General features: G+C 40.1%; 1 protein-coding gene across 3 annotated transcripts; it reads right to left on the bottom strand.

Annotated features, from left to right (window-relative positions):
* Window positions 1-7,571: 7,571 nt before the first annotated feature.
* On the bottom strand, window positions 7,572-106,617 carry LOC140734206 (transcription factor Dp-1-like). Of its 3 annotated transcripts, XM_073057877.1 has the most exons (13): window positions 106,138-106,617; window positions 105,267-105,368; window positions 104,654-104,745; window positions 71,937-72,003; window positions 69,280-69,380; window positions 64,011-64,132; window positions 48,782-48,947; window positions 39,012-39,158; window positions 37,846-37,914; window positions 35,070-35,221; window positions 20,570-20,736; window positions 11,497-11,581; window positions 7,572-10,445 (listed from the first exon to the last, which is right to left on the bottom strand). In XM_073057877.1, the coding sequence occupies exons 3-13, from the start codon at window positions 104,663-104,665 to the stop codon at window positions 10,262-10,264; spliced, it is 1,272 nt and encodes a 423-aa protein (XP_072913978.1). In that variant the 5' UTR covers window positions 104,666-104,745; window positions 105,267-105,368; window positions 106,138-106,617; the 3' UTR covers window positions 7,572-10,261. The 3 variants fall into 3 exon arrangements, with proteins under 3 accessions (XP_072913978.1, XP_072913977.1, XP_072913979.1); XM_073057876.1 differs by lacking the exon at window positions 105,267-105,368; XM_073057878.1 differs by lacking the exon at window positions 71,937-72,003 and having other exon boundaries at window positions 106,138-106,616.
* Between the last annotated feature and the right edge of the window lie 37,562 nt (window positions 106,618-144,179).

The raw sequence follows: 144,179 nt of genomic DNA on the forward strand, positions 1-144,179 counted from the left end.
CATCTCCCCCCCACCCCACCACCCACCCATTTAGAACTTTAATTGCTGTTTAATCCTTACCCCCTTCTTTAAGTGCCTTGCAGCTTTTAGAGTTACGGTTACTGTCACAAGATGACTTCTTACGGACTCTTCGACCACTCGCTCACTATGATTTGAATCAGTAGAGGTATTTACCTACTAGCTCAAAGTCAAAGTAAATTTATCATCAAAATACACTACCTTGAGATTCATTTGCTTGCAGGCATTTACAGGAAAATAAGGAAATACTATAACATCTGAACAAATATACATAAACAAAGACTAACAACTAATGTGCAAAAGAAGGCAAATTGTGCAAATAATACTGAGATCACGAGTTGTAGAGTCCTTGAAAGTGAATCCACAGCTAGTGAATAAGTTCAGTGTTGTAGTGAGTGAAGTTAGCCACACTAGTTCCACAGCCTGATGGTTGAAGGGTAATAAGTGTTCCTGAGCCTGATGGTATTGGACCCAAGGCTCAGGTACATCCTTCTCGATGGCAGTAGCAAGAAGAGTGCTTGGCCTGGATATTGGGGGTCCTTGATGATGGAAGTTACTTTGTTGTAGCAGTACTCAATGGTGGGGAGGGCTTTGCCTATGATCGACGACCGTATCCACCACTTTCTGTAGACTTTGAGGTCTCCCAGCATACTTCAAAATTTCTATCTCCTCTAAGCCTTTCATCCTAAAGGCAAACCCAGCTAATATTGGAGAAGTTGATATTCTCCAACAACTCTTTCATTTCTGCAATTTACATTCCTATTTAATCCTCTCTCCCTTACTGTAAAGTACCCCAAATACATTGATTAGCCCCTTTTTGTCCCTAAACTTTACTGACATTTCTCATTTAAGGAGCTTTCTACCTCTTCATCCTTGTTCTTGTCCACCCTACCTGTCACATCTGGATTGTTTACTCCCATGCAAAAGTCTTCTGAAGGCCGAAAAATTGAAGATTAAACCAAAAGGTTAACTACTGTAAAGCACCATATAACTACAAGTCTTTACTTGTAGTTTACTTTACTTTACTCTGAGTTGTTTCCTGTGGCGGCGCATCCTGTAGTTGGGGACCTGACTGCTTGTGAGAGTTGGGGGGGGGGGTGGGGGGAGTTGTTGTTTTGTTGTTACTGCTGGTGTTGTTTTGTTGAACATTATGATAAATGCTGGCGCTGGAATGTGTAATGACATTTGCGGGCTGACTCCAGCACATCCTTGCGTATGCTGGTTGTTAACACAAACTATGCATTTCACTGTATATTTTAATGTACGCGTGATAAAATACTCCTTAAGTCAGGACCGGGAGAACATGGGAAAATTTCATAGCCTGCCCTCTTGTGGCCTTTTGCAGTATTTCAACTCGTAATGTCCAATTGACTTTAACACTACCAAATAAAGATCTTAATTGTACAATTTAAGAAAAATGTAAATTATCAGTCAATCAGCTATTACTGATTTTGATGAACACTTTAAGAATAGAAAGACTGCCTTTAACAATGGGCTACTAAAAGCAAACATTTGCTACAGTCTTCTCTGGTTTAATTTGCATAGAAATCAATTTTCTAATGCCGTCTTTAACTTTTTTTCATGTTTAGCATTGTAAAAGTCAATTAAAATATTATGAATTGTGGAATGAGGTAATATTTTTAATCATTACTCATTCAAATAATGATTAACACAGTATTTACTCAGATCGATTACATGGAGTTTAATTTTCTCGATTACTTAAATCTATCGTTTTAAAAACATTATTTTTTAAAAGTTTTAACCCCACTGTCTTTATTGCATTCACTGTTTGGAAATCAATATTTTATTTTGACTGTCCTTGTGTCAGGGTACAAATTCTCCACAGAAAGCACAAGCTGAGCTCCCTCAGCATTTTGTGTGCGTTGCTCAGGAAAGCACAAGCTATTAGGAAAGGGGAAATGCATAATTTTTAATCTACCCATACAGCAGGCATAAAAGATTTAATGCCTCAGGAAAAAAAAGATAAAAACCTTAAGAGATTTGCTGGACCAATTGACAATCTGTGCATTAAAATGGGAATGGCATGGAGACTAAAGAGTCAACATTGCTTTCGCTGAAATACACGAAACGGTGATTGCTTACTCCTCTCTGTTGATGCTGCCTGATCTGCTGAATTCCTACAGTGTGCTACTTTGTACGATCTAGATTTTTGACCTTTGGAAGCTGCAATTAACACCAATCATCTCGATGGGCTGAATAACAAGCCAAAAGTAGCTCAGAACTCTTGTGGAAAGTATATTACATTAGCATATCAGCATAGTATATTAATTAAAACTATAGACTAAAGGTAAGATGGACATTATAATCCATCCTATCCTGCTTGTGGTAATTATAAATGTATGTTCCATAGACCAATACTCACACTGCACCCTCACTCTCGCTTTTTATGCGCACAGAAGTATTGGCCACTCAGTCAATCACCTACTCAGTAAGAATCAGATTCTGGTTTAATATATTGGATGGCAGAGGGGAAGAAGCTGTTCCTGAATCGTTGAGTGCGAGATTGTGGCTGAGTGTAAACAATTCCTCATTCCTGTGTACACCCAGATTCCTGACGAGATAATGCAAAGTTTCGATCTACTCTGCCAATGACACTGCTTTCTCCACACATTGAGGAAGTGTTCCAAAGATTCTCATGCCTCAGGAAAAAGAATCGTAATTCATCTCTGTATTGAATGAGGGATCAGAATCACGAGTCAGGTTTAATAGCACTGGTATATGTCATGACTGTGTGTTGTGGCAGCAGTACAGTGAAATATACAAAAACTACGTTATATATATATATTAAATTAAGTAGTGCAAAAAAAGTAAGGTAGTGTTCATGGGTTGTTTCATTGTCCATTCAGAAACCTGGTAATGGAGGGGAAGAAGCTGTTCCTAACACTGAGCGAGTCTCTTCAGGCTCCTATTCTTCCTCCCGGACAGTAGCAATGAGAAGAGGGCATGTCCTGGGTGACGGGGATCCTTAATGATGGATGCCATCTTTTGACTCATTGCCTTTTAAAGATAACTTCAATGCTGGGGAGGATTGTGCCCATGATGGAGCTGGCTGAGGTGGTGATGCTGGGGAGGATTGTGCCCACGATGGAGCTGGCTGGTTTTGCAGCTTTCTGCAGTTTTTTTTCCTGATCCTATGCAGTGGCCTCTCCATATCAGACAATTGCATAACAAGTTAGAATAGTTTCCACACAACTTCTGTAGAAAATCGTTCCTGTCTTTGAGGAGATTGGTATGGTAACAAACTCCTAATGATAGTGATCCTTTGTCTTAGATTCACCCACATATCCTCCATCATCTCCTCAGAACCTTGTACGTTTCAGGCAAGTCCTACATTCCCATCCTAAGATTAAAGTTTCAATTTATCTAATCACATATACATTGGACCATACTGTGAAATGCAAGCTGACACACCCAAGGATGTGCTCAGGGCAGTTCACAGGCATTGCCACAAAATTCTGGTGCCAATACAGCATGCTCACAACGTTGGGCAGAACAACACGAGCAACAAAGCAATAACAGGAACACAAGTTTCGTTCCTCCCTCGCACCCACACATACAAAGTCTTCTAAGACCAGGACAGGTCATTTTCATTCTCCAATGGAATCAGACTTGCGGACATTGGGCCATCAACTTCCCCTGAGGTCTTGCACACTTGCAGCTCTAGCCATTAGGTCACAAATTCATAAGATGACATTGCCCAACTAATTTTCTCCAGACGGGTTGGTGTTCTTACATATTTGCACTGAAAGTTCTGCCATTTAACGAGCAAGGATGATTTGCATTAATTGTGGTTTTCTGGATTCTGAGGTGACTTATAAGGCCACATATGGACCAGAGGGGTGACGGGGTGTGCTCTTTCCACCATTTTATTGGATTTCTGCATACATTCTATGTGTACTCAAGTTTCTCAACACTAAGGATGCAAGGGAAAGGGACAACCCATTTGGTCCTTATAAGTTGCTTCATTAATCAAGATCAAAACATAGTTCCAACATCCAGCTGTACCTCAATGTTCTTTGAACTCCCTTAATAACCAGATATTTATCGATTGCAATGAATGAGCACTTGTAACCATCTGGGGTGGGTGGAGAATTCTACATACTCACATTTGCATGAAGCCATATTTCCTCATCGCAGCTCCTCATTGCCTACCTCTTGTTCAAGACTGATACAAAACTTCTCACCCAGGGCACTTGTTATGGCTGTTGAGCCTTGTAAGAATTTTAAGTTTCAATAAGATCGTTAACTCCTCTAAATGCCTAAGGATACAGCCCTAATCTAGTCAGAATCTCCACATACAAAGTCCAGTGAATCTTCACTATACTACTGCAATGTTAAGAATGTTCACTTAAGAACACACTTTACCAAGTGTGGTCACACAAAGGCCAGAATGATTACTGCTGGACTCAAATCCTTAGATTTTAAAGGCCACCATGCCATTGCCCTGTTACATACCCGTGACAGTGGTACCCTTGTCACGTGACTGGGGTTGAGGTAATGGTGGAGTGACGTCATTTTCCCCACCAGTAGAGATCATGTGACAGGTTTTTTTTTAACAGGGTATAAAAGGAGGTCCCCTCCTTGTGAGGTGGGGCAGTTCGTGGCTGGATTTGCCATGTTGGCTTCGTGCCACTGCGTGATTTAATGTAATGACACAGTTTAGTTGAAAGATGAAGTTTTATCTAATGCCTAAAGTTTAAAAGATCATTGCCAGCAGTTTCTTTACAATACTGCTAGTTGGGAATCAGTGGAGAGTGAAGATCGGAGTTTGGGAGTTAAAGATCGAGGAGAATCGATTTTCGACGGTGAAACAGGTTCAACCTTGTTTGATCCTTATTCGGAAGGATTTCGTTGACTATTCTCGTGTTAATCCCTGGGATGACCAGAAAGGATTTGAGAATGGTGATAAAGGAAAGGTCAGTGCCTTTAAGCCGTTACGTTTCATAAAATTCTTTGTGAGAAGAGTTCGACTTTGGAAACTGAAGAAAGACGACGTGAAAGAGAATTTAAATCCTCTTAAAAAGTCTCTCCTTTTAAATGGACTGAACATTTTGGCAATACCACTTTAAAGAACTGTTTTTTGCAACATCGCTTTAAGAACTGTTCAAGCTGCCGCACAGCAACTGATTTCCGGTTACGTTAGTGTTTGTTTACTTTTGGGGGGTTTGTTTTCAGTGTTTAATAAACGTGTTATTTGTTATAAAAACCCTTGCCTAACTCACATATATTTATTGTTGCCTGAATACGTAACACTTCCTAATCGCTTATTGAACCTCAATGTTGAATCTGTGACTTGAATAAAAGGCAAGAATGCCCCTTTAAACATCAACTCTACCTAATCTCAACATTTCAGAGAATCCATGTTGTTTTTCTACGATACATTGCACCTGCCACGTCCTTGCTCACCACACGGTTGGGCTGCATCTCCTTTAGGCGCTACTCCCCAGTCACTATCCTAAGTCTGACATCGAAAATATGACATTTGGCTGCTTAGCCATGTGAGGAGTTAGCATATTGACCTCTGCATTAATCCTGAAATAACAAAAGCCTGCCAAACTTAATCCTTTCCTGCATTGAGTGATCAAGGGATAGAGATTCCAAAATGTTCATGTGTATGTAACTTTTTGCAATCATTTCTTGTGACATGGCTTGTAGTACTATGCACTGGAATAGTATTCAGTGAGGCATGCCCGTTGACTTGAGTGTAAGTAGGTTTTCAATGTTGACCATTTTCTCAATATTTATTACCTATTTCTTTCTTTGCATTTGCACAACTTGTCTTTTGCACATCGGTTGTTTGCCCATCTTATTTGTGTGCAGATTTTCATTCATTCTATTACTGCCTGCAAGAAAAGTTAAATCTATTTGCACATTAGCTTCTCCTTACATGGCATTTGATCCATTTGCTCAAATAATCATTTCTATCAGCCAACCCAATTCAAGGCTGAATGTTTCTCCAAAATGGGACAAGCAACTAATTTTCTTTTTATGTTATTCCCTTGTCTTTTTTCCACTAGCAAATGCACAATCCCTTACATCTTGCTGCATGGAATTTCATTTGCCACTTTTCTGTGCAACTTGCCAGTTTATGTACATCCATGAAGCCTGGAATAATGCTGGAGTTCTGGCCTTCATGCCCGCATCGTTACATCCTCATTAACATTTTCTGTACTATTACGAATGCAGCCAACACCAATCCTGCACATGATGATCAGTATCATATGTGGTGAAATTTGTTATGTGGCAGCAGTACATTGCATTTCTGATTCAGTACCTCGATAACCTTGGTGCAGATGGCACATTTCCACCTTCAGCATCATGTAGTATTGAAAACAGACTGCAGGTCTACAAAATATTACACACTTAAGTGATCGGCTATTTGGTAAATAACATTAGTAACTCAGTGAAGTCTGTTTTGCTCCATTTTTGTGTACTGATTGCAGCAAATGATTAGGTTCAGTCAAAATAATGCACATTGCTGTTGCTGCTTTCTTGAGCCTGAGGAGTAAAGATTAATTGTTCTGTTACCTGTGTACAATAATGCAAGTTAATTCAGCTCCTAAAAGAACAAAAACAATTTGGCTTGCTGTTGTATCACAAAATTTGCTCAGTTAGCTTTTATGAGATATTTCTGCAGCCCCAGTCTATAATAGGTATGGAAGATATTCATCAACAACCTAAGTCTATCTTCATTTTGGAGCCAATGATCTTCGTGGAGAAAGACTGGGTCAGATCTAACGCTTTTGACACTGTCATCAGTGCCTGGGAACTGAGCAGGATCTGAACAGACATGCAAAACAAAATTATAAGAAACCACACATCAATAAAATGATTCTTTTACTGCAGATACAAATACCTGGACTTGCCTACCTACTGAATGGCGTGTTGACGTGGCAATCAAAAGTAATGAAAATAATGAAAGGTACTGTAAGAAAACTCCTGCGACTTTTGATGTCAAACTATTCTAAAGCACCATCACCGCAAGTACACTGGACTAAATTTAGACATTCAAACTGAAATGAAAACTAATTTCTGTATAGCTTTCAAAAGTTAAAACCTTACTTCTGAGATCTTAAAAACAGGGAAGTTGAAAAACTATCATTGGGAGACTAGAAATAAAACAAAAAGAATGTTGCTCTGGGAAAGGGGTGATTACCAAGTCAGCACGACTGCAAGTGTCAATTTCCATCAGAATTAATTATTTACATTAGATCAAGGAGTAATGAAGAATCCAAAAAAGTATTCAAAACTCCCATCTGAAAATAAATAAAATAATGGGTCTGTAATTTAAATGAGCTTATTTCCAACAGAGCACAAAACTTAATAAAACAAATTAGAAGCCAAAAGGCATAGATGACCAACATGACAGCCATTGAACTCAAGACAACACGTGTATCCTTTCAAAAATTTACAAGTTACTATTTAAAATTAGCTTGGAGGTTGAATCCATGATAAATAAAACCAGAGTAGATAGCAATTTATGCACAACTGTTGAAATCTTTTCTTAAAAGAATTTCATTTCTCAACCAAAGTCAAATATAAGATTATGTTTTTATTTCAAGCTTATAAATTTTAATGATAGTCATGGAACTAAAAACAACATCCTTGTATGTAACAATGCAGACAGAATTATATGTTTGAATTACAGATTATACTGCAGCATTGAGTGATTAGGTTTTTGTCTCAACATTTACAATCTCTTCCCCAACCCTCATTTTGCTACCATAAACAAAAGTCTTTAGGACAGGGAAAAATTACCTGTAACTACATTGTTTGTAATGTAGGAAAAAAAAAAGATGTTGTATCACTGAAGCACATTATTCAAACAAAATATACACCTTCGGGATTTCATAAATTTGTTTTTTTAAATACCGTATTTTTTATATTGCAGATTGCTTTGCTCCAGGTGTGTTTTTTTTTTTTAGAGACTTGTCAGTCTTAAATATTTCCTATTCCAGTTATTGCCTTCTCAATATACTCAAGATGGTCTACAAATAGACCTAGTGTTTATAGAAAATTCTGAGACCAAGTTTCTGTAAACGTACAAAAGTCCAAAAAAGCTGCTTCAGGAAATTCCCTTAAAATCAATTTAAGAATCACAATAAAGACTCAGTTTATTAGGTCTCTATTGGGCCACAGTTTCCATATTTCATTTGATCCAAATGTTCAAGCAAATCTGGGAGGCGCACACATGGGTTCACACACACACAAAGTTCCACTTAGGCCTTGAAATGTCAGCTATCTGATTTTAAATGGTGCTTAAAGGCTGACAAGGTTCAACTTTCATGTATACAATTAAGATAATGCGTGAAGAGTGAAGTGCATTTTGTATTGCTCCTAGTAGTAACAAAACAAACATCTGGAAAAATACATCAACTGAAGGTTATGAAACAAACCTCAATGAATATAGAGATATTATACTCATACCTTTGAGAGAACAAAACTTGACAGGTAAAACAAGTTTTGATAATAAAACTAAATGTGAACATGCTTTTACTCAAAGCAAGTAGGGCAAAAGCAATACCTCTGAGGGATTCTTCAAGACTTGATTCTATTTTCTTTGCTTTCAAAAAAAAAAATAACCAAGAAAATTCAAGCCAGATGCCGGATTTGCATGTCCCTATTTTCTCTTCAAAAAGGCTTCCTAAAACAACTAACTCAGAAATAGAATTGTTCCAAATACTCTCATTTTCAGACTTCTCATTACCAACATTCAACAGGAAGTATGTTTCCACTACGGAGAGGAAATACCAGATTTTCACAATGGAAATCGTAAGGAATTAGGAAGCAATTCAGCAAGCCATTACTTTAATTATAAAAACAGCTCAACTCAATAGCACCAATCAGGTCATTGACTTTACATTAGCCAAAATCAATTCAGAAAGTCAGCCTTCATCTTCAGCCAACCTAAACCAGAACTGCACCCAACTTTTATCCTTTACTGACCATGTTCCACCAGAAAGGAGTTGATTAGAAGAAAAAGTATTCCAATTCAGCTTGTAATTTATAGGAATTAGATTTGAAAAGCATTTCATGTTTTCTCCTTTCCCCCATAGCAACATGCAACACTGGAAAAAGTTACTCAATTGGAGAATCAATTGAGTGCATTGGTACTATAGCTGCTGCTGTGCTAGCAGGTTGCACTGTCAAACAAATTCTACAGCCAGCAAACCAGAAAGAACACAAAGTAAAACATCTAACTTTTATGTCTGCTGCAGAAAACACAACATTTGTATAGCCACTGCACAAAAAGTTTTAAAATCTCACAGGCCATCAGGGAAGCTCTTTCAGTTAAGAATGCATTTAATACAAAAAAAACTGTTGATTCCGCAACAGGCTTTGTTCAGCGTTTATTTGTAGGTGGTTACAAAGATAAGATGGGTAAAAAGATCTGCATCTGTTCAGTGAATACACCACTATACTTACGTCTGAAAGGTGAAGTCAAGCTTTAAAAGTACTTCATACATTACTGCTGCTCCAGGAATATACTAAATAGAACTATATAGTGCACTATTTATTTGACCTAGTACCAGAAATTCTAAAACCAATCACAGGATTGCTTTTTACAAACTTTTCTGGCAGCAGCAAAGAGCCTTTAAAGTACAAGTAACACTTCAATTTCGTCTCAGTACTAACAATTTTTTAACCCTTTCTTATCTGCTCCAAATTTCATTCAACACATCAAACTGAAATGTTGGAACGTATTATTGACCCCATCCGCAACCACTTTCAATGCCATCTAGCGATCTAACAGAGGCAAACTTGTAGGAGGGGAGATAACCATCTCCATTTCTTCCTCCCTGTAATGGGACATAGTTGCTGTAAGGTGCTAAACCAGCAGCTCAGCTGAGAGAGAAAAAAAACATGTAAACATCAGTACTAGGTAGCGCATTTGAAGCCAGAGATGTTACTGAAATATTGCTCCAAAATGTGACTGAACACCTAGTAACTTTTATAGCTGCACTTGGTGCAGTAACAAGTCTCTTTTAGATCAGAGAAGCAAAAACTTTTTTAAAATTTCAACTGTTGTTTTCATTCAGAAAAGTATCTCTACAATTCTGTTTTCAATGTTTCTTATGCTTAAATTAGAAGAGAATAGAATTAAGTTAAAACCCCTTACAAGTCAAAATAACAATTCTTAAGGTCTCTGCCTCAGTGACAGTTCTTTCCAGAGATGCCATTTTAAGCAAAAGATAGGAATGAATGGAGAATGATCATTAGTTCATTCATACTCCTCCTCATCATCATCCTCTTCATCATCATCATCTTCAATATAGGACATAGGAGTCTCCATTCTCAGATCAGAACTGTGTGTACCATTGAAACTTCCTTGTGCTTGACTCGTCACTAAGGCCACTTCGGTATCAGTTGGTAAGGCTACTATTGCATCACTGGCACCAAATGCTCTGAAAGTAAAACAGTTAATGTAAAAATAATCCAAAGCTTTTCAATAGGATTTGATCATTTTGCACACAGATTATAAAATTAAAGTAAGCAAAATTAAACACCAGATACTCGGCAGATGCTGGAAATCCCAAGAAACAAACATTCTTTCTTAAGAAAGAATGTGCTGACATTGGAGAGGGTTCAGAGGAAGTTCACGAAAATGATTCCAGGAACGAAAGGGTTATGATATGAGCAGCAATTGAAGGCTCTGGGCCTGAACTCACTGGAATTTAGAAGAATGAGTTGGGATTTCATTGATACATATCAAATGTTGAAAGACCTAGATAGAGTGGATGTGAAGAGGATGTTTCCTTTGGTGGGGAAGTCTAGGACCAGGTGGCACAGCCTCAATATAGTGGGACATCCGTTTAGAGAAGAGATCAGGAGGAATTTCTTCAGCCAGAGAGAGGCAAATCTGTGGAATTCAGACAGCTGTGGAGCCCCTCTGGGTGGCTTTAAGGCAAAGGTTGATAGGTTCTTGATTAGTCAGGGCATGAAGGCAGGAGAATGGGGTTAAGAGGGAAATGGATCAGCCATGATAAAATGGCAGAGGAGACTTAATGGGCTGATTGGCCTAATTCTCCTATGTCTTTTGGTCTAAAATGCAGTTGGAACTCAGCAAGAAGCATCTATGAAGAGGAATAAACAGTCAACATTTCAGGAATAGATCCTTCATCAGGACTGGAAAGGAGGGGGAAGAAGCCAGAAGAAAATTGTGGAGGGAAAGGGGAAGGAGTACAAGCTAGCAGGTGATATGTGAAACCAGGTGAGTGGTAAGTTAAGTGGGTGGGCAGGCAAAATTTTGGTAGGCTGTGTGGACAGGTGCTTGTACATCTATGCCAGTGAATATGCAAAATGAAGTTAACAGGAACAAACAATTGAAATGCACAAGAAAAAGTCTGTACACAAAGAAAGAATGAAAGGAAAGACAGGTAACAGCTCAGAAGCAAGTAAAGTGAAGACTAAATTGTTAAAGTTTAAATGATAAAAGCAACAGATCAGCAAACTTACCTGCTAGACTGGAAGCTTGACGAAGATGCAGATGCTGTCACTGAACTTGGGCCTGAGTTAACATTTTGCACTCCTTTAGCCATTTCTGCCAATGAAAATCAGGACCGTTAAATTTTTTAAAAAAATTGTAAAGCAGTGCTAGGACACTAACTGCATATGGCAACACAATGTTTTAAAGATTTAGGGGAAAATAAAGACAAAATTCCAATTACATTGGAATAGTTATGTTCTTATACTAAAGTAAATCTCCTAAAAATCTCACTAGGAATATACATTAACCATCTCATACTGGAAAAGCAGAAATTTTCTAAGCAGCAGTAGTGTGTTATGAATTGTTTGGAAGTCTTATTCTAAAGCTATTTATAGCAAATCAAGGTTGTTTTCTTTCTACACTTTAATAAACCATCAACTACAACAACTCAAAATGAGACCAGCTAGAATTTAAATAAATTTAAATGACAAAAGATGTTCACAGCAAAATTATTTCCAGAAAAATATAAACTGGAATTAAAGCTGAAGTACACAGGAGGGATAGGAATATGTGGTTTAAGAGCCTTGGGTAAATCTGAAGAGAAAGGTATCCAATATTGGCATTGTAGATTACATACATTTTTAAATAATTTGATTTCTCCAATTCTCTGATTGTTTCAATTTCCATTTAAATAGAAAACATAGCTCCAATTTTGAGCATGGTATGCCCCTTCTGACAATGTCCTGTAAAAGTTCTCTATCAACAGCATAGCTGCCTGTTGGCATTTCAAACTTGGTTTCTATTTGACCCCTCTTGCTAGGTCCGTAATTAATGCTTTTCATAGTAACCCTGAATGGGTGGACTAGCTCGTACAAGCAACAGAAAATTTGGCCCAGTATCCAGATTCAGCAGGCTACCATTGCTGGTTCCTTCAACTAGTATTCAACTCCTATCACTAATCAATAAAAAATTTAAAAGGGATAGAGAAGATACACTATTAAACAAGGGAAATAATATGCATACAAAATAAAGTGCATTTAATAATGGGACTATTCACGGTCTTTAGTCTAATGTGTAGATACCTTAAAAGGCTTTTCTAATTATAAGGTTACATACACCCTTCCTGGCTGTGCCTTGAGGTTAGAAGGCAGACACCCAGTGAGAAAACTGGACTGGACTGCAGTAAAGGCAGATCTCAAGTTTCATATTTACAAAATTTCTTCCTAATCCATTACTTTAATCATTCATCTTTCCTTTATTCCTCAAGAATTTAAGCGAACAAGCTTGTGTTTGTCATAGTTGAACATACATTAGTTTTTAAACTGCAAAAAACTGAAAGAGAACAGTCCAGTAGAGTACACATTTCCTTCTCTGCAGTTCAGCACCTTACTTGATTCCTTATGGGCTATAACCAGCTACTTCTAGCACTTCCAGGTGTCGCACAATCACACTGGAATGAGGTAAATGCTTTCATTCTTTGGGGGGGGGGGGGGGGAGTGAACACTGACCAGGACAACAGAACTTTTGCTAATTTTTTCCCCTCATGAAGTATCAAAGAATTTCAATGTTGATCTGTTCAGCATCTTACTTGAAAGATATCATGTACCCCCCCCCCCCCTTTCTTCAGTCATTTCTGCATATGATCACCTACAACACTTTTTCCTATTCCAATTCTCACTGTCCAACCATTATGGATGTTTGCTTCAACCATTTCACAGAAATATCCTTCCTTACAGCATAGCCTGTTGAGCTACTTTTTCGTAACTCCATGGTTCAATCCCAACCTCCAGTGCTCTCTGTGTGAGTTTGCACATTCACCCTTCGGTGATCTCAGGTTCAACCAGGTGCTTGGGTTCTCTCCCACATTCCAAAAATGTATACACTGGCAGGTTAATTGACTACTATAAAATGACTCTACTACATAGGTGAGTAGTAAAAATCTAGGGAGAGTTGATTGGGAAAGTGGGGAGAATAAAATGGAGTTAGTGCTCGACCGCCACCACAGACTTGGTAGGTTGAAAGGCAGTTTCCAATCTGTATCCCTATGGCAATCAATGTTGTTTGAAAGTTGGATATGTATTTCAAATCACTGAGTGAAACTTGAACTCTCAGCTTTTGGTTTGAAAGAAAGGGCACCACTGAATTTTAAGTAGTTTGGAGAGCAGATACTTTATGGTAATAGCAGATTTTTATAAACTTACAGAAGTCCAATATGATTGGGTAAGGTTATTAATTATTATATTTGAAAATACTTCAAATATTTCAAAAGGTATGGATAAGCCTGCAGTTAACCTAGAGTACATTAAACTGATGCTATCCTGAATCTCACCAACCATTTTGCCAATTACTCCTCTTGTACATTCATCTTTAAGTGCATTACATAAAAGTAATTAAGTCTGGTTGCTCAAGTTCTGAATGGTAAATCAATGATAACCAGTTATAAAATCAGCTCCATTATGGCCTATAATTAGAATTAGTACTACATTACTAGACAGGAAACAAAATAAACATCATTCTACTTCAGATTAAAAATTAAATTAAAATAAAATTTCATATTTCAATTCACTGTTCTACATTTCAGTCGCTTCCAAGCGCCGCATTCCAACCAGTAACTGTGCTGGCATGCTCTGAAGACTAAACATTGTGATAACTAGCCCTACCTTGATATTCCTCTTCAGCAAATAACATACTGTTTCAATTTATGCTCATGTAATTATAGGATAAGTTAAGGAGTGGTTTATTGTCTCAACAAGGTATTAGATTACGTAATGATTTATAGATCTACACTGCAACAGTAAAATGCAGCAAGAAATAATGTGCAGAGCTGCACCAAGACAATTTGCACAAAGTTTCTGATTTTAGTTATTTGCCAAAGGACACTTCTCTAATTTTTGACCTCTCTCTGGTGAATCTCAAGTTCCATTTACAATTTCTCAGCAAATAGAGTAACATTCCAATGTGCAGCAAATCCTAACATCATTCAGGAATGGGCTGATAAGTGGAAAATAATTTCCTACACTGGATGTTTAATTGTATTATGATCACCTCGACTCCACAGTCAATAAATACCTTGAGGTTTTGAGAGGCAGGAAGTTAATAGAACTTTTTGGAAAAAGCATTTCTTATTGGCCAATTAAGAGGCACATAATAAAAGGAAAGCAGGCTCTAGCAGGGCAGCCACTGAGAGTGGACCAGTATTTAAGTGGTATGTTACGGCATGACTTTGGCAAGCAGAAGTACAGCTAAAGTTCCTTGAACTTCCTTTTCAGTCTTCAAGTTCAGATGGCAGTTAAGACAAAGGTACGCTCCTCCTGCAAAATATGGGAGATTGAGGAGACTTACAGAGTTTTAAGGACTTCACCTAGAGGTGTATCCTGTTACAGCTGACTTACCACATGAAGGAGCTGGACACATTCAGGATAATTGAGGCTGAGGGTTTCACAGATCTGAGTTTTAGCAAAGTAATCACATCTATATCATGCAGAAATTAGTTGGATGACCAGCAGAAAAGAAAAAGAAAAAGAAAAAGCTGGCAGAGCGCCCAAGATACTCTTGTGGCCACTCCTCTTGAAAACATACTGTTGTGGAGGGGATGATCATTCAAGAGAAAGCAGAAAAGACTATAGTGATAGGGGATGAGGCATAAGGCAGACAGGAGACACTGTAGCTGAAAAAGGGACTCTGGAATGATGTGTTGCCTCCCTGTTGCTGGGGCCAAGATATCAAAGATAGACAAGATTATCCTGTGGCCATTCCCAGATGCAAGAGTGTGTCAGAGGCTGGGTAACCTTTAGGAAGTGACATATCTCCACCTTCCCACTCTCTCCTTTCCCCACCAAACCCCAAAAGATTTCCCACAATCTGCTAGCCTCAACCCTCAATTTCCCTGGATAAATGCAGCTTCAATAACTATTTAGCTCAACATTATCCAGGGTAAAGCAGCCATCTTAGGATTCTCTTACAGAATCAGCAATCTTTAGGACAAGGACAATGGCAATAAGTACATGGGAACATTACCTGCAAGTTTCTCTCAAAATTACATTCTGTAAAACCGTGTGGAAATATTTTGTATAGCCTCTTGTCACTGAAAATTCTTAACAGCACTGACATTCACGAGCAGCACTGTACCAACTGAAGGTAGGTAGGTCACAACTAGTTTCTCAATGGCAATGAGGAATGGAAAAATGCTAGCCAGATTTCAGATCCCAAATAATTCCTAGATTCCTCAAATCAAGTAAAACCAATTAAAAAAATCATGGATTCTTCCTTCCATCAATTAGAGGCAAGTGTAAGTCATTTTAAAAATCTGCAATCAAATTTGGGCGTGGCATTTTCCTCTATTCCTCTATTCCCACATATATGCAGGAGTTGCAAACACTTCCTCCAATCTCTCAACTAGCATTTGACTGGGATGTGACATTTTGTTCAGCTAAATGTCAGCAGAGACATTATCTTTAGCTCTCTCGCACCATTCAGTACAGATAGTAACAATTTTCTTGGTTAACTCCTCATTACACCTACAAGTCATCCAAAAGGGAAAAAAAATTACAGGTATGTTTCCTCCACTTCAGGACTTGAGTTGATAAGACTGCTTACCCTGGAGCAAAGGAGGCAAGGGGTGACTTTATCTAAGTTTTATAAAACTGAAGAGCAAAGATAGGGTAGATTGTCACAGTTTTTTACCTCTGGGTACAGGAGGGCATAGATTTGAGGTGAAAAGGGCAAGATTTAAAAGGGATTAGAGGTACGTGACTTTCAGTGGGTGATGGCATATGGAATGAGCTGCTGGATTAGTGGTAGAGACGAGTTCAGTTACAATATTTAAAAGACATTTCAACAGGAAAACAGGTAGGAAAGGTTTAGAGGGATATGTGCCAAATGCCCACAAAGGGGATGGCATGGACAAATTAGGCTGAAGCACCCACTTCTGAACTTCATAAATTTATACCCAACTCTATATCCAATTTAAACAAAAGTTTTCCATCTTAATCAACAACCCACAATCTAGATCAACGGTTTTCAACCTGGGATCCACCAACCCCCTTGCTTAATGGTATTGACCCATGGTCTAGGTGAAGAGTCTTGAGCCAGAATGTAAACCACCTATTTCAATCGACAGATGCTGTCTCTTCTGCTGAATTCCCCAGCATCTTGTTTTTTTTTTGTTACTCAAGTTTCCAGCACCTGTAGTCTCTTTAGTCTCCTTATACTCCATCTTATTTCATGCTTTCATTGTTTCAATTCTCCTGATCGGTCGCTAGTTTTCTACCCTCCACCAACCATGGAAAATATTTGTAGAGCACTACTCATTAAATCTTATCAACATCTATTGATTTGTCTGAAAATTTAAGCTTTTTGTCCCCTTCAAATCCTTCCTACGTGTAATCTCCCTTATTCCTTCATCCTTTTCCTGTCCTTATTCAACCATTAATGATTGCTTTGACCACACAATCACCATGCTGAAATGTTTTTCCTCACCTTAACTTCAATTCTTTGCTACTGCTCACTAACTTCTTCCATTTGTCCTCCTTCTCTAGCATGTCATCCCAGTTCACTTACTGTACCTAATCAACAGAATTTGTAGAGTGGGGTTGTTCAGTACAATATCTAATCAACATAAACTATAAACATCGTTGCATGTTTAACTTTCTACCAAACAGCACCCAACCTCAAACTTTCAGCTTGGTATAACAATTGCTCTGCCTATGACCATAAGAAAACACAGAGGTGTAGATATAGCTCAGTCCATCACAAAAGTCAGCCTCCATTCCATGGACTGTCTATAGCTCCTGCTGCCTGTGGAGAACTGCTAGCAATTGGTGCTGAGTCACAATTGTGGCTATGGGGTTAATGTTAGCTTCCTCTAGAATACTGTAATGAGGCTTCCAGCTAACTCTCAGAATCTTTCGAAGGCATCTTTGATGGTAAGTTTCTAGGGATTTTGTGTGCCTGCTGTATGTTGTCGATGATGTCGTTCCATATAGCAAGGGGAGGACTACAGCTTTATAGACCAGAAGCTTAGTGTTGGTCTTGAAATCCTGATCTTCAAAAACCCTTTTCCTTGGCCTGGCAAAAGCTCCAGTTGTACAACCTATTCCGCGATTTATTTCAAGGTCAATGTTGGCTCTTGAAGAAAGAAGGCCGCCAAGATATAAGAAATGATCAGTGTTCTTCAGAGGGATGTTGTCAACTTCAACGGTTGAAGGTTTAGGAGCTTGATCTGGAGCAAGATGGTGCAGGGCTTGTGTTTTATTGATGGTTATATCTAGTTCCAGGAGCTTGTATGCTCTGGCCAAGACATTATGCACTGCAGATCCTTCTCAGAGTGAGCTACAATGACATCAGTGTCATTGATGGAAGTAGTTGACACCTTGCTCTTTGCCTTGAACATGCTAAGGCAAAAGAACTCGCCATCTGTGGTACAGCAAATCTGGACTCCTTGTGGGAGGTCTTGGCCTGTGAGATCAAGAATGGTTGTAATGAAAACAGCAAATAGAGTTGGGGCAATGAAGCACCCTTGTTTGACCCGTCTCAACCTTAAAGGTGCTGTTTCAGAGCTGCTATTGCTGATGACTGCTGCACTCATCATTGTGTAAGAGCTGCATGATCTTGAGGTGTTTCTCCATGCACCCGATTTTGGGCATTACCTGTAGAACGGCAGGACGATTTACAGAATCAATGCTTTTGTAAGGTCTATGAAGGCCACACAAAGTGGGAGATTTTGTTCCAGGGCTTTCTCCTGCAATTGACGTACTGTAAAAATCATGTCAGATGTTCCTCTGGCTGGACAGAAGCCACAATCTCAGTTAAGAGATCTTCTGCCAGAGATAAAAGCCGGTCACATAAAATGCGGGTGAGTACCTTTCTTGTTGTAGAAAGGAGGGAGATGCCTCTATAATTACTAATTATGTGACTCTAATATAGATAAAAGGAAGGAGACCATTTGGACTATCATGAACGTGCTGTCTTCCAATAGCGTGATCTGTTACACCCTCAGTCCCATTCTCCCTTTTTTCCTTGTCCCCCTGCAATTTATTCTCTTTATATGCCCATGAAATCTGATTCTTTCTTGTCGATTAGTAACATTAATGGGTATTTACAGTAGGCAATTAACTTCAAGACACTTGTGGACATGGGGAAAATCAAAACACCCAAAAAAAATTCCATCCAGTTGCAGAGAAAACATGTAAGTTCTACGGGCACAGTAGCCATGACAGAGTCTGATCACTGAGCCACTGAGCTGAGGAAGTAGCACCATCCATTCTGCCTTAAAAAGTTCAAATTAAGTTTCTTTTCCCAAATATTGGCAGTAACATTGCACCTCTTGCATAAATCGTACAAGATAGCAGAGCAACAGACAATAAAATAAATCCTCTATTGAGCTAAAAAATGAGAAAAATCTGCAGATGCTGGAAATCTAAGCAACACACACACAAAATGCTGGAGGAACTCAGCAAGCATTGAGGAAAAGAGTAGTCGTTGTTTTGGGCTGAAACCCTTCAGCAGGCCTGGAGAAAAAGGCTGAGGAATAGATTTAAAATGTGGGGGGAAGGGGTGAAAGAAACACAAGGTGATAGGTGAAACTTGGAGGGGGAAGGATGAAGTAAAGAGCTGGAAAGTTGGTTGGTGAAAGAGACAGAAAGCCATGGAAGAAAGAAGAGGGGAGGAGCACCAGTGGGAGGTGATGGCCAGGCAAGGAGATAAGGTGAAAGAGGAAAAAGGGGATGGGAAATGGTGAAGGGGGGGGGGGGGGGGGGAGACATTACTGGAAGAAATCGATGTTCATGCCTTCATGTTGGAGGCTACCCAAACAGGATATAAGGCGTTGTTTCTCCAACCTAAGTGTGGCCTCATCATGACAGAGCAGGAGGCCAAGGATGGATATATTGGAATTGGAATTGGAATTGGATTGAACTGGATCCTACCACCAAACACATCCACCCCCCCCCCCCCCCCCACTGATCTCCCTCCTGGCACTTATCCTTGCAAGCGGAACAAGTGCTACATCTGCCCCTACAACTCCTCCCTCACTACCACTCAGGGTCCTAAACAGCCTTTCCAGGTGAGGCAACACTTCACCTGAGTGCCTGTGGGGTGATATACCGTGTTCAGCGCTCCTGGTATGGCCTCCTGTACATCAGTGAGATCTGACGTAGATTGGGAGACCACATTGCTGAACACCTACACTCCATCATACCAGAAAAGGCTGGATCTCCCAGTGGCCACCCATTTTAATTCCACTACCCATTCCCATATATCCCATCCATGGCCTTCTCCACCGTCGTGATGAGGCCACACCTAGGTTGGAACAACAACATCTTATATTCTGTATGGGTAGCCTCCAACCTGATGGAATAAACATCAATTTCTCAAACTTTCAGTGATGCCCCCAACCTCCCTCCTTCACCTTTTCCCTATCTCACCTTCTCATTGCCCACCCACTGCCTCCCTCTAGTGCTCTTCCCCGCCCTCTTCTCTCTTCCATAGCCTTCTGTCTCTTTCACCAATCAACTTCTCAGCTCTTTACTTCATCCTCCCCCTACAGGTTTCACCTATCACCTTATGTTTGCTTCCCCCCACATTTTAAATCTACTCCTTAGTTTTTTTTCCCTCCAGTCCTGCTGAAGAGTTTTGGCCTGAAACATCAACTGTACTCTTTTCCTAGATGCTGCCTGGCCTACTGAATTTCCCCAGCATTTTGTGTGTGTTGCCTCTGTTGAGCTACATGCTGTGTCCGTATGTACAAAATGACCACACTTTACAAAATTATCCACATCTATTGCCTATTACATATAGTTCTAAGACTTGGGGTACAAGGCCCTTATGCAACATTATTAAAGTTTTAACTCTTCCACTTCTTCTGGAGAAATGGTTGTGTATTTACCTACAAAAGTCACCACACTTCAAAGCAATTTATAGTGATTATCCTGAGATTAAAAGGCAATTTAACAAATACTAAATTAAACATATTAAAAATATCTTGTACATGGTTGCCAGCTGTAAATGGATAAAATATATTACTGTAACTATTTGCCAACTTGGTACTCAATCAATATGAATGACATGTACAAATCTCTACACTTCCCTCTCACTATATTTTACCTATTACATATGGTTCCAGGACTTGGGGTACTAAGCTCTTAGCCATCTTCAGTTCATCAGCAGAACAGCCACCAGACTCCAATCCAAAAGCCATTCGCATTCTTTTAAGAATTTCAATGTCGTCATGGATTTCAAATGTATTATCAAAGTTAAAAAAATATTCAAACCTGTGAAACAAAGATAGACATTCTAAATTAATCTCTTTTTTTTTAATCTGAAGTATTTCAAGACAGGATACATCCAGATCAGCTTTTCAAATATTCCCAGGAGAACACCCCACTCCCAAAAACCTCTGAAACCAAACAAGTAGTAGCTGGTCTACAAATCAGGAGCATCACATTGAAATTCTTAGGTCAAATGTTAAAATAATTTCTCCCCCTCGCCCCAATTACTACATTGTGACAACAGAATATCAAGTAACCTTCATAAAATTTATTGCAGTGCCTAGCAACAAATCTATTGATACATCCTATCCTCGTTATATGCGTCTTCAGACAATGTGGATTCACAGTTATGCGAGGAGCACTGCTTTCCCATCAATACAAGTCATGTGCACACGTCTCACAGTCTCAATCCCTCCCCCCCAGTCCCACATTGGTTTTGGCAAGGTGTGGATGTGCGATCTTGCGCTCTTAAACTTTTGGTGGTTTTACCTACAGTGCAGTGATTTTGAGCTTGAAATATTTAACTATGCCTCCTAAGCGTCCGATGTCATGTCCTAGGCCATCAGCCGAGCGGCAGAGAACCGCTTTAACACTTGAAAAAAAGTTGGAAATTATAAACAGCATGGCATCAGGTGAAGGTAACACAGCTCTGGGATGCTACTGCCAGGAACAGAATCTTGCCTTTAAAGTTCTTTTGTTGCTTGACAATCCGCCAGCCCATCCTAAACATTTGGACAGCAGTCATCCTAACATAACAGTGCGTTTCCTGCAGCCTAACACAACATCACTGATTCAACTACATTCAAGGCGTATTCTTTTTAAAAAGCGAACTATCTCTCAGATGCTGCAAGAAACAAACGATTTTGAAAATCCTGGGAGTTTACCAATGGTGAGGGAATGGTGGAAGTCAAAACACTTGGCACAAATGGCAATGGACATGAACCCAAGTTTAGAATAGAGTCAGCATTTCAGTTGTTCCCTGCTGTCAAGCCTTCTTCCCTACAAGCGAATTTATGCTGAAAAACAAAATGCTGCCAAGCAAACAACCCTCACCACTTTCTTCAAACCGGTGTTGTCATCTGCTGCCGGCAGTTCTAAGAGTTCTTTGCTGTGCTTGATATGATCCTGACGACCACAACCATCCATCTTATTCATGTAAAGCCTCTCGACACCACAACATCCACTCATCTCCCGGAGCGAACACACCTGCCACTGTTGGTGAGTACTGTACACCCTAGTATGTTAACTTTCTATGATTTATTACATTGAATATTACCTTAAATTGATGAAATATAATACAAATGTTGCCTTGTGGTACTGCTTTTGTATGGCATTGGTATGAAAATGTGAATAAATTAGAGATAAAACATATTTAGGAAGCCCTCCGGAACACATCCCTATTTTCTCCATTTAAATAATTATTCACATTATGCGCAGACTATGAGGAACGTATCCCCCACATATAATGAGGATAGGGTGTACTATTTTAATATGTTTATCTCAATTTTAACTTTGTAAAGGTTTCACCTGCTCTTCATAACTTAGCAGGAAGTATGTTTATGTGGACAAAAATAAAGTACCGTAGATTCCGGATTTTAAGCCGCTACTTTTTCCCCACATTTTGAACAGCTTTGAACACTGCGGCCTTTACTACGGTGCGGCTAATGCATGATTTTTTTTTCATGCCGCCAAAAACATTTTGCCTCGTAACAGTAGACCAATAAAATTGATGAGTAGTTCACAGAGGTCCAATGAAATTGTACGATAAATCAAGCGCACTTTCACAATTAAATTATTGTAAATCAGTCATTTGTACTCACCCTCATCAACATGGAAAACACTCGAAGAAAAGCATTGTGCTGCCTTTATGGCAGTTATTTAGTTTATAATATTTTCGCTTAGTAATTCATTTGTTAGTATGTTTTCTGTACTACAGCCCGGAATGCTAGACGTCACATCCGGTTTCGCCGCGTCTTGTGGGAAATACCGGTTTGCGATAAACGGGAAGGTGGGGGGGAGCGCATTACGCGAGCGAAAACGCTGCTTTTAAGTTAAAGGCGATCAATAACTTTTCCTGGTAGGCTGCAGTATATATATTTTTACCAGTCGCTAGGAGATATTGGAATGTTGTTCGTGCACTGTTCAGTAAAAAAGTATACGCAACGTAATTTGTGTGTTACCGATACGTATGTATATTTAAAAGTAGCCGTATTACAGGCACGGTTCAAAAAAAAGCATTTGCAATATGTATTTGTTTGTTACCATATGGATTTAATTAAAAGTTAAAAAATCCTCACGTGTAATATCTTTCTGTGTAAATATCTCATATTACAACGTGGGACACCTGCGGCCTAAAATCCGGTGCGGCTTGTACAAGTACAAAATTGATTTACTTTCTAAAATTAGAGCCTGTGGCTTTTAATCAGGTGCGCTCTGTAGTGCGAAATCTACGGTACCCAGTCAATAATGTTGCCCAAGCTCAGCACAAGAAAAGCGACTGTGTTATCTCACCATATACTCTAATATGCTGTGAATGAATGGTCAGAATCCAAACAGGTTCTGTACCCTCACCAGCAAATTTCTGGATAGCTAACAGATACTTTGCAAAATTCTGCAAAACTGTTCACTCCCAATGTGATTCTCCAGTGAAGATTCAACAAGAGCTTTGACCAGCAGCCAATCCAGATACTGGAGGTTTTGATAGGAGGGGACTTCAATCAGGTCTACAGTCAGAGGATAAAAGGCAGAAGTGTCAGTACATTGAAAAAGAGCTTTTTGGCGTGTTACTTTGACCAGCAGCCAACCGGGGTTTTGGATTGGTTAGCAAGAGCAAGTTAAATGAAAGGAGGGGCAAGCACAGCAGCCATTGTCTGAGTGCACGTAGAGTGGTCATCTTGAGACTTTAGCTCTTCAAGGCTTCCGCGAAGAGAGGCTTCAGTCAGAGAAAGCAAAGGAAAGTTCAAACACGAGGAAACCTGCAGATGGTGGAAATTCAAGCAACACACACAAAATGCTGGTGGAACACAGCAGGCCAGGCAGCATCTATAGGAAGAAGTACAGTCGATGTTTTGGGCTGAGACCCTTCATCAGGACTCACGAAGGTCTCAGCCCAAAACATCGACTGTACTTCTTTCTATAGATGCTGCCTGGCCTACTGTGTTCCACCAACATTTTGTATGTGTTGCTGGAAAGAAAAGCTGAAGGTTTTTTGTTCTCTTCTTTATATCCGCTCAGCTAGGACGGTAGAAATGACAGGCAGGATAGTGGCATGCCTCTCTTGTAGGATGTGGGAAGGCAGGAAGACTTCCAGTGCCTCCAGTGATAACTGCAAGAAGTGCATCCACTTGCAGCTTCTAACAAATCACGTTAAGGAGTTGGAGCTGGAACTGGATGAACTCCGGATCATTTGGGAGGCTGAGGGGGTGATAGATCAGACATATAGAGGAGTTACACCCAAAATGCAGGACACAGGAAACTGGGTGACAGTCTGGAAGGGGAAAGCGGTTAAGGAGCCGTGTCAGAGTACCCCTGTGGCCAGTCCCTCAAAAACAGGTATATCACTTTGGATACTGTCGGAGAGATGACCTATCAGAGGAAAGCTACAGTGGTCGAGTCTCTGGCACTGACTTTGCCTCTGTGATGCAGAAGGGAAAGTGGGGGAGGAGAAAAGGCATGCTGTGGTGATCGGGGAATGGACAGGAGTTTCTGTGGGCAAGAACAAGGTTCCCGACTGGTATGTTTCCGCCTGGGCATCAAGGTCCAGGATGTCTCATATCAAGACCTGAACATTCTTACGTGGGAGGATGAACAGCCAGAAGTCGTAGTCCAGGTAGGTACCAATTACATGGATAGGACGAGTGATGAGGAGTAAGAGAGTTCATTTAAAGGGCATGACCTCCAGAGTTGTGATTTCAGGAGTGCTTCCCATGCCACATGCTAGTGAGGTTAGAACTAGGAAGATTATAGAGTTTAATATGCGGCTAAAGAGTTGGTGTAGGAGGAAGGGCATAAGAATTTCGGATCATTGGGCTTTCTTCCAGCGAAGCTGAGACCCATACAGAGAATGTGTTAAGGTTTGTTAATGCTGCACAGTGGGGTTTAAACTAGAGTTCAGCGGGATGGAAACCAGAGTGCCAGAAAAGTTAATAGAACATGTCCAACATGCTGGAGGAACTCAGCAGACTGGGCAGCATCTGTGGAAACGAGCAGTCAACGTTTTGGGCAGAGACCCTTCATCAGGACTCAAGTTAATGGAGATGTTGGTAAGACTTCAGACAAAGTTAGGAATCAAAAGGTTGACCACAGTGTAACAAGTGGTCTGAGCTGCATTCAATATATTCAATGCAAGAAGTTTTGCAGGAAAGGCAAATAATAGTGCTGAAGATGAGGTAGATGCTTTACAGAGGCAATATGTAGTGAGGAGAGGCTACTAATAGGGCAAAATTGCAGTTAACAGAATAAGATGCAACGTAAAAGGTGGACATAATCGAAAAGGGTGAATACAGGACTGAAGGTGTAGTAACTGAATGTGTGCAGTATATGGAATAAGGTGGATGAACTTGCAGCACAGACTGGCAGGTATGATATTGTGGACATTACAATCAAGGCTGAGAGAAGATTATAGCTGGGAGCTTAGCGTCCAAGGAAGTATCAAAAGGACAGGCAGGAGGCAGAGGAGGCTGCATTGCTTTGCGGGTAAAATATCAAATCATTAGGGAGAGGTGACATGGGTGGGAAGATGTTGAAACATTGTGGATAGAGCTATAAGGAACTGCAAGGGTAAAAAGATGTGAGTTGTATACAGACCCCCAAACAGTAGTAAGGATGCAGCCTACAAGTTACAATGAGATAGAAAATGCATGGCAAAAGGGCAATGTTACAATAGTCAAGGGGACTTCAATATGCGGGTGACTGAGAAAATCAAGTTGGTGCTGGATTCCGGGAGGGCGAATTTCTAGAGAGCCATGGACTTTTAGAGCAGCTCATGGTTAAGCCCAATAGAGGATCAGCTATTCTGGATTGGGTGTTGTACAATGAAATAGAATTGATTAGGGAACTTAAGACAAAAGAATCCTTAGGAGCAAGTGATCTTAATATGATCGAATTCGCCCTGAAGTTTGAGAAGGAGAAGCTAAAGTCAGATGTATCAGTATTACAGTAGAGTAAAGGGAATTAGAGGCGTGAAAGAGGAAGAGGAAGAGGAAGAAGTATTCTCAAGGAAAGATGACACAACTGTGGCTAACAAGTTAAAGCCAACATAAAAGTCAAAAAGAGAGGACATATAATGGAGCAAAAATTAGAGGATTGAGAATCTTTTAAAAACCAACAGAAGGCAACAAAAAGTCGTTAAGGTAAAGATGGAATATGAAAGTAAGAACATCAGAACATAAGAAATAGGAGCAGGAGTAGGCCATCTGGCCCGTTGAGCCTGCTCCACCATTCAATAGGATCATGGCTGATCTGGCCATGGTCTCACCTCCGCTAACCTGCCTTTTCCCCATAACCCTTAATTCTTCTGCTATGCAAAAATCTATCCAATTTCGTCTTAAATATATTTACTGAGGTAGCCACTGCTTCATTGGGCAGAGAATTCCACAGATTCACCACTCTCTGGGAAAAGCAGTTCCTCCTCATCTCCATCCTAAATTTACTCCCCTGAATCTTGAGGCTACGTCTCCTAGTTCTAATCTCACCTACAAGGAAACAACTTTCCTGCCTCTATCTTATCTATCCCTTTCATAATTTTATATGTCTCTATAAGATCTCCTCTCATCCTTCTGAATTCCAGCGACTACAGCCCCAGGCGACTCAATCTCTTCTCATAGTCTAACCCCCTCAACTCTGGAATCAATCTGATGAACCTTTTCTGCACTGACTCCAAAACCAGTATAATCCTTCCTCAAGTAAGGAGACTAGAACTGTACACAGTTCTCCAGATGCAGCCTCATCTATACAGTTGCAGCATAACCTCCCTGCTCTTAAATTCAGTTCCTCTAGCAATGAAGGCTAACATTCCATTTGCCTTCTTTGATAGCTTGCTGCACCTGCAAACCAACCTTTTGCAATTCATGCACAAGCACTCCCAAGTCCTTCTGCACAGTGGCATGCTACAATCTTTTACTATTTAAATAATGCGATCTTCCATTTTTCCTTCCAAAGTGTATGACCTTGCATTTACCAACATTGTATTCCATCTGCCAAACCCTTGCCCACTCACTTAACCTATCTACACCTCTCTCAGACTCTCCATATCTCCTACACAATTTGCTCTTCCACTCTATTTAGTGTCATCAGAAACTAATAAACACTACACTCGGTCTCCTTCTCCAGATCGTTAATGTATATCGTGAACAGTTGCAGGCCCAGCACCGACCCTTACGGCACACTGCTCACCTCTAATTGCCAACCAGAGTAACGCCCATGTATCCCAACTCTCTGGTTTCTATAAGTTAACCAATCCTCTATCCATGCTAATACATCACTCCCAGTTCTATGCATCCTTATCTTATGGATAAGTCTTTAGTGTGGTACCTTATCAAAAGCCTTCAGGAAATGCAGGTAAATAACGTCTATCTGTTCCCGTATCCACTGTGCTTGTTATAGCCTCAAAGAACTTCAGTAAGTTTGTCAAATAGGACCTGCCTTTGCTGAATCCACAATGTGTCTGCCTGATTGATCCATTCCTTTCCAGATGCCTCGCTATTTCTTCTTTAATGATAGCTTCACGCATTTTCCCACTACAGATGTTAAACTAACTGACCTATAGTTACCTGCCTTTTGCCTACATCCTTCTTTTGAACAGTGGCATGATATTCCCATTCTTCCAATCCTCCAATCCTCCGGAACCTGCACTGAGTCCAGAGGATTACAGTATTGGCTATAAGCTAGCCAATAATATTGAGGATACCAAAAATTTCTTCAAATACATAAACTGTAAAAGAGAGGCCACAGTAGATATTAGACCACTGGAAAACAATGTTGGAGAGGTAGTAATGGGGGAAAATGAATCAGTGGACAAACAGAATAAGTATTTTTGCATCAATCTTCACTGTGGAAGACAGTAGCAGCATGGTGGAAGTTCCAGGTGTCATGGGTCATGAAGTTACCATAATTATAGAGAAGGTTCTTGGGAAACTGAAAGGTCTGAAGGTAGTTAAGTCAGCTGGACCTGATGGTGTACACCCCAGAGTTCTGAAACAGGTGGCTGAAGAGATCACGGAAGCATTAGTAATGATCTTTCAAGAATCACTGGATTCTGGAATGGTTCCAGAAGATTGGAAAATTGAAACTGTCACTCCACTCTTCAAGAGGGGATCTATAGGCCAGTTAGGTTGACTTCAGTGGATGGGAAGGTCTTGGAGTTGATTATTAAGGATGAGGTCCTCAGGGTATTTGGAGGCACATGATAAAATATGCTATAGTCAGCATGGCTTTTTCAAGGGAAAATCCTGCCTGACAAATCTGTTGGAACTCTTTGAAGAAATAATGAGCTGAATAGACAAAGGAGAATCAGTTGATGTGTACTTGGATTTTCAGAAGGCCCATGACAAGGCACCACACATGAAGCTGGTTAACAAGCTACGAGAATGGGCAAACAAATGACAGATAGTAGTGGTGTTCCTCAGGGGTCAGTACTGGAGCTGCTACTTTTCTCATTGTTTGTCAATGATTTAGATAATGGAATTGATAGCTTTGTAACAAACTTTGCGGATGATATGAAGATAAGTGGATAAGGCTGAGAAAGAAATGCGACAGCAGCAGGAATACAGTATTGGGAAATGTATGATAATGTGTTTTGGTAAAAGGAACAATAGTGCGGAGTATTATCTAAATGAGGTGAAGGTTCAAACATCAGAGGTGCAGAATGACTTAAAAGTCCTTGTGCAAGATTCCCAAAAGGTTAATTCACAGGTTGAGTCTGTGGTAAGGCGGCAAATGCAATGTTGACATTTAATTCAAGGGGAATAGAATATAAAAGCAAGGCAATAATCCTGAGCCTTTATAAGACACTAGCCTGGCCGCATTTGGAATATAGTCAACAGTTTTGGGCCTCATACCACAGAAAGGATGCGCAAGATTGGATTGGAGTGTCCAGAGGAGGTTTGCGAGGATAATTCCAGGAAGGAAGTGGTTAAGATATGAGGAGCATTTGAGCTGGTACTCACTGGAATTTAGAAGAATGCGAGGGGATCTCAATGAAACCTACCAAATGTTGAAAGGACTAGATAGGGTGAATGTGGAAAGGACGTTTCCTATGGTGGGGGGTATCCAGAACTAGAGAGCACAACCTCAAAATTGAAGGGTGACCTTTTAGAACAGAGGTAAGGAAGAATTTTTTAAAGCCAGAAAGTAGTGAATCTGTGGAATACTCTGCCAGAGACTGCAGTGGAGACCAAGTCTGTGGGTATACTTAAGGCGAAAGTAGATAGTTTCCTGATCGGTCAGGGCATCAAAGGATATGGCGGAGCAGACTCGATGGGCTGAAAGGCCTAATTCTGCTTCTACGTTGTAAAGCAGGGGTGTCAAACTCATTTTAGGTCACGGGCCGGATTGAGCAAAATGCAGCTTCATGCGGGCCGGATCAGTCGGACACGTGCGAACGCAGCTTTCGTTGCCTCCGTTTTTTCAGCCTGCTCTCATGTGTCTCAGTCTCTGCTATAACTACAAAGTGTTTCACTTTACAAATTCCGTTTCTTATGAAGAAGACTGCCGAGCAAGACTGCCGAATAAACACTAAAAACCCTGAAAACCTGGTACCTGAATAAACTCAGCATTAGCCATATCATACGCCATAGGCGCTTCGATTACTGGGGCCAGCTTTAATAGTAATTAGATATTATCTCGCGGGCCAAAGATAATTCCATCGCGGGCCGGATTTGGCCCGCGGGCCTTGAGTTTGACATATATGTCGTAAAGTCTTGTATTACAAGTGGAGAGAAAATACAAAAATATGAGGTGAAAAAGGACTTGGGAGTGCTTGTGCAGGATTCCCTAAAGGGTAATTTGTAGGCCAAGTCTATGATGGGGAAGGCAAATGCAATTTAGCAATCATTTCAAGAGGACTAGAATATAAAAGCAAGGATGTAATGTTGAGACTTTATAAAGCACTGGTGAGGCCTCACAGAGTATTGTGAGCAGTTTTGGGATATGCTGAAACTGGAGAGGGTTCAAAGGAGGTTCATGAAAATGTTTGCAGGACTGTATGGCTGTTTCCTGTGATGGGAGAATCTAAGACCAGAGGACACTGCCTCAGAATAGAAGGGTATCCTTTTAGAACAGCGATGAGGAGTTATTTCTTTAGCTAGAGAGTGGCGAGTCTATGGAATTCTTTGCCACAGGCCTCTTTGGAGGCCAAATCTTTAAGTATACTTAAGGCTATTCTTGATTGGTCAGGGCATAAAGAGTTACGGGGAGAAGGTAGGAGATTGGGGTTGAGAGGAAAACTGGATTAGCCATGATGAAATGGCGGAGAAGACTCGATGGACCAAATGGCCTAATTGTGCTTCCATACCTTATGGCAACAGGAGGAATATAACATATCCTGAAAGTGAGATATTAAAGTTGGTCCTTTCACATGCATAGACTCAGTGAACACAGAACTCTACAGCACAATACAGGCCCATCGACTGACAATGTTGTGCTGATCTTTTAAACTACTCCATGCTCAATCTAATCCTTCCTCACTGCACAGCCTTCCACTTTTCTTTCATCCATGTGCCTATCCTAGTGTCTTAAATGTCCCTAATGTATTTGCCTCTATCATCACCAGTGTATTCCAGGCACCTACCAATCTTTTTAAAAAAACCTTATGCTTGACACCCCCCCCCCCCCCCCATACTTTCCTCCAGTCACCTTAAAAGTATGGCCTCTTGTATTAGCCACTGCCACACTGGGGAATAAAAGGTGCTGGCTATTCATGCTACCCATGTCTCTTATCGTCTGGTGCACCTCTCATCCAATGTTCTGTCTAATTTGTAATGACCAATGTGCACAAACATCTTGCGCTGTGCATTTTTTTGCCCAGTGACAACAGCACTTGCACACTGAATTTTATTTATACATATATACACACACACGCGTATTCATTCTAATAGCTAGCAAAACACTGTCGATAAAATCCTTGATCTCCTCTGGGTTTGACTGTTTTCGCTCTTGTTCATCTGCACTCTCACAAATCATACACAGCAGGCCTGCTGTGGGTAATGAAGGATTTCTGATGGTGCTTAATGGGGACTCCCTCGAGTTCATATGTGTAAAGTTTAATTACTACCTTTGATGTCTCTCTTTTCTCTTTTCAAGGTGGATGGGGTTCAGTTGAAGACCCTGACGTGGAGTTATACTACTACTTCAGTTCTTTGCAGTGGTGGGACTTGCTCTCAGAGGCTCACAATCGGCTGCTTTTTGAAATCCCCAGGATGCGGTCCAGAAGACGAGAATGCCTTCAGGATTCTGAGGCTTTATGGCCCAGTGGACGGGTTGATTCTATGCTGGTGCCACCAACTGAAGTGTCACGGGAGAAAAACTGAACATCGGGAGGAACAGATCAGCTGTCTGAGGCTCTGTACTCAGCAAGTTGTGCTCTCTCAGTGGTGGAAGGAGTTTGCTGCTGATTCTCGAGTCGAGAGACTCATAGGGAAAACAGTGATGTGACAGACTTCTAACACTGTAAATCTGTGAGTTGTTTTGTTATGTCTCCCCTCCCGCTGTGAAAGGGGACACCTGTGTTTGTGAAGAACATGGATTTCAGGATGTGTATTGTATACATTCCTGATATTAAATATAACAATTACAGCACGGAAACAGGCCATCTCGGCCCATCTAGTCTGTGCTGAACGCTTACTCTCACCTACTCCCACTGACCTGCACTCAGTCCATAACCCTCCATTCCTTTCCTGTCCATATACCTATCCAATTTTTTAAAATGACAATATCGAACCTGCCTCTACCACTTCTACTGGAAGCTTGTTCCACACAGCTACCACTCTCTGAGTAAAGAAGTTCCCCCTCATGTTAACCCTAAACTTTTGCCCCTTAACTCTCAACTCATGTCCTCTTGTTTATATCTCCCCTACTCTCAATGGAAAAAGCCTATCCACGTCAACTCTATCTACCCCCCACATAATTTTAAATACCTCTATCAAGTCCCCCCCTCAACCTTCTACGCTCCAAATAAAGACCTAACTTGTTCAACCTTTCTCTGTAACTTAGGTGCTGAAACCCAGGTAACAGTCCAGTAAATCTCCTCTGCACTCTCTCTATTATGTTGACATCTTTCCTATAATTTGGTGACCAGAACTGTACACAATACTCCAAATTTGGCCTCACCAATGCCTTTACAATTTTAACATTACATCCCAACTCCTATACTCAATGCTCTGATTTATAAAGGCCAGCATACCAAAAGCTTTCTTCACCACCCTATCCACATGAGATTCCACCTTCAGGGAACTATGCACCATTATTCCAAGATCACTCTGTTCTACTGCATTCCTCAATACCCTACCATGTATGTCCTATTTTGATTAGTCCTACCAAAATGTAGCACCTCACACTTATCAGCATTAAACTCCATCTGCCATCTTTCAGTCCACTCTTCTAACTGGCCTAAATCTCTGCAAGCTTTGAAAACCTACTTCATTATCCAGAATCCCAACTATCTATCATCTGCATACTTACTGATCCAATTTACCACCCCATCATCCAGATCATTAATGTATATGGCAAACAACATTGGACCCAGTACAGATCTGTGAGGCACACCAATAGTCATCGGCTTCCAACCTGACAAACAGTTATCCACCACTACACTCTGGCATCTCCCATCCAGCCACTGTTGAATCCATTTTACTACTTCAATATTAATACCTAACGATTGAACCTTCCTAACTAACCTTCCATGCGGAACCTTGTCAAAGGCCTTACTGAAGTCCATATAGACAACATCCACTGCTTTACCCTCATCAACTTTCCTAGTAACCTCTTCAAAAAATTCAATTAAGATTTGTCAAACATGACCTTCCACACACAAATCCATGTTGACTGTTCCTAATCAGACCCTGTCTATCCAGATAATTATAGATACCATCTCTAAGAATACTTTCCATTAATTTACCCACCACTGACATCAAACTTACAGGCTGTTAATTGCTAGGTTTACTCTTAGAACCCTTTTAAAACAATGGAACCACATGAGCAATATGCCAACCCTCCGGCACCATCCCCATTTCCAATGACATTTGAAATATTTCTGTCAGAGCCCCTGCTATTTCTACACTAACTTCCCTCAAGGTCCTAGGGAATATCCTGTCAGGACCCGGAGAATTATCCACTTTTATATTCTTTAAAAGTGCCAGTACTTCCTCTTCTTTAATCATCATTGTTTCCATAACTACCCTACTTGTTTCCCTTACCTTACACAATTCAATATCCTTCTCCTTAGTGAATACCGAAGAAATTGTTCAAAATCTCTCCCATCTCTTTTGGCTCCGCACTTTCTGATTCCACTTTGATTCTCTTTTATCCCTCACTATCCTTTTGCTATTAATATAACTGTAGAAACCCTTTGGATTTATTTTCACTTTACTTGCCAAAGCAACCTCATATCTTCTTTTAGCTTTTCTAATTTCTTTCTTAAGATTCTTTTTACATTCTTTATATTCCTTGAGCACCTCATTTACTCCATGCTGCCTACATTTAAATGAAACTATTTTCTCGCCGGAGCTTTTGCACACCACCCATACGCAATTTACTTGCTAACTGACGCTTTAAAAAGTCAAGTTTCCAGATATCACTCCACTTCTTCCCACTTGCAAATTCTCTAGCAACTTTTGCACCATGACAATATACGCAGGTAACACCAGTTCATAAAGGTAATACGCAGTTTCTGATCTGCACATAAATGTCTTGTAGCTGTACACTGCTGACCTCAAGAGCTTTTGATGTAGCAGTTTCTATAGCTTCATTAAGCCACTCTGCTTAAAAAAACAGTATCTGTAAGCCAGATCTAAAATCTGCAAATACTCAAAAACTCCATGTGGTCAACACTATCCACAATAGAAAATGGAAAAGGAAATGTGACTACGTGTACGTTTGTGAAATATACTAAACATGATAGAAGGTGACAACCTTTTGTGCACTTTAAATTTCTTTGTGCGCTAGAAGCAAAAAATGTATGCACATCCACACCCTAGAGGGAACATTGCTCTCATCTTTCTTTGGTCCAAAGAAAAAGCTCAAGCTTACTCTGCCTTTCATCATAAGACATACTCTAATCCAGGCAGCATCATGGCACCCTTCCTATAATGAGGAAACCAATACTGAGCACCATACTCCAAAGTATGGTCTAACCAGTTTTAGAGCTGTAACATTACCTTATGGCTTTTGAACTCAATCCCTTGACTAATGAAGGTCAACAAGCCTTCTCAACCACCTTATCAACTTATGCTGCAACTCTGAGGGATCTACAGACATAAGCCCCAAGATGCATGTTTGTCTACAATGCTAAGAATCCTGCTATTAACTTTGTAATGTGCCATCAAGTTTAATCTTCCAAGGTGTATTAATTCACACTTTTCTGGATTGAACTCCATGTCACTTCTCAGCACAGCATCCTGTCAATGCATGACAACCGTCACTATCCACAAAGCTACCAACCTTCCATCATATACGTTACCTTGCCACATACCAGTCCAGACCTGGATCATAACTAGGATTTTCCACACAGTCATAGACTGCTTTATTGCCTAAGTTTTTAAACTCAGCATCTAGCATCCTACCTTTAACTATAAAGTGAAAGTCAGTAAATGAACACTATTGTTTGAAGGAATTCCTATAACAAAGCCATGGGCATAGGGTAGTGGACCTTCCAATGAGCCTTCCTTTAATACAAGTTATAACTTCAACTAGCACATTTTTTTCCCAGGTGATTCTAATTGATTTCAATTTTGCTGGATCCCCCTGAAATTTCACACTGTGAAATATTTCTTTGAATATAAAAGAATTTAGTCTCATCTTCAAGACTATTTAATTAGAGATAAAAGAAGCATGCATTTTACTTCAAGCAATTTGCCCACAACTTGATTTGCAAAATGAAAAGTTTCAGAGTTAGGGGGAGAAAAACAGTAAAATACTAATTTTTAAAAAAGTTTACCAAGACTATAGGTTGATGTCTTTAAAAAAATCTATACCAAATGTAACTATTTGCACAACTAATCTCAATGATCATATCACAATGAACAGTGGATTTAAATTTGAGGAATTTACATTTCTGAAAGGCATCCATCTCAAGGTACTTGATCAATGAACCAGCTAAGTCACACAGATTTTACTGTACTTACTTATCAGGAGAGATACTGCAGTCTATGATTGTTTTTTTGCTGGTGTTGACCAATATGAAGGGCAGTTGAATGGCAGTATTGGGAGGAGGAACCCTGCCAGATTGTTGCTCTACAAGGCGATTTCGTTGAACCAGGTTCTTAAAGGCAATTTGCTGCAAAAGAGAAATTACTCCAATATACATTTCGCATTTTGTACTTGGTAATGCCCATTAATAGAGTCATAGTTTTGATTTCTATTTTTTCAGATTCTTCATTGTTAATCTCAAATGTATCCTACTACTCAGCCTTAGGCAAAGGATACTAGGATACTCTCTTCAGAACATAAGATATAGGAGCAGAATTAGGCCACTTGGCCCATCGTTTCTGCTCTGCCATTGATTTATTATCCCTTTCAATCCCATTCTCCTGCCTTCTCCCCATAACTTTTAATGCCCTGACTAATCAAGAACCCATCAATCTCTGCATTAAATATACTCAATGACCTGGCCTCCTCAGCAATTAGTTCCACAGGCTCACCATCCTCAGGCTAAAGAAATTCCTCCTCCTCTGTTCTAAATAAATGTTGCTCCATTGTGAGGTTGTGCTCCCTGGTCCTAGACAAACCCACTATAAGAAACACCCTCTCCACATCCAATCTACCCAGGCCTTTCATTTGATAAGTTTCAATGAGATCTCCCCTCATTCTTCTGAACTCCAGCAAGTACAGGCCCAGAGTCATTAAATGCCCCTCATACATTAACCCTTTCATCCTTGGAATCATTCTTCTGAAGTTTTCTGGACTCTCCCCAGTGCACCACATTTTTCTTTGATAATGGGCCCCAGACTGCTCACAATATTACAAGTGCAATCTGACCAGTGCCTTATAAAGTCTCAACTCCCTTGCCCTTGTATTCTAGTCCCCACAAAATGAATACTAACATTGCATTTATCTTTCTTACTGCTGACTATTTTACTCTCTATATATCTTTTTAAAACTTCTGGTATCCTCTTTTCTATTATTGGCTAGCTTACCTTCATATTCATCTTTTCTCTACTTATGGTTTTCTAGTTGTTTTGTTGGTTTTTAAATAGCTTCCCAATCAGAGGATTCCACTAATTTTTGATTTCTTATATGCCCTTTTTTATGCTGACTGACTTCCCTTGTCAGCCAGTGCCTCACCCTCCCTTTATAATACTTCTTCATCTTTAGGATGCATCTATCCTGCACCTTCTGAACTGCCCCCAAAAAATACAGCAATCATCCCCACTAGAGTTCTCTTCCAATCAACTTTGGCCAGCTCCTCTCTTATGCCTCCAATTCCCTTTACTCCATTGTAATACTGATACATCTGACTTTATCTTCTTCACAAACTGCAGGGTGAATTGTATCAAATTGTGATCACTGCCTCCTAAGGGTTCCTTTATCTTAAGATCCCTAATCAAACCTGGTTCATGGCAACACCCAATCCATAAAACATAGGAGCAGAAGTAGGTCATTTGGCCCATCAAGTCTGCTCCACCATTCAATTATGGGCTGGTCCAATTCTTCCAGTCATTCCCACTCCCCTGCCTTCTCCCCATACCCTTTGATGCCCTGGCTAATCAAGAACCTATCCATTTCTGCTTAAATGCACCCAATGACTTGGCTTCCACAGCTGCTCATGACAACAAATTCCACAGATTTACCACTCTCTAACTAAAGTAATTTAACCATATAATTTCTCTGCATCTCTGTTCTAAATGGATGTCCTTCAATCCTGAAGCTGTGCCCTCTTGTCCTGGACTCCCTTACCATGAAAAAAAACTGTTCAGGCCTTTTAACATTTGAAACATTTCAATGAGAACCCCCCCCCCCCCCCACCCCCACCTCATTCTCCTGAATGCCAGGGAATACAGCCCAAGAGCTGCCAGATATTGCCTTCCCCCAGTGGGCTCAACCACAGGCTACTCTGAAAAGCAATCTTGCAGGCTTACTACAAATTCACTCTCTTGGGACCCAGCACAAACCTGATTTTCCCAATCTACTTGCATATTGAAATGTTCCATGACTATCATAAATTGCTCTTATTACATGCTTTTTCTATCTCTCATTGTAATTTATATTCCACATCCTGCCTGCTGGTTGGAGGGCTTTAAATAACTTCCATCATTGTCTTTACCATCTCACAAGAATGCTATACCTTCGAACCCTATGCTATCTCTTAAGGATTTGATTTCATTTTACCAACAGAATCACCCCACTCCCTCTGCTTACCTGCCTGTGCAGTCAATACAAAGCATGTAATAAGACCAATATTATGATAGTCATGGAGCATTTGGATATTAAGCTCCCAAGTATGATCTTCAGCCATGACTCAGTGATCTCTTCAGACAGCACCCAGCAGTTTAAAAAAAAATGTAACTACGTAATTAAGGTGAAAGGGTAATTTCAAAGGAGGTGTGAGGAGCAAGTTTTCTTGTTAATATGCAGAGAGTAGTGGATGCCTGGAAGGTGTTCTCTGCGGTGATGATAGAGGCAGATTAGGGACTTTTAAGAGATGTTTAGATAGGCACACAAATGTGAGGAAAATAGAAGGATGTGGTCACTGTATAGGTAGAGGAGATTAGTTTAGATGGCTATATGGTTACTAACTTAATTGGTATGGCTCAACATTGTGGGCAGAAGGGCCTGTTCCTATGCTGTTGCATGTTCTATTATTTTGTTCAGCCTATACTAGTAAACTATTGGTAATAAATTTTAACTATTAACATGCTACTAAATAAATCTTCATAATGTTGAAAATCTTTGAAATAGTACCTGCAGAAGCAACTCCTTAAGTTGTAACTGCTTCTGTTTAATCATCTCCAGTTTCCTCCGCTTCTCCATCTAGTCACATAAAAACAAAAACGCCAACACTTGCTGAAAGCTGCAAACTAGTCTGCTACTGTGGTATAATTATTGTAAAATTTCAGATTTAAGAAGCATTTTCAAGCAAAATTTAACCACAATGCCACACAAGGAGATATCCCTCTTGTTTGTAGAGGGATATTTAAAAAAAATTAAGGGGCTTATGGAAGGGACTTATAGTGCCCAAAACCAAGACAGATGAAAACAAGATTATCAATTATACTGCAATTAGAATCAGACATGTCAATAGGCTCAAATGAAAGCCTGAATAGTTCTCAAAAGACTGAAGACAATTCGAAGCTAAATTTAACCCTTCCATAAGTTAAATAAGGATAGTTAAGTAAATTAACTCAATTGTAAGAATATGTTCAGAGACAAATCAAAGAATTTTCTTTCATTAACAAGAACTATATTCTGCAAAATGAAGAACAAAGCATTACAGAGACATACAAAGTGTATAAAATACAAGCAGTGAGGTTGAGCTAATAAATTTTTCACTCATGCTAAATGGGGTGCTAACTGGGTGCCAATATATAAAAAACTTAACAGCTCAACCTCAGTCAAAATGTTCAACAACAGCACTGGTAGGTGGAAATCAACCACAGCAAAACAGAAAAGGAAATTTGGAAGCAGAGTGTCAAAAGAAAAGCAACAGAAGACAAAAAAAAAGTAACTGAACAATGAAGAGAAACTATTGAAGCTAACAGAAACTGTCAAGGGTGGTGGTCAAGGCAGAAACATTATAGACTTGAGACATTTATGTACGCTCATGAATGTGAAGTAAAGGAAGCCAATGACGGCAGAAGACCCTTCATGAGAATATTAAATTTGGTTTCTCACTTTTCTAGTTTAGGGAATGAACATGCTGCTTTGCATGCTGAGCATTTCCAGTATTTTCTGCTTTTATTTCAGATTTCCAGCATCTGCTGTCTTTTGCTTTTCAAATCACTGATATGTGTGCATACTAAACCAGAATTAAAGAAATTTTCTGTCAGAATGTGCTGAAATATCTTGGTATGCAGATGGTAGACATATAGTTTGTTTAAAAGAGTCACACACAGACATTCTTATCTTACCTCCAGATTCTGACACTCTTGAGCTGAATTTGTGGGGAGTCCTATCCACTTGATTTCTTTCTTCTCTTTGGAGATTATGTTCATTGCCATGAGCACATTCAATGCATCATATACACGACGTCTTATATTTTTTTGATCATACCCCTGCTGTGAATTAGAATACAAAAATATTTTCTCATTAAAAAAATGTGGAATGAACGTGTTTCAAAAGAAAATCACATCACATGTTAGATGCAAATGTACCACTCTACTATGGATCCATTTCTGTTTTCTTTTAACAATAAAGTTGGAATAGAACTGCAGTTATTCTCTTTAGAGCATGGTTGGCCCAGGCAGGGTAAAGAGAATAAAAATGTTCTGACTAGCATATTGTGCAAAGAGTTGAGAAAACTTTTATATACTTGCAAAGTTTATCAAAACAAGTATCACCTTCACGACTGAATTAAAGAGGCACTCAATAGAAACATTTTAAATGGTTATGGGGAATCAGTTGTCACATGAGACACTCTAGGAGCCAGCATAGACTCAACAGACCAGTTACTGTATTCTGTGCCATAAGTACTCTATAATTCCAACCTTTGAGAAGTCCAGCAAGCCATCCCCAAATGGGAGAGGAACAATTAAATCACAGCTGATTAGCTTGCTTAAACTATATGAACAAGGTTATCTTCCAATTCTTACCTGTGAATAGGGATAAACAAAGACTGCAACTGGTAAGGCAAATAAAGGAATAATGCTGTTTTAAGCTGTAGAAAACTCAGGTGTTTTAAAACCAATACCCATTTTTTCCTTTAAGTAGCTAGTTGTCTTAGTGCAACAAAACCAGACAAAAACATTTAAAAGCATTCAATTTTCGAAGACCCCCAAGTTAGAAATTCTTGCTAATACAGGATAAAAAATTTTTGAGCACTAACATGACGTGACAGATAGAAAATTCTATAAGGCGTTGGGAAGTTTCTCATGCAATGCACCACATACAGTTCTAAAAAGTGACCTCACACATGTAATGTACATAAATTAATGAAAAATAGAGAAACACTGCAGAAAGCGAAAAATTAAGATCTTGTATTGAAAGAGTGGATTCCTCGGAGTGAAAATCTGGCTGACCATGAGAGATCTATCCCAATGAACTGAAAATTGAAGGTAATTATGAATATTCCTCAGGATGATTGCAGAAATTTAAGAAAAGGCATGGCATTAAATTTTTAAAGACTTGTGGTGAAAAAACGTTTGCTGATCACAAAGCAGCAGAGAAATTCAATGATGCGTTTGCCAAGATTACTTTTGATGAAAAGCTAACATGCTGAATGGCTGCATCATACATACAGTGACGAAGTAGTGTAAGTCAAAGACTGGTGAGCATATGAATTCAGAGTTGGGAATGACAGCGATCCCAAACAGTCACTGGCTGTTCACCTGGGCAGTTGAGGTAGTGATAGCTTACCTTTTTGATGGTTCAATGTACACATTGTTTCATACACAAAATTATTAAAAATATTATATAAAATGACATTCAGGATATACGTATGTTATAGATGTAATGTAAATGGATTTTCTGTTTAAGCCTGGGTCCTGTCCCGAAGGTATCTCATTGTACTGATGCAAATATCCGAAAAAGAACAAAAATTAGAAACACTTTCAGCCCTAAGCATTTCTGATAAGGGGTGCTCAACCTGTAATTTTGTTACAGCAATGTCACTTTTCTCTTAAAGTAGGCTGAAAACAGCTAAATAAAAATCAAAAATTGTCAATGAATAAAACAGGACTACTGAAATGATAATGCAACCATAACTGAACATGTGTGGTTGACATTAACAGACCACATACCTAAAACTTTACAACCACTGAAAACCAAGCAACTTGGCTGGAATTTTAGCCCCTCCTGTCTAGGAACATTGAAGCCAATTGTGACAATAACATCACAAATGCAGATTCAAGGGTGATAATATGCTGGCTTATTTATTAATATAATGTGTCATGCTAAATTAACAGTTATTCGATTTTCCCAATTCCATCAATCGCAACATCTAATTGAGAAATACAGTCGGCCCTGCTTTTTCGCGGGGGATTGGTTCTGAGACCCCCCACAGATACCAAAAAACGCAGATGCTCAAGTCCCTTATTTAACCTGTCTCAGTGCAGTGGTCTTAGGACCACTGTCAGGACGAAGGATCTCGGCCCGAAACATCGACAGTGCTTCTCTTTATAGATGCTGCCTGGCCTGCTGTGTTCCACCAGCATTTTGTGTGTGTTGCAGATAATTCATACTTATTTTCCGTGTTAATGACACACACAGCAGTCTTTGAAAAATTTTCATTAAACAAGTTTAAATTAAATAAAATTTAAAAGTAGCAAGAATCTTTTCACCCAAGGAAATATTTGCTTCACATCCTGGTTGATAAGCAGCATACAAAGTTGTACACACTTTGTACAAACTCAAAGTGTCCTACAAGGACCTGCCTAACTATTGTGGTGAACTACATATACCTGTCTGGACTGCTCCTGTGGCTCCTCCCACAGACCCCTGCTGACTGCTCCTGTGGCTCCTCCCACAGACCCCTGCTGATTGCTCCTGTGGCTCCTCCCACAGACCCCTGCTGACTGCTCCAGTGGCTCCTCCCACTGACCCCGCTGACTGCTCCTGTGGCTCCTCCCACAGACCCCTGCTGACTGCTCCTGTGACTCCTCCCACAGACTCCCTGCTGACTGCTCCTGTGGCTCCTCCCACAGACCCCTGCTGACTGCTCCTGTGGCTCCTCCCACAGACCCCCTGCTGACTGCTCCTGTGGCTCCTCCCACTGACCCCGCTGACTGCTCCTGTGGCTCCTCCCACAGACCCCTGCTGACTGCTCCTGTGGCTCCTCCCACAGACCCCCTGCTGACTGCTCCTGTGGCTCCTCCCACTGACCCCTGATGACTGCTTCTGTGGCTCCTCCCACAGACCCCTGTATAAAGGCGATTGAGGCCTGATGCCCGGCCTCATTCTCCAGGATGTAGTGTTGTTCATTCTTCCAGTCAATAAAAGCCGATATCTCGCTTCTTACGTCTCAGAGTGAGTTATTGATGGTGCATCAACTATTCATTTAACGAATCAAATGACAAATAAAGAACAGCCGATGTTTACCAGAAAACAGACTGATGGCACAAGTTATGAAATGGCCAACAGCATAAAATTACAAAAAAAACTGATAGTTAATTGAATTACATAAACCAGCCTTTCTCAAATCTTTTTGCCCTGTAGGAACCCTTGAAATAATTTTCAGGTTTCAGGGAACCGCTGCATAAAAATTATTATACCTAGAGCTCATGGTACGTTAGCATGATCAGTAACTTGTAGATATAATGATCCAAAAATAATTTTCAATGCTTCTTTGAGTAGAGAATGAATTTTTAGCCAACCTTTCCTGAAAAGAGATATATAAGCTTGGCTTACTTTTCTTGAATTTACTCTTTCTTTCTCTTCCATAAATTAAAAAAATACACAAGGCAAGCATAATAAATTTCTGAATTCTTGGCCAAACTTTAGATAAGCTCACACTGAATTCACCTTCAACTGAAATGAGATGCATTTCTATCCTTGCTCTTGATGCTCGTTAAACAAGAAAAAGCTTGCTCCCACGTAAGAAGTTGAAAATTGCAGCAAGATGTTCATTGCTTTCGTGTGAATGGCAGGATACTCTTCTTTTATAGCAATCTCGAACTTGTTCAGGGACAGATCAGTAAATCTCATCTTGAGTGCATGATCAGAGTGCAGCTCAAAGTTGTTCCTCTTCTTTCAAAGTCAAGTTCTCAGGCTGAGCAGAAGATTTAGAGAAAGGGTCCCTCACCCAGTAATACACTTTTGTTGAAAGGAAGGAAAATACTGTTCTATTTTGTTCTGCAGTTCTTCCTGGTGGTTTTCAGTAACACTAGAGATTTTCTGATAATTCTTCCTCACTCTCAAGCCCAAACAGCAGTGGAAACATTTCAGGATTTCCTTTTGCAGCGCGATTTTTCCAAAGATTTAGATTCCTTTTAAATACAATAATCTTGTCACTTGAAATTAAAACATTTTCTCCAGGGCCTTGCAAAGACTTGTTCAACTGGTTTATATGATGGGAAACACCTGTTAAGTAGGCTAGTTTCTGCAGCCATTCTTCAACTTCAAAGCACTTAGCAAAATCTGGCCTACCATTTTTTTGAAAGTCCTCCCAGGCTTCGGGATACCACATGGGAGAGGTAGGAGACAACTTGAGCCATCTTGCGGAGATGCCCACCATGCCCTTCCGTGACGCCCCAAAGCATTTCTTGTACAGGCTGCTCTTATACACCTTTCACTTCCTGGCCTTCGTCTTGCCGACCAGACTCGCCTTAGCGATCTGTTTTACCATCTGGCAGTGGAGGTCGTCCCCAGTGGAAATCTCTTTCTGCAAGGGCCCTTCCCATGTACATTGGGCAGTACCGTGCAATAGGTTCACCGACACCCCAACCTCCTGTCCATACTGTGGCCTGGAGGAGTTACATGCTTATCTGGAGTGAGAGGTGTACAGAAGGGGCAGGTCTCAAGGAGGATCTACAGGTGGGCTTGCTCCTGGGCCTACCCCTCTTCCGAGGATACACTCGTGCTCGGCTGTCCATGGAAAGGGAGCATCCGGTCACAATGGGTATAGTGGAAGATCTCTGGGAGCAGTGGGCCACCCAGGGAATTGACGGTTTTATAGACAGTAGTAAACATATTTTAATTTGAATTTATTCACTGTCTTGTAAGTACTTAATGTTTGTACTTTGTGTATTTGTTGTGCAAATAAACTTTTATAGTTTTGTACAAACTATTATAGTTTTTTGTTCTAAAAACTTTTATAGTTTTTTGTGTCTGTTGTTGTACCAGTGTAGTGAAATGACTCAGATTGTAATTTCTTCATCATTAACTTTATCAGAACTGTCTGTACACCTAGAATCCTCTTCAAAAATCACCACATGATATTGTGTCTTCAGAATGAAAATTTTTCTCCAATTTTCTCCGCATCAATAGTTTGCTCACTCCCATAAGTCAGTTAGCGCCACAGAAGGGGAAGTTGGGGGAGGTAACTCGGGAGAGAGAGGGTGATGTCACAACTTAAGTTGGGCAAGTCCATTCAATGCCTGGAAAACACACTTCATGCTCATCAGCTTACTGTCCTCCCCTCCGTGCAACACAACACTCACCAATTCTCAATTTACCATCCTTCCCTCTGCGCAAAACAGTGCTCACCAATTATCAATGCTCTCTCCCCATCTCACGTTAAAAACTGAGAATGGACTCAAGCAAATAAATACAGTCCACTGCACACTGGGCTAAGAGACCTCTAATGTGATTGCTAAAGGGGCTGCTCGATCACTACCCATCACTGCCAGCACTAGCATCGCTCATTGCCTGAAGTTCAAATAACGCTGTTTATTTTTTTAAAAATCACAATCTCTTGCAGAACCCTCAGGAACCTCTCCCTGAACCCTAGGATCCCATGGAACCCCAGATGAGAAACCCTGATCTAAACTATACTATATGGATTTCAACATGAATGTGTGGGATAACATGGCTTGGACAGAAAAAGGTTGATCTATTTGTATTTTTTTTAATGCTGGAAGTAAAGAACAATGACTGTCTAGAAAGATAGAGATTTGTATATACTAATTACCAAAATGTACCAGTTGGGTAGAAAATATAATTAAAAGGGTAAAAAAGGGCTAACCTTAATACTTAGAGAGCGTTTTGCTGCTCTGCTACATTTTAGAGATTAAACAATATCTATAATACATCACATAGCTCTAGCCATTACAAAGATGTTCATAATATGTTAAATGGAATGCAGTGTAAATTCCAAATTCTACTTGGATTAGAAAAACTTTTTAGTTTTCAAGGTCTGGACATCACTAACACGGCCAATATTTATGACCCCTGAGAAGGTGGTTTATAAATGTTGGCCTTGTGTGAGTCAGTTTCTACCTCTCGCTCACCCCACCACAGTAATTTTGTCAAGCATTCTTATGTTACAAGAACATGCATGAAGATGCAATTTGAGCACTTTCTTTTAGGACCTTGAATAGACAAGAAAGTCTATAACAAAGACAACTTTAATCTAAGGCAGACAAGTTTATGCAAGCTCTTCACAGATAAGCAGAAGTCTCCCTACAATGTAGCAGATAGTGACCAGATTTAAATTTTACATCAGTGATCTATGGAAGCTTTCTTGTAAAGGCCATTAAGGCAGGTGGATACAGGTAGTTCAGAGATCTGAAGAGAACTGGGTTCAAGGATTTGAATAACTTATTTCTCCTATTCTTATACGCAAGTAGATTAATGTTATATACACAAAATTACTTCTACTCCATTGGTTATCAAATAAGACCTCCCACCACCCTCCCAATAAACTGCTAAGTAACTTATTATTAAATGGAAAACATGGTACAGAGATTACATATGAAATACAAAACTACATCTGGTAGGTATATTTGGCAGAATTCTTTTCAATACTGAAAAACATTCGGGCTTCATTTGATTTACAGTACCCATATCCTTTATGCAACCCAAGTAAACAAAATTTAAGATAAAAACATGTGTCATGTGTTGATCTGAAGTATAGAGATGAAATCTCAATACAACGCACACAAAATGACGGAGGAACTCAACAGGTCAGGCAGCATCTATGGAAATGAATAAACAGTCGACATTTCAGGCCAAGACACCCTTTAAAGACCGAGAAACAGGGGGCAAGATGCCAGAATAAAAAGGTGGGGGGAAGGAGAACTAGCTATTCGGTGATAGGAGATAGAAGAGATAGAGTCCAGAGTGGGGAATAGAAGAGGGAGAGGAGAGGGAAAAAATTATCAGGTCTCCTTCCTCCTTCTATCTCCTAATACTTTTTTTTGAAAGTCTGATTCTTAACTGGGATATCAAAATAGAATTGAAAATCTTATTTCCTTTATTAATTAACTCAAGAGATTCTGCAGATGCTGAAATCCAGAGTAACACACACAAAATACTGCAGCAACTGACGGTGACTCTCAGCCAGAAATGTCGACTGTTTTTTTTCCATTTTCATAGATGTCACCAGACCTGCCAAGTTCCTTCAGTATTTTGTGTGTTGCTCTGGATTTCCAGCATCCAGTCTTGTGTTTATGAAAACTCAATAGGTTAAGTGGCACTGAGTAGGGAATTTTATTAAATAGTTCAGGCAACTCTTCTAGTAGAGGGAATTAATGCAGTAAAACTAAATAAAAACTAAAACCCCCAATATTCTGGGCCAGTGTGCCCACCAAGAAGAGAAAGATTCCACCATGCAATATACCTTTGTAATTCATTCTCAATTGCACACAATTAATTTGTGTTCCCTTGTAGAGGGCTCTCTTCCAGCCACGACATTGTGGACTGCAAATTCCTGCCAACAATCTCACCCTGTTCAGTAGGAAGAAAAATTAAGAGTGGGTTGAGAAGGAACAAGACAGTTCGCTCATTTTTTCCCCATTCCCAATCCACAGGAGAAGCACCTTGCTTCCCAGTTATTTAACAATCAGTAAAGACTGATAAACCACATCCAGCTGAGAGAATTCAAGATGGAAAGTTTTTAATTTAAAGCTGTCATCTATCGGGTAGTGGTGTGCTTGTCCCTTAGAAGACACTACCACGAGTTTCACATGCAGACAAAATTTCTATAATGGTTGAAGCATTCTAGTAATAAAAGGTAAACTGCATGCACAAACAACAATTCAGATGTCAGGAAATATCAACACAACCCAACTGCAATCTAGACACCAGCTTCCACTTACTCATCTCTATTGTCAAAATGCCTTTATTACCATTACAACTAAAACCATACCCAAACTTGCCAATGTCACCAATCAAAATATAGAATGCCTTTGTTACAATACTCTCCACAATCACACTTCAGCATTTCAGTCTAAATATTTACAAAGATGTCGATTTTCCACACCTGTCCACAGTGTAGTCAATAATATAGGAGCAGAGTTCAACCATTCAGCCCAGAGTTTACTCTGCCATTCTATCATGGCTGATTTATTATCCTTCTCAACCCTATTCTCCTGCCTTCTCCCCATAACCTTTGACACTATTAATCAAGAACCAATCAACCTGGTTTAAATATACCCAATGACTTGGCCTCCACAGCCGCCTGTGGCAATGAATTCCACAGATTCACCACCTCCGACTAAAGAAATTTTTCCTCATCTCTGTTCTGGTCCTGGATTCTGCCACACAGGAAATATCCTTCCCACATCCATTCTATTTAGGCCTTTCAATATTCAACAGGTTTCAATGACGTCCCTATTCATTCTTTTCAAGTCCAATGAATATGGGCCCAGTGCCATCAAATGCTTTATTTTCACAAATATTCAGTCCATACTTTGAAAGTAGTAGGCTCACTTGCCTAGGTTTCTAAGTGGATAATGGACACTTATCTTGTACACCTTTTTGAATCAGGTATGTAACTGGATTTGAAAGAATGGACTTAATGTTTTTGTAAGTTTGCTGTTTGATGCACTTAATAAACACCTTTGCACAATAGTTCTAAGTGACACCAGCCATTCTTTTCTTCGGTCATAACCCACATATCTAACACCATACATGTCAAAGGGTAGTTGTAGATGGAGTGTAATCTGCTGGAGGTCAGTTACCTGTGATATTCCATGGGGATCCGCTCTTTCTGATCTTTATAAATGACTTGGGTGAGGAAGTGGAAGCATGGGTTAGTAAGTTTGCAGATGCCAAGAGGTACAATGGGACATTGACAGGATGCAGAGATGGGCTGAGAAGTGGAAGATGGAGTTCAACCCAAAAAAGTGCGAAGAGATTCACTTTGGAAAGTCAAATTTGAAGGCAGAATACTGGGGAGAATAGCAGGATTCTTAGCAGTGTCTAGGAACAAAGAGGTCCATGTTCATAGATCCCTCAAAGATTCTGCACATGTTTTTAGGGTTGTTAAGGCATATAGTGTGTTGGCCTTCACTAATCAGGAGACTGAGTTCAAGAGTCATGAGGCAATGTTGCAGCTCTATAAAACCCTGGCTAGACTACATTTGGAATAATGTGTTAACTTGGTCATCTCATTACAGGATGTGGAAGCTTTAGAGGGCACAGAGGAGATATAACAGGATGCTGCGTGGATTGAACAGAATGTTTTAGGAGGACATAGGTTGAGCAAGCTAGGGATTTGTTCTCTGGAGCAAAGAAGGAAGAGAGGTGACTTGATAGAGGTGTACAAGATAAGAGGCATTGACTGAGTAGCCAGCCAGACTTTTTCCCCAGGGTGGAAGTAGCTAATACAAGGGGGCATAATTTTAAGGTGATTGGAGGAAAGTACAGGGGGGAGGCAAGTGGTTTTACATAGAGAATGGTGGGTGCGTGGAGTGTGTTGCCAGGGGTCTCTAAAAAATCAGATACATTAGGCAGATTTTAAGAGATTTTTGGTTGATAAATGAAGGGTTATGTGAGATGGAAGATCTTAAGAGTAGTTTATAAGATCAGCACAACATCCTGGGTCAAAGTTCCTGTACTGTGCTGAGATGTCCCATTTGTTTAGGAAGAACTTTCAGATTTGCTTCATTTGCAGTTAAAATAAAGGTTTGATTAGGTTAAGCATTTTTATTAACTGCCCTGGTCACTGTAGGGATGTCAGTGGCATACAAAACATATAAAATTGATTAAAATCAATTTCCTCCATCTCGATGTGAGAGGTTCTGCATGATTTATGCCAAAAAAGCAAACAATTTTAATGTGCTAAAATTTAATTATGCCTTACTTCATCAGAGCCAGATTCCTGGTTGTTGGTATTACTGAATTCTGCCACCAGCTCATCTGCCACTTCATTGTAGGTAGTTGTTCCTTTCTGCTGCACTTTTTCGCAAACCTTCATTGAGAAGTGCCGCAATCCTTTGCCATTCTTTTCACCCTTTTTGTTCCTTTTACTGAAAAGTAAACAATTAAAATTTCAAAACGTTTTGTCCTTTGATCATGAATTAGGTGTGCTAATTTTTTTAAGTAATGAAAATACAGTCAGTGGCCACAGTGCATTTCTGTATGCTCATGGTCTTCTACTGCTGTGGCCTATCCACTTATCACTGCATTGTGCACTCAGATGCTCTTCTACACACCACTGTTGTAATGTATGGTTATTTAAGTTACTATCATCTTCCTGTCAGCTTGAAAGTCTGGCCATTCTCCTCTGACCTTTCATTAATAAGGCATTTCCACTCAGAACTGCCACTCCCTAGATGTTTTTTTGTTTTACGCACCATTAGAGACTTGTGTATTAAAATCTCAGGAGATCAGCAGTTTCTGACATACTCAAACAACCCTGCCTGACACCAACAATCATTCCAAGTCACTTAGATCACAGTTCTTCTCTATTGATGCTTGGTCTGATCAACAATGGAACCTCTTGACCAGGCCTGCATGCTTTTATATAGAGTTGCTGTCAAATTATTGGCTGATTAGACATTTGCATTAACAAAGTGCACCTAGTAAAGCTGCAACTGATTGTATTTAATGAAAATTTGCATGACTTAACTTTATAGCTGAGTTTACAAAAGGACCAATGATGTTGCTCGTACCAATATTTAGGTCCTGATGAGCCAGGATATTGGACCAACAGTGCACAAATCAGATTACAGATAGATCAAGGTGTTGTCAGTCTCTAACACAGCCTTTCTCAACCTTTTTGCCTGGAGGAACCCTTGAAATAATTTTCAGTTTTCAGGGAACCCCTGTGTAAAAATTACATCTACAGCTCATGGTATGTTGGCGTGATCAGTAAGTTGTAGATACAATAATTCAAAAATAATTGTCAATGCTCTTTTGCATAGAGACTGAATTTTTAGCCAAACCTTTCTTGAAATTAATCTTTCTCTTTCATAAATTTTTAAAACTCGTAAGACAAACATAATAAATTTCTGATAAATAACTGGCTTAAGCCAAATAGTATTTAATTTTTCTAAAGGTAGGCTTGACAGATATAATTTAAATAAAGGTTGTAAATTGATTTTAATTAGTTCTATTTACAACATAAAAATTTATTAACAATGTTGAATTATAAAGTTACTAAAAGTCATAAGCTAAAGCAACACAGTTCCTCCAATTGCAACTTTTGACCTTTTGCTTCCAGATATGATGACAAAACATTAAATATATCTTGGCCTTTGCTTGTTTTGGGCAGCTTTATGCAACAGAAGTTTTCTTGAATTTCACCATCATTTACAAATCTTTCAAATGTTACATCACATTTATTGATGAAATCTATTTACTCATCAACCTGGATCAGATACACCTCTATCAAGACACCTCTCATTCTTCTTTGCTCCAAAGAACAAAGCCCTAGCTTGCTTAACCAATGACTCAGAAGACTGTACCATCAGATATGTCTGTAACATACAGGGGTTAATACAATATAAAAAAGAACAGTATAATAAATAACAAAATCAGAAAATTGCAAAAAATTCAAAAACTCCACAATGCAATTCACTTCTAACCTACACAATCCACCTTCCGCAACATTTACAGCATGATCCTACTGTGTAAAAATGTATTTAGAATAAAAATTGCCCTCCAATATTCTATTACTCCTGTAGAATTTGTTCACTCCTAGAAGTCAGTTGGCGGTGCGCAAGGGGAAGTTGGGGGAGGCAATTTGGGATGCCACAGACTAAGTTGGGAGAGTTTGTGTCAAAAACTGAGAATGGTCTCAACCAAATAAACATGGTCCTACTGTGCACTGCTATACTGGGCTTAGAGACCTCTAACGAGATCGCTAACGGGATTGCCCAGTCACTGCCCACCACTCTGAGTGCTAGCATCGCATGTCACATTAAGCTCAAAAATGTATTTTTTTTTTAAATTCATGATCTCTTACAAAACCCCAAGTGACCTCTCACGGAACCCTTGGGTTCTGCAGAACCCCCTGTTGAGAAATCCTGTTCTAACCTGATAAAATTTAAAAAAAAGAAAATCCTTCAAGTACTCAGGTCAGGTTGCATCAGATGTTCAGTTTGAAACATTAGCTGTTTCTCTTTGCAGAGATGCAGCCTGACCTGGTGCATTTTGCTTTTACAGTCAGCCCTCCTTATCCGCAGGGGATTGGTTCTGAAACCTCCTGCGGATACCAAAAAACGCAGATGCTCAAGTCCCTTATTTAACCTGTCTCAGTGCAGTGGTCTTTAGGACCCAGCGGAACACGGTACTTTATTTAACATGTCTCAGTGCGATGGACATTAGGACCCAGTGCAGCTCTGAATCCGCAATGTTTCTGTTCACGAAAATAATCACCATCACGATTGAAAATAAGGTGGAAAGGAAGCAATAATCTCAGCTATACCGAAAGAAGGATAAAATGGAATGTGGGTCATTTAGACCAATATCCTTTCTTAATGTAGATTATAGGTTATTTACCTCCATCGTGGCCAAACGATTAGAGGAGTTTCTACCCATACAGATACGTAATGATCAGACAGGTTTTATACAATGCCAGACTCAGGACAATATACGAAGGACACTTCACATTATGGATCATATACAAAAAAATCAAATCCAAGCAATAGTGATAAGCGTAGACTCTGAAAAAAGTACTTGATTCGGTTAATTGGAATTTTCTTTACAGAGTTTTACATAGATTTGGTTTCCAAGACACAATTATTAAAACTATACAGACACTATATGACAATCCTACTGCTAAGATTAAAATCAATGGATATTTATCAAATAGTCTTACCCTAGAAAGGGGCACGAGACAGGGTTGTACATGGTCACCATTACTCTTCGCGTTATATCTGGAACCATTAGCTCAATACATCAGACAAAATGAAGATATCAGGGGAATTACTATTAAAGGGACAGAGCATAAATTGGCTTGTTATGCGGATGACATTTTGATCTATCTAGGGCAACCAACATGCTCTTTACCTAAACTGATGCAATCCTTTGAACAATATGGTCAATTATCAGGATACAAGATTAACATATATAAAACCCAATTACTTTCATATTACTATAGCCCAGCAAGAGAAATTGAAAGTCGATACCTCTGGGCATAGCACATAGAGTCTTTCAAATATTTGGGCAGCATTATGCCAAAAGATTTGGCAAAATTATCAGAATGTAATTATCAGCCTCTATATAAAAAGATTAAGGAAGATGTGGCAAGATGGAGCCTGATTCCTTTTTTCAGTCTCAGTTCAAGGATCGAGTCTATTAAAATGAATATACTGCCCAGACTGTTATATCTCTTTCAGACCCTACCAATAGAGATTACGGTAATCAAAATCAATTCAATGAATGGAACAAGATGCTATCAAGGTATATTTGGCAGGGTAAAAGGCCTAGGGTTCGCCTCAAAGCTTTGCAATTAGCAAAGGAAAAGGGGGGAATGGGGCCTACCTTCTCTTAGAGATTATTATTTTGCAGCACAGTTGAGAGCTGTGATATGTTGGTGCAACCCATCATATGACGCTCAATGGAAAAACATTGAGGAGCGGGTACTTCTCATCCCCATACAAGCAATTTTGGCTGATAACAACTTGCAAAGGTACATAAATACTATTGATAACCCATGGGTGAAATTGACTCTTAAAATATGGAAAACTACTATAAAAGAATATAATCTAGAGGGAGATATTGCAATTCTTAAATGGTGTGCATATGACTCTGATTTTACACCAAATAAATTGGATGCTAGATTTAAGGACTGGACAGCTAATGTTCTTTGCAACATAATGAAAGAAGGAACACTGTTCAGTTTTGAAATGCGTAAAGAGAAACACTTATTAGAAAAACAAGATTTTTAAATCGGTATTTACAGATGCGACAATATGTTAATAAGATGCTTAAAAATGTAACCAAGGCAAATACATGCTTGATAGAGTTCTTTAGAAAAGCATATCATTCAGATAATGGTAGTAGAATCATTTCAAGCATGTATAAGGGGTTGTCAAATCTTAAAACACATTCGACTTCATACATTAAAACAAAATGGGAGAAGGAAGGAGGGATAATTATATCTGAGGAAGAATGGACAACAATATGGAGATATCAATGGAAGTGTACCGATTCACAGAAATGGAGGGAGTTTGGATGGAAAAACTTGATAAGATATTTTATTACACCCTCTCAGAAATCCCATTATGATAGTAACCTCCCTGTTTACTGGAGAAATTGTGGAAATCAAAATGCAAATCATTATCATATTTTTTGGGACTGCCCTGTTATCAAAAACTATTGGAGGGGAATACACATTGCCCTACCAGACATCTTTAAATGTGAAATACCCTTGGAGAGTAAGACCATATATTTTGGATAAATACCTCAAGAATGGTTGAAAAGAGATAAATATTTAATGAATATACTGTTGGTGGCTGGTAAAAAGACTCTTACTAGGAAATGGTTATCACAGGAGAGCCCAACTTTAAATACATGGATGGAAATTACAATGGACATTTATAAAATGGAGAAGATAACAGCATCTGTTAATCATAAGCTGGAACAATTTGATTCATACTGGGAAAAATGGTTTAACTACATAATGCCTCATAGGCCTGATTTTATTCTTACAAATCAATGAATCTGTTGTAAAAAAAATCACTCCCTACTTGTACATAGTTCTTTCCTTTTGCTTGTTTTTTCTTTCCACTCTTTTCTACAAGTGTATACCCCAGATAAATACTTTGTGGAGATTTTGTGATATATATGATTATATGATATATATGTACAATGTCTGAAATACATCTTATGGAAATGTTTGTTTGATGAACTTCAATTAAAAAAAAACAAATTACAAAAAAAGAAAATAAGATGGAAGTAATAAAGCGATCGGAATAAGGTGAAATGCCATCAGTCACTGGAAAAGCGTTAGGCTACAGTCGGTCAACGATTGGAACAATTTTAATGGAGCATGTGAAATCAGTTATTACTAAGCAACGCAGTGGTTTAATTATTGAAATACGTATGTTTCTTAAGTGTTTTATATGCATAGAAAGGTAAAATATGTATTATATACTAAGAAAAACGTTTGACTAACTGACACTAAATAATACTGAATGTACCTGTTCCGACTTCAAATCCGACTTAAAGACAGACTCAGGAACGGAACTCATTCATAACCCTGGGAGTGCCTGTACTTTCAAGTCATTTCTAGATTACTTATAATAACTAATACAATGTAAGTGCTACATAAATAGTTGTTATACTGTATTGTTTAGGGAATAATGACAAGAAAAAATAGTCTGCACATGCTCAAACAACGAGTGCTGGAAGAGCACCTCTGGGTTTTCCCGATCCGCAGTTGGTTGAATTCGCACATGCGGAATCCGCGGATAAGGAGGGCCGACTGTATTTTAGATTTCCAGTAATTGTAGTTCACGTAAGATTTTAATCTCAAACCTGACATTTCCAGATAATGTTGCTGAGCCAAGGCATGTAGATGCAGCTGAGAAGCAAAAACTGAGGGCAGATAATATGAGACAATTGAGCTAATCATAAAGGAATAGATAGAGAATTCTTAACAGATGGGGGGATGTCACATGATGATGTAGGATCAAGACGTGGAAATCCAGCTCTCCCATAAAAAACCAGTAAAATAATGTTTAACTGAAGAAAAGTTAGTAAATACTTTTAAAAAATAACTTATAAACTACTCAGGATTGTCTTAAGATATGTCTCCTAAACAGAAGCAGAAGAAAACTACTACTTTGAAGACAACACAAGTTGGAAAAGAATCAAGGCCGGCCACCATGAAAGAGCCTCGGGCTCAAGTGCAATTTACCTCCAGCGATACAGAACAGGAAACTGCGGCAACATCAACCTTTTCCCCAAAAAAAGAGCAACAGGAATTGCGCATGAGTGAAGGAAGGGGCATGTGCAAACACGAGCAACCCAAACTACAAATCCCAGCTATGATCGGAACTGAAAGTGAAAGTGAATATGAGGTGGAATCAGATTCTCTGGATAAATCAGACGAAGATGAAGAGACAAACAAAGAAGAGCAACAGGAAGAGGTTGGAGGTGATGTTGGAGACAAAAAAAAAACTTTGGTGCAAATAATGCATGAATTAAAAGCATTAAAAGCAATTAAAAAAGATATTAAAAATATGAAGATTATGTTTGATAAAATGATGAAAAGACAGGACAAAATGGACAAGAAAATTAAAAACTTGGAAGAAATAACGGGAGACACCATTGATAGAGTGAATAAAATGGAAGATAATATTTCTGCCTGGACATCAGAAAGAAAACGGTTGTTGGAAAAAGTGGATGTACTTGAAAATTTTAGCAGACGAAATAATATTAAGATTGTTGGACTTAAAGAAGGTATAGAGGGAGAGGATCCAATAAATTTTTTTCAAAAATGGATTCCGGAAATTTTGGAAATGGAAGAAGGAACCCAGTTAATTGAAATTGAAAGGGCTCACAGAGCCTTAAGATCAAGTCCTCAAGTTGATCAAAACCCACGATCAATCTTGATAAAATGCTTAAGATATCAAGATAAAGAAAAGATCCTGAAGGCGGCTGCTCAACGTGCCAGAAAAAGAAATGGGCCATTGATGATAGAAGGAAAAACAGTTCTTTTCTATTCTGATGTAAGTTATGACCTTTTGAAGAGAAAGAAGGAATTTAACCCAGCGAAAAAAGTTTGGGAAAAGGGTTATAAATTCATATTGCGCTACCAGGCAACCCTGATAATTTTTTTGGATGACAGAAAAAGAAGATTTTTTTTACTGATTATTGGGATGCGGAAGAATTTGCAAAAGAACTCCCAAATATTCGCTAACAACAGCCAAAGATTTAAAAGTGAAACGGATTAAAGATGAAGACAGGGACAGTGAATGGAGTTGATGGATCTTTAAGGACAGAAGAATATTTAAATGTATTCTTAATTATATGATACATGGGGAGAAAGGTAAAAATTTGAGAAATATTAATCGAGAGTAGTGATATTATTTTTTCTTCGCTTATATATACTTATTTATGTTACGGGGGAGCTGGGGGAACTTCGGATCGATTGCTACGGGAATCACGTGTGTAATCATGGTGATTGCCATGACCCGTACAACGGAGGGGGGTAATGTTGTGCTTTTTTTAATTCACAACATTAGTAGGGGGTATTTTGTTATTTTTTTCTTTATAATCTATTTTTCTTTTATCTTTCTTTCTTTGCCTGGACAATCGGGGAAGGGGGAGACAATCGGGGGTGAGAAACATAGCAACATGGAGAATTTTAAAAAGATTCCCCGAGGTACTACAAAAATTGAAAGGTTAGGTATTACTATAGACTGGAGTAACCCTGTTAAAAATAATGACTAATTGACTGAATTTTTTAAGTTTTAATGTTAATGGGCTTAATGGACCAGTGAAAGAAAAAGAATTTTAGCATACATTAAGAAAATGAAAATAGATATAGCTTTTTTTTTTACAAGAAACACACTTAACAGAGATAGAACATCAGAAATTAAAGACAGATTGGGTCGGAAATGTTATTGCAGCTTCATTTAATTCAAAGGCGAGGGGAGTTGCAATTTTGGTTAATAAAACTTTACCAATTAAAATACAAAATGTATTAATTGATTCTGCAGGGAGATATGTAATTATACATTGTCAAATTTTTTCAGAACTATGGACTCTTATGAATATTTATGCACCAAATGAAAATGATGTAAAAGTTATACAAGAGGCCTTTTTGAATCTGGCTGACGCACATGACAAAATATTAATAGGTGGAGATTTTAATTTTTGTCTAGACCCAGTTTTAGATAGATTAACAAAGGTCATTACAAAATCAAAAGTAGCAAAATTAACTTTATCATTGATGAAAGATTTAAATTTGATTGATATATGGAGAAGAATTAATCCAAAAGAAAGATTACTTATTTTATTCAAATAGACATAAAACTTATTCAAGGATAGATTTTTTCCTATTATCAACGAATATTCAAGACAGAGTGAAAAATAAGGAATATAAAGCAAGAATATTGTCAGATCATTCCCCCTTGACAATGACAATGATAATGATGGATAAAGAGGAATCGATTTACAGATGGAGATTTAATTCAATGTTATTAAAATGTCAAGATTTTTGTGATTTCATGAAAAAGCAGATTCAGTTTTTTTTAGATACAAATTTACATTCAGTTGATGATAAATTTATAGTATGGGAAGCAATGGCATATTTGAGAGGCCAGATAATAAGTTATACTTCTAAAATTAAGAAGGAATATATGGTAGAAATAGATCAATTGGAAAAAGAGATTACAAAATTAGAAAAAGAATCTCAAAGATATATGACAGAAGAAAAACGAAGACAACTTATTAACAGGAAGTTACAATATAATACACTTCAGACATACCGAACAGAAAAAGCAATTATGAGAACTAAACAGAGATATTACGAACTAGGTGAAAGATCACACAAGATTCTTGCTTGGCAGTTAAAAACAGACCAGATTTCCAAAACGATAAATGCAATTAGGACAAGTGTAAATAAAATTACTTATAAACCTTTAGAAATTAATGAAACTTTTAAGAATTTTTATCCTGAACTGTATCAATCAGAATCACAAAATGATAATGTCGAGATAGAAAGGTTTTTATCACAAATAACTCTTCCAAAATTGAATATGGAAGAACAGAAGGGATTAGATATGCCTTTTACATTAAAAGAGGTCGAAGCAGCTCTAGGATAATTTCAGAGTAATAAATCCCCAGGAGAAGATGGTTTTCCACCCGAATTTTATAAAAAGTTTAAAGATTTACTAATTCCTCCTTTTATGGAGTTAATATACCAAGCAGAAAGAACGCATAAACTTCCAGAATCTTTTTCGACAGCTATTTTAATAGTATTGTCAAAAAAAGATAGAGATCTTTTAAAGCCAACATCATATAGACCTATTTCTTTGTTGAATACCGACTATAAAATAGCAAAAATTTTATCTAATAGATTATCTAAATACTTACCAAAATTAATACATATGGATCAAACAGGATTTATCAAAAATAGACAATCGGCAGATAATGTAACTCAGTTACTTAGCATAATTCATTTGGCACAAAATAGAGGGAGGAAATGAGTGTGGCAGTTGCTTTAGATGCAGAAAAAGCATTTGATAGATTGGAATGGGATTTTTTTTATTTAAGGTATTGGAAAAATATGGGTTAGGAGTATCTTTTATAAAATGGATTTAAACCTTAAATACTAATCCAAAGCTAAAGTAGTGACAAATGGTCAAATTTCAACATCATTTCAGTTAACAAAGTCAACTAGACAAGGTTGTCCATTATCACCTGCTTTATTTGTGTTGGCGATAGAACCATTAGCTGAATTAATTAGAACGGACCCAGATATTATGGGTTTCAGAATTAACCAGGAGGAATATAAGATTAATTTATTTGCTGACGATGTTTTGTTTTATTTAACAAACCCATTGTATTCGCTGCGTAAATTATCTTCTAGATTGGAAGAATATGGGAAAATATCAGGCAACAAAATAAATTGGGATAAAAGTGAAATTCTACCCCTTACTAAAGGAGATTATAGTCAATGTCGACTAATAACTCAATTTAAATGGCCGATAAATGGTATAAAATATTTGGGTATAAGAGTTGATAATGATATAAAGAATTTATATAAATTAAATTATTGACCATTATTGAAAAAAATTCAAGAAGATCTTGATAAATGGATGACGTTACCAATAACATTAGTAGGCAGAGTAAATGCTATAAAAATGAATATATTCCCTAGATTACAATATTTATTCCAAACACTACCAATACAATTACCGCAGAAGTTTTTTCAAGAGTTAAATAAATGTATGAGGAAGTTCCTTTGGAAAGGTAAGATGTCAAGAATATCATTGGAAAAATTGACATGGAAATTTGACCTAGGAGGGTTACAACTTCCAAACTTTAAGAATTATTATAAAGCAAATCAACTTAGATTTATTGCATCTTTTTTTGATGAAGATAAACTGGCATGGATTAGAATAGAATTAGATAAAATAGGAGAAAATATACCAGAAGATTTTATATACAAGTGGGAATCTAAATGGATACGGGAAAAGAAAGAATCTCCTATATTAAAACATTTGATTGATTTATGGGATAAGATAGATGTTGATGATGAGATAAAGAAATCTTTATTACCAAAGAGACCTTTAATTCAAGATAAACTTATTCCATTTACAATGGATAACCAACTTTTATACAATTGGTTTCAAAAAGGGATTAGATATATAGGAGATTGTTTTGAAGGAGGTATATTAATGTCATTTGATCAATTAAAGAATAAATACAAAATATCAAACACTCTTTTTTGTTATTTCCAACTAGAGGCTTATTTAAGAGATAAATTGGGTCTTCTGATCCATCTATAAGATCACAGGGACAGCCATATGCTTGAAAATTAGCTAAAGAATATAAACGAATGTCCAACCTTTTCTGCTAGCTCCTATTTTCAAAGTACCATTGACCTCCAGTGAAACTGACTGAAACCAATAGAACGTTGTCACAAAATTATTTACCTGCTCAATACTCTTAACAATTCTTAGAAATGAAATAAAAAGACAGTTATTAGGAATGGCTAATGATGACCTATGAGTCTTTTGAAACAAAATTTCTAGATCTAACCAACGGAACGTCCAACTTGAAAGGCTATTTTGTAATTAGCTAGCAGATGGGCAAAGCTGAATAACAGAGCCAGCAAGAAATTTTTTCATTCATTTTTCTAAAAAAAGACCCCAAATACAGTGGATTCCAGTTAATTTGGACACACCAGAACCAGTACATTGTGATCCAATTAAGCAGCTGCTACAATTAGCCAAAGTTTCATGGAAATAGTTGTAAAGATATAAAAACAAACTACACACAAAAATGCTGGAGGAACTCAGCAGGCCAGGCAGCATCTGTGGAAAAGAGTAACCAACCAACATTTCAGGCTGAGACCCTTCATCAGGACTAACTACTGTTTAACTGAGAAACAAATTATGTATTTAAATGAAATATTCAACAAATTAGAACGTTATCAATACTACTACTGTAAAATTATCAGTTCCTAATCGTTATCAATGGAGGAATTGATCTAGTGTTGTTTTGAATGACTGTAAATGAGCAAAATCAGCAGACACCTAGTGTAGATAATGAACTGCCTTCATAAAATTTTTGACAATTGCACCCTCCAATTCTTCATTTTCATTGTAACATTCAAGATGAATGTCAATACCTTTGAATTCTTCATAGTTCTTAACTTGTCAATGTAATGAAATCATTTCATTTTCACTTCTAGCCATTTCTGATATCTCTAAGGATGAATGCTTGAAACTGTATTGAGCAAAATGGTTTAAAAATCATCTCACTGGTTGTATCTCAGCCATTTGCCATTGTGAAAATATTGCATTTCTAAGTCAGAATCATGTGCAATATCAATCTGAGGTATAAAACGCGATTTTATGTGGTTGTAAAAACTGCAGGTTTGGGAGGTATTGTTGGGGAAGTTTCCGTAATGGTATACAACCATGGCACACTGCTGTAGGAGGAAATAACAGACAGTAGAGAAAGTAGAGTCAGTGAATGTTGTTTACTTGGATTTTCAGGAGGCCTTTGACCAGGTGCCACATACAGGCTGCTAAACAAGAGCCCATGGTATTACAAGAAAGATACTAGCAAGAATAGCAGATTGGCTGACAGGCAGGAACACAAGAGATACTGCAGTTGCTGAAAACACACACAAAATGTTGGAGGAACTCAGCAGGTCAGGAGCATCTATGGAAAGGTATAACCAGTCAATGCTTCCAGCCTAGACCCTTCACCAGGACTGAAGAAACCAGAAGGTGATGGAAAGAGGGGAAGGAGAGGGGTAGGTGAAGCCAGGTGAGGTGAATGTAGGTGGGTGGGGGTGTGGTGAATCAAGTGAGAAGCTGGGAGGTGATTTGTGGAAAAGATAAAGGGCTGTAAAGGAAGGAGAGGAAAGTGGGCCAGGGGAGAAAGGGAAGGCGGATGAGCACCAGAGGGAGGCAATAAGACAGGTGAGAAGGGGACACCGCCTCTTTCACTTCAAATGATTGAAGAAATTTGGTATGGACCTCCAAATCCTAAGAACTTTCTACAGGAGCACAACAGAGAGCATCCTGACTGGCTGCATCACTGCCTGGTATGGGAACTGTACTTCCCTCAATCACAGGACTCTGCAGAGAGTGGTGTGGACAGCCCAGCATATCTGTAGATGTGAACTTCCCACTATTCAGGATATTTACAAAGACAGGTGTGTAAAAAGGGCCCAAAGGATCACTGGGGACCCATGTCATCCCAACCACAATTTTTTTAAGCTGCTATCATCTGGGAAATGGTACTGCATCATAAAAGCTAGGACCAACAGGCTCCGGGACAGCTTCTTCCACCAGGCCATCAGACTGGTTAATTCATGCTGACACAACTGTACTCCTATGTTACACTGACTGTCCTGTTGTACATACTATTTATTATAAATTACTATAAATTGCATGTTGCACATTTAGACAAGAGATTTTTAGTAAAAGATCTTTAGTAAAGATTTTTTACTATTTATGTGAGTAATAAAGTCAATTTCAATTCAAATTACCAAAGTTAGAGAAATCGATTTTCAGGTTGGAGGACATTCAGGAAGAATTAGGTGTTGCTTCTCCAACCTGAGAGTGGCCTCATTGTGGTAGTAGCATAGGCCATGGATGGACATGTCAGAATTTGAAAGGGGTTTGGAATTAAAATGGTTGGACACCAACAAGAGGGTGAGTGGTACTTGCTAGAGTTCAGAATGAAGGGATGATCTCATTGATATCTACCAAATATTGAAAGGGCTAAACAGAATGGACGTGGAGAGGATGATTCCAATTGTGGAGTCTAGGACTAGAGGGCACAGCTTCAAAATAGAAGGACATTCCTTTAGAACATAGATGAACAAGAATTTCTTTAGCCAGAGAGTGGTGAATCTGGAATTCATTGCCAGAGAAGGCTGAGGGAGCCAAAACATTGGGTATATTTAAAACAGACATTGATATGGTTAGACATGGTTAGAAGACAAAGGTTATGGTGAGAAGGCAGGAGAATTGGGCTGAGGGGGATAATAAATGGACACCGTGGCAAGGTAGTGGTTAGTGCAATACTGTCACAGTTCCCAGAGAATTTCAGAGTTTAATTCCAACATCATCTGTAAGGAGTCTGTACATCCTCCCCATGGAATGCGTGGGTTTTCTCTGGGTGCTCGTTTCCTTCCACAGTCTTAAGACGTACTGGTTAGTAGGTTAATCGGTCATTGTAAAGCGTCCCATGATTAGGCTAATCGGGGGGAGCTGGGTGGCACAGTTTGAAGGCCCCATTTCAGAATCAGAATGATTATCACCGGCATATGTCGTGAAATTTGTTAACTTAGCAGCAGCAGTTCAATACAATACATAATATAGAAGAGGAATAATAATAAATCAATTACAGTAATCTTATGTTGAATAAATTTAAAATTGTGCAAAAACAGAAATAATATATTAACAAAGTGAGGTAGTGTTCAAGGGTAGTGTCCATTTAGCAATCGGATGGCAGAGGGGAATGCGACTTCTGTGCCTCCTACCTGATGATAAGAGTGAGAAAAGGCTATGCCCTGGGTGCTGGGAGTCTTTAATGATGGACGCTGTCTTTCTGAGACACAGCTCCTTGAAGATGTCCTGGGTACTTTGTAGGTTAGCACCCAAGAAAGAGCTGATTAAATTCATGACCCTCTGCAGCTTCTTTAGGTCCTGTGCAGTAGCCCCCCCCCTCATACCAGACAGTGATGCAGCCTGTCACAATGCCCTTCATGGTACATTTATATAAGTTTTTGATGACATACCAAATCTCTTCAAACTCCTAATGAAGTATTGTGCATGCTGTACGTCAATAAGCAAATCAGCCATGATAAAATGGTAGAGCAGATTCAATGAGATGAATGGCCTAATTCTGCTCCTATATCTTATGGCAAGGGTGTCAAACTCATTTTAGGTCACGGGCCGGATTGAGCAAAATGCAGCTTCATGCGGGCCGGATCAGTCGGACGCGTGCGAACGCAGCTTTTGTTGCCTCTGTTTTTTCAACCTGCTCTCATGTGTCTCAGTCTCTGCTATAACTACAAAGTGTTTCACTTTACAAATTCCGTTTCTTATGAAGAAGACTGCCGAGCAAGACTGCCGAATAAACACTAAAAACCCTGAAAACCTGGTACCTGAATAAACTCAGCATTAGCCATATCATACGCCATAGGCGCTTCGATTACTGGGGCCAGCTTTAATAGTAATTAGATATTATCTAGCGGGCCAAAGATAATTCCACCGCGGGCCGGATTTGGCTCGCGGGCCTTGAGTTTGACATATATGTCTTATGGTGTTATGGTCCTGTGTGCCAAATTACTCTTCGGACATACAGCTTAGAATCCAGAACTCTGAAAGGCTCATAATGTCACCCAGGGTCATGCTACATTATGATGTGACCAAATAAGGATTTTGGTTATGCATAGACAAAATAAGAAAATGTTGTGCAGTTTGAAAGATAGTTCTGATAAAACAATTAGAATGCTGGAAGGAATTATACTGTTTGGCTCAGCTTTATCAATATGCACAACTTTCCTGAACGCCGCATTTTTGGATCCAAGTTGCTCACCATGAGGTCCGTGTTATTTGCCTCAGCCAAAAATTAAGATGTGCAACTTGAACCATGGAATATGTCAATAAATGCACCTGAGGCAAATGTGAATAAGCAAATTTGAGACAAGAATAACTGTTTTAAAAATCTTAAAGCAACTTGCTCCTTAGCCTTTTAAATCTTGATAAATTTCAAGAGGGCATCTTGACCCACACAATTTCATAAATATTTCAACCCAGAAGTGAACTTCAAACGCATGCAAAATACATTTTTATACATATAGTTTAATTTACCTATGGTCTGAAATATACTTGTACACTTTCCTTAAAATAAAATCTGAATAATATTATTTTCATTACCCTGTACTCCACGGAGAAGTGTCTGATGTCTCAACCTGAGTTAACATGTGTAGACTAGGACCATGGGGGCTTTCCACTAATAGAGTAGCTGTCGTTGGTGGACGTTGAGGTGTGCTAATTATCTAAATAGGAAAAGAAAAAGAATTAAGAATCACAGAAAAATAAACCTTTTCAAAGAATTCTATCAACTCAAAATATAAATCTATCAATCTGTTATACTAAAGGCTAAAGTTGTAGTAAATTGTATTTTCTTCATTGAATTAAACATAATATACTTAAATTACCTTCTTAGAACTATATGTCAGCCAGGATTTTATGGTCATAAGTTAAATGCATTATTAAGGGTGCATGCCGTAACTTTTCATCATCATAGTTTCAATATTGCATTATGGTCTTCTAGCTGATTACTATTAACCAGGTATTCATCACTACAAATGGCACAGCACACTGATAATAAGACATGCTGTGTCACAGAGGCAGATTTAGGTTTATGCCCAGTTTTCTCATGTGTTACAGCAGAGCACAGAGCAAAGAGTATTTGAAAATTACAACTCAAGAAAAGTAGGATAAATATTTGGTACTGCAAAGATAAATGGCCATACAAAGAAGGTAAGAAAATATGACAGTAGGATTAACTGCTACTGCTCAAAGTAGATGGAAAAGACAGAACTACACAGTCCCCTTTATTGTAAAATGCTGCACTATTAAAGGATGCAAAATCCCTTTTACACTCATCTGATAATTGAGTGGACAAGTATCAAAAATTTGTATACATTAATCTTCTCATTAAGGTTCGCCCATGCCAGCCTATTTATGTGGTAAATCCTATAATTTCATTACTAATTTGGTTTACTTGCACTCTCTCAATTTCCTTCAAGGTCCTTGCTAATTCTGATCTGAAGCTGGTCACCAGGAGCCCATATGATTGCAATTCATGTAACTCTCAGGAAGAAGCCAGCTGGCAATTTTTATTTAGAAATAAATGTTAATGCTTTATCTTGGATCAAATTAAAAGTATTAAACAAATCAATATTATAGTCAAATGCATACCATCCCATTCCTGCCTGACTTAACACTGCAGCTTTGCCCGCAGGTTCAGATAGCCTGCGTATGGTAACTCTCGGCAGGAATACTGTAATTATAACAAACTATCAATGGATGTAAATGAAGGCAGTGAGTGCCAGTATCTTGTATGGAGCAATGTGGAAAGTAAAGAGAAGAGGATAGTGGGAGAAGCTGACACTCATGCTAAATGGAAACATACAAAATTATGGAACAAACCAATGATTTCTATTGTCTCATATCAAACACAGAAAACCAATGGCACAATACAGGCCCTCTGGCCCACAAAGTAGTGCCGAGCATGTCCCTACCTTAGGAATTACTGGGCTTACCCATAGCCCTCTATTTTCCTAAGTTCCATGTACCTATCCAAAAGTCTCTTAAAAGACCCTATCGCATCCGCCTCCACCACCGTTGCTGGCAGTCCATTCCATGCACTCATCACTCCCTGCATAAAAAACTTACCCCTGATATCACCTCTGTACCTACCCCCCAGCACCTTAAACCTGTGTCCTCTTGTGGCAACCATTTCAGCCCTGGGGAAAAAGCCTCTAACTATCCACACGATCAATGCCTCTCATCATCTTATACACTTCTACCAGGTCACCTCTCATCCTCCGTTGCTCCAAGGAGAAAAGGCTGAGTTCGCTCAAACTATTCTCATAAGGCATGCTCCCCAATCCAGGCAACATCCTTGTAAATCTCCTCTGCATCCTTTCAATGGCTTCCGCATCCTTCCTGTAGTGAGGAGTTCAGAACTGAGCACAGTACTCCAAGTGGGGTCTGACCAGGGTCCTATATAGCTGCAACATTACCTCTCGGCTCCCAAATTCCACGATTGAAGGCCAATACACCATACACCTTCTTAACCAGAGTCAACCCGTGCATCTGCTTTGAGCGTCCTATGGACTCAGACCCCAAGATCCCTCTGATTCTCCACACTGCCAAGAGTCTTACCATTAATACTATATTCTGCCATCATATTTGACCTAACAGAATGAAACACTTCACACTTATCTGGGTTGTACTCCATCTGCCACTTCTCAGCCCAGTTTTGCATCCTATCAATGTCCCGTTGTAGCCTCTGACAGCCCTCCACACTATCCATAACACCTCCAACCTTTGTGTCATCAACAAATTTACTAACCCATCCCTCCACTTCCTCATCCAGGTCATTTATAAAAATCACGAAGAGTAAGGGTCCCAGAACAGATCCCTGAGGCACTCCACTGGTGACCGACCATCATGCAGAATATGACCCTTCTACAACCACTCTGCCTTCTGTGTGCAAGCCAGTTCTGGATCCACAAAGCAATGTCCCCTTGGATCCCATGCCTCCTTACTTTCTCAATAAGCCTTGCATGGGGTACTTTATCAAATGCCTTGCTGAAAACCATATACACTACATCTAATGCTCTACCTTCATCAATGTATTTAGTCACATCCTCAAAACATTCAATCAGGCTTGTAAGGCACAGCCTGCCTTTGACAAAGCCATGCTGACTATTCCTAATCATATTATACCTCTCCAAATGTTCATAAAACCTGCTTCTCAGGATCTTCTCCATCAACTTAACAACCACTGAGGTGAGAGTCACTGGTCTATAATTTCCTAGGCTATCTCTACTCCCTTTCTGGAATAAAGGAACAACCACTGCAACCTTCCAATCCTCCGGAACCTCTCCTGTCCCCACTGATGATGCAAAGATCACCAGAGGCTCAGCAATCTCCACCCTCGCCTCCCACAGTAGCCTGGGGTAAATCTCATCTGGTCTCGACAACTTATCCAACTTGATGCTTTTCAAAAGCTCCAGCACATCTTCTTTCTTAATATCTACATGCTCAAGCTTTTCAGTCTGCTGCAAGTCATCACTACTATCACCAAGATCCTTTTCCATAGTGAATACTGAAGCAAAGTATTCATTAAGTACCTCTGCTATTTCCTCTGGCTCCATACACACTTTCCTATTGTCACACTTGACAGGTCCTATTCTGAACCTTTTGTAAGTTTTTCTTTTCTCCTTGACTAGATTTATTACAGCCTTTGTACACCAGGGTTCCTATACCCTACCATAACTTCCCTGTCTCAATGGAACATACCTATGCAGAACTCCACACAAATATCCCCCGAACATTTGCCACATTTCTTCCGTACTTCCCGAAAACATCTGTTTCCAATTCAAGCTTCCAATTTCTTGCCTGATAGCCTCATAATTACCCTTACTCCAATTAAATGCTTTTCTAACTTATCTGTTCCTAGCTCTCTTCAATGCTATTGTAAAGGAGATAGAATTATGATCACTATCTCCAAAATGCTCTCCCACTGAGAGATCTGACACATGACCAGGTTCATTTCCCAATACCAAATCAAGTATAGTCTCTCCTCTTGTAGGCTTATCGACATATTGTGTCAAGAAACCTCCTGAACACACCTAACAAACTCTACTCCATCTAAACCCCTTGCTCTAGGGAGATGCCAATCGATATTTGGGAAATTAAAATCTCCCATCATGACAACTCTGTTATTATTACACCTTTCCAGGATCTGTTTCCCTATCTGCTCCTCGATATCCCTGTTACTATTGGTCTTACATTCCCATTCAATAATGCTGAAAAGAAAATATTACAGAAGTGATTAGGTAGCTGTTTTTTGGTTGATCCAGGAATAGTCTTAAACTTAATGCTTTGTACCCAGCCAAGTCCTGGTATTAACACTGGTGAACACAATGTCTTCATAACGAGGGAAGACAGGACAGATAGGACATACAAACTCAGTGCTCTGCTTTATGGAGCACTTTAGCAGTGGAATAATGGGAATGTTCAGCCTCTAAAAGCCAATTTTGGTGTGTTATGAAAAGTGATGAAACATCAAAAATTGTAAAAGATTCCAAACACTGAAAAATAAAAACATGCAATTATTTACGACAGTTAGATGCAGTTAGGCCATAAGGCAGTTGTCAAAATGGATTGAATGCCCCCCCCACCGTTTCTAATAATTACGCAAGATTATTCTCATTAATAATTATACTCATTAATAATATTAATAATAAAAATAAGGAATCAGGCTCAGCAGCAACATCAGACTAATCAATGCTAATCATGACTCATGAACATAAACTAATGTTCTTTGTGGTGGCGTGTTGGGGAGGAAGCATTAAGAAGAGGGACGCCTCTCGTCTTAATAAGCTGGTAAGGAAGGCGGGCTCTGTCGTGGGCAAAGTACTGGAGAGTTTAACATCGGTAGCTGAGCGAAGGGCACTGAGTAGGCTACGGTCAATTATGGATAACTCTGAACATCCTCTACATAGCACCATCCAGAGACAGAGAAGCAGTTTCAGCGACAGGTTACTATCGATGCAATGCTCCTCAGACAGGATGAAGAGGTCAATACTCCCCAATGCCATTAGGCTTTACAATTCTACCGCCAGGACTTAAGAACTTTTTAAAAGCTATTATTAATGCTTTTTGAGATAGTGATTTAGATATTTTTTACTGAGTTAAGTATTGTATGTAATTAGTTTTGCTACAACAAGTGTATGGGACATTGGAAAAAAAGTTGAATTTCCCCATGGGGATGAATAAAGTATCTATCTACCTATCTAATACCACCAAAGACTAACAAATTTCTCCAGATATACGATGGGGAGTATTCTGATTACATAACTGTCTGGTATGGAGGGGTCACTGTACAGGATCCAAAAAAGTTGCAGAGCAGGGGTTCTCTACTTTTTACACGATAGAGCCTTACCATTAACTGAGGTCCATGGACTTCAGGTTGGGAATCCCTGCTGCAGAGGATTGGAAACTCAGCCAACTCCATCATGAACACTAGCCTCCCCAGTATCAAGGATATCTTCAAAAGGTGAAGGCCTCAAAAGTCAATATCCACCATTAAGGATCTCCCACCGCCCAGGACATGCCCTCTTCTCATTGCTACCATCAGAGAAGGTACAAAGGCTGAAGACACACCCTCAATGTTTTAGGAATAGCTTCTTCCTCTCTGCCATCAGATCTCTGAATGGATAATGAACAAACCCATGAAAACAAATTTCACAAAATGTATCAGTGATATTAAACCTGATTCTGATTAAATTTGCCTTCTTGACGGCATCAGAGCAGCCAAGACTCAACCTTCAAAAGTGTGGAAAATAAGAAATATTATCAGCCTGCAATAATCAACATTGGTGTATAAAAGCAGCATCCTTACCATCTGAGGAGCGTTACTAACATTTGATAGCCCCAATGTTTTTGGCAAAATTTGTTTCCCTGGGGTGGTGAGATGCGTAGATGCTATTGTCACTAATGCAACTGTAAAGAAAGAGGTTGCAAGCATCAGTACCATCTTCTGTTATTCATATTATCAATTAAAACATTTGATAAAACAAGTTGAGCATTGGTATACTTGGCAATTATAATAAAAGGAATAACTAGTTCCACAAGATGCAAACAATGGGTGCCACAGTAACATAGCTGTTTGTGCAATGCTATTACAGAATGGAATGGAGTTTGGAGTTTAATTCCAACGCTATCTGTAAAGAGTTTGTACATTCTCCCCATGAACTCATAGGTTTCCTTCAAGTGCTCTGGTTTCCTCCCACATTCCAAAGACGTACTGGTTAGGAGATTAATTGGCCATTGTAAATTATCGTGATGAAGCTAGGGTTGCGTGTGTGTGTGGGGTCTGCTGGGTGGTGCAGCATATTGGGCCGGAAGGACCTATTTCACACTGCATCAGTAAATAAACAATTTTAGCAATCCATTACAACCAAAAAGCTATTTAAACTTCTTTGTGCAGATGTTTCAAATAAATGAAACCCTGACTTTCCAAAACCACTTCAAATAAAAGTTTGAAAATTCAATATATATTTTGGAGAAGACAAGCTAATAGCCTTAGCAACCTTAACATAATACTTGTTAAAAGCAGAATTACCTTGATTTTGATCTTAATGCTCATTCCTATATTTCTGACCCAAAAAGAATGTTTTATTTGTTGAGCAACTTCTATTCTCAAACAGTATTAGGCATTTAGAACCAACCTCAGTAAACTTTTCATAATATCTATGTACAACCGGACTCAATCTCAGTGCACAAGCAATGAAGATGAAACACTGATTCTCCTTATATGTTACCAGAAAATGTAATCAAGGGCATTTCATCTCACACTTGTAAAATTAAGCTGGTGGGTAAAAAAGTTCTTGCACCATAGTTGAAAATTCCTTTTGGAAAGTAGACAAATTTACAACTCGGGAGAACAAAACAGGGCTCATTAGTAATGTCCTTCTAATCCAACAAGTATGCCAAAACTGAATGTGTAGGGCCACTTCAAAACTTGTCACATATGCAAGGCCTGCTGATATCTATGAAATCTATTATGGATTGGAAGAAAAATGAGTCAGAGTTCCTTTTGTAAGCAAAGGAGAAATTGCTTAGTGAAACCTTCCAAATGTGAAATACTGCTAACATGCAAATTGTAAATGTAGCTTTACAAAAGGAATAGCTCCTCATTTCATTTTGTTTGTGCTTACTTATACAAATGAAAGTTCTGTACATGGTTGAATATTTTATTTTGATGATAGTTTAAAAAACTCAGCAATGAACAAAGATGCCTACTTTTTATTTTAATAAAAAGAATTTTAATAAAATGCCTATTAAAATTCAAATGGCTAATTTTCAACTTGGAATACATTTGGAGATGGATGAAATGCACCATGTAGATTGGTTATATTCACATAAACAGTATACTTCCTTCTTCATGCGGCAAACAAGATGAAGTATGTATATCTCAGTGTGGTATGGCAATTGTCCCGTATCAGACCGCAAAGCACTCCAGCGTGTGGTGAAAACTACCCAGCGGGTTATCGGCCACCATTGAGAACGTCTACCATAAATGCTGCCTGGGCAGGGCAAAAAGCATTATCAAGGATGCATCTCACCCTAACCACGGACTTTTTACTCTCCTCCCATCCGGTAGGCGCTACAGGAGCCTCCGCTCCCGCACCAGCAGGCACAGGAAGAGCTTCTTCCCTGAGGCTGTGACCCTGCTGAACCTCACATCACAGCGCTAAGCAGTATTGCACCCATATTGTACTGTCTCAGTACTTTTATATTTGTGTGCTGTAGCACTTACTTTTTATTGGCAGTTATTTTGTAACTAAAACTATTCTTTGCATTTCTGGTTAGATGCTAACTGCATTTCATTTGGCTTTGTATCTGTACTCGGCACAATGACAATAAAGTTGAATCTAATCTAATAAATGTAATGGAATTGCACATCCATCCAGAACCATCCTATAGTCAAAGCTGTACTGAATCAGCCTATAATGTCAGAGGTAGGATTTCTCACACTGAATGATCATGCATTCAGGTATGGATTAGAGAACTCAGAGCTCCAATTCTCAGTCACGCTATTGCATGAACACCAATCAGCAGACAGGATTGGAAGGGAACATCATGTCAGGTCAATCTTGCACATTTCCTAATTAATAGTTTTAGAGCACAATTGGTAGTCATACAGCAGGTTACTGAAGGAAACTGAGAAAATTCATATTTTCCATTAAAACTGTTAATTTATGATTTAGCATCCCAGCATTTTATCCAATTAACTTGCTCTGAAAGAAGTCCTCTATACATTCATTCTACCTTTATCAATAGATAGTAACGATGCCACCACTCAAGTTCAAAACTGAACAAGTTTTCCTGAATCAACTGCAAACAGAAGCACATGTAATCCTACAATCCTACCAGCCCATCAAAGTTGAACTTTGAAGAGAATTGTGAGTCACCACTTTCCCAGTCATATTTACCATATTAAAAAGAGAAAACTGTATTAAAGTATCAAAAACTGAAACACACAATGATACTTACTTTTTGCTGGGCTAACATTCTGATCTGTAAAAACTTTGATCTCGCCATTAGTTTCTCTTACCCCAATCTATGAAAAAGAAAACATGTACTATAAATACTAATTTAACTTGTCTTCTAACAAATAAATGCACTTTTGCAATTAATTTTGGCACAATTTTATTATTCTACCCTTTCTAAGAAATGAACCATTTATATTTTTCTACAAAAACAGCTTCATAAATAGCCAAAAGGAATCAAAATTACTCTCCCAATTCATTCTTTTAACCCTGAATTGAGCAATATAGCCATTATTTTTCCTAGCAACAGGTCATACCACAAAATTAAACCACTACCATTGCACTCTGCAACTGTGTGCACATATACTCAGTGGCCACTTTGGTCATGCTACTTTTTAAGCTCATTCGTGCAATATCTAATCAGTCAATCATGTGGCAGCAACTGAATGCATAAAAGTACGCAGACGTGGTCCAGAGGTTCAGCTGTTCAGACCAAACACCAGAACAGGGAAGAAATGTGATCCAAGTGACCTTGTTGAATGATTCTAGGTGCCAGATGGTATGGCTTGAGTACCTCAGAAACTGCCGACTCCTGGGATTTTCACACACAACAGTATCTAAAGTTTACAGAGAATGGTACAAAAACATCCAGTGAGCGGCAGTTTTTTTGGGGGGGAGGAGGGGGGGGGATGCCTTGTTAATGACAGAGATCAGAGGAGAATGGCCAGACTGGTTCAAGCAGACATAAAGGCGACAGTAACTCAAATAACACAGCAGTGGTATACAGAAGAGTGTCTCTGAATGCACATATTGAGCCTTGAAAGTGGATGGGCTACTGCAGAAGACCACAAATATACACTCAGTGGCCACTTTATAAGATGCAGGAAGTACCTAATAAAATGGCCACTGAGTGTTTGTATTGGTTCATGTGAAAAGATGCAAACATTTTTACGGTTACATGTTCCTGAAAAGAATTCAATGAAAACCAAGCTATCAGTTTGGCACAGATGGGACAGCTTTGCAATACTTGTTATGAGGAAATTCAGATAAGGGATCTTCCTCATTGATATTGAAATCCTCCAAAGTTAATTTAATTTTCAAAGCAAAGGTTTTGGATCAATAATTTTCATTTGTTTAGCGCCCTTAAAAAACCAAGGTATTTGACAGAATCTATGCAGTAAGTAAACAAAAGCTTGGTTAAAGAAAAATAATTTAAAAAATAATGCTCAGGAAGAGAACCATTAGAGTTTGGAGCATAAGCAGCTGAAAGCACAGCTACTAATGGTGTAGGCTAGTGCTTGCCAACCCGTCAATCGCAGTAGATCCCGAATTTTTTTTTAAAAAAAATACACAAATACTGTTCAGAGATTGTTTCTGGGTTGCGGGGTTTTAATTCCATTCTTTCTGCCCAGTGCGCATGCGTGTAGCTCTCCCGCACTACACAGTGTAATTCAGTGGTCTCCAACCACCGGGCCATGAGGAAACAATGAGTCAGCTGCACCTTTCCTCATTCCCTGTCACACCCACTGTTGAACTTGAAACCACGTGAGGTCATCAGTCACCTAAACGCAGTGATACCCTCACTGGTTGGCCTCGGGCGGCCGGCAAGAAGTGGCGTTGCTACTGGCCTGGAGTGCAGACAGATGGGCGCCACCTCTGAACCTGTTTAGCACATCAAATGTTCGTGGGGAACCCGGTGCTAAAATATTCGCAGACTATCTAATTCGGGCTCAGGGTTTCATAAGTAGCAGAGCAGCTACCTCGCTGCGATCTACTAAAACAAACTTTTGTTGGCCGATAGATCCTACAAGGGGGGTGGGCGCAGGCCCTGTCGCACTCCTCGCTCAGTCGGTCGCTCTCTCCGGACTGTGACCGCCGCGGCCCCGGTACGGGGGCCTCCAGCCCTTACCTTGTCCTCTCAGCCCCCATGACCAGCTGCACCTGGCCAAAGCTTCTGGCAGCGGGGGAGTGGGAAGCTGCAGTTCAGGCCGGGAGGCTGTCTAATGAGGCAATGAAGCACTCAAAACTGCTTCGGTACCCTGAGTGCAAGCACCTTGCACTTAAAGACAAATGCGTTGAGTTTTTTGAGCGGAAAAAAACGTGAGCAAGAGGGACAGAAGCTAAGCGCTGAGAGCCGCGAAAACAAATTTGCGGAATAGACCGGACATAAGGAGCCTGCTTCAAGTATCGCTGTATTCCAGTCGTGTTTAACACCCCCACCCCCTGTCAGCCGGCCCGCAAGAATATTGTGAATATTAAACTGGTCCGCGGTGCAAAAAATGGTGGGTACCCCTAGTGTTTATACATTATTTCTACTGCCGGGTTACGGGATTTTACTTCCGGTCTTTACTGCCCCATGCGCATGCATGTAACTAATTGATCTGGGGTCGATCTCGTCTTTCAGTAAGGCCAAGGTAGGGGATCTTGGGCTTAAAAAGGTTGGTGACCACTTATGTAGGCAATACCAAACCAAGGGCCTAGTAGGCAGAGGGGTGAATTGGACTATGGAACTTGGGACTTGCATGGCAGAACTTTGGATAGTTTAAAATTTAAGAACAACAGGGGTTCCCAACCTTTTTTATGCCATGGATTCCTACCATTAACCAAGAGGTCCACGGACTCCAGGTTAGAAACTCCGAATTGCTGGTCAAGAAAGCATTGTAACCGTTGATCAAAATCTAATAAATGCAGAGAGAATAGTTTTTGCTGCAGATGATGAAATGTAGGCTTGTAACTAAATGGTACAGAATGCCCTTGAATGAAAAAGACTACAAAAACTAGTGGATACAGCCCAGTCCATCATGGGTAAAGCTCTCCCCACAACAAGTACATCTACACAGAACACCATTGCTAGAGAGCAGCAGCCATCATCAAGAATATCAACCATCCTGGCCATGCTCCCTTCTCGCTGCTGCCATCAGGAAGGTACAGGAGCCTCAGAACCCACACCACCAGGTTCAGAAACAATTATTGCCCCACAACCATCAGGCTTTTGAACCGGGGGATAACTTCACTTGCCCCATCACTGAACTGTTCCCCACAACCTTTCAGATTCCAACTCATTTTCTCAATATTTATTGCTTATGTTTATTTTTCATTTTCTTGATTTGTCGTCTTTAGCACATCCCACAGGGGCAGTCTTTCATTGATTCAACTGTATTTCTTATATTTACTGTGAATGCCCAAAAGAAAATGAATCTCAGGGTTGTACATGGTGACATACATATGTACTTTGATGCCAAATTTACTATCAACTTTGAAAGAAATAGGCAGTATTACTGATTGTGAAGATGTGGCAGGAAGCTTATCTGACTGCAGAGATGTTTGGTTCAAACCTACCGGTAGTTGCTTGCCAGGGTCAGAGAAGAATTAATGTAAAGGAAACTGTGGCTGGGTAAGAAGAAAATTAGTTTGTTATCTTGATATAAAGATGGAGAAAATATCTGATCATCTGCTATAGATGTCGGACAAACAATCTAATAATTTAGAGACAGCGCTGGGAGTGAGAAGCAAGGTAAAATTTGAGCTACAGCTGCTTTGCAGTTACTCAATAACTTTCTTTACTCTGATGAAATAAAATTTAACATTAGTGTTTCTAGTAAAGAAGTTTATCCTGAAAGGGCAGATGCCTAAACTTTTAGATTTGAACATGCTCTGTATATACTTAGGCTGAAGTTGCAAACAACTGATATTCTAATTTAACCATTAATAAGGCAATGCAAAACATCTTTGAAAATCTGGTTTAGTTTTAGCCACTAAAAATACTTATAACAAGAGAAAAAAAGTTTATAGAAATACAAAGTCATGCTTAATTACAGAACTTAAAGCATCAGGCAGTATCTATAGAAAAAGAAACAGTTTTGGGACCTCTCATCAAAATTCAACATGTCAGATGTTGTCCAAACAACTTGCTTCCAGATTTCCAGCATTTGCATCTTCTTAAAATACTTTGATCATGTATAACTAAAATGACAGATCTATGACGAAAGGGACAATAAAGGGGTGACAGACTTTCAAAAGGCTCTATGCAAAAAATGCTATAAAAGTTAAGCACAGCAGAAAAGGTGGAGTGAAACGGAGAGGGAAAATTAGATTATAATCGATGCCATGTTAACATATGAGAACTAGGCAGATTGCAGAAAGGTAAAAGTAGAAATAAAAATTTAAGTAGCCAGGAGAGGACACAAGAAACTTAAATAGTGAATTTCAGTTAATTGGGACACACTGGGACCAGTATATTTGGCCCAATTAGCCCCAGTTTCATGGAAATAATTAAAAAAGTATAAAAAGACAAACAACCATTTAACTGACTTATGGATTTAAATGAAATACAGAACAAATTAGAACACTACCAATACTACTACAGTACTATAAACTATTATTTCCCAATATTTATTGATCAGTGTTCTTTTGATTGTCTATAAATAAATAAAATCAGTGCTGACACCAAATGTAGATAACGGACTGCATTCATACAATCTTCAACGATTGCATCCTCCAAAGTTTCATTTTCTTCGTAACATTCAAGATGATTGTTGATACCTTAAAATTCTTCATAATTTCTAACTGGAAGTAGTGACATCGTTTCATTTTTCACTCCCGGCCATTTCTGGCATCTCCAAGACTGAATGCTTAAAACCGCAGTGAGCATAACAGTTCTGAATTGCCTTGCTGCTCATTTCTTGCCAACTATCAGTGACAAAGTTCACTGCTTTTTGAGCATAGCACACAAATAACACTACTTAAAAACTGATCATGCTAAGCACATCTAAGTACATACGACTGATGATATTAAGAAACTGTTCAGCGTATATCCTGCTCCAATTAATCAGCATAGTGTCCCAAATAAGCAAGGGGAATCCCAACTATTTTCTCAAATTAGCTTTTGCTCTTTAAGAGTTGTCCCAAATAAACCGCTGCCCCAATTAACTGGAATTCACTGTATATAAAAGGAAACCAAAAATAACTTGCAGGATTGTGAGCAGGTAAAGGACTGCAAGAGGTTGGACCAATCAAAAACAAAACAAAGTATACACATGGAGCCAAAGGCATAGCTGAGATACTCAAAGAGAAAATCTGCAGATGCTGGAAATCCAAACAACACACAAAATGCTGGAGGAACTCAACAGTCTAGGAAGCATCTATGGAAAAAAGTGCAGTCAATGTTTCAGGCCAAGGCCCTTCGGCAGGACTGGAGAGAAAAAGCTGGACTAGATTTGAAAGTGGGGGAGGGGAGAGAGAAACGCCAGGTGATAGGTAAAACTTGGAGGGAAAGGGATAAAGCAAAGAGCTAGGAGGTTGGTGAAAGAGACAGAAGGCCATGGAAGAAGGGTGCGGGGGGGGGGGGGGGAGAAGAGCACCAGAGGGAGGCGATGGGCTGGCAAGGAGATAATATGAGAGAGGGACAAGGGGATGGGAAAGGGTGAAGGGGGGGTGGGTGGTGGAGACATTACCGGAAGTCTGAGAAATCAATGTTCGTGCCATCTCCGGTGACCCGATGTTTATTATAAACAACGGACTCTCACAGCTACCTGGCTATAACTGGCGCACTAATCATGAGTTGGAGAGCGACAAAAGAGGAGGTGGCGCACAGGTCTGGAAGCGAAGCTTAAAAGGGGAAAGCTTCACGGGAACTCGTCTATAACTGGAGCACCAATCGCGTGTTGGACAGCATGGGAGGTTCAGGCATAAAAGGAAGACACTGCCTAGAGAAACGGTCATCAACGAGTGATCTGAGTCAGAGTGGTAGGGCTTTGGTGAGGTAACAGGGTAAGTGGACTTTGCTTTTCGTTGCATTTTTTTGAGGAATAGACAGCATGGCTGCAGGGTTAGTACTTTGCTCTGGGTGTCAGATGTGGGAATCCAGGGCATCTTCCAGTCTCCCAGATGGCCACATCTGCGCCAGGAGCACCAAGATGCAGCTCCTGAGGGACCGTGTTAGGGATTTGGAGCTGTGGCTCGTTGACCTACAGCTTATTAGGGAAAGTGAGCAGGAGATAGATAGGAGCTACAGGGAGTTAGTCACCCCAAGGCAGAAGTTGGACAAGTGGGTGACTGTCAGGGAAGGGAATGGAAGAGCTCAGATAGTAGAGAGCACTCCTGTGGCCATCCCTCTCAGTAATTGTTATCTCATTTTGGATGCTGTTGAGGGGGTAACCTGACAGAGGACAACCACGGCAATCCGGTCTCTGGCATCGAGCCTGGTTCCCTGGTGTAGAAGGGAGAGATGAGGAATGCGGTAGTCATAGGGAATTCCATCATGAGGGGAACAGATAGAAGGTTCTGTCAGCCTGATAGAGATACCCGCACGGTGTGTTGCCTCCCAGGTGCCAGGGTAGGGGATGTCTCAAATCAGGTGCAAAGTATTCTGAAGGGAGAGGGTGAACAGTCAGAAGTCTTGGTACACATTGGTACCAATGACATAGGTAGAAAAAGGGAGAGGTCCTGAAGAGTGAATTCAGGAGGTGGGTAGGAAGCTGAAAAGCAGGACCTTCAGGGTAGTAATCTCAGGATTGCTGCCTGTGCCACGTGCTAACAAGCGCAAGAATAGCTTGATCAGGCATATTACAGTAATACGTGGCTGAGAGACTGGTGTAGAGGGCAGGGTTTCAGGTTCCTGGATCATTGGGGCCTCTTCTGGGGGAGGTATGACCTGTACAAAAAGAACGGTTTACACTTGAACCCAAAAGGGTCCAATATTCTAGCATGCAGGTTTAATAGAGCTGTTAGGGAGGGTTTAAACTAATTCGGCAGGGGATGGGAACCAGAGTGATAGAGCTGAGGAAGGGGAAAACAGAAATAAATCAAAGATAGCTAGCAAAAGAGATGATAGGAAGGACAAGCAGGAGATGAGGTATAACCACAGCCAGTGGGATGATTTACAAAAGAAAGCAACAAATACTGGACTGAAAGTGTTATATTTGAATGCATGCAAATAAAATGGATGATCTTGAAATTCAGCTACAGATTGGCAAATAGGACATTGTGGCCATCGCTGAAACTTGGCTAAAGGATGGCTGCCACTGGGAGCTGAACGTCTAAGGAGGTACAGTATATCAGAAAGATAGCTTAGTAGGCAGAGGGGTTGGTTACTATTTTTAAGAAATAATATTAAATCATGAGGAAGAGATGACATAGTATTGGAAGGTGTAGAGTCTCTATGGGTTGAGTGGTTGAGTTAAGAAATGACAAGGGTAAAAGGACCCCAACGGCAGTTGTATACAGGCCTCCAAACAGCAGCCGGGATGTGGATTACAAATTAAAGCAGGAGACAGAAAAGGCTTGTCAGAAGGGCAATATCCTGATAATCACTAGTGACTTTAACATGAAAGTGGACTGGAAAGACCAGGCCAAGAGTCAGGAGACTATTTGTAGAATGTCTAAAGGATGGCTTTTTAGAACAGCTTGTTGTTGAGCCCATTAGGGGATCGGCTGTGCTGGATTGGGTGTTGTGCAATGATCCAGAGATGATAAGGGAGCTTAAGGTTAAAGAACCCTTAGGGAACAGTGATAACAATATGATTGAGTTCACTTTGAAATTTGAGAAAGAAAAACTAAATTCCAATGTGTCCGTATTTCAGTGGAATAAAGGAAATTACAATGGCATGAGAGGGGAATTGGTCAAAGTTAACTGGAAAGGGACTCTAGCAGGAAGGACAGCAGAGCAGCAATGGCTGGAGTTTCTGCAAAAACTGAGGGAAGTGCAAGACATATATATTCCAAATAAGAAGAAATTTTCAAATGGAAGGACACTACTGTGGCTGACAAGTGAAGTCAGAGCCAAAGTAAAAGCAAAAGAGGGGGCATACAAGGAAGCCAAAGCTAGGGGGAAGATAGAGGATTAGGAAGCTTTTAAAAACTTGAAGGAAACTAAGGTGGTCATTAGGAAGGAAAAGATGAATTATGAAAGGAAGCCAGAGACTAATATCAAAGAAGATACTAAAAGCTTTTTCAAGTATATAAAGGGTAAAAGAGAATTGAGGGTAAATATAGGACCAATAGAAAATGACACTGAAGATATTATGAGTGACACAGAGATGGCAGAGGAACTGAATGCGTATTTTGCATCAGTCTTCATAGTGGAAGACATCTGCAGTATACCGGACATTCAAGAATGTCAGGGAAGTGAAGTAGTTGGCAGTGAAAATTATGACTGAGAAGGTGCTCAGGAAGCTTAATGGTCTGAGGGTGGATAAATCTCCTGGACCTGATAGAATGCTCCCTCAGTTTCTGAAGGAAGTAGCCAGAGAGATTGCAGAGGCATTGACAATGATCTTTCAAGAATAGATATATTCTGGCATTGTACCGAATGACTGGAAAATTGCAAATGTTACTCCACTATTTAAGAAGGGTGGGAGGCAGCAGAAAGTAAACTATAGACCTGTTAGCCTGACATCAGTGGTTGGGAAGTGGTTGGAATCGATTGTTAGGAATGAGATTATGGAGTACCTGGAGGCACATGACAGGATAGGCCAAAGCCAGCAAGGTTTCCTGAAAGGAAAATCCTGCCTATCCTACTGCAATTTTTTGAGGAGATTATAAGCAGAGTAGACAAAAGTGATGCAGTAAATGTGGTGTACTTGGATTTTCAGAATGCCTTTGACAAAGGTGCCGCACATGAGGCTGCTTAGCAAGATAAGAGCCCATGGAATTACAAGGAAGTTACTAGAATGGTTGAAGCATTGGCTGATTGGCAGAAAACAGAGTGGGAATTTCTAATCTGGCTGGCTGCTGGTTACCGGTTACCAGTGGAATTCCACAAAGGTCGGTGTTGGGACCACTGCTTTCTTTACAATGTATGTCAATGATTTGGACTATAGTACTAATGGATTTGTGGCTAAATCTGTCGATAATACAAAGATAGGTAGAGGAGCGGGTAGTGTTGAGGAAACAAGAGAGCCTGCAGATAGTTTAGGGGAATGGGCAAAGTGGCAAATGAAATACAATGTTGGAAAGTGTCTAGTCATGCACTTTGGTGGAAGAAATAAATGGGTAGACTATTATTTAGATGGGGAGAGAATTCAAAATGTAGAGATGCAAAGGGACTTGATAGTTTGTATGCAGGGTATCCTAAAGGTTAACCTTCGGGCTGAGTCAGTGGTGAAGAAGGCGAATGCAATGTTGGCATTCATTTCTAGAGGTATAGAATATCAGAGCAGGATGCAATGTTGAGACTCCTTAAGGCACTCGTGAGACCACACTTGGCATATTGTGTGCAGTTTTGGGCTCCTTATTTTAGAAAGGATATACTGACATTGGAGAGGGTTCAGAGAAGATGCACAAGAATGATTTCAGGAATGAAAGGGTTACTGTATGAAGAATGTCTGGCAACTCTTGGGCTATATTCCCTGGAGTTCAGGAGAATGAGGGGCGATCTCATAGAAACATTCTGAATGTTAAAAGGACTGAACAGATTAGCTATGGCAAAATTATTTCCCACTGTAGGGGAGTCCAGGACAAGAGGGCACGACTTCAGGATTGAAGGACATCCTTTTAGAACAGAGATGTGGAGAAATTACTTTAGTCAGATGGTGGTAAATCTGTGGAATTTGTTGCTATGTGTGGCTGTGGAGGCCATGTCATTAGGTGCATTTAAGGCAGCGATAGATAGGTTTTTGACTAGCCAGGTCATCAAAGGGTATGGGAGATGACTGGAAGAATTGGATCAGCCTATGATTGAACGGTAGAGCAGACTTGATAGGCCAAATGGCCTACTTCTGCTCCTATATCCTATGGTCTTATGGACTACACCTCATCCCACTCTTCTACATGTAAAAACGCCATCCCCTTCTCTCAATTCTTCAGTCTTCACCGCACCTGCTTTCAAGATGAGGCTTTTTTATTCTAGAACAAAGGAGATGCCCTCCTTTTTCAAAGAAAGTAGCTTCCCTTCCTCCACCAACACTGCCCTCAACTACACCTCTTCTATTTCACGCATGTCTGCTCTTACCTCTATCCTCCTGTCACGCTACCAGGGATAGGGTCCCTCGTGTCCTCACCTACTACGGCACCAGCCTCCATGTCTAGCACATAATTCTCCGAAACTTCCACCACCTCCAACTGGATCCCACCAAACACATCTTTCCTTTGCATGTTGCAGAGGCAACATTTCACCTGAGTCTATTGGGGTCATGTACTGTGTTCGGCGCTCCCCGAGTGGCCTCTTGTATATCGTGAGAACTGATGAAGATTGGGAGACCGCTTTGCCAAGCATTTATGCTCCGTCTGCCAGAACAAGCAGGATCTCTCAGTGGCCACCCATTTTAATTCCACTTCCCATTCCCATACGTCCATCCATGGCCTCCTCCACTAAGGCCACAATTAGGCTGGAGGACCAACAGCTTATATTCCGTTTGGGTAGGATCCAACCAGATGGCACAAACCTCAATTTCTCAAACTTCCAGTAATGCCTCCACCAACCCTCTGACCTTCACCATTTCCCACTCCTTTGTCCCTATCTCATGTTATCTCCTTGCCTCCCTCTAGTGCTTCCCCCCAACTTTCTTCTTTCTGCCATGGTCTTCTGTCTCTTTCACCAATCAACTTCCTAGCTCTTTGCTTCATCCCTCCCCCTCCAAGCTTCACCTTTTGCTTGGCGTTTCTCTCTCCCTTCACCCCACCTTTCAAATGAACTCCTCAGCATTTTTTTCTCCAGATCTGCTGAAGGGTTTCTGCCCAAAACATCAACTGTACTTTCTTTTCATTGATGCTGCCTAGCCTGCTGACTTCCTCCAGCATTTTATGTGTTTTATGGATAGTTTACATCAGTTTTTAATCAAAGAAGAGGGTGTTGCTGCAATCTCAAAGGCCTACATAGCTGGGATTCTGGATAGGCAAAAATATTAATTACTAGAAAGTCTATCTACATTTAAAATAGATGAGTCAATTTAGTTCAAACTGGAATGCAATCTAGTGAAATCAGTGGGGGACATAATAATATGCTTGGCACTGAGATCGAGATTAAAGTGGTGTTGGGTCTCCTGGACCATAGATAACAGAGTAGAATTAGGTCACTTGGCCCACTGAGTCTGCTCCACAATTTAAACATGGCCAATTCACTTTCCCTCTCAGCCCCAATCTCCTGCCTTTACCACATATCCCTTCACACCTTGACTAATCAAGAATCTATCAATCTCTGCCTTAAATATACCCAATGATTTGGCCTCCACAGGTGCCTGTGGCAAATAATTCCACAGATTCCCCACTCTCTGGCTAAAGAAATTCCTCATCTCCATTCTGAGAGTGTGTCCTCTGGTCCTAGACAACCCCACTATAGGAAACATCCTCTCTATCGAGATCCTTCACCATTCAATAGGTTTCAATGAAGTAACCTCTCATTTTTCTGAATTCTAGTGAGTTCAAGCCCAGTGCCATCACACTCTTCATATGACAAGCCTTTCAATCCTGGAATCATTTTCATGACCCTCCTTTGAACGTTCACCAATGTCAGCACATCCTTTTTTAAGATAACAGGCCCAAAACTGCTCACAATACTTTGAATGAGGCCTCGCTAGTGCTTTATAAGGCCATAACATCACATCCTTGCTTTTATATTCAAGTCCTCTTGATTTAATGCTAACATCGCATTTGCATTCCTCTCCAGACTCAACCTGCAAACTAAGCTTTAAGAAATCTCGTACAAGTCTCTTTGCACCTCAGATTTGTGAATTTTCTCTCCATTTAGAAAATAATCTATGCTTTTATTTCTTCCACCGAAGTGCATGATCATACACTTCCCAACACTGTATTCCACTTGCCACTTCTTTGCCCATTGTCTTAAACTGCCTTAAGTCCTTCCTCAAAACTTCCTGCCCCTCCAACTATCTTTGTATCATCCACAAACTTTGCCACAAAGCCATCAATTCTGTCATCCAAGTCAGTGACATATAACATATAAAGAAATGGTTGCAACACAGAATCCTGCGGAACACCAGAAGTCATGGGCAGCCAACCAGAAAAGGCTCCCTTTATTCCCACTACCAATCAGCCAATGCTTTATCCATGCTAGTATCTTTCCTGTAATACCACATGCTCTGAATTTAAGCAGCCTCATGTGTGGCACCTAGTCTAAGGGCTTTTGAAAATCCAAGTACACAACATCAACCGATTCTCCATTGTTGATACTGCTTGCTATTTCTTCAAAGAATTCCAGCAGGTTTGTCAGGCAAGATTTTCCCTCGAGGAAATAAACCATGCAGACTATGGCCTATTTTATCATGTGCCCCCAAGTACCCCGAAACCCCATCCTCAAATGACCCCAACATCTTCCCAACCGCTAAGGTCAGACTATCTGGCATATAATTTCCTTTCTTCCTTATTGAAGAGTGGAGTGACATTTGCAATTTTCCAGTCCTCCAGAACCACGCCAGATTCTACTGCTTCCTGAAAGATCATTACTAATACCTCCATGATCTCTTCATCCACCTTTTCCAGAACCCTGAGATGTACACCATCTGGTCCAGGTGACTTATCTACCTTCAGACCTTTCAGTTTCCCAAGAACCTTCACCCCATTAATGGTAACTTCACACACTATCAAACATACAGTATACTGCTATTGTCTTCCACAGAGAAGACTGATGCAAAATACTTATTCAGTTCGTCCGCAGTGTCCTTGTCCCCCATTACTACCTCTCCAGGATTAGTTTCCAGTGGTCCAATATCCACTCTCACCTCTTTTACACTTTATGTATCTGAAGAAACTTTTGCTATTCTCTTTAATGCTATTGGCTGGCTAACCTTCATATTCTATCTTTTCCTTCTTAATAACTTTTTTAATTGCCTTCTGTTGGTTTTTAAATGCTTCCCAATGCTCGAACTGACCACTATTTTTTCTCTATTATATGCCCCCCTTTGGCTTTTATGTTGGCTTTGACTTCTTTTGTTAACCACAGTTGTGTCATCTTCCTCTTCGTGATGTATATATCCTACACCTTCTGAATTGCTTCCAGAAGTTCCAGCCATTGCTGCTCTGCTGTCATCCCTGCTAGTGTTTTTTTTCCTATCAATTCTGGGCAGCTCCTCTCTCATGCCTCTGTAATTCCCTTTACCCCACTGTAATACTGATACATCTGACATTAGCTTCTCCTCAAATTGCAGGGTAAATTCAATCATATTAGGATCACTTTCCCTAAGGGCTCTTTTACTTTAAGTTCTCTAATCAATTTTGGTTCATTGCACAACATCCAATCCAGAATAGCTGATCCCCTAGTGGGCTTAACCACAAGCTGCTCTAAAAAGCCATCTTGTAGGCATTCTGGAAATACCCCTGCTTGAGAATTCCCCCACCAGTACCAACCTGATTTTTCCAATCTACCTACATATTGCAGTCCTCTGTGACGATTGTAACATTGCGCTTTTGGGATGTATTTTCTACCTCTCATTGTAATTTGTAGACTACATCTTTTGCACTGTTTGGGGGTCTGTATGTAACTCCCATCGGGGTCTTTTTATTCTTGCAGTTTTCTAGCTCTACCCACAATGATCCGACACCTTCCAACCCTATGTCACCCATTTCTAATGATTTTATTTCAATTTTTGCCAATAGAGCCACCCCCTCTGCCTACAATCTTTTCAATACAATGTGTCTCCTTGGACATCAAGCTCCCAGCTATAATCTTCAAGTCATGATTCAGTGATGCCCACAACATCATACGTGCCAATCTGTAACTGTGGTACAAGTTCATCTACTTTATTCCATACATTGCATGCATTCAAATGCAACAGTTCCAGTCCTGCATTCATCCTTTTTGATTTTGTCCGCCTTTTACAACTCATCTTGTTGACTGCAATTTTGCCCAAGCATCAGCCTCTCCTTGCAAGTAGTCTTGCTACACATTGCCTGTTTGTAAACCAACTATCTCATCCTCAGCACAAAACTCCACAATCTTTGATTCTCCCACACCCCCCCCCCCCCCGCCAAATTAGTTTGAACCCTCCCAAGCAACTGTAGCCAACCTGCCCGCAAGGATATTGGTCCTGCTTGGGTTCAGGTGCAATCCAACTCCTTTGTACAAGTTGTACCTTCCCAATGAACCGTAAATCTGAACCCCTGCCCCCTGCATCACTTCCTCAGCTATGCATTCACCTGCCAAGGTGAATACATGGTCGAGGAACTGGTGCAGGGGGCAGAAGTAATACTCTTGAAGAGTGTTATAGGGGTAAGTCCCAAGAAGCATCAAAGGAGATTGCTGGGGCCTTGACAAAGAATTGGAGCTCATCTGAGAGGAGACAAAAATTCTTTGTCAAGGCCCCAGCAATCCATGGAATTACAGGATGGTAAATCTCATCAGTGGTAGGGAAGCTACTGGAAATTATACTGAGGGAGAGGGTTTATGCACATTTTGAAAAGCATAGGCTAATTTGGGACAGTCTGCATGGCTTTTTCCAAAGCAAATCATGTCTTACAATCTTGATCAGGGCTTTTTTGGGGTTGTCACGAAGGTGACTGATAGTGACTGATAGCAGGACAGTGGATATAGTCTATGTGGACTTTGACAAGTTCTCTCCTGAAAGGCTGATCCAGATGATCTAGTGACCTGGTAGCTTCAATTCAGAATTACCTTGCCATGGAAAACAGAACGTACTGGTGGAAGTGTGTTATTCTGGCTGGAGGTTTGTGACCAGTGGTGTTCTGCAGCAATCAGTGATGAGACCTCTTGCTTGTGATATATAACTTTGAAAGTGTAGATGGGTAGGTTGGTATGTAAAAAGGTGACAAAAAAAGTTAACATGTAGACAGTAAAAATCAAAATATACAACAGAATATACATCAACTATAGACATGGCTGCAGAAATGGCAGATATAGAATTTAATCTGAGCAAATGTGAGGTGCTTCACTTTGGTAAGTCCATAGGCATAGAAGCAGAATTAGGCCATTCAGTTAATCGTGTCTGCTCCCACCATTTAATCAATACTAATATATCATTTCCTCTCAGCCGTATTCTCTTGCCTTCTACTCACAATCTTTGATGCATTTATGAATCAATAACCTATTAACCGCTTCTTTAAATTCGGAACAGAGATGCGAAAAATTTTTTTTAGCCAGAGGGTGGTGAATCTATGGAATTTGTTGCCACGGGCAGCAGTGGAGGCCAAGTCATTGGGTGTATTTAAGGCAAAGATTGATAGGTATCTGAGTAGTCAGGGCATCAAAGGTTATGGTGAGAAGGTGGGGGAATGGGACTAAAGGGGAGATTGGATCAGCTCATGATGAAATGGCGGAGCAGACTCGATGGGCCGAATGGCTGACTTCTGCTCCTTTGTCTTATGGTCTATGGTCTTAAATATACCCAATATCCTGGCATAACACAATATGCGGCAATGCATTCCACAGATTCACCAGCTTCTGACTAAAGAAATGCTTCCTCATCACCCTTCTAAAATGATGTCCTTTTATTCTGAAGTGGCTCCTTCTGGTTCCAGACTCTCGCACTATTGGAAACCTCCCCTCCACATCCATTATCTAGGCCTTTCAATATTCATTAGGTGTCGATAAGAATTCCCCCATCATCCTTCTAAACTCCAGCGAGTACAGATCCAGAGCCTTCACTCTTCACGCAGTAACCCTTTCATCCCCTAGATCATTCTTGTAAACCTCATCTGGACACTTTTCAACACCAACATATCCTTCCTCAGATATGTAGCCCAAAACAATTCACAATGCTCCAAATGTTGTATGATCTACCTCTAATAAAGCTACAGCATTACAGCCTTGCTTTTATATTCTAAACCTCTTGAAATAAATACTACCATTGCATTAGCTTTCCTTACTACCAGTTGAAATTGCAAGTTAACCTTTAGGAAATTGCGAACTAGGGCCTCCCATGTCCCTTTACACCTCTGATCTTTGAGCTCTTTCCCCATTTAGAAAATGGTCAATGCTTTCTTTCTTTCTAGGCAAGCTAATGACCACACACTAGCTAAAGCTGTATTCCATCTGCACCCAACCAGAAAAAGCCACCTTTATTCCCATTGGTTACCTTCTGCCAGCAAGTTAATCTCTCCATGTTAGTACTATTCTGATATGTCATGGGGTCTTGTTTAACAGCATCATGTGCAGCAACTTGTCTAAGACCTTCCAAAAATCTAAGTAAACAAGGTTGAAGCTGAGAGGGAGAAAGTTAAAGATGATGTGCGTAGCATGTTTTCTTCTTTACATACAGAATGACAGGGCCTGCAAATACACTGACAGAGTGGTAGTGAGAGTCAAGTTTAAGAGACTTTTAGATCAGCTCAAATGGTTCTGTTTATTGCCAGAGAATGTATAGAGTATACAACCTGAAATACTTGTTTTCACACATGAATATGCAGCAGGGAACAGGGGAATCTGGATCATGTGCAGGCAGAGCGTATTAGATTAATTTGGTATCATGTTTGGCACAGGCATCATGGGCCAAAGAGCTTGTTCCTGACCCACACTGTTCTATGTTATTGATGGAATGGAGCAAAATGAAGGAACTACTTTCCTACGTTCAGAGGTTGTGTCAAGGTAATCCCTGATTTTTCTTACTCGAGACTGTGAAGACCGACACAAAATAGTTGTTAAATGCCTCACCATTTCCTTATCACCCAATATCAATTTCTTCTTCTCGTCTTCCAAGGGACCTACGTTGACTTTAGCCACCATCTTCTGCTTTATATACTTATAAAAACTTTTGCTATCTATTTTTATGCTTTGCGCTAACTTACTTTCATACACTATCTTCCCTTATTTCTTGTTTAGGTGTTTTCTGTTGCTTTTTAAAGCTTCCCCAATCCTCCAGTCTTCCACTACTCTTTGCGACTTTATACATGAGCTTTTAATTTGATACTATCTTTTATTTCCTTAGTTATCCAAGGCTGGCTCTCCCCACACTTACTAATCTTACTTTTGACTGGAATATACTTCTGTTGAGCACTGTGAAAAATCTCTTTGAAATATTCCACTGTTCCTCAACTGTCCTACCAAATAGCCTGTGCTCCCAGTCCACATTAGTCAATTCCTCCCTTATTCAAGCATAATACACTAGTTTTAGATGTAACTATTTCATCCTCCATCTGAATGCGAAATTCAATCATATTATGAACAAGAGGATCCCTGACTATAAGATTGTTAATCTTACCTGTCTCATTGCACAGGACTAGATCTAAGATAGTATTTTCCCTTGTAGGTTCACTACAAGGAGGTGAGTATTAACTTCAAACTTTCTGCATAATCACTCAAAGAGTTGAACTGCACGTGCATGTAACAAGAGCTGTATAACTCGTCTCCTTCTACGTTAGGCCACAAACTTATGCTGAGGACCACTTCTGGAGGTCCAAAGCACCGACTTCTACAAAGAAGGGATCTGTATGCTCCACGACTGCTGGACTAAGTACAAACCCCATTCCCAGAAAAGTTGGGATATTTTCCAAAATGCAATAAAAACAAAAATCTGTGATATGTTAATTCGCCTGAACCCTTATTTAACTGACAAAAGTACAAAGAAAAGATTTTCAATAGTTTTACTGATCAACTTAATTGTATTTTGAAAATATACACAAATTTAGAATTTGATGGCTGCAACACACTCAACAAAAGTTGAGAGAGAGTTAAAATAAGATTGAAAAGTGCACAGAATATTCAAGTAACACCGGTTTGGAAGACTCCACATTAAGCAGGCTAATTAAGTAGCAGGTGAGGTATCATGACTGGGTATAAAAGTAGCGTCCATCAAAGGCTCAGTCTTTGCAAGCAAGGATGGGTCGTGGCTCACCCTTTTGTGCCAAAATTCATGACAGAATTGTTATTCAGTTCAAAAGGAACATTTCCCAACGCAAGATTGCAGAGAATTTAGGTCTTTCAACATCTAAGGTACATAATATTGTGAAAAGATTCAGAGAATTCAGAGACATCTCAGTGCGTAAAGGGCAAGGTCGGAAACCACTGTTGAATGCGCGTGATCTTTGAGCCCTCAGGTGGCACTGCCTAAGAAACCGTCATGCTACTGTGACAATTATAGCCACCTGGGCTCGGGAGTACTTCGGAAAACCATTGTCACTTAACACAGTCCATCGCTGCATCCAGAAACGCAACCTGAAACTGTGTTACGCAACGAGGAAGCCATACATCAACTCCATGCAGAAACGCCGGCGAGTTCTCTGGGCCCGAGCTCATCTCAGATGGACTGAAAGACTGTGGAACCGTGCGCTGTGGTCAGATGAGTCCACATTTCAGCTAGTTTTCGGAAAAAACGGGTGTCGAGTTCTCCGTGCCAAAGATGAAAACAACCATACTGATTGTTATCAGCGAAAGGTGCAAAAGCCAGCATCTGTGATGGTATAGGGGTGCATCAGTACCCACGGCATGGGTGAGTTGCATGTATGTGAAGGTACCATTGACTCTGAGGCATATATTAGGATTTTAGAGAGGCATATGTTGCCATCAAGGCAATGTCTCCTCCCAGGACGTCCATGCTTATTTCAGCAGGATAATGCCAGACCACATTCTGCATGGGCTACCACAGTGTGGCTTTGTAGACACAGAGTGCATGTGCTTGACTGGCCTGCTGCCAGTCCAGATCTATCTCCTATTGAAAATGTATGGCGCATCATGAAGAGGAGAATCAGACAATGGAGACCACGGACTGTGGAGCAGCTAAGTCTTATATCAAGCAAAAATGGACAAAATTTCCAATTGCAAACCTACTACAATTAGTATCCTCAGTTCCAAAATGATTAACAAGTGTTATTAAAAGGAAAGGTGATGTAACACAATGGTAAACATGCCTCTGTCCCAACTTTTGTTGAGTGTGTTGCAGCTATCAAATTCTAAATTTGTGTATATTTACAAAATACAATTAAGTTGGTCAGTAAAACTATTGAAAATCTTTTCTTTGTACTTTTGTCAGTTAAATAAAGATTCACGTGAATTAACATATCACAGATTTTTATTTTTATTGCATTTTGGAAAATATCCCAACTTTTCTGGAAATGGGGTTTGTATATAAATGTAGAAGGGGACTATGTTGAAAAATAAATGTGCTAGGTTTTCTAAAAGTGACTCCTTCTACCTAGGCCACAAACTTATCAATCATAGACTCTTTCTATGGCAGAGACCAAAAGTAAATACCATATTTTAAATACAGCCTAATTTTCCCCATGCTTTTGTTTGCATCCCTGCTTAAATAAAGACATGACATTAGCCACTCTCCAGTCTTCCAGCACTCCATCCATCACTAATGACAATCCATATATCCAAATGCTGCCATAATTTCTTCTAACTTCCCACAACATTCTTGGTATTATTTGATCAGGCCCTACACATTTATCTACTTTCATACACTATGATATCCAGTACCACTTCTGCTGCGATGTGGACAATCCCCAAGATGTTCCCCTTAACTATCTCAAGTTCTGAAGTCTTCATGTGGTCATCCATGGTCAAAGACAAGAGGAGAAATACTCATCGAGTACCTCACCCACCTCATGGGCTCCACACAAAGATGGCCACTTTGGCCCTATCTTTTCTCTAGTTATTCTTTTTCCCTTAATATACTTAGAAAATGTATTTGGAATCTCCTTTATGCCCCTTTTTGCCCTTCTGATTTCCTTTTTGAGTATATTCTGGCATTCTCTATACCCCTCCCAGAATTCACCTGTACCTGACTCATGCCTTTGTTTTTCTGACCAGAATCTCAATACCCGTTACCATCTTGGGCTCCTTACTCCTACCAGCTTTGCCCCTCACTTTAACAGGAACACTCAGATCTTAAATTCTTGATATCTCACTGTGACAGGGAGCAGTTGGTAAATGCACACATGTGCATTCACACACAAACACTGCCTTGTCATTCTGCTGCTGTTGCATTTCAATGACTTCCTTGGTATATTCTCATTATGGGTTTTAAACCAAGCTGATACGATTGCGTTGACTTTATGGAACCTTTCCTACCATACACAGTGGAATATTGCATTTCTTTAGCAATGGAGATATGTAAATATGTATATGTTGTTTACATACCGCATTTAACGCAGATATTTCTGTTTATTTAGCAATATAATTGTAACTACATTGAAAGGTGCATCATATTTTGTTGGTAATTAAAGATGATATGTCGTAGTACCTAAACTAAAAGGAGCTCTTCACCCTCAGTAGGGGAGAGGGATGGGGGTTGCCAGGGGCTTACACTGGACAAGAATATTACAGAGCTATTATTGTTTTCTGGTAGTTACCTTTTTGTAAATATTAGCAGTTTACTTTTCACTATTTTCACTGATTTTGACGCACCGAATAAACACCCTTGTACTAAAGTTCTTAGCGACTCCAGCCATTCTTCCTTTGGTCATAAACCACGTATCTAACACCCACTTTGCCTGCAAACTACTGCTCTAATCAACTGCCAGTTCCTGTCTAATAACATCAAAAATTGCTTTGCCCCAATTACAAAAAGTATAACACTGACCAGGTCTGTTCCTTTCCATAAGTAATTTAAAACTAAGAGAACTCTGGTCATTAGCCTCAAAGTACACCCCCACTGATATCTGTCATCATCCTGCCCTGTTACCCAAGAGCAGACTGAGCTTCCCCTTTCAAATTGGGTCCTCCATGTATTGTCCAAGGAAACTTGCCTGAAAATACAAATTCTACCCCACCTAAGCTCCTAGCACTATGGCAGGCCAGTTTATATTAGGAAGGTTAAAATTACATGGAATATAGAATAATATAGCACATGAACAGGCCCTTTGGTGCAGTCACCTACTGTGACAAGCCTATTCACCTTGCAATTTTCTACAATTTCCCTGCATATTTGCATCTTTAATTCTCATTGACTACAAGGTGTAATCTCAGCAAGGTGTCACCTCTTATTTCTCAGCTCCACCCATAAATGCTTACAGGAAATCCTTCAGTAATTTTATCTAAGACTACTGCTATGAGATCCTCCTCAATCAGAAATGCAATTCACTCTCCTCTTTCCTCTACCTCTATGCTGCTATAGCACCTATACCCTGAAACACTTAGGAGCCAGTCCTGACCATTCCTTAATTGAATTGAATCAACTTCATTATTTATATCCTTCAAATACATGAGTAAAGATCTTTATGCTACGTCTCTGTTCAAATGTGCAATAACAGTAATTTATAATAAATATTATGTACAACAGGATAGCCAATATAACATAAAAATACAGTTGCATCAGCATGAATTAAGCAGTCTGATGGCCTGGTGGAAGAAGCTGTCCTGGAGCCCATTCCTCTCCTATCCTACCCTACCCCCACCAATGACCCCTTCTCCTGTCGTCAACCCTCCTCTTCATGGACACCCCGCTCTGGTCTTCTGCCTGCTCTGGATCTCTTTATTGCTAATTGCCAACGGGACATCAACCGTCTCAACTTCACCACACCCTGTTCCAATTCCAACCTAACTCCTTCCGAACGCTCTGCTCTCCGCTCCCTCCGCACCAATCCCAACCTCACTATAAAACCTGCTGATAAGGGGGGAGCTGTTGATGTCTGGCGTACTTACCGCTACCTGGCCGAGGCACAGCGACAACTCTCTGATACCTCCTCTTATTTACCCCTTGATCATGACCCCACTAAGGAGCACCAGGCCATTGTCTCCTATACCATCACCAACCTTATCAGCTCTGGGGATCTCCCATCCACTGCCACCAACCTCATAGTTCCCACACCCCGCACTTCCCGTTTCTACCTCCTACCCAAGATCCACAAACCTGCCTGTCCAGCTAGACCCAATGTCTCAGCTTGCTCCTGCCCCACCAAACTCATTTCTGCATACCTTGACACTGTCTTATCCCCCCTTGTTCAATCTCTTCCCACCTATGTTCGTGACACTTCTCACGCTTTGAATTTTTTCAATGATTTTAAGTTCCCTGGCCCCCACTGCCTTATTTTCACCATGGACGTCCAGTCCCTATATACCTCCGTCCCCCACCCAGACGGTCTCGAAGCTCTTCGCTTCTTTTTGGATTCCAGACCTAAACAATCCCCCTCTACCACCACTCTTCTCCATCTAGCGGAATTAGTTCTTACTCTCAATATTTCTCCTTTGGCTCCTCCCACTTCCTCCAAAACAAGGGTGTAGCCATCGGCACCTGTATGGGTCCCAGTTATGACTGCCTTTTTGTTGGCTTTGTGGAACAGTCCATGTTCCAAGTCTATACGGGTATCCGTCCCCCTCTTTTCCTTCGCTACATCGACGACTGCATTGGTGCTGCCTCCTGCACGCAAGCTGAGCTCGTTGACTTCATTAACTTTGCTTCCAACTTTCACCCTGCCCTCAAATTTACCTGGTCCATTTCTGACACCTCCCTCCCCTTTCTTGATCTTTCTGTCTCCATCTCTGGAGACGGTTTATCTACTGATATCTACTATAAGCCTACAGACTCTCACAGGTACCTGGACTATTCCTCTTCCCACCCTGTCTCTTGCAAAAATGCTATCCCCTTCTCACAATTCCTCTGTCTCCACCACATCTGCTCTCAGGATGAGGCTTTTCATTCCAGGATGAAGGAGATGTCTTCCTTTTTTAGATAGATAGATAGATAGATAGATAGATACTTTATTCATCCCCATGGGGAAATTCAACTTTTTTTCCAATGTCCCATACACTTGTTGTAGCAAAACTAATTACGGTACATACAATACTTAACTCAGTAAAAAATATGATATGCATCTAAATCACTATCTCAAAAAGCATTAATAATAGCTTTTAAAAAGTTCTTAAGTCCTGGCGGTAGAATTGTAAAGCCTAATGGCATTGGGGAGTATTGACCCCTTCATCCTGTCTGAGGAGCATTGCATCGATAGTAACCTGTCGCTGAAACTGCTTCTCTGTCTCTGGATGGTGCTATGTAGAGGATGTTCAGAGTTATCCATAATTGACCGTAGCCTACTCAGCGCCCTTCGCTCAGCTACCGATGTTAAACTCTCCAGTACTTTGCCCACGACAGAGCCCGCCTTCCTTACCAGCTTATTAAGACGTGAGGCGTCCCTCTTCTTAATGTTTCCTCCCCAACACGCCACCACAAAGAAGAGGGCGCTCTCCACAACTGACCTATAGAACATCTTCAGCATCTCACTACAGACATTGAATGACGCCAACCTTCTTAGGAAAAGGGGCTTCCCTTCCTCCACCATCAACTCTGCTCTCAAACGCATCTCTCCCATTTCCTGCACATCTGCCCTCACCCTATCTGCCCACCACCCCACTCGGGATAGGGTTCCCCTTGTCCTCACCTACCACCCCACCAGCCTCCAGGTCCAACGTATAATTCTCCATAACTTCCGCCACCTCCAACGGGATCCCACCACCAAGCACACCTTCCCCCCCACCATTCTGCTTTCCGCAGGGATCGCTCCCTATGCGACTCCCTTGTCCACTCGTTTCCCCCCCCCCCCCCCCATCCCTTCCCACTGATCTTCCTCCTGGCACTTATCCTTGTAAGCCGAACAAGTGCTACACCTGCCCTTACACTTCTTCCCTCACCACCATTCAGGGCCCCCAGACAGTCCTTCAAGGTGAGGCGACACTTCACCTGTGAGTCGGCTGGTGTGGTATACTGCATCCGGTGCTCCCGGTGAGGCCTTTTATATATTGGTAAGACCCAACACAGACTGGGAGACCATTTTGCTGAACACCTACGCTCGGTCCACCAGAGAAAGCAGGATCTCCCAGTGGCCACACATTTTAATTCCACATCCCATTCCCATTCTGATATGTCTATCCATGGCCTCCTCTACAGTCAAAATGAATCCACATTCAGGTTGGAGGAACACCACCTTATATACCGGCTGGGTAGCCTTCAACCTGATGGCATGAACATTGACTTCTCTAACTTCCGTTAATGCCCCTCCTCCCCTTCTTACCCCATCCCTGACATATTTAGTTGTCTGCCTGTTCTCCATCTCCCTCTGGTGTTTCAGAAAATCCAATGTTCATGCACTGTCAGGAACTAGGAAGAATTATATTCTATTGTACCATTTAAAAGGGAAATCGAGAAGTTTTTAAAAGTAAAGAATGGTCATGTCCAAGGCAGACTGATTACCCCTATATGGCTGAATTTCTCCTGCATGGTAACAATTACTTGACTTGAAAATATATTGCCATCCCTTCATCATCATCATCACGGGATATAATTTGTGGAATTTCTCACCGAAATGTATTATGGGAAGGCATTAAAACTTAGCCTTGCCAACAATGCTCATATCATATCATGGAAAGAGAACAATTAAAAAAAAATGTCAATTACCTATCATTTAATTTCTTAGAAGTTTGAAAACTGATCAGCCTATAACCACCTCAATTCAATTAAATAAATCCTGATCTGTGTAATCCGTGCATAAAAATCTCAAGATCTTTCTGTACTTTCACTATATAGGTTTTCAACTGTTTCCAAATTCTAAATGGATACCTTTGTTCTCATTAAAGTCCAAATGCCACAATTTCTCCTGTTTGAAATTCAATAACACTTCTGTAATTTAGTAATTCATCCACACTGTTCTACAAATCTGCTTTAAAATCCATTTACTGTTTTAGAATTCACATTTTCTTTTCAATTAGTTATAAATTTTGTGGTATGTAGAAACTTAGAATATTGACTGATTCAACACTGATCTACTGAAAATAAAGAGCACAAGACCTGCGCCTTGAAGACTACCCCAACATTCAATATGATCACAACTGATCTGCCTCAGACCCCAGTCTCCTTCAGTGACATTTCCTGTGGCCTTCATTTCAACATATCTACTTTAAAAACCCGAGCGATCTAGCCCCTGCAACCTCCCCCACCAAAGATTAACTGGCAGAAGAAATTCCGACACATCTGAATTTTAACTTCTATGTCTCTTCATTTAAGACGTTCCCATTAGTGAAAACATCTGAATATCTACCCTGCCATGATCCTTATAATCCCATGTTTCAATACCATCATTCCCTCATTTCTCTAAACTCCGAAGAACACACCAAAATTCTTTAGTCAGTTGAGGCTGAACAATCCTCGCACCCCTGGAATTAGCAGAGTGAACTTCTTCTATTCTGTCTCCAATGCTAGAATATCATTTCTTAAACAAGGGGATCAAAGCTATACACGGTATTCTAGGTGCAGCCTCACTAACACACTGTGCAATTGTATTACCTTTGTTATCTCTAAACTCCAACGCCCTTGTAATCTAGGCCCACATACCATAGTTTTACTAAAATAATTTATTGTTTTACAAACAAGACTACCAGCCTCTGCACCCAGAACATAATTCTCCATAACTTCCGCCAACTCCAACAGGATCCCACCACCAAGAACATCTCCGTGCCCCCTCAACTTTCCGATTTCTGCAGGAATCCCTCCCTATTCGACTCTCTTGCCCATGCCTCCCTCCCGGTACTTATCCTTGCAAACAGAACAAGTGCCACACATGCCCCTCCATCTCCTTCCTCATGACCATTCAGGGCCCCAAGCAGTCCTTCCAGGTGAGGCAACACTTCACCTGCGAGCCTGTTGAGGTCATCTACTGTACTAGGGCAAAGACTATGGCGAGAAGTCAGGTGTGTGAGGTTGAGTGGGATCCGGGATCAGCCATGATGGAATGGCGGAGGAGATTCGATGGGCTGAATGGCCTAATTCTGCTCCTAGGTCTTATGGTCAATCTGGTGCTCCCGGTGTGGCCTCTTGTATATTGGTGAGACCTGACATAGATCAGGAGATTGCTTCGCCAAGCACCTTTGCTCTGCCCACCACAAAAAGCAGGACCTCTCAGTGGCCACCCATTTCAATTCTAATTCCCATTCCCACATATCAGTCCACGGCTTCTACTGTCACTCAAGCTGGAAGAGCAATACCTTGTATTCCGTATGGGTAACCTCCAACCTGATGGCATGAACATTGATTTCTCAAACTTCTGGTAATTGCAATCCCACCTCCCCTTCACCATATCTCCTTAACTGCCCATCACCTCCTTCTGGTGCTCCTCCCCCGCTTTCTTTACTTCCATGGGTTTCTGTTGTCTCTTATCAGATTTCCCCCTTCTCCAACCCTTTATCTTTTTCACTGATCGACTTCTGAGCTCTTTAGTCACCCCTTCCCCTCTCCTTGTTTCACCTATCACCTACTACCTTGTACATCCCCCCCCCCCATCTCAATCTGACTTCTCACCTCTTTTTTCAGTCCTGAAGAAGGGTTTTGTCCTGAAATATTGACTGTTTACTCTGTTCCAATGATCAGTGCAATACACACAAAATGGTGAAGGAACTCAGCAGGCCAGATGAGCTCCTCCAGCATTGTGTGCATTACACTGATCACTGATTTCCCAGTGTACAGTTGCAAGTAAACAATTGTGAACCTTTGCAGTTGCCTGGATTTCTGCATTAATTACTCAAAATGAGTTCTGATCATCCATTAATAGACAAATACAATCTATCTAAACTAATAACACACAAACAATTGTACTTCTCGTAAGTACTCTGTACACTATTCAAACAATCACAGTCTAAGTTCTAAAAAGTATGTGAACCTCTGGGGTAATGCCTTCTACTAAAGCTATTTGGAGTCAGGTGCTCTAATCTGTGAGATAAGATTGGAGGTATGGGTTGTAGAGGTGGCCTGCTCTATTAAAAAAAAAGACACATGGTCAGGTTACTGACAGAGCCTGCCCTTCAAGAAAGATCTGTGTATATGCACCATGCCTCAATCAAAAAAACTTTCAGAAAACATTAGAAGAACTGTGGATATGCATGAAACTGGAAAAGGCTATAAAAGTATTTCTAAAGACCTGAGTGTTCATCAGTCCACAGTTAATAGAAATTGTCTACAAAAGGAGGAAGTTTAGCACTGTTGCTACTCTCTCCAGGAGTGGGCATCTGGCAAAAAACACACAAGAGCACAACGTGCAGTGCTGAAGTAGGTGAAAAAGACCCCAAGGGTAACAGCAAAAGACCTGGCAAAAATCTCTGCTCATGTGTCCATTATAAGAAAAGCACTGAACAAGAATGGTGTTCATGGAAGGCCACTATGTAGGTAACCACTGCTCTCCAAAAATCACACATTGCTGCACAGCTCAGATTTGCAAAAGACCACCTGGGTGTTCCACAACACTTCTGGGACAATGTTCTGTGGACAGATGAAACAAAAGTTGAAACTTTCTGGCAGAAATGCACACCGCTATGTCTGGTGGAAAAAGGGCACTGCACACCAATATCAAAACCTTATTCCAACTGTATAGCATGGTGGAAGGAGCATCGTGGTTTGGGTCTGCTTTGCGGCCTCAGGGCCTGGATAGCTTGAAATTGTTGAGTGAACAATGAATTCAAAATTGTATCAAGACATTTTACAGGAGAATGTCAGGGTAGTGGTCCATCACCTTAAGTTTACTAGAAGCTGAATGATGCAACAAGACAAGGATCTGAAACAGAAGAGTAAATCAATAACAGAATGGTTTAAAAAGAAAATCTGTGCTTTGGATAGCCAAGTCAGAGTCCAGACCTTAACCCAATTGAGATGCTATGGCATGACCTGGAGAGGGCTGTTCATGCAAGGTATACCAGAAATATCGATGAACTGTAACAGCTTTATATGGAGTAATGGTCTAAAATTCCTCCTCACTGTTGAGCAAGCCCGATCAGCAGCTACAAGAAACATTTTTTGGGAGGTCATTGCTGCTAAAGGAGGTTTTACCCATTATTAAATACAAGGGTACACATTTTCCAGCCGGGACTGTGAATGATTAAACAATGTGTTCAATCATACGGAATTTAGTCTAACGCAAATTTATAATCACTGTTTTGTATCTCACCTTAAGATCACTAAATTGAATTAATGATGCTATAAAACTTTTAAAAACACTTTTTGCTGTTAACCAAATTTGGATCTTTACTAAACCTAGGATATAAATTGCATAAAACCATGTTGTATATACAACAATAATTCAACATATTTCAGGCAGACATTAGTGCTCTTATCCCAATCTTTCAAAAATATCAAAAGCCCCCAATATAGCAACCCCATATTCATCCACCATTTTACAACCACTACCAGAACCAAGCAAGTACCTGCTAAAGTCTGAAATATTCTGCATTACTTGCTCATGTTTTGTTGCATCACGGAAGAGATATTATCCTTAATCTCTGATAATTACAAAGTTATTCCCTTCCCCTGTACCATGTCCATCTTTCCTTTAGAGTTCATAACAAGAAATATTGATAAACTTGCAAATACCTCAGTAATAACTAGGCCATCTTTGAAATTTTCAGAGATGAACAATTATCTCCAGTCTAATCTGTCCTGTGCAAATTTACTCTTGGTTTAATTACTGTATATCTTTTATTTTCCCTTTACTTGTGGCATGTAAAACTATGACCTATTCACATTTCATTTCCTTTAAAATTATTAATACTATTTTTTACTTTCAACATGGTAGGTCATGTGTAACCAATCTTAAGAGTTTTTCAAGGAAGTTACCTGGAAAGTTGAAAGAAAGGCAGTGAACACTGTCTACATGGACTTTAGTAAGGCATTTGACAAGGTCTGGCATGGCAGGTTGGGTCAAGAATATTCAGTTACGCGGCATTCAGGATGAGGTAGTAAATTGGATTAGACATTGGCTTTGTGGGAGAAGCCAGAGGGTAGCTACCTTTTTGGCTGGAGGCCTGTGACTACTGAAGTGCCATAGGGTTCAGTGCTGGGCCCGTTGTTTGTCATCTACAGCAATGATCTGTATGATAGTGTGGTTTACTGGATCAGCATACTTGCAGATGACACCAAGATTGTGGTGCAGTAGACAGTGAGGAAGACCATCAGAACTTGCAGCAGGATCTGAACCAGCTGGAAAAATGGCAGATGGAATTTCGTGTTGCACTTCTGTAGGACCAAGCAGGATAGGTCTTACACAGTGAACAGTAGGGTACTGAGGAGTGCTGTAGAGCAAAGGTATCTGGGAATACAGATCCATAATTAATTGTAAGTGGCATCACAGGTAGATAGGCTCTTAAAACTTTTGGCACATTGACCTTCATAAATCAAAGTATTCAGTACAGGAGTCTGAATGTTATGCTGAAGTTGTACAAAACATTGGTGAGGCCTAATTTGGAGTGCAGTTTTGGTCACCTGCCTAAGGGAAAGATGTAAATACGGTTGAAAGAGTTTAGAGAAAATTTACAAGGACGTAGCCAGGACTGAAGGACCTGAGTTTTAAAGGAAGATGGACTAGGTTCGGAATTTCTTCCTTAGAATGTAGAAGGTTTGATACAGGTATTCAAAATTACGAAGGGTATTGATAGGGTAAATTGATAGGGTTTTCTACAGAGGTTGGGTGGGACTACACCTAGAGGTCATGGGTTAAAAGTTTAGGCGAACTTGGAAGGAAACTCCTTCACTCAGAGTCGCAAGAGTGTGTAATGGGCTGCCAGCACATATGATGCACGAGATCAATTTCAATGCTTAAGAGAATAGGTACGTGGATAGTAGAGATACAGAGAGTTATGGTCCCAGTATAGATTAATTGTAGTAACAGCTAAATGGTACGGCATAGACTAGATAGGTCAAAGTTCTTGCTTATGTGCTGTACTTTTCTATGACTATTTCTCCTTAGAATTTACTGCTTTAAAGACCTGGTGACTATCTGATTTTATCTTTTAACCAAGACCCTGGTTCTAGCCCAAATGAGACAAAAGGCTGATGAATCCCCTGGACTACACAGCCACACCTTTTAAAAGGCAAGGGCTCAGATCAAGATATAATTCATGTTTGGGTTATAGTATTTCAAAGTTCCCTAGGTTCTAGGCAAGTCAAAAAAACAGAAAGCCTGGAAATTCTATATACAGATGCTTAAAAAGCTTTTTCCAAAATAATACATTAAAGTAGTACCAACATAGTTACATGGAGTGAAGAAGAGCTAAGAGTTATGAGCCAAACAAAGGCAACAGGGACTAGCAGGGAGGATGCTATGGTCAGCAGGGATGAGTTCGGAGTGAACTGCCTGCTTCCTATCTTGTATTACTGTTGACCCAAAGGTTGCTGTGCAAGATAGTTCATGCTGGGGGGGGGGGTGGGGGGGGTGGGTAAGTATGAATCCATTTTTAAGCATGAATAATAAGGTTAAGCATGACAAATAAGGTTATGTCAAGCAAGTTATTGTAGGCTTACAAACAGTAACTTCAGAGATCAGCGTTGGGTATCAAGAGGACCAAATGTTTTACATCTAAGCTTGTACATGGAAAACAGATATATAGAAAGCTGTGAGAAGGATGGAATCCAAAAATAGAGACAGCTTGAAAATTAAAATGTTTACAATCATTATTTTATAGGAGGTGAAATTTGCTGTTTTGTAGCATAAAATCCACCCCCTCCCCCCCATTATATGGGTGAAAAGACAGCAGTGGAGTTGTACAGCAAGGAAACATGAGAAAATGTGCAGTTGCCCATTATGTTGGGAAAAAAATTAAAGAAGAATGGTCTTGGCCAAGCCAGCATGCAGGTAACAGCAAGTACCGGTAATCAAAAAAGCAAATTCTTCGTAGACATTGGTTGCAAGATGGAATGCAAAAGCAGGGAAGTCTTGTCAAGACCTCAGAGGTCTCTAGTAAGATGACATCTGGAATGCTACATAACATTTTAGTCTCCCTATTTTCAGATGTGTACACTTCCTTAAAAGTCCCACTACTGATATGCTTCACTCATTTGATTTCTTGGATAGAAGAATCAAGTTTTATGAAAATGACAAAAAAAGGGAGCTGAGGCTATTATTCAGATCAGCCATCATCCTATTGAATAGCAAAGGAGTCAACAGGCTCCTGTTCCATTTACGGCCTATCTCAATAGTACTGCTCTCTTCTGACCCAGTGCTGATGACAATGCACTCTTCTCAAACCACCCCTTCAGACACATGCATCCTTTCTTAATTTGGTGTCAATACCAATTTGCTTGTTCCAAGGAGCAGTTCTTGCCTTTTCTTCCTATGTTGCAGATCACACAGAATTGATGCTCTCCATCTTTGAGCCATTTGAAACCTTCCCTCACCTTGGCATCAGGTTGCAAAAAGACCACAGATCCTTCAAACCTATTTACAAAGGATGCTGCTTGCTCCCTTAGTAACAGAATAACACAAGTTACAAACTCCCTCTTCTCAACACTCTTACAGTCATTTACCAGTTTTATCCACAACAAGCCAATTCTGAAGCTGCATTGCCCTGAGATGTGAACCAAAAGATCTAGGTATGGAGAATATCACACAGCTTTGCTACACAGAATGGAAATAAATTAAAGCATTTCCCTTTAAAATTCTGTACACCAAACTATTTAACTGTAAAAAAAAATTAAAAATTATAAACGCAAAGTTTACTATGCAACAACATAGAGCTCAGTCTTCAGTATGCTTTCTAAAATGGTGGGGCAATGTTTAGATTACTAAGCTGGCAACCCAGAGGCCAGAGTTCAAATTGTGACATGGAGCTTATGGAATATAATTGGTACTGATAACCACAAAAACAATTTTGTCTAAAACTCATCTGGTTCACAGGTCCTTTGGGAATTAACTAGGCTGTCTTACCCAATCTGAACTCCAGCAAGGACAGGGTCAAGCCTGGCTGTGAAAGGAGGTGGGGTTGGGCATGGGCTAGCAACCCCATCCCACAAAACCCAGAGCTACAGAACCACCAACAGAAGGAACGAAGACCTCATCTCTGGGGGAGGAAGAACACACCAAGAAGATGAGCTATACCTGGTTCCTTAAACTTGAAGGAACTTCAGCAAAATATTGTCGCTGGCCTATGCTCCTGAAGGCTTGTAAGTATCTCCAGATGTACCAATGTGACAGACTTTTGAATGGCCAGGTAAGAAACTTAATTCAGCAGCTATCATGAACAGGCCATGGTGCCCAAAAACAAGCATTAAGGTGAAATACCATGAAGTACACATAGAAATCCTCCAGCACAATACAGGCCCTTCAGCCCACAATGCTGTGCCGAACATGTACTTACTTTAGAAATTACCTAGGGTTACCCATAGCCCTCTATTTTTCTGAGTTCCATGTACCTATCCAGGAGTCTCTTAAAAGACCCTATCATATTTGCCTCCACCACCATTGCCGGCAGCTCATTCCACACACTCACCACTCTCTGCATAAAAATCTCACTCCTGACATCTCCTCTGTACCTACTTCACTGTGTCCTCTCGTGTTAGCCATTTCAGCCCTGGGAAAAAGCCTCTGACTATCCACACGACCAATATCTCTGATTATTTTATACACTTCCATCGGGTCACCTCTCATCCTATGTCACTCCAAGGAGAAAAGGCCTTATAAGAGCAGAAAGTACCGATTCATCCACACAACCTGGAATTTTAATAGCTTGGGAACACATCAAGGAATAAAGAGAAATAAATTTTAATAGAATAGCACACGAGCCCAAATTAGATTATTAAGGATGTGGCAGTATCACTGTGACTGCACACTGACATCCAAGTATCCTCAGCAATTTTTGATATTTTAATGTCAAGATTTTAGTATTTTTCAATTATTAACTGCTGGCTCATTTACTCTCAACTGAGCTATTCCTGCACCTTTGGCATCAAATTTGCTATACTTCAAAAGTACTGAACATAAAGTCTTCGAACTTGTACCACAGTAGCATTACAAACAAATCCAGTTTGACTGGATGTATAAATAAGGCTAAAGATATCTTTAGACTAAAATCAAAGTATTTGCTGGTTTTTAAAAGTCTATATATTAAACTACATACACATCAGAATATGTACTTACATCTTTGGCCATGTTGATGATGGTTTTATTGCTGAATTTTGGATACTTGTGTTGCCAAAGCTATAACAAGCAAGATTCCACCTAAACAGCACCTAAAAATATTGAGAATTAAATAAATTTTAAGGTAAAGTTCTTGTACATATAAATTCTATAATGGATCAGAAAAGCAGTTAAGCATATTCTCATTTATTACAACATTTCAAAGATTAAACTTGCTGATTTGATTTGTCATGTATAAAGTTGAAGTGCACCCCTAAAGACTGTATTTTTCTCACTCGCAGATTGCTAATGTTTAGGCAACATTATCAAACACTAATACCAGTCATTGAAAAACAAACGTGACACTTCATACTAACAAAAACTTATCTTGGAATTTACTGCAAAAGATTACTGGGGCCTAGTACTCCAGAAGCAACTGGGTGAACTGCACAACGTAATCAACTGAAGCTCCCATCAGTTATATACTGCACTTAAATCTTCCGGTTGTGAAAGAAACAACATTAATCAAAATAAATACTAATAAAAACAAATGAGAATACATGAAGCCAAAATATTAAAAACTGGCTTTCATCAGACCACTCAGCAAAAAGGCCTGCCAGGCCTCATGGCCTACCTGCCCATGAATATGAAATGCAAATACTGTCACATTTAATAAACGTACGATTCCTTCCTGCTAAAGGTGAGTAAATTTCCACACATTATATCCATCGAGTTCCTACCGAGTAAAGAATAAGAAGCTTTAAATAGTATACTTTTTACTTTGCAGGCATGCTTGAGGGAAATCCCAACCTCCTACGAGAGCTTCTATCTTCAATATACTTATTGCACAAGGAGTTATTTAAATTAAAAAACTGCACGTTTCCAACAAAGTTCGAACGATTTTTAAAAAAGTTTTAGAAAAAAAATAACCTGCAATTTCTCCCCTTTCTTTTCCCTCACTAGCACCCCCCCGCCCGCAGATGCTGTTCATACCTACTGTAGCATTGCATTTGAAGGCATTTCAAAGTTTAAAAGCAGGTCTGAATTCGAGCATTCAAATAATTGTTTGTATTCACACAAGCACCCCCACACCTCCGCCCGCGCCCCCTCCCCCCAGTCACCGGGGAAAATTCCTCTGGCCATGCATTGGACCTCCCAACCAAGTCTCAAATCTGCAGCCTAGGCCTGAAGCCAGGGGTTCTCCTACTGTAAACAACCTAGATCAACTGTGCAGATCAGCAGTGGGATCCAACACCGACACTGAATGCTTGTGAACTGCAAACGGCCAGGAGCTTCCTCAGATGAGACAATTCTAGACCCTGACAACACCCCCCCCCCCCCCCCATATTTCATGATTGAAAGGAAATACAACAAACAAAAAGACTTCGGTCATTGTCACTCCTCTTTTGCAGGGATCCTGAAGGTAAAACTAGATCGGAAACTTAGAAGCGGTTAGTCCAAACCTAGATTAAGCCGATCGCAATTGCTTTAACTGCGAGGTATACCTTCTCATACATAAAATCTGTCGGCTCCACCAGCGGCGTATAAGTCAATGTTTTTTTTTCCGGGGGTGACGATGGGTGGGGATTAAAAATAAGAAATAAATTAAAAGAAATAAATATAAGAGCAATTAACAAGTAGAGTGAGTCGGCAGGGAAGGGGGTGAGGGGAATGAAGTTAACCGCCGTGGCTCCACACACACATCAGGGGGATGAATTTAAAAACAACTCGGCCCGATTACACTGTCATTGTGGTGGGGCGGGGGCTGTCTTTTTGTCAGTTTTCGGCGGTGTTGGTACAGGGAAGGAGCTGGGGGGTGTCCGGATCTCCGTGTTCCTGTGTTTCTGGCGGCTGGCTGGCTGACTGGCCTGCCTTTCCCCCCGCCCCACCTCCTGTTCCCGCTCGGCTCTGGGCCGCAGCGCCGCGCCAGTCAAAATGAAGCCGCTCACAGGGACTCGCGACTGTTTTCATCCTCAACCGATCTTGGCGGTGTCCGACTCCCGCCTCGCTCCCATTGGCTCCCCCCGTGGCACCGCCCCCGCCGCTTCCCCATTGGCTCTTCGCGGGCAGCCGCTTTCTCTCCATTCGCCCCCATCAAATCCTCGTAATCCCCTTTCCACCAATCCAAATCCAGATCATAAAACCCGTCGGCCAGGGACAGGGATGGATGTATCCATTGGCTAACTTTTGCAGAATGCGTTGTTTCCATTGGCTGTCAAACTGGCGAAGGGGAAGATGGTTGGACATTTTCCATTGGTGGACAGTGGATCAACCGCCTCCTATTTGAATGTAGTACAGACGTCACAAGTGTGCGCTGCTCAGCGTCCTCTGTGAGAAAGCCTGAATCCGCATAAAGTTATCGTGAAGTGATAAAGAAGCAATCAAATTCCAATACTTAATTATTTTCAGGTACATTCATGTGGGGCCATTAGTTTATGCGAAACATGCCAGCAGTTCCTTGTAGTGGGCAGGCCTGGGTCGTGTGTCGAAGCTGTGCTGGAAGAGGTGAAGGCCAGGAGAAAGATAAGGCCTGCACGGTCATCCGTGCATCGTAAATATCCAGGGATTGATATACCATTTTTCAGTACACATCGGAATGCTTTCTAGTTAACTCTCTAGTGTTGTAATGCAGCAAGGCAAACTTCCCCAAGCAAAATTACATTGACTTGATTATTTATTTAGTTTTGTTTTGAAGATACAAGCTAGGATAGCCTAATCTTGTGCACAACCTTGAGAGCGGTGATTAGTATAATGTCTTATCCTAGATGTACTGATTTAGAAAAATGCTTCCCCCTCCCCTCAATCTGAAGGGAAAGGGCCAAGAGAAATTGAGGGTGGGAAATAGTTGATGGGAACAAGGAACTGGAGGATTATGGGGCGCTCCTGAATGTACCGGCAGACTGGGAAACTCGGGTTCACAGCATAAAAGAGAGGAAAGGTCTGAATAGAGTGGGCATGGAGAGAATGTTTTCAGGAGTGGGAGAGTCTAGAACCTGCGAGCACAGCCTCAGAATAACAGATGAGGAATTTCTTTAGCCAGAAGTTGATCAATTTGTGGAAGTAGGGCTGTAGTGACCAAATCATTGGATATATTTAAAGCTGAGGTTGATAGGTTCTTGATTAGTAAAGGTATCAAACGTTACATGGAGAAGACAGGAGAATGGGGATGACAGGAAATAATTAATCAGCAAAGATCACGTGTCAGAGAAGGCTCTGGGTCAAATGGCCTAATTCTGCTACTATGTCTTATGCTCTTAAATGACTAGAGGATTGATTAACTGATACTTAACATTAGGTGTTAAGGTAGCAGGTACAACACTCATCCCATTGAAGTTCCCTGGGCTACATAACACTCAAAATGTGCTTTGCTGTATGTTTAATAAAAAATTGCAAACTTTGTTGGATTTTGCTGTATTCCATCTGCCACTTTTTTGCCCGCTCGGCTGTAGACAGGAACTAATGTTATATTTGTATTTTCAGAAGGTACTTGACATGGTCATTCACAGAATATTATGTCACACGTTAAGAACAAGTATTGGAGGTAACAATTTAACATTGTTTTGATTAACAAGTAGGAAACAGTGAACAGAGATAAGTGGGTCATTTTCAGATTGGCATCTTGTGACCACAGTGTTCAGTCTGTGTTCTCAACTGTTTACAACTTGGGGAAAGTGAGCAAATGTAGCCAAATTTATGAACACAGAAGTAGGTGGGTGGCAGGTAACAAAAAGGGATGCAGTTTATGGAGAGGTGAGTGGTCAAAAAGTTGGCAAATAAGCTATAATGTGGGGAACATGAAGTTGTTTAAGTTGAAGAAGAGGAATGATATTTACATAGAGATCACAGCACAATTTGGGGTGCTTTGTGCATGAAACAGAGAAATGTAGCACAAAGTGCAGCAGATTATTTAAAGATCAGCATGGAACAGACTAGCCGCACTTCCCAGTAACCCATCTATTTTAACATTAACTGAATCTCAGGACAATTTACAATTAACCTACCAACCAGTATGTCTTTCGACCCTGGGAGGAAGCCCATGTGGTCACAGGGAGAATGTACAAACTGTTCAAAAGGTGGCACCGCTATTGACCTCTGAACTCCAACATCCCAAACTGTAACAGTGGTACGTTAACTGCTATGCTACCACGGCGCCCTAATGTGGAATAATAATAAGAAAGGCTTGTGGAATACTGGCTGTTATTGCAATGGGTTGTATAAAAGTAATGAAGTCTTCCTGCAACTATACAAAGTACTACTGTATTGAGACTGCATTTAGGGGTCTGTGAACAGTTTAGCACCCCTCTTTCCACCCTGTTTTACAGAAAATATAATTTCATAAGAGGCAGTTCACAGAAGGTGCACTGGTATGATCCTCATAAAGAAAGGATTGTCCTGAGAGGAAAGGTTAAACAGGTTGGACCCTACTATTAGGAGTTTAAAAGAATGAGAGATGAAAGTGAAATATTTAAAGGGAACTTGAGGGTGCTGCAAATGTGGAATGAGTTGCCAGCATAAGTGTTGGATGCAGGTTTGATTGCAACATTTAAGGGAAGATTTGATAAGTTCAAGAATTGAGGACTATGATCCAGGTGTGTGTCAATGGGGCAAAAATAAGTTCATCACAGACTAGATGGGGCAAAAGGCCTTTTCCTGTGATGTAGGACTCTGACTCACTTATTGAAGGATCTAAAATTCAAAAAGATGAAAAGTACTGCTGAGGATATTTCCTCCCCTGGAAGAATCCAGGGCCAGATGGCCTGATCTCAGAAGTTTTTGGATTGTGCTGGATGTGGGGAGATGGTGCCTGCATTTAAGACTGATGAGAAAGAAGTTATTCTGAAGGTAATGAGGCTCTATAACTATTTGTCACAGAAAGGTGTGGGTGGAGTCCTTGTTTATTTCGCAAGGATGATATAAGGATATCTGAAGTCTGTAAGGTAATGAGGGAAAATGGGGAAAAGGCAGGAGAATGGATTTGAGGAATGCCTGATCAGGCCGGATCCTTCTGAATAGCAGAGCAGGCTCAAGAGTCTGAGTAGCTTAATCCTGTCCCTGCTGATTGTTTCCTATGCTAAAATTGCTTTCCTAGTTTGTTTTATAAATGCAACACACAATATCTTTCTGAGCCATTCCAGTTAGGGAGGATTCTAGTTTATTGGCTAGTTTAACTTAAATTTGTGATACTATCAGGACCCAAGCAGAGTGTCTTTATAATTGGCCTTCACCTCAACCAAGAAAAAAATCATGTCACTCATAGGATTGTTTAGATGCATTACTGCCAAGGCAAACAGGAAAAAAGCCAACTCATTTATGTCAAAAGTGATTACCAGATCCATTGCATTTTGAGTGTTAGTTTAACCATGATATGTCTACTGCTTTTCATTCTGACTTCTGCATTTTTAAACTGATTAAAAGTTCTAAGTTTGAGGTACAAGTAAAAATTACTACCGGAACACTTCAATTTTGACCTGCCACACCCGTCCCCTTTAAAATTACTGAATACGTACACAATGCTGGAAGAATTCGCTGTACGTATTCTTTGATCCACAGCATCTGCAGTTGTATTTTTGTGTTAAAATTACTGAAGCCTTCTGTCCTGCTTTTGTAGCTATGTCATATTTCTCCACCTCTGATTCCTCATAATACTTTTAATATTATGCAATAAAATAATGATTTTGCAAAAAAAGTAAAATATTGCAACTCAAAATGGCAGAAAAGTGAAAATTGAGACATAGAAAGAAATAGAAAAGATTATGGGAATATAAAGAAAAGCAGAACAGGGTATTCAAGAGAATACAAACAATGAAAGTCAAAAGAGATACAATCTAAAGCAAAACCAGAAAATGCTAGAAATTCTCAGCAGGTCAGGCTGCATCTATGTGGTGAGTCTCTGACCTGCTGAGTACCTCAGGCATTTTTACTGGTTTTGTTGTAGGAATACAAAGTTTATGTAAGTGTTCCTCATAGTTTAACCCTTTAGCCCCAATACTCTTTCCAGTGAACCTGCAGTGTGCTTAAACTATCAGATGAGAGGTTTGATATACTAGACTAAGAAAAGGAACTATCTTCTTTTCCACCTATCCTCAGTAGATAATAGTCTAGCTCCACTGGAAGCTGTTAAAAGATCCTTTTTTTTTCTCTGAAGCTGTTTCACGCCCACCAGATTGCGTTACTTATGTGCTACATTAAATTAAAGAATTTTAAATTTTACTCTGCTGCTGTTTATTCAAATTAGAAACACTTTTCCAAGATTACTTATGTAGACCTCCATTCAATCTCTCCATAGTCTTGTCTTTGGAACATAAATTTAGGACATTCAACTCGTTCATGTTTAGCTTTTTAGTCACATGTACATCAAAGCACAGTGAAATGCATTGTTGGTGTCAAATCACACAAGCAGATTTTGCCGGGGGAATCCCATGAGTGTTGCCGTGCTTCTGGGGCCAACATAGTATGTCCACAACTTACTAGCCCTAACCTGTACATTTTGGAACAAGTGGGGGTAACTGGAGCAACTATGCAGCCATGGGCAGAATGTACAAACTCCTCACAGACAGTGGTGGGAATTGAACAGACAAATTAGCAAAATTCCAAAGTGAGGATTACAGTATTTGACCTTAAAGTCAAATTATCCTGAAGCCTTGGTACACAATGAATGATTGTTCCTGACTCAGAACATTTCCCATTCCTACACTGCACATTCCAAAAGTTTGAAGGAATATCCTTCACTTGCCTGGATGTGTGCAGCTCCAATAATTCTTAAGAGAGGGAAAAAGAACCAGCCACACTTGAATGACGTTCAGTCTTCCATCTTCTCCCTCAAGCAATAAGGCATTGTTGGTGTAATGCACGAAAAACACTATAACAAGTTAGTTAGGCTTCTTCGATGATATGTCCTAAACCTATTATTGGATCAGAAGAAAGCAATTACAAAATGCAAACATTCAAAAGCAACATGCAAATAGCAAATTGCACATTACCGTGATTTGGAAGCACAGGAACAGATCAGGCAGTATCGGGGGGGAAAGAAGGCTTAACCCTTCAAAATGATTACCTTTTTTGAATACTGGGAAAAGTTTTTAAAAAAACAGCTTTATACTGGAGAAGAAAAGGGGATAGAATTAAATGTGATAGACATCAGGGAAATTATCTGTAATTACCAGAAGTGAGGGAGAAAAAAACTGATGGTCATTAGAAACAGAGAAAAAATATTGAAATTGGAGGGTTGTATAATGTGCCTGATCAAAGGATTAGATGCTTTCCCTTGAGCTAGAACAAGCTTCATTCACACATCACTTGTGTTATTCTCCTTCTCCATCCTGACACAGGCCCTGCTTTTTATTCTTTCTGCTACTCACCATTTGCAATTCAAAATTTGTTTCATTTCTAACCTTTACTAGTTTTGATAGAAGGTCATTGGTCTGAGACATATATGTCAAACTCAAGGCCTGCGAGCCAAATCCGGCCCGCGGTGGAATTATCTTTGGCCCGCGAGATAATATCTAATTACTATTAAAGCTGGCCCCAGTAATCGAAGCGCCTATGGCGTATGATATGGCTAATGCTGAGTTTATTCAGGTACCAGGTTTTCAGGGTTTTTAGTGTTTATTCGGCAGTCTTGCTCGGCAGTCTTCTTCATAAGAAACGGAATTTGTAAAGTGAAACACTTTGTAGTTATAGCAGAGACTGAAGCACATGAGAGCAGGCTGAAAAAACGGAGGCAACGAAAGCTGCGTTCGCACGCATCCGACTGATCTGGCCCGCATGAAGCTGCATTTTGCTCAATCCGGCCCATGACCTAAAATGAGTTTGACACCCCTGGTCTGAGAGATCAACTTTCTTCCATCTGTACCCTCAGATGGTGTTTGACCTTTCATCATATCTCTACTTTTTTCTGTTTCTTATACAATACAGGATTTCTAGGATCTGCACATTTTAAAATGTAACAGTGTTTCTTTAAATACTCAAGGCTATTTGCCAACGTGGACTTTACAAGACTGACTGCTGCAATTCAAGATGGCTCACTGCAACATTCTCAAAGGCAATTTGCATTGAGCAAAAGTGTAGACTTTGCGACGCCAACAGCTATTAAATAATTTTTTCAAATGTTCTTTCTTTTGCTTGCTTTTTATAATCCATAATTTTAATTGTTTCATCATTGACAGTTTTATATTTAGCTACATAGGCCCTAAAGTCTGGAACCCGTACTAAAACTATCCATCTGTTCTTTCTGTCTGTCAATCTCCATAGCCTCCCTCAAGATTTGTATGTCCCAGAACAAGCTTTTGGCCATCTGTCATTGTGTCATTGAAATGAAACACCATTGGTTAACCCCCTTTAAATAGTCCCTTTTATTAATATAAACTATCAATAATTGATTTTACAAATTTCAGTGTTATAATTTACCAACAATGCTTCAGTGAGTCACCTTTGGATAAAAGAGGATGATGTAACTCCACAGTTTGGATTATCAAACGTTATAATTTTGCTTTACACTCTCCCCGAATCCTGTGATCATCTCTTTAATGGCTGCAGTTGAAAGTGTCTGATTAGTTGAGACATTGCATTATCCTTTTGGTCCAATATAAATTAATACTACATCATTATGGATTTCTTTCTTTCAGTACTTTAGCATGGAGTAGAGAAATACGTCCAATCTTATGGCCAAGCACTACTTTGCTAAATAGGGACTTAATTTAAATATATTTATTGTTGCTTCTTCTACTCTCTATATCAATAATTAAAATTCAGATATCTAAGCCTTTCTAAGTTACCAGTCCAAAAATCATAAATAATAAATCTTTCTATTCACTACCTGCACACACAATATTTTCTCCTATTGATTTAATACTGGAGATCATGCTCTGCTTTGTTTGCAGATAACTGTGAACAGAAAATGTCAATGTGGAACATCACTCATTGCATTCTGTTGCCATCTTCCTATTCAAAAAGCATTTCCTGTTTATTTGCCTCCTGTTTTAGTTGTTGAATTGATCCTTTACTTAGGCACATAATTTCTGATTTATTGACTATAAATTTCTTGTAAAGTTTTACTGGATGAATTTTGTCTTCGAAAAAAGCTACAAGTTTAGAAATTCTTTAGCATCATGAAATACATACATTCAATGGCCATTTTATTAGGTACCTCTGATGCCTTCCTGTCAACTTGAACCAGTTCACCCATTCTCCTGACCTCTCTCAACAATAAGGCATTTTTCCCGAAGAACTGGATTCTTTTTATTTTTTTGCACCTTCTGTGTAAATTCTAAAGACTATTGTGCATGAAAATCCCAGGAAATCAGTGGTTTCTGAGTTATTCAAACCTCCCCAACTGGCATCAAAAATCATTCCACAATCAAAGACACTTAGATCACATTTCTTACCCATTATCATGCTTGGTCTGAACAGTAACTGAACCTGTCCACATGTTTCTATACCTTGAGCTGCTGCCACATGATTGACTGATTAAATATTTGCACTAATGAGCAGGTGTACCCAATAAGGTGGCCACTGAGTGTATGTGCTAAACTGCTGTGTATATTTTGTGTGTAAATGCTCTTGTAGCAACAGTTAGCAGAATGCTTTTACAGTACTAGCTGTAAGAACAGGGATCCAATTCCCACTGCTGTCTGTAAGGAGTTTGTACATTCTCCCTGTGACTGTGTGGGTTTCCTCTGGGTGCTCTGATTTCCTCCCACATTCAAAGGTGTACGGTTATGGTTAGTGAATTATGGCGTGTTATGTCGCCGCCGGAAGCATGGCGACATTTGCCCAGTGTAATCTTCGCTGATTTGATTTGATGCAAACGATGCATTTTATTGTATATCTTAATGTACATGTGACAAATATATTTAATCTTAAAGAAGATCTTTAATCTTTATGCATATGACTCAAGGAATCGCACACGTAGATGGGTCTTTCACAGCTTAACATTCCCTACAGTTTAGGACCATTGCAGATGTTGAAAATGTGGCCATCAAGTCAAGTCAAGTTCATTGTCATTAACTATATACATGTATACTATCAAATGGGACAACATTTCTCCAGACCAGGGTGTAAAGCACCAGTAGTACACATAACACATGTATCACACACAATAACTTGGGAAACTAAGAATAAAATCTACAGATGAATTACCCATAAAGTGAAGCGTATAAATTAAATATTGTACGGTACAGAGCAGATTAACCAATGTGATGCGTCAGGGAGTTCAGAAGCCTATTGGCTTGAGGGAAGAAACTTTCCCATCCTGACCATACTTATTTTTATGCTGGATGGATGGGAGCGATGCTTGATAATACTAAGGGCCCTGTGTACATAGTGTCCCTGATGGATGGTAGGGAGATCCCTATGATCCTCTTGGCAGTTCTCATAGTCCTTTGTAGGGACTTTTGGTCCGATGCTTGGCTGCTCCCATACCAGATGGAGATGCAGCTGGTCAGGACACTCACAATGGTGCTCCTATAAAATGCAGTAAAGATTGTGGGGGTGGGGGCTCACTTGCTTCAATTTCCTTAGGAAATGAAGCTGCTCTTATGCCTTCTTTTTCAAGGAGTTTATATTAAGCAGCCAGGTGAGGTCATCCGTGATGTGAATTCTCAGGAACTTGGTGCACTTAACTCTCTCTACAGTGGGGAAAGGTGACCAAAAGTTGGTGCTATAAAAATAGCAGGATGATATTCACCTGCAGTTGGGGGTGGTAAAATGGCCAGGTCAGATCAGTGACGTGTAATCTGATATTGGGATGGTGTACTTTTTAAACTATGTGGGGGGGGGGGGCAAGAGAGGCCTGAGTGGTAGTGCAGTAACAGTGACTATTGAACAATAACACTTCATAAAACAGTATCTATCCCAGAGAAGATTGGTGTTTGGAATTAAATTGCCATAGATTGGGTAAGATATGCCCCTTTAAGTGATGCAGCAGAGTCCTCAGTTGTATTGTTAAGACCTGCTTCATTGTGAATGGCTGTGTCACTGGCAGACTTCAAATGCATAACTAAATTTTGTGAATGGGACTTCAAACTGTGTATGCATACTATTTGCATATAACTGTTGGTTCTCATGAATGTATGTTCTTATGCATAGAGACTAGAACAAATTTGTCAACCTCTGTGACCTGCACACAAAGGAGCTGATTGTATTTAATGAATGAGTTTTAGATCAAGTTCCTTTGCATAATGCACAAAAATATCATGACATTATCGTACTACAATCTCAACTAGGAATTTGCCTGACCTGCTGAGTTCCTCCAGTATTTGTGTGTGTTGCTTAGATCTCCAGAATCTGCAGATTTTCTCATGTTAGGAACTTGCCTGTTCTATGTTGAAACTCTGAAGTGGGGTGCATCACAAATTCAGAGAGATTGTGCCAAGTATAAGAATCAAACCGAAAAAGATACTTTTTTTTCCAATTGAACTCCAAAGCTATAGCATTCTGCTAACTGTAACTACAAGAGTATCAACACACAAAACCTACGCAGCAGTTTATGGTTATGATGAGGTTTTAGGGGACTTGGAGGCACATGATAAAATAGGCCAAAGTCAACATGGTTTTCTAAAGGGGAAATCTTGGCTGACAAATCTGTTGGAATTATTTGAAGAAATAACAGGCAGGATAGACAAAGGAGAGTCAGTGGATGTTATTTATTTGGATCTTCAGAAGATCTTTTATAAGATGCTGCACACAAGGATGCTTAACAAGATAAGAGGTATTGTAGGAAAGGTACTAACATGGATAGAAGATTAGCTGACTGTCAGCAAGCTAAGAGTGGGAGTAAAAGGGGCTTTTTCTGGTTGGCTGCCAGTGACTAATGGCATGCTACAGGGGTCAGTGTTGGGACTGTTTCTTTTTACGTTATATATAAGTGATTTGAAGGATGAAGGAATTGATTGCTTTGTGGTCAAGTTTGGGGACGATACAAAGATAGGTGGAGGGCAGGTAGTGTTAAGGAAGCAAGATGTTTGCAGAAGGACTTGGTCAGATTGGGAGAATGGGCAAAGAAGTGGCATATGGAATATAATGTAGGGAAGTGTATGGTCATGCAGTTTGGTAGAAGGAATAAGGCGTGGACTATTTTGTAAATGGGGAGAAAATGCAAAAATCTGAGATGCAGAGAAATTTGGGAGCCCTCCTCATACAGGATTCACTAAAGAATAACTTGCAGGTGGTAAGGAAGGCTAATGCAATGTTAGCATTCACTTCCAGAGCACTACAATATAAAAACATAAATGTAATGTTGAGGCTTTATAAGGAATTGACCAGACCGCACTTGGAGTATTGTTTTGGGCCCCTTATCTAAGAAAAGATGTGCTGACATTAGAGAGAGTCCAGAGAATGATCCCAGAATGAAAGAGTTAGCATTTGAGGAGCGTTTGATAGCTCAGGGCCTGTACTCGTTGGAGTTCAGAAGAATGAAGGGAATCTCATTGCAACCTATTGAACATTGAAAGGTTTGGATAAAGTGGATGTGGAGAGGATGTTTTGTTTAGTGGGCTAGTCAAGGACCAAGCGGGACAGGCTCAGAATAGATGTATGTCCATTTAGAACAGAGATGAGGAAAAATTTCTTTACCGGGGGTAGTGAATCTGTGAACAGATGGCTGTGCAGGCCAAGTCATTTAAGGTGGAGATTGATAAGATCAGGGTGTCAAAAGTTATGGGGAGAAGGCAGTAGAATGGGATTGAGAGGGATAATAAACTGGCCATGATGGAATGGTGGAGCAGACTTGATGGGCCGAATGGCATATTTTTTCTCCTATGCCTTGTGATCTTATGGTTACACAAAAATAGTACTAGATAGTGAAATGTGAATTATGGAAATTAATGAATATTATCTATTATTGAAATAAGATGGAAGCACACAATTGCAGGGAAAGTGGCAGAAAATGTAAGATTTGACAGAGGAAATAGAACAAAGTATTTTGTGCAATTCCAATAATTAAAAGGTCTTGAGATTTTTGGATTAAAGGGTTGGTAACATTTGATGCAATGTTTACAAGTAGTAAAGAGAACAAGCAAGAACAGGATATCAAACTTTGTGATAACAAATTGAGTTATTTTGTCCACTGCACGAGCAGAGTACCGATTCTGTGTTTTACATTCCCAGAAGAAAACGGCATATAATTAATGGAAGGAGAATCATGTGACTGAGCTCCTTGGTGACATGTCTGCCTGTTGCAACAGAAGTAACTGATTTCTAGAAAACTATGCTATTTATCTCCCAATTTTTGAAAAAAGAATATTATTGTTAGAAAAGTTGAATTGATTTTGGCAACATTGGAGCTAAAAATAATGCTGTATTGAAAATTCTAATTGTTTTCTATTCACCAATGGGATATAGAATTTGATGTCGTCATTAAATGGAATGCCTCCAAGAGGACCACAGCCTTGTCGTAGGGCTTGCTTGCCTCAATGACCTGGAGAGCTTTGCTGGCTAGAGTCAGGGCCTTAGCCTTAGGCTCTTAGTAGGGTCACCATGCCAAACAGGTGAAAGGGTAGAGGCCAGTGGTCTACCAGTCACCTGTCCTCCAGGTTCAGAGGTTCAGTTCAGGGCTAACGACCATGACTGTTCAAAAAAAAATTGCTACGGAACCAGCAATGAAGAATCCTTCTTTACCTGTGTACAACGGTATGGACAGACAGAGATGGAGAACCTTTGTCGCTGCCCTAAACACCAACAATGTAATGGCATTAAGTCAATAATTAAGTGGAATGGCCACTGCTGCTGCATTGATAACATTGATAATATTACCATTGGGAACTTCCAACTCAAAATGGAGAGAAATATATAATGAGCAAACACGAGGAAATCTGCAGATGCTGGAAATTCAAACAACAACACACACAAAATGCGGGTGGAACACAGCAGGCCAGGCAGCATCTATAGGGAGAAGCACTGTTGACGTTTTGGGCCGAGATATAATGTAGGGTTTTGGAAATACTCAGTTTCAGAAGGTGCACTCATCTGTTCTTCCCACAAAGTCAAAAGTTGTCATATGCCCTAGTACATAGGTGCAATGAAAAACTTACTTGCAACAAAGTCACAAGTGTATAACATCATGCAAACAGTTTTCACAAGAAAACAGACATAAATTATACACAATTTTTACAAGAAAGAACAAAATTAAAACAATTTTAAAAAAGTGCAATATGATCTAAGTGACTGTACTGTCGCTAAGTTGTGGTGATTCGAGCTTTGCCAGTTTGTTCAAGAACCAATTGATTGAAGGCAAATTGCTGTTCTTCAGCCTGGTGGTGTGGAACTTCCTGCCCAATGGCAGTTGCAAAAAAGATAGCATTACCCAGATGGTGGTGACAATGGATGTTGCCTACTTGAGATAGCACCTCCTGCAGATACTACCAGTGGTGGGGAGGGATGTGTCCCTGATGTATTGGGAGTGTCATTCACTCTCCACAGCCTCTTGTGTTCATGCACATTTGAACTGCTGTCCCGGACCGTGATGCAGCGGAGGAAGTTAAGTAAGGTCATGACTGAGGTTGATATAGGAACAGTAGACTGCTGGAAACTTTTCACCATAACATAGATTTAGGATGGGGTGGAGGAGATTCATAGGGGATTTGAGGGGGTCCATTTTTCTTCAAAGGGAGTGGTGAGAACCTAGCGCTCACTTCTAAAAAAAGCAATTGAAGCAGGGTTGCTGCTGCTATTTATTTAAGAAGCCATCACATGAGCATTTTAATTGTTTTGGCATTGAAGGGCATGGGCCAAGAGCTGGGAGATGAAATTAGTGTGGATGGATGTCCACTGGTCAGTGTGTGGGTTTAAAGGCCTGTCCCATGCTGTACATCTTTATGAATTAACTTGCGACCTCAGTCATAAAATTATTCCTACCATCACTACTTAATGGCTCTGTTAATTAAGTTGATTGTAGTTAGACATGCAGATCAGTATGTGCTTTTTATGGAGATAAATTATTTGGAATTTAATGCAGAAAACAACTGGTTCAACTGGTCAACACCAGAGTTTATACTGCTAGTGAGGCTTCTCCTAACCGTCTTTCACTTTATCAGCATATCCATCTAGTCCTTTTCTTTTAATTAGCAATTTCTTATCATATACTTAACTGAATTTCTCTTTCTCTCCCAACACATCCTTGATGACTAATTGAATTGGTTAGGCACAACAGTGTGGGCCGAAGGGCCTGTTCCTGTGCTGTACTGATCTATGTTCTATACCAACAGTTCTACGTAATTTCTCCACTATCTCCATTTTATTCTGACAGATTAAAAAAACCATTAAGCATTTTAAGAATTGAAATAAATCATACTTCACTAGCCTCATTTATATTTAAATATTTGAATGCTTTTGTTAATTCTTCCTCACAGTTGTACATTCTTCTGTTCACATTGCAGTATTGATTTTGGAATTTTAGATTGCACCAAAGGAAAAGGATTAAGTGAAAATGTACAGATGAATGTGATCATTTTAAATTTTTTCACTTCCGACAGTCACTAAAGTTTCTAATTTGTTCATAATAGATAAGTATTAGCAAGTTATGTTATCACACAACGATATTTCCAGCCATGCACGTTATGGCATTGATAAAGTGAAACGTTTCTTGTTACAGTGGATATTATTCTGAGTAGATGCAGGGATGATTAAATAGGCACAATTAATTGCATCCAAGACAACAGTCATGATGAATAATTTGTTTTATACTGTATTTTTTGAACTTCCCAAAAACAGTTAATAATGTTAGATCTGTTGAAGGGTGTTGCCCCGAAACATCGACTGTGCTCTTTTCCATAAATGCTGCCTGGTCTGCTGTGTTCCTCCAGCATTTTGTGTGTGTTGCTTGGATTTCCAGCATCTGCAGATTTTCTTTTGTAGTAATGTTAGTCTGAGCGTTGAGTTTTTTCCATCGGGCAACTGAAAGTCATGTATTAGACATTGAGAAATATGAAAACAGTGGTATTTCATGAACATACATTACTTTCTTTAAATCTATTCATGTACAGTATAATATACACTCAGTGGCCACTTTATTAGGTAAGTTTATACACCTGCTCGTTAATGCAAATATCTAATTGGCCAATCATGTTGCAGCCACACAATGCATAAGAGCATGCAGACAGGGTCAAGAGGTTCAGTTGTTCTGACCAAACATCAGAAGGGGGAAGAAATGTGATCTAAGTGAATGACTGTGGAATGATTGGTGCTAGACAAGATGGTTTGAGTATCGGTTTACAGAGAACGGTGCAGAAAACAAAAGACCATCCAGGGAGCGGCAGTTCTGTGGGCGGAAACACCTTGTTAATGAGAGAGAGGTCAGAGGAGAATGGCCAGACTTGTTCAAGCTGACAGGAAGGTGACAGTAACTCAAATAACCACACATTACAACAATGGTGTGCAGAAGAGCATTGCTGAATGCAAAACCTGTCAAACCTTGAAGTGGATGGGCAGCAGAAGGCCACAAACATACACTCAGTGGCTATTTTATTAGGTACAGGAGGTACTCAATCAAGTGGCCACTGTGTGAGTTTTTTCCTGAAAGTACACACCCAAAATAGAATAATGCAAGTGATTTTTAAAAAATTTGAATTGCAGAAATTGCATAATTTATTGGTTGAGAACTTTCTTCTACTGCTCATAAAAAACATAATCTTGGAATGTTTATATTTTGCCAAACTTATTCTACTTTAAGATAAGTTATGAAATTATGAAACGGTAGGGTGTCAGGATCTGAAGTGAGAGCTGATTTCACTTGTTCTCCATGATGGTCACTCCTTTCTCCATGGTGCTGGGGCTCTGTGCCCACTAATATGATGAACTGATGAGCAAGGCTTTGGGCCTACTCTGGGCTGCTCCAGCGTTTGGATCTGAGGGCTCAATTTGGTACGGAATGTTGTTGTCCGTTTTAATTACTTGCCTGAGTTGTGTCTTTTACCTCTTTCTCTTGCGCACCAGGTGTTGGTCTTTCATTTTTACCTTTAATTGTGTTCTTTTGGGTTTCTTGCTTTGTGGCTGCCGGTAAGCAAACAAATCTCAAGGTTGTATAATTTATGTATTCTTTGATAATAAATGTATAGAGTCAAAAATGTAGAACTCAAAAAGCACTGTATGTCTATACTGAGAAAACATACTAATCAGCTCAAACTATCCAAGTGAAAATCTTTCTTTGTAGCACTGGATATTTGCATTTGATCCACACTTAGACTACTAACTCACAAGGGAGCTTCCACAAAACAATATCTTCTGTAAATTGAGCTGAAACATGGTTCTGTTGACTCTCAGGGATTAGTTACATTACAATTTGGATGATTTCCCAACCTCTCCCTTTGTGCTCACCACACCACACCATTTTCATAGGCAGACCCACATCACTCAGATCCAAATCTTACAATCTTGAAATGCAGTTAAAAGGTTAAATGTGCCACTGGACTAACAATCAACCAGTCTTTATGAAATTTCAATTCTAAAGATTGGAATGCTACACACTACTGCTTACTCTGAAAAATTAAGAGAAGCATCACTTGGCCAGAATGTATTTTTTACATTTGCATTTATTTCAAAATCCCAGAAAAAATAACAAAAAAAGTTAGACCATAAGACATAGGAGCAGAATGTCCACCCCCATTTGATCATGGTTGATTTCTTTTCCCTCTCAACTCCATTCTCCAGCCTTCCTCTCATAACCCTTGACACCCTTAGTAATCAAGAACCTATTAACTTCCTCCTTAAATATGCCCAATAACTTTGTCTTCTCAGTTGTCTGTGGCAATGAATTCCACAGATCACTACACTCTGGCTAAAGAAATTCCTCTTCATGTCTGATTTAAGGGGACGCCATTGTATTTGGAGGCTGTGCCCTCTGGTCGTAGACTCCCCCATTGTTGGAAATATCCTCTCCATGTCCACTTTGTCCCAGCCTTTCAATTTTTGATAGGTTTCAACTCGATCCCCGCACCTCATTCTTCCGAACTCCAGTGAGTACAGGCCCAGCGCCCTCAAATGCTCCTCATACTTTAACCCATTCATTCCCAAGATCATTCTCGTGAACCTTTTCTAGACCCTTTCCGATGGCAGCACATCCTTTCTTTGATATGGGGCCTAAAACTGCTTATAAGACTCCAGGTGCAATCTGACTAATGCCTTATTAAGCCTCAGCATTACATCCTTGCTCTTATATTCTAGTCCTCTTGAAATGAATGCTAACATTGAATTTGCCTTCCTTATAACCTTTAGGGAATCCTGCACTAAGACTCTCAAATCACTTTGAAGCTCTGATTTCTGAAATAGCAAAATGATTATGTAATGGTGAAAAGAAAGGAAGTCCTACTCAGTCAGATTGTTTTGGTTCAATCAACATGAGAGATATTGATGTTTTAGAATGGAACTTAACCCTTTCCATCCATTCATTTCTAACAGCAAGAATTTATAGATTACGGTTGTATGCAGAATAAAGCAACGACAATTTTAAGGAGAGAAAATGGTTTTTTCCCAATCTAAACAGCCTCTGCAGCACATCATTCAAACATCTTTGACATTTTTTCATTAAACATTTAACAAAAGTTGCCAATTAGTGTTGATTTCAGAATTTGATTGGAATTGTCCAAATCCATTTCACATTGAATCACTGAGTCTAAATTGGATTTCATACTAGTAATTATAAAACTCTTTTTTTCCACAATCATGGAGAGTATGGACTATGCTTTCTTCTTCAAGTAGATTTTTCTCGCCAGTGGTTTTTATTCTGGCATTAAGAAAGGTACTAAATTATATTCAAGTATGTTCCCAGAGATGTAATGCATAAAGAGGATCCAGGCCAATCTTTCTTCTCGCTACTGTCATCAAGCAGGAGGTGCAGAAACCTTAGGCCCCACACCACCAGGTTCAGGAACAGTTATTACTCAGAAGATCAAGCTCAGAACTGGTGTGGATAACATTACTCACCCACGTCTCTGAACTGATTACACAGCCTACATACTCATTTTCAAGGACTCTACAACTCATGTTCTCAGTATTATTTATTTTAATATTTGCATAATTTTTCATCTTTTGCACATTGGTTGTGTATGTGTCATTTTATATTTGTTTATGTATAGTTGTCTTTGTTTATGTATTTCTTTATTTTCATATAAATGCCAGCAAGAAAATGAATTTCAAGATAGGTTACATACAGTGACACACACAAAATGCTGGAGGAACTCAGCAAGTTATGGAAAGAAATGAAGAGTCGATGTTTCAGGCTGAGATCCTTCATCAGGACTCATTTGGATTATATGGTAACATATACATACTTTGGTAATAAAATTACTTTGACTTTCAACTCTCCCAGTGCAACAAGAAGAACAGAAGAACCACAGCATCAGTGGAGACAAAAGGATGATTGATGTTTCAGTTAGAGACTACATCAGGACTGGTGCATGTTTTCAACCCAAATCCTCTCAGCACATCCCTTTGCCTCCACAATGCCGCTTTATCCAATGAGTTCTTCCAGTAGTTTGTTTTTTTCTTCACACTCTAGCATCTGAAGTCTCTTGTTTCTCCCTGACCCTACCAACATTGTATTGACCAAATTAACACAGCTCTTACTGATTGCTGTATCTTCCTGGCAGGTGCCAATGACCTAGATCAGGGGTTCCCAACCTGGGGTAAATGGACCCTTGCTGTTATATTGTTCCATGGTATAAAAAATGGTTGGTTGGGAACCCTGATCTAGATTGTTTTTCTAAGACCATAAGACACAGGAGCAGATTGAAGCCACTTGGCTCATTGAGTCTGCTCCACCATATATAACCATATAATAACAATCACAGCACGGAAACAGGCCATTCCGGCCCTCCTAGTCCGTGCCGAACTCTTAATCTCACCTAGTCCCACCTACCCGCACTCAGCCCATAACCCTCCACTCCTTTCCTATCCATATACCTATCCAATTTTACCTTAAATGACACAACTGATCTGGCCTCTACTACTTCTACAGGAAGCTCATTCCACACAGCTATCACTCTCTGAGTAAAGAAATACCCCCTCGTGTTTCCCTTAAACTTTTGCCCCCTAACTCTCAAATCATGTCCTCTCGTTTGAATCTCCCCTACTCTCAATGGAAACAGCCTATTCACGTCAACTCTATCTATCCCTCTCAACATTTTAAATACCTCGATCAAATCCCCCCTCAACCTTCTACGCTCCAATGAATAGAGACCTAACTTGTTCAACCTTTCTCTGTAACTTAAGTGCTGAAACCCTGGTAACATCCTAGTAAATCGTCTCTGCACTCTCTCTAATTTATTGATATCTTTCCTATAATTCGGTGACCAGAACTGTACACAATATTCCAAATTTGGCCTTACCAATGCCTTGTACAATTTTAACATTACATCCCAACTTCTGTACTCAATGCTCTGATTTATAAAGGCCAGCGTTCCAAAAGCCTTCTTCACCACCCTATCTACATGAGACTCCACCTTCAGGGAACTATGCACTGTTATTCCTAGATCTCTCTGTTCCACTGCATTCCTCAATGCCCTACCATTTACCCTGTATGTTCTATTTGGATTATTCCTGCCAAAATGTAGAACCTCACACTTCTCAGCATTAAACTCCATCTGCCAACGTTCAGCCCATTCTTCTAACCGGCATAAATCTCCCTGCAAGCTTTGAAAACCCACCTCATTATCCACAACACCTCCTACCTTAGTATCATCAGCATACTTACTAATCCAATTTACCACCCCATCATCCAGATCATTTATGTATATTACAAACAACATTGGGCCCAAAACAGATCCCTGAGGCACCCCGCTAGTCACCGGCCTCCATCCCGATAAACAATTATCCACCACTACTCTCTGGCATCTCCCATCTAGCCACTGTTGAATCCATTTTATTACTCCAGCACTAATACCTAACGACTGAACCTTCTTAACTAACCTTCCATGTGGAACTTTGTCAAAGGCCTTGCTGAAGTCCATATAGACTACATCCACTGCCTTACCCTCGTCAACATTCCTCGTAACTACTTCAAAAAACTCAATAAGGTTTGTCAAACATGACCTTCCTTGATTCTTGATATCTTGATTATCTGCTCCACTCTCTAATTAAGTATGGTTTAAAAATAAGCTGACATTGATTAATTCAACTTTTAATTTATATTGATCCTCTTGTGACAGGCAACAGTTTGTTATAACTGTGAAGAGGGAAAAGATATATATTCGAAAGAAGCCCATCCAAGATGTGTACTGAGTAATCTATTTTCTCCTCCTTAGCGTGAGAGTCTCATGGTACCTGTCTTATGAGTTAATTAACCACTGAATTAACATTTTCGTGGTCAATAGGTCAGTGAGATTATCCAGGATCCCTGAGCCATTGGTTTTTTTTGACAAGAGGACTGTAAATTTGGTGTCTTGTAGATGTAATCTTAATACTACATGGCTGAATTAAATATAGATTTAATATTAAGTTAAAATACAACTATGTTATTTTAGATTGTTTGTAATGGTATTGCAGCCTGACGGTTCTAACACTGAACAAACGATTCAGCGATTGAACAGCATTTAACCAGTAAAAATGGTAGTTAGTACACTGGTGCCAGGAATCTTCTAGATTGCTGTAAAGTGCTCTGGTCCCATAATACCAACTCACAGTGATCATAGGCAGCAGAAGGAAAAAGTAAAAAGGAATAAGCCATACAGACACTCGAGCCAGATCCACCATTCAGTGAGATAATGTGAGGCCTTGGCCTCAGTTCTGCTTTCCTGCCTGATCCTCACAATCCAGGTAACATTAACGTATGTATTCACTTGTTGGCTCTGGGCCTGTACCCAGTGGAATTTAGAAGAATGTAGGGATATCTCTTTGAAACCTATTAAATATTGAAAAGCCTAGAAACCATGAATGTCGAGAGGATGGTTCCTATAGTGAGGGGAGTCTGGGACCAGAGGGCACAGCCTTGGAATAGAAGGATGTCCCTTTAGAGCAGAGATGAGGGGGGGGGGATTTCTTTAGCTAGAGGGAGGTGAATCTGTGGAATTCATTGCCACAAACAATTGTGGAGGCCAAGTCATTGGGTATATTTAAAGGAGAGCTTGTAAGGTTCTTAATTAACTAGTGTCATAGGTTACGGGGAGAAGGCAGGAGAATAGGATTGAGAGGGATAATAATGATGGAATGTCAGAGTAGTCTTGACGGGCTGAATGGCCTAATTCTGCTCATATGTCTTACTATCATCCAGAAATCCATTTGTTTCAGCCTTGAATACTTAATGACTCAGGATCCACTGATCATGGTGGTGAACAATTGCAAATATTTATTTTATTTATTAATTAGAAATACAAACTGCATATTTCAGTTTCCTCCCACAGTCCAAAGACATATCAGGTAGGTTAATTGATCATTGTGAATTGTCGCATGATTAGGTTAGGGTTAAATTGAGGTTGTCAGATCACTGGCAGGTGGTAAGAGTGGGCTCCCTCACCTCCACCCCTCTGACCCTCAACACAGGTGCCCCTCAGGGCTATGTACTAAGCTCCCTCCTTTACTCTGTATATACCCATGACTGTGTCGCCACCCCTAGCTTCAATCTGCTAATTAAATTTGCTGATGACCCTACACTGATTGGCCTAATCTCAAATAATAATCAGGGAGTCTATAGAGAAGAAGTATAGTGTCAAGAAAACAACCTCTCCCTCAATGTCGCAAAAACAAAGGAGCTGGTTGTGGACTACAGGAGGAATGGAGATGGGCTAACCCCTGTAGGCATCAATGGATCTGGGGTTGAGAGGGTGAACAGCTTTAAGTTCCTCAGCATAAACATCACCAAGATTCTCACGTGGTCTGTACACACCAGCTGTGTGATGAAAAAGGCACAACAGCACCTCTTTCACCTCAGACATCTGAAGAAGTTTGGTATGGGCCCCCAAATCCTAAGAACTTTCTATAGGGCACAATTGAGAGCATCCTGACTAGCTGCATCACTGCCTGGTATGGGAACTGTACTTCCTTCAATCGCAGGGCTCTGCAGAGAGTGGTGCGGACAGCCCAGCACATCTGTAGATGTGAACTTTCCACTATTCAGGACATTTACAAAGACAGGTGTGTAAAAAGGGCCTGAAGGATCACTGGGGACCTGAGTTACCCCAACTACAAACTGTTCCAGCTGCTACCACCTGGGAAATGGTTACACAGCATAAAAGCCAGGACGAACAGGCTCCAGGACAGCTTCTTCCACCAGGCCATCAGACTGATTAATCCATGTTGACGCAACTGTTATTTCTATGTTATATTGACTATTCTGTTTGTTATAATGTTTATTATAAATTACTATAAATTGCACATTGCACATTTAGACAAAGATGTAATGTAAAGATTTTTACTCCGCCATGTATATGATGGATGTAAGTAATAAAGTAAATTCAGTTCAGTGGTTAATACCCTAATGTGCAGCCTGAAGGACCAGAAGGGCCTACTCTGTGCCGTATCTCTAAATAAATAAAATAAAATAAAATAAAATATTTATAATCCTTTGAAAGAAGAAATTCCTTCTCAATCTTAAATGGATGATTTCTCCCACTCAGGTTGTGCTTTTCATCGACCAATAGCAAGCAGTTAGGAAGGAAGATAAAATATTGGCCTTTACTTTAAATGGATATGGGTACAGGAATAAATTTTAACTGCGTTAAGGCAATATTGGTAGATGTCTGGATATTAAGAGGGAAGAAAAACAATATGGAGTTAGTGCAGGAATGTTACAGCAAAGTGTAAGGTCAGCCATGACCTTGTTGAATTGCAGATCAGACATGGGGGGTTGAATTACCTACTGCTGTTTCATTTATGAAGTTAGTAATTGACACATCGAGAGAGGGTTGGAGAAACATGTGCTAGTTTGTGAAAGGGCTTTGGTCAAATCTAAGAGCCATGAATCTAAAAATGCACAGCTGTCGATGCATGTTTTTTCTTGGGATCACTTTTGCAATATTCTATAATATCCAAGCCCCAGGTGTAGTGCACTCACATGTCATCGCCTGCTTATTCTGCCAATAAAGAGTGGGTAAGTTCTGAGGGAGAGGGAGAGTGACAGGATGATCATCCACCCAATATGCTTTGAATAATGAAGCCAGTAGCAACACTCCAACCTTTCCTCCCTACTTGCTGCTGAGGTCACTGACATAGCAGATGAAAGAGTTCAGATCTCCATTAAATGCCTTGCATTGCAAGTTACTTGTGCATTAAAATATTTCATAACAATGAAGTGGGCAAGATATAAACAACATTTTAGGAAGGGGGTAAAATCAAGAAGCATTATGTCATCCCCCAACTTCCTTGTTTTTCCATCATTGTAGAATTCATTTCCTTGGTTATTCACTTTATATAATAAGTGGTGCAACAGAAACTATTAATACATTCACAGAACCAATTTACCTCACCTCCTACATGTCATTATAACCCACAGCATATAGAACACTACAGCACACAGCAAGGCCCTTTGGCCCATGATGTTGTACTGACCTTTTAAGCTACTCTTAAGATCAATCTAACAATTCCTTCAGAGACAGCCTAGAGCAGGCAGGATTTATGACATATCAGGAGATGTTCCATTTGTTCTGGCAAATGGTTCCATAGCTATTTTTGTGAGAACATTGAAGTACTCCTGAGCAACAAGATTGCTCTTTGAGGTACTAATGTTTTAAGCCATGTCCCTATTCTAGACTAGTCCATCCATCCAAGGATAATGGTGTAAAACAAGAATTTTTAACAAAGTAATAAATGCTTTTGGAAATGGCAGTAAACACAGGAAGGATGTGACTTCACGCTGGTAGTTTCATCATGCAGAAACTTCTCTTTTTCAACTACACTAAGAGGAGAAAAAACTAATTGGTATTTTTTCTCTTAATGTCATTCTATGTAAATATACTTCATATAGTGAGAAAAAGATGTCACTTGACATTTCTAACGGGCTATTTTGCTATGTGAACAAGTTGCTGTTATACAGCAAAATTGCACTGCCTCTACTTCCTTAGAAGTTTGTGAAGATTCAGTATAACATCTAAAACTTAGACAAACTTCAATAGATGTGTGGGGGAGAATATATTGACTGGTTGCATCATGGCCTGGCATTGGAAACACCAATGCCGTTGTATGGAGAAGACTGCAAAAAGAAGTGGATACAGCCCAGTCCATCACAGCTAAAGCCCTCTCCCCCCCCCCCCACCCGATTGGACAGATCTACATGGAGCGCAGTTGCTGGAAAGCAGCATCCATCATCAAGGACCCCCACCTTCACCAAAGTTTAAAGTTAATAACTCATCAGGGTGGTTGATAAGTTTGTGGCCTAAGGTAGAAGGAGGTGAGTTATTAACTTCAAACTTTCTGCATAATCACTCAGAGTTGAATTGTATGTGCATGTAATGAGAGCTGTATAACTCATCTCCTTCTACCTTAGGCCACGAACTATCAATCACCCCTGCTGTGGACACTTTCTGGAGGTCCAAGATCTGTATGCTCCACGACCACTGGACTAAGTGTATAAATGTAGGATGGGACTATGTTGAAAAATAAATGTGCTAGGTTTTCTAAAATTGACTCCTTCTACCTTAGGCCACAAGCTTATCAATCACCCCTCGTATTTATTACTGTTATTTCTTTGGTATTTGCTCTGTTTGTTGTCTTTTGCACATTGGTTGTTTGTCCGTCCTGTTGGGTGCGGTCTTTCATTGATTCTATTATGTTTCTTGGATTTACTGAGTACGCCCACGAGAAAATGGTTGTATATGGTGACATGTATGTACTTTGATAACAAATTAACTTTGAACTTTGAAGAAGTCAAGTCAACTTTTATTGTCATTTCGACCATAACTGCTGGTACAGTGCATAGTAAAAAGGAGACAACGTTTTTCAGGACCATAGTTCACATGACACAGTACAAAAACTAGACTGAACTACATAATAAAAAAACACAGAGAAAGCTATACTAGACTACAGACCTACACTGGACTGCATAAAGTGCACAAAAACAGTACCGGCATTACAATAAATAATAAACAGGACAGTAGGGCAAGGTGTCAGTCCAGGCTTCGGGTATTGAGGAGTCTGATAGCTTTGGGGAAGAAACTGTTACATAGTCTGGTCGTAAGAGCCCGAATGCCTTTTCCCAGACAGCAGGAGGGAGAAGAGATTGTATGACGGGTGCATGGGGTCCTTCATAATGCTGTTTCCTTTGCGGATGCAGCGTGTAGTGTAAATGTCCGTGATGGCGGGAAGAGAGACCCCGATGATCTTCTCAGCTGACCTCACTATCTGCTGCAGGGTCTTGCGATCCAAGATGGTACAATTTCCAAACCAGGCAGTGATGCAGTTGCTCAGGACGCTCTCAATGCAACCACTGTAGAATGTGATGAGGATGTGGGGTGGGAGATGGACTTTCCTCAGCCTTCGTAAAAAGTAGGAGCTGGTGTGAGGGACCAGGTGAGATTCTCCATCAGGTGAACACCAAGAAATTTGGTGCTCTTTACAATCTCTACCGAGGAGCCGTCGATGTTCAGCAGGGAATGGTCGCTCCGTGCCCTCCTGAAGTCAACAACCATCTCTTTTGTTTTGTTCACATTAAGAGACAGGTTGTTGGCTCTGCACCAGTCCGTTAGCCATTGCACCTCCTCTCTGTAAGCTGACTCATCGTTCTTGCTGATGAGACCCACCATGGTCATGTCATCGGCGAACAATGATATGGTTCAAGCTGTGTGTTGCAGCACAGTCATGGGTCAGCAGAGTGAACAGCAACCCTGGGGAGCCCCCGTGCTCAGTGTGATGGTGTTGGAGATGCTGCTATAGTCTTGTTAGGTATCAAATAAAGAGACCAGAGGAACGAATGAACACACACACACACGCACACCTCCCCCCCCCCACCGTCCTTATTGAGGGGTGAGCAGTGTAAAAGCTGAGCAGTTTCAAGTTCCCAGGTATCAACATCTGTGACGACCTTTCCTGGGCCCAACAAAATGATGCAATTATGAAGAGACATGCCAGCAATTATATTTCATTGGAAGATTGAGGAGATTTGGTATTTCACCTATTTCACCAAAGACACAAGCAAATTTCAACAGATTCACCGTGGTCGGCATTCTAACTGGTTTGCGTCACCATCTGGTATGGAGGGGCCACTGCACAGGATCAGAAAAAGCTGCAGAGGATTGTAAACTCAGCCAGCTCCACCATAAGCACTGCCTCCCGACCATTGAGGACATCTTCAAACGGTGATGCCTCAAAATGGCAGCATCAATCATTAAAGACCCCTACCAACCAGGACCTGCCCACTTCTCATCGCTTTCATCGAAGAGGAGGTACAGGAGCCTCAAGGCACACAGTCAATGTTTTAGGAGCAGCTTGTTCCCCTCCACCATCTGATTTCTGAATGATCAATGAACCATTGAACCATGAGCACTACATTACTATTTTTGCCCTCTTTTTATGCTATTTATTTACATATACATATATATATATATTTCATATTATAATTTATGGTATATTTTATGTATTGCGAGGTAATGCTGCCACAAAACAACAAATCATAACCTGATTCTGGTTCTTGCATAAAGAATATAAAATTTAATAGCAAATAACAGTCCTATAAATACTTGCCATTTTCAATACCTGGCTGCTGCCAAACCTGTGATGATCTTTCATCATCATTTTAACTGCAACTAGTGAATACAATCATAAAGTAATCTCTGGAACATTCAGATGTCAATCTGTTTCTGACTGTAATGTGCAGCTTTGGATTGTACTCATCATGGTATTTCCAGTCTTTGTAAGGATATGGTTGAAGTGGTTAAGTTACAGGTTTCGTATCCAGGAGGCATGATTATTGATTTTGAGGCAGGTGTTCAAATACCCCTCAGCAGCTTGAGTATTTAAAATTGAGTAATTTAATAAGTTGAGATTTAAGGCTGCCAGATCTGTATACATAAAAAAAAACATTTGTGTCAATAAAGGAAGGAAATTTGTACACGTACCTGCTCTGGCATATGCGGCCCCAGACGCACAGCAATGTGGTTAACTCTTAACTGCCTCTGGGAGTAGGGTGAAGGTTTGCATAGTAGCATAATAGTTAAATGCCCATGTTAACATAAGCTCAAATCCCTTTGGCAGCTGCAGAATTTAAATTTATGTAACCAGATAAATCACGTATTAGCAATGTTAACCATGAAACAACCACGTTGACATTAAAAATCAAGTGGATTATTATTGTAGAATTTATCTTATCATGTGAATCCCGACTGACCTATGTTCTCGATCTTAATTACTTCCTCAGTCAGGGACATTTAATAACCAGCATTGGCAGCAATGTCAAGGTGATGCAAATGAATAATAAAAATAGGCTTAGATTCCCATTTAGTTTCGAGCCCACAGAAACATCAAATCCAAATAAATGCAATGACAAGATGTTGGACTGTTAAATGAAAATTAAAATGTATCTGTATTCATGATTCACCTGAAGTAGAAAATCAAGAAATAAATAGTTAAAGATATATTCAAAGTTGATTGCAGGTTGTTCGGCAGGGGAACAGGCCCTTCAACCCATGGTGTCCTCGCTGATTATAGACAACAGACAATAGGCGCAGGAGTAGGCCATTCAGCCCTTCGAGCCAGCACCGCCATTCAATGTGATCATGGCTGATCATCCACAATCAGTACCCCGTTCCTGCCTTCTCCCCATATCCCTTGACTCCGCTATCTTTAAGAGCTCTATCTAACTCTTTCTTGAAAGCATCCAGAGAATTGGCCTCCACTGCCTTCTGAGGCAGAACATTCCATAGATCTACAACTCTCTGGGTGAAAATGAAAGTTTTTCCCGAACTCCGTTCTAAATGGCCTACCCCTTATTCTTATCATCCCTAGTTATACTAATCCCACTTGCCTGCATTAATGCCGTATTCTCTCTGTGCCTTACTCATTGAAGTACTTGTCCAGATGTCCCTTATGTTCCTGTTACTATTCCTGCCTCCAGCATTTCTTCTGACAGCCCATTTTAGATTCTAACTACTCCTTGTGTGAAAGATTTACCACTCAGATTCCCTTTAAAATCCCCCCTCTCATTTTAAACCTATAGTGTCTTGTTTTAGACACCCATACATGGAAACAGGTTCTTGCTGTCTGCCCTATCATCGCCTCTCATGATTTTGTATTCCTCTGACTTGTCACCTCTCAAATGACTTCACTCCACGGAAAATTGATCCGGTCTATCTAATATCTCCTTCTAAGTCAAGAACTCAATACTCCAGGTGAGGCCAAACAAACATTATGTACAACTGCAATATGAAGTCCCAAATTACTCAATGCCTTAGCTGATGAAAACAAGCATACCATACACTTCATCCACTACTCTGTATAACTCTGTTGCTGCTTTCAGGGAACTATGTACTTGTACACCATGGTCTCTCAGTTCAGCAACCATCTCCAAGTTCCTGCTATTCATTATGTAAATTTACCCCAGTTTAACTTTCCAAAATTCATCACTTTTCCTTATCTGAATCAATTCCATCTGCCAATCCCTTGCCCATTTTCTTTGTTGATCCATATTCTGTTGTAACCGTAGGCAATCTTCTTCAATGCCCACCACACCTCTGATTTTGGTGTCATCTGCAAAATTATTAATCATGGCATCTAATATTATCACCAAAATCATTAGTATATATGATTAGCAATAGAGAACGCAGTGACAATTGCTGTAGTGGCATTGCTCCCTGGCCTGCACATTTTAAAACCTTCCATTAGGACACTCTACCTTTAACTACCCAGCTAAATTTGTATCCAATTGGTTCCCTCACTCTAGCTCCCAAGTAGTCTAACCTTCTGGACCGGTCTACATGTAGGACCTCTGTAGGTAATGTCTACAAACCTGCCCTCGTCAATCCTCTTGGTCACCGATTCAAAAGGACTCAATCGGATTTGTGAGGCATGACTTCCCATGTGTAAAACTCCCATGATTTCATGACTGCTGACAGTTACTGGCACTCTAGAAGGTACATATTGCAATCAACAGGTCATTGGTGGTCTGCTGGGGAAAAAAATGAGAGCAGCCTGAATCAAGACGACTACACATAGGACTGGAGTCTTAACGTGCTAATTGAATGGAGGTGATCAGTGCTCAGTTCCTGTTTAGTGTTGTAGACTCCTTCTGCAAAGCAGAATATGTTTCAAATTAATGTGCCCGTTATTGGATTTTTCCATGCAGTTCTCTTATAGTAAAAATTGACATTGGAAAATGCCTGGCAAATACTTTGTTTCCAAAGCATTTCATTGAAAAAGTCCTGAGGTGATAAATAGAAATTTCATAAAACAAGTTTACAGATTAACTATTAGCCATTTGGGATTTTAAAATTTAATAGAGTTGGAAGATCTTAACCTTTTCCTCCTGTTAGTAGATTGTGATGTTTTTAGATGTTAAAGTAATATACCTAAACAGGGATTGCAGTGGTCCATGCAACCAATGTCTGAATTAAAATCCCTCTCTCTGTTATTTTTTTACTGAATGAATAAAGTGATGCAAGGTATAATTTGTTCTTTTTTTCTGATTATGAGATTTCTTTCCTTAATAATCAATAAAAATTTGCATCTTGAAATTTTTCTGGAGTTGTTTCAGGTGTTTTGCAAAATTGTGGGATCTATTGCCACATTTATATTCGGAAAATATTAGTACCATCCAGGTGTCTCAGAAACAGATTCAGAATCATGTTCGATATCACTGGGATTTGTCATTAAACAAAGTGTAATGCATTTAAAAAACAAATAATTACATTTGGTTATATGGTACTCTGCAAAAGTCTTAGGTACAGGTACTGTACATAGCTGGGGTGTCTCACACTTACACAGTACTGTATTTGTCAACGTGGAGTGGAAAGCGAGTTTGTAAATTCTGGCAGGAGCAAAGTACGTTGGGAGTTGCTTGGGTGGAGCGCTATGGGAGAGGTGTGGGACAGGTGGCAGAGAAGGAGTGCCTTGAGTGGAGTTTGGTGCGAGTGCAGACACACCCATCCCTGTGACATCAGGCAAAGTAATTTGATTCCAAACAATTGGTTTATTAATCATTACAGAATGTCTCTCTGGTGCATCCCGATCCTCCCCTCTCCCTTCCCCTTTTCCCAAACATGATTCCCCTCTCCCTGCCCCCTCTCTCAGTGCACAATAGAGACCCATATCAGAATCAGGTTTATCATCACTCACGTGCATCATGAAATTTGTTTTTTTGTGTGGTTGCAGTACAGTGCAATTCATAAAATTACGGAATTACTGTGCAAAAGTCTAAGACACCCTTTTGAAGATGTCCTCAGTGCTGGGGCGGCTAGTGCCCATGATGAAGCTGACTGAATTTGCAGCTTTTTCTGGTCCTGTGCCATTGCTCCTTCCATACCAGATGGTGATGCAGCCAGTTAGAATGCTTTCCACAGTACATCTATAGAAATTTGCTAGAGTCTTTGGTCCTCAAACTCATAATGAAATATAGCGTGCTTTCTTTGTAATTGCATCAATATATTGGGCCCAGGACAGTTCTTCAGAGACATTGACACCCAGGAACTTGAAAGTGCTCATCCTTCCTATTGTTGATCTTTCTATGATGATTGAAGTGTGTTCCCTCAACTTCCCCTTCTTGAAGACCACAATCATTTCCTTGGTCTTACTGACAGTGAGTGCAAGGTTGTTGCTGCGAAACCGCTCAATCAGTTGATCAATCTCACTCCTATACACCTCCTCCTCCTCCTCCTCCTCCTCCTCACTACCTGAGATTCTGCCGACAGCATTTGTTTCAACAGCGAATTTATATATGGCTTTTGAGCTGTGCCTAGCATTGATTATCAGTGAGGAGGAGATGTTGTTTCTGATCTGCGCTGACCGAGGTCTCCGATGAGGAAGTGAAGGATCCACGTGCAGAGGCCCCAATTTTGGAGCCTGTTGATTAGTACTGAGTGTACGATGGTGTTGAACACTGAGCTGTGATCAATAAAAAGCAGCCTGACACAGGAATTGCTTTTGTCCAGGTGGTCCAAGACCAACTGGAGAGCCAGCGAGAAAGCATCCACTGTAGACCTATTGTGGTGGGAGGCAAATGGCAGCAGGTTCAGATCTTTGCTTCGGCAGGAGTTGATTCTGGCCATGACCAACCTCCCACTGCACTTAATCATAGTAGATATTAGTACAACTGGACGATAGTCATCGAGGCAGCTTACCCTATTCTTCTTGGGCACTGATATGATTGTCGTGCTTTTGAAGCAGTTGGGAACATCCAACTCCGGAGGTGAGAGGTTATAGATATCCTTGAACACACCCATCAGTTGGTTGGCACAGGTTTTCAGTGCCCTACCAGGTATACCATCAGGGCCTGACACCTTGCAAGGGTTCACCCTCTTGAAAGATGTTCTGCTGTTAGCCTCTGAGACAGAGATCACAGGGACACCAAATGCTGCAGGGATTTGCACAGGTATAGCTTTATTATCCATTTCAAAACATGCATAAAAGACATTGAGCTTATCTGGGAATGAGGCATTACAGCTACTCATGATATTAGATGTTGCCTCGTAGGAAGTAATGACCTGCAAACTTTGCCAATGCTGACTTGCATCCAATTCTAAATCTAACATAATTCAAAATTGTTTTTCTGCTCTTAAAATAGCCTTCTATAGGTTGTACCTGGATTTCTTGTGTAGTTCTGGATCTCCAGTCTTGAAAATCCTAAATCTAGCTTTCAGCAGGCCTTGGATCTCCTGGTCTAACCATGGCTTTTAGGTTGGTTTGTCTGGTATGTTCTTGAAGGCACACATTCATCCACATTGGTCTTGATGAAGTTGATGACAACGGTGGCATATTCATTCAGACTTGAAGATGAATCCCTGAATATTGTCTTCAAAGAGGTCCTTCTGGTCATTATACACTTTTTTAAAACTGCTAATCTATGCCTTATGAAAAAAGGTTGAGTGAACTCGGCCTTTTCTCCTTGGAGCGACGGAGGATAAGAGGTGACCTGATGGAGGTGTATAAGATTATGAGAGGCATTGATCGTTTGGATAGTCAGAGGCTCTTTCCCAGGGTTGAAATGGCTGCCGCAAGAGGGCACAGGTTTAAGATGCTGGGGAGCAGGTACAGAGGAGATGACAGGCGTAAGTTTTTTATGCAGAGAGTGGTGAGTGCTTGGAATGGGACTGCCGGCAACAGTGGTGGAGGCAGATACGATAGGGTCTTTTAGGAGACTTTTGGTTAGGTACATGGAGCTTAGAAAAATAGAGGGCTATGGGTAACCCTAGTAATTTCTGAGGTAGAGACTTGTTCAGTTCAACTTTGTGGGCCAAAGGGCCTGTATTGTGTTGTAGGTTTTCTATGTTTCTAATCAAGTACTTTCAATATGGAACCTATTCAAATATAAGAAGGAGTGTCAGTTATTATAAAGAGCAATGATAGAATTTGCTTTGAAATATTATTCATTGAGAGATAAATATTTGTCAGTCCTTTGTACTTCAATGTAATGTCATATGATGTTTAACACATCCTAAGAAGCATAGAAGGACTGGGTTAATGTTCCATCTTCAAAAGCACAGATGCCTTTTGCTACTATAATGAAATATTAGCCCAAGTTTTGATCTCAAATCTATTCAGTGGAAAGTCCAGAGGGAACCCATTTAGGAATCACTGTCTTTCAATCCTGGAAATCAGGTATGTGTTCTAAATATTGGAACACAGTAACTGATGTATGTCACTAGGTGGCAGCTACATACCTCACATTGCACAAAATAATCGCACAAACAGATTGCTTGATAAATTGCAATGCATAAAACACTGGTGACACATCATTTCTAACATCTGTTTGATCATGGAAATTCATAAAATTCATTCATGGAAAGTGATAGTTCATGAAGATTCACCATTCCTTGTAGATGTGCTTAATGCTGGGGAGGGCTTTACCTGTGGTCGGTAAGGCTGTAGCTACTACATTTTGTAGGGTTTTCCGTTCCAGGACATTGCTGTTTCCAGACCAGGCCTTGATGCAACCAATCAGTGTACTCTCCACCATGCATCTGTAGAAGTTTGTCAAAGTTTTAGATGACATGCCAAATCTTCGCAAATTTCTAAGAAAGCTGGATCTTCTTTGTAATGGCACTTACATGTTGAACCCAGGATAGATCTTCTGAAATGATTACACCAAGGAATTTAAAGCTACTGAAACTCTCCAATTCTGAACTCTGATAAGTATGATAGCATACAAAAATTTTCATGTGTCAGTGGAAATTCTGGGCCTATGGATTAGGTGGGATGGGGAAGTTTGTTTTATAATAATATTTAAAATCTTTTAGTGTTTTTAATTAACCTCTGTACTGTGCCACTTATATGGTCGTGTTGCTGTCTGAACCTTGTCCTTGGGCCTTTGGCTGTAGAGGCCTGGCAAAATAGGCCCTCTACTTCTAGTCCAAGTAATTGTGGATGTATGGGGGCCAAGGGCAGTAATCTCTGGCAACAGACTCAATTCAGTCCAATGCACTGGAATCAATAGTTCACAAAAGAACTCTCTCCTTGTCTGATTATAGACTCAATGGCCACTTTATTAGGTACTTCCTGTATCTAATAAAGTGGCCACTGAGTGTACATTTGTGGTCTTCTGTTGCTGTAGCCCATCCACTTCACGGTTTGACGTGTTGTGCATTCAGAGATGCTCTTCTGCACACCACTGTGGTAACACGTGGTTATCTGAATTACTGTCACCTTGAACCAATCTGGCCATTCTCCTCTGACCTCGCTCATTAACAAGGGATTTTCAGCTCACAGAACTGCTGTTTATTCTGATTTTTTCTTCATTTTTGCACCATTCTTTGGTGACAGTTGTGCTTGAAAATCCCAGGGGATCAACAGTTTCTAAGATATTCCACAGTCAAAGTCATTTAGATCACATTTCTTCCCCATTCTGATGTTTGGTCTGAACAACAACTGAACCTCTTGACCATGTCTGCGTGCCTGCTTTTATGCATTGAGATGCTGCTTCATGATTGGCTGATTAGATATTAGCATTAGTGAGCAGGTGTACAGGTGTACCTAATAAAGTGGCCACTGAGTGTACATTTTCCACAATGGCAAGTCATTAAACTTTAAATAATGATCAATTTGTTGATAAATGATCTTGTTTTCAATTCAAATTGTGCAAAGCTACTTCTTTCTGAGGATTCATAAAGTTAATTTGTATTCACTGTCTGAGCCTGATTTATCATATGGGTGAAAGAAAAAATGAAAATTTGAGTAGGAAGGGTAGAAATTGTTGTGTAATATTTAAATAATACTTGAGTAATCCAGTTATATGTATAAATAAATGATTGCATATATCATCCACTACCACGTGATATGCATGCACCTCACTTAAAGTAAACTCGAAGACAGACCCGCGTTCCTGGACTCTCGTGTCTTCCTTTGAATTAGTTTAATGTTTTGAAGTTACAAAACATAACATTAGTGACAAGGTTTTTTTAAAATGAACCCAAGACAGCTACCCACCTGTTGAAGTGCAGCAAGACATTCAAACTAAAAAAAAAGTGAAGAATGGTCAGATTTTTTAAAAAAAGGCCCAACATGTGCAGATACTGTCAAAAAAAACGCAGCGCAGTGCATGTTCTTTGTAAGGGAAGACACGATTGAGTTTAAAAAAAGTAAGAAAACAGAATTCACTGGTTCATAAAGAGTGAGTACCACATGATAATAATTATATTTAAAAAATTAGAAATGGCTGGCTATATCAGAAAGACTGACACGTTTGATTGCTCAACGGGTAACTGGCTCATGTATACTGAGCTAACTAAGTAATATTGTAAAGCAAATGAGATAGCCCATGAGAAATGAGTCCCAATTTTGTTGTGTGTATTGGGTTTAAAGGCATGCAGTTTGTTACTAAGTTTAACTGCTCCGACCAAACCATCTGAAATGAGCTTTGCTGATATTGTAAAAGTAATGCAGCAACATTTAGAACCAAAGCCATTGTTGATTGCAGAATACTGGTTAAGATGGCGCAACTGACTGTGTGAAATAGCTCACAAGTGTAAAAAAGACAAGATGTTCGACTAAGAACAGTACTAATAACATCTTTTCTGAAGTTATCACTGCAAATAATGAAGAGGCGAGTGATGGCAGAGCGAGTTTGGGGGACAAGCCGGTGTGTTGGAACATCAATGCAGATGGAGAGAGCCATTTGCAGAGAAGAAGTCAGGGCAGAAGAGTTCCAATGCTTCAGCAACTGGCCTGGGTCCGAGGTTGGATTGCTCTGGGCACCAAGCCGATTTGACGAGTTTGAGAACGGCCACGGGCTGGGCAGTGAAACCTGAGCCCAGACCGAGACATTGGACAGCATGGCACCGAGCCATTCACAGCAGCGGTTTCTGGGTCCTAATGCAAGGTACAATCTGCTGTTTAGGCAATTTAAATGCTGGCCCAGATTGGAGGCGAGAGCCGATAAAAAAGAAAGGGAGTCCATTCAGTGAACGTGGCTGAATTGAAGAAATTGAGCATTATCAGCTTGGTAATGGGCTTAATGATACACTAAGAGATTGTTTAATTTGTGGAATCTTACAAGAAAACATTCAAAAATGGCTCGTAACTAAAGGATAAGTACAATGAAAAGAAAGGAGTCAATGGAGGTATGGAAACAGAGAATTCGTCACATGATGTTGTGGATGAGGAAACCAAGAGGAGAGATCAGATTGTAAGGCGAGCTATAAAAGGATTAATAAAAGAATACTCCAGTGAGCTAAACACTTTTTTCCCTAGATCAAGATGTACCAACTAGAAGAAGAAAAAGGAAGGAGAAGAAAGGTGGCCAGAGCTGTCAGAACCACTTCCAGCAGACTCAGAGTCAACTCCTACAACCACCATTTTCACAACCACAAGTCCCAACTACCAAGTAGGGTGACCTTCTTCGTCAGGAAATACATTATCCCACAAAAGTGAGAAATTCTCCACAGCAATTAAATCTTTAGGTCTGAATGGGACAATTTAAAATTTACTCTACTGTGGATATCTGTATATAGTATTTGTATTTTATAATATACTAGTTGAGGTGCATTCTCTATTTAGTTGGAGTTTATAGCTAAGCTAAGCTAATATTGTGTATTTAATCTTTAAGTAATATTTGAGTAATCTTGTATGTATATTATTTGATTAAGCATTCTTGTGTCATGGTCTGGTCTGAAGTCTCCATTCCGGTTCATGGTCTGGTCCGCGGACTCTGGACTCCGGGTCCTCCGACCGTCCCTTGTTTCGGCTTGGACTCAAGCACTTGCACCTGATGCTCATCGGGTTGGCTGGGAATATAAGTGGCTCGGGGATTGAGTGTAGTTGGGGGGTTGTTCTGTCAGTCTCTGCTTGGAGTAACCCATTAGTGGAAGGTGAGGTCTTTCAGTGAGTAATGGATTTGGCTGTTCCATAGCCCGCCGATGCTTACTGGCTGCTTCGAGTCTTGAAGACACCCCAGACTGAGCTCCCTTGCCTCTGTCGGGTAAGCCAGGCTGGTTGCCGTTGCCCTGCGGTTAGTTCTGTCCTTTCTGTTTCCCTGCCTCTGTCGGGTTGTGCCCCGCGACCTGCCCAGGAGTCCCACGGCCTGCCCAGGAGGCTAGCCTCAAGACCCCCAAGCCTCTAGCCAAGCCTAAAGAACTCCAGGATCTCCACGAACTCCACGACCGCCACGAACTGCGACCTGTCCCGTCCTTTAGCTTTGTCCCGCCCTATCCCTGGTACTTCAGTGTCTGTGTCCTGCACTTGGGTCCAGTCTCAACACCCCCCTTATGACATCTTGTTAATTTAATTTCCACTGCTGCCTGTAAGGAGTTTGTACATTTTCCCCATGACTACGTGGGTTTCCTCCGGGTGCTCCAGTTTCCTCCCACAGTCCAAGGACCTACCAATTGGTAGGTTAAGTGGTCATTGTAAATTGTCCCGTGATTAGGCTGGGGTTAAATCGGAGGACTGCTGGGTGAAGTGGCTCAAAGATCTGGAAGGGCCAACTCTGTGCTGTACCTCAATAAACAAATAAATAACTAACTCATTCATTACAGGCTATATGTATAAATGTGTGGATTGCATACGTCACCACGCTACCATGTGATACTTGTGCGCCTTGCATAAAGTACACTCAAAGTTAGATCCACATTTCAGGATCCCATTTCTTTCTTTGAATTAGTTTAATGTTTTGAAGTTACAAAACATGTCTATACATTTGTCTTTCTGTTAATTTGAACAGAAAGGAAAGTGGGCATGCTTTGCAATGGATGTGTGTTTCAACTAAATGAATTTTCCTCTCTCCTCTCATCAGGGCTTTGAATTTAGGACTCAAGGTTAAAGGAAAATGTGCTGAAAATTCATACCAACCGATTCTTCCAAAGTCCTTTATTAATATATGTGACTTAACCAAAGATTGAGTTAAACACCTGCTCTATTAGCTAATGCTAAAATTCTTCACTTTTGGTGTTAGTCCAACTCCCTGGCATGTTTTACATCAAAGCTGCTATGTCTTTGCTACTATTTTAAACCCATACATAAGTCCACACCTTAAATAGATTGCATTGATTTTGCAAATCAGCATTCAATACAGAAAATCCAAGGAAAGGTTTGCAATTGGAGTTAGAAAAACTCAACATTTTGTCACAGTACAATTGTGTGTCTTCAAGACGAGCAGAGAAGTTTGCCTGTTTGAGAGTTTTGGCTATCGGTTACACGTGGACGTAGAAGATTAAAGAGACAACTGGAAGTAAAAATGCAAATACACAAACTCCAAAGTTCAGTTAAACCATTAAATAGTTTCTTTATTGCAGCATATAATACAGCTGGTACAAAATATGAAAAAAATTAGATTAGTATTTGCACACAAACAATAAAGCCAAGAAATTCTATAGTGAAGAATTACAAAATGTATGTATACTGCATTTGCCATTACTTGACAGAAAAATAAATGTTTAGTAATTTTAACCAAAATGGTTTGCATAAAAAAGATATGCTGTAAAAGTAAGTAGGAAGTCATTGACAAAAGGAAAAGAAGAATTCTGTGAATTGCTTGCATTTTATGGATGATCAAACAACACACACAAAATGCTGGTGGAACACGGTAGGCCAGGCAGCATCTATAAGGAGAAGTACTGTCAATGTTTCGGGCCGAGACCCTTCGTCAGGACTGTGTTGTTTGAATTTGTGTGTGTTGTTTGAATTTCCAGCATCTGCAGATTTCCTCATGTTTGCATTTTATGGATGATGTCAGTTTACTGGAACAATTTTACAATGCTCACTTGTTTCTTAATTCTTCATCATTACTTTGTTTAAAGTCACTGATTAAACATGAGAGTGCTGTCCTTTCACATTATATATGAATGATTTGGGTGGTAGAATTGATGGCTTTCTGGCCAAGTTTGCAGATGATATAAAGATAGGTGAAGGGACAGGGAGTCTGCAGGAGGGCAGATAGGGATAACAGGCAAATAAGTGATAGATGGAATACAGTGTATGGAAATGTACGGTCATGCACTTTGGTAGAAGGAGTAAAGGCATAGACTATTTTTTAAATTGGGAGAAATTTCAAAAACCA

The sequence above is a fragment of the Hemitrygon akajei genome, chromosome 10, assembly GCF_048418815.1.
Source record: "Hemitrygon akajei chromosome 10, sHemAka1.3, whole genome shotgun sequence".
Lineage (NCBI taxonomy): Eukaryota > Metazoa > Chordata > Chondrichthyes > Myliobatiformes > Dasyatidae > Hemitrygon > Hemitrygon akajei.

Coding starts and splice junctions, on each gene's coding strand:
- LOC140734206 (XM_073057876.1), bottom strand. Junction 69,381..71,936: donor GAATGTTAGCCCAGCAAAAA/GTAAGTATCATT, acceptor CTTTCTTTACAG/TTGCATTAGTGACAATAGCA. Junction 10,446..11,496: donor TCAAGCTTCCAGTCTAGCAG/GTAAGTTTGCTG, acceptor TTTTACTTTCAG/AGCATTTGGTGCCAGTGATG.